The sequence below is a fragment of the Thermobia domestica genome, chromosome 10 (assembly GCF_964235325.1).
Source record: "Thermobia domestica chromosome 10, izTheDome1.hap1.1, whole genome shotgun sequence".
Lineage (NCBI taxonomy): Eukaryota > Metazoa > Arthropoda > Insecta > Zygentoma > Lepismatidae > Thermobia > Thermobia domestica.
This window is the reverse complement of record NC_137463.1, coordinates 135,998,053-136,142,231: the sequence shown is the minus strand read 5'-3', so window position 1 is coordinate 136,142,231 and position 144,179 is coordinate 135,998,053. Positions and strand designations below refer to the sequence as shown.

At 36.3% G+C, this 144,179-nt stretch overlaps 1 protein-coding gene across 1 annotated transcript; it reads right to left on the bottom strand.

The window, feature by feature from the left end:
• Positions 1–45,666: 45,666 nt before the first annotated feature.
• awd (nucleoside diphosphate kinase) lies at positions 45,667–109,692 on the bottom strand. Its single transcript, XM_081728595.1, has 4 exons — positions 109,451–109,692; positions 83,303–83,404; positions 74,330–74,442; positions 45,667–46,135 (listed from the first exon to the last, which is right to left on the bottom strand). The coding sequence occupies exons 1-4, from the start codon at positions 109,625–109,627 to the stop codon at positions 46,015–46,017; spliced, it is 513 nt and encodes a 170-aa protein (XP_081584721.1). The 5' UTR covers positions 109,628–109,692; the 3' UTR covers positions 45,667–46,014.
• Between the last annotated feature and the right edge of the window lie 34,487 nt (positions 109,693–144,179).

The window sequence follows — 144,179 nt, the reverse complement described above, 5'->3', positions numbered from 1 at the left end:
TATATGTAATTACTTTTTATATGCCTTCTTTACTGGTCAAATGGCTCACATGCACACCTTTGGTGCACATGTTCCTCGGTTGCGGTAGAAGTACCTTAAATGAGTTGAGTTGATTTTCTGCTTAACGTCCTGTGCAGCAGCGAGGCTACATGAGACGTTGACATATTGATTAACGTAGAATCCACACACAACATGAGCTCATGAGCTCCCGCCGGAAATCTAATCCTAGTCTTCCAGAAAGTACATTGAAATATAAACGCATTACAATAGTTAAAATTCCACCTTAAATTGAAAGTCTGAATCTCATATACTGTAGTTTCAGTACTGAAAGTGACACTAAAGTCTAATTCAACTAAACGAAGATTTTAGATTGGTTCACCTATTCTTAATCTGTACATGAAGGTGTAACAGGACTCATTTTGTAGTTCCACAGCTTTTTTTGGTTAAATTTACACTTATCTTTCACTCTGCTTTTATACAAACATATTAGGTATTGCTAAATTTAAGTATATATAACAAAAAATGTTCAGTCAGCCATATACACGTGTATCTTTGCTACTCAATTACTTTGTTAAACACACAGCGCCTTATGCAGAGTCATTCTGACGCGTGATTAGTGTCATACTAGAGAGAATGACTAACATATGTTTCCTGCAGTAGTCAAGTCTTTAGTATGACGCTAATCTTATGTCAAAACGACTCTGCATAAGACCTACAGAACCTAAATCCAACAAAATTTGAATTTTAGATAAAAGTTAGTAAAACTATTATTTGTGAATATTGATATTCGAACACTGAAACTTTTAACTATTTACCCTATAATATTATAATATAATGTAACAAACCTATTTTTGGAAAATACTGAAACATGTAGCAGCACTTCTTTCCAATCGGTAATGAGACAGCCGCAATGAAGTCATCCATAGTGCTTTAAAGAATGTCATATACATAATACAACGGCAACATATTATAAAATAAGCGGATATTTAATTATGAAAAAAATTGTAAACACGTTGAAACAAGTTCGGCTCAAGATATACAAATATTACTTCTCACCAAAAGTCGTATCTTGATCTTGGAATCGGTTCTTATTAGAAAAAGATGGACACGCGAGACAGAGCGACACTATCGACAATCGCTCTCGCGGTGAAAGTTATGAACTAAAACAGTGTACTTCCGGATTCCATTTGACTGTCACACGGGTGATTATGAACTACATTTTTTACACACCCGTCTTCCCTTACAACGTAATGGCCATTCGCATATTAGCGAGCACTTTCCGCCCAAACATATTTCCCAACAGTAAAAAGTAAATATTATCGAAGAAGTGCAGGTAGGAGTGGATCGAAGCGAATGAAATTGTGTGTAGATATTGTATATGTAAAATAAGGCATTTCGTGATTCCCAATTGTCGCCATCCAATTTGCTTCAAATTTGGCACACCAAGAGTAAACAGAAATCGATACGTGTTTTTGTTCCTGTGGGAAAATATTGTAAGGGTTCATGGGCGTCTCTGGCGGGAGGGGTCGATGGGGACGCGTCCCCCCAATATTTTGAAGTAAAAATATTCAATATTTTATTCTAATTTAATTTATTTACAGAAGGTAGATCCGCGTATATGTGTCCAATTTTGAAATAGCACTAACCTTATGAAAAGCCATGGGACCACCATCGGTTGGCCTCAATGTGATGGCCATGTGTTCTGGCAATAGCCCTGCACCGTAACTTCCACTGTAGAAGACTACGACAAAGTACAGGAAGTGGAATCTTCTCCCATTCCTCCCAGCAGGCTTTCCACAGGCCCCCGAGAGTAATGACACGACGAGAAGAAAGTGCCCTTTTCAGTACACCAAACCCGCAGAAATCCATGGGACGGGCATCTGGTGATTTCACTGGTATATCATGAAATGGAATAGCACGAATACCGGTGTCTGTCTCCATCTGCTTCAGAAAGTTCTGGGTAGAACGAGATGTATGTGAGGAGGCCTTATCCATATGCACAAACACTTGCTTTATGACATGCCCATACGAACGAGGCAGATCTTCTGTATACATTGGGGTCACTATATGTTGCTGAAAGAATGCAGAGTTGATTTTACAGTTTTTAGGGACCTGACGAATTGTTAACTTGCCCGGATAAGAGTAACCGGCGACAACCATAAATCCTTTCGAGAAAGTTGCTTTGCAATGACGGATGAACGCAGGACGGCTTTTTGCATCTCGCGAACTGTAAGTTATCGAGCGAATTTTGCCACAATCTGATAGATACACCCATGCTTCATCTAGTGTGGCCACAAACTTCCACTTTTCCCCAGATAGATGGCATTCATAGAGGCGCCTGCTGTTGGTCTTTCTCTCACGGCGATGGGCCGCACTTAGGTAATGTCCATGACTTTTAACCCTTAAGGGATCCGGGGTTTTGGGGGTATTTTTTTAGACTTTCAGTCAAGCAGCTACTGCATCGTCACTATTTATCCTAGGATCATGGTTTATACCTCATTCTCTTCAGAATGGAGCTGGCTTTCAAATGGTACCACTTGCATGCTCATATCATATACCAGGAGAGGGGAAAGTGATGCCAAAGGTAAAATTTCGGGGAATTTTTTTTCACACTTTGGGCCCCTCTGGAGCAGGCCTGTGTGAACGTAGAGATCTCCAAAAAATCTGATAAATAGTACTTGGTATACTGAATGTGTGTGCCAAATTTCAAGTTTCTATCTTGAATACTAATGGCGGGAGAAATTTTATCAAGAATTCACACAATGGCCCAAATTACACTGTTCAACAAATTTTGATCGAAAGTATGTAAATTCTTTGAAATTGCGATTTTTACATTCATTTAAGCATAATATGAAAGGAAATGATAATAGAAGAATTTTCTTAGCTCAGGTTGTGAAAAAAACGCCTTTGTACAACAGTAGCTGTATATATACAAGTGTATTAATATTTATAGAACATTTAAGGAAAATCCTTGTAAAAACCTACATTTCAATTTTTTTATCTATTTCACTGTGATGTGATAAGCTGGGGAGTTAGAAGTACCCTAACCTATAGCTTTCTATACCCTTGTACTTCCTTTTTCAAAATTGCGCAAATACCAGTTTCACAGCGATACAGAAAATAAAGTAACCGTGGCCAAGTTAAACATTAACAATTCCGCAATAAATATCAGTATTAACATCAAAACATGAAAAATATGTACAAATACCTTTTTGTGCAAGAACTACACTGCAATGTAGACAAAAGTTTCAAGTGATGCCTTGAACAGGATTATGTTTATTTTATTTTGAGCATCTTGGCTTGGCTTGCCTTTTGTAGGTTACATCTGGAGCATACCTTGCAATAGTCCAACACTAGTCGGCCAATATGTTAGAACTTCACTTTCCCTCATATCTCTTCTCCATGGCTGCAATATCTTGATGGAAACGCTCACCATGTTCGTCACTTACTGCTCCACAATCTTCGGGAAAGAAGTCTAGATGTGAATGAAGAAAGTGGAGTTTCAGAGACATATTGCAACCAAGATTTTCGTAGCACAATAACAACTTTGCTACCAGTTGTTTGTAATTTGTTGCTCGGTGTCTTCCCAAGAACTGTGAACAAACACTTCAAGCTTTCCCACGCAGCTTTCTCCTCACCTTGGAGAATTTCGTCGAACTTGTGATCTTTGAATAGTTGCCTAATCTGTGGCCCTATGAAAACACCCTCTTTAACTTTGGCATCATTTAATCGAGGGAATTGTCCTCTTAGGTACTTATAGGCCTCATCCTCTTGGTTCATGCTCTTAACAAAACTTTTCAAAGACCTAATTTAATATGTAGAGGGACCTAATTTAATATATTCATAAGACCGAAAATTCGGTTACGATCTACCAGTGGTTCATGCTGCACATTTTTCACTTCCGGCTGAAGAGTTTCTCTGGTACTCCAATCACTTTTGCGGTAATGAGATCCACGATCTCTACTGTCCCATTCACATATAAAGCAACAATACTTTGTATACCCTAACTGCATACCTAGCAACAGTGCTATTACTTTAAGGTCACCACAAATGAGCCACTGAAAATCGTAATATTTAATGGCTTGAAGTAAACGTTTCAAGTTTTCATAAGATTCCTTCATATGAACTGCGTAACCTACAGGAATTGAAGGAAGTTCATTTCCAATATGTAAAAGCACTGCCTTTAAACTCACCTTGGACGAATCTATAAAGAGCCTCTACTCCGTAGGTTCTTAATTAATTTTAAGTGCCCTCATGAGACCATTTACATTTGTACATGCCACAAGTGTGTCTTCCATAGTAAAAAATGAAGTGAACATCTTCTCCCTATTCCGATACACTGAAATATTTACTTTTTCCTGCAATAAATTCCATTGCTTTAAGCGTGACGTAAAAAATTTTCGGCTTTGCTTTTCGAGAGGTCCAAGTCTCTGATCAGATCACTTAGTTCCTCTTGAGTAAGTCTATGTGGTTCACATGGAGGTTCCTCTACAACAAACGTAGGGTCCTTCGAAGTACTTGATTCAGGAGCTTCACCTTCTTGATCATCATCAGAAAAAAGATCGTATTCTTTAGGTGGGTCAGGAACAGGTAGTCCTTCTCCATGTGGAACAGGGCGCATTGCAGAAGGAATGTTTGGATAGATCAAGGCCCGCTTCTTCTTCGTGGAAATTCCCTTCTTGACGGAAGGAACCATACAAAAATAACAGTCTCTGATGTGGTCGCTTGGCTCCCTCCAAATCATGGGCTCCCTCCAAATCATGGGAAATATTCAGAAAGAAGCGGAAAAAGCTTGCTTGCAGATAAGTGACCTCTCTCGTCATGGTAGTACTGCAGCAAAGGTTCTACCAGCACTTCGGGAATACAAATGCGCAGACCGTTACAATCGCGTTTACACAATCTTCCGTTACTTATTTCATAAGTGTGCTTATCACTTCTTATCTTCTTACTAACATCTCCGCTCTCTATACACTTCTTTATCTTTCCACAGAATGCATCAGATGATTGCATTTCAGGAAGGATTGTGATCAACTTGCGCAATTCCCCGGGAATCCCTGTCAAAATTGCCATCAATGACTCTTTTATCTCTAGTTTTCTATTAACGTCGAACTCTTTTCCTGTGTTAGGGGGGTATCTCGAAAAATGATCACTTAAATTCTGTTTTGAAGGCACATACTCGAATTCGAAGTCTAGCATGCTTAATGCTAACACGAACCTTGCTATTCGTTGATTGGTTATTCTACACAACAAAATAAATTTTATCGATAAGTGGTCAGATCTAATCTTGAACCTGTTCCCTATCAAATAGTGCTTGAATTTGTTTACACCATCTATTATCGCAACAAATTCCTTCTCAGTTATCACATAGTTGCGTTGAGCAGCGTTAAAAATTCGCAATGTCATTTCGATAATTCTAATGTTGCCATCATCATCTATTTGATATAAGTGCGCAGAACAGCTGACGTCTGAAGCATCGCATTCAAGAATAAATTGTTTGTCCGGAAGGGGCTTCTTTAACACAACATCTTCCTGAAAGATTTCCCTTATTCTTCGAAATGCCTCCTCATGAATTTCAGTCCATTGAAATTTTGCTCCTTTTTTCAAAAGTTGAAATAAAGGAAAAAGGACTTCTGCATACTTTGTACTAAATATGCGATAAAACTGACAGTACCCAATGAAACTACGCAATTCTTTCACATTTCTGGGCCTCCTAAATGTCATTATCTTCTCAAGTTTCTCAGGGCACTTTCCTATCCCATCTGGGGACAAGTTATATCCCAAGACGCTAATTTCTCGTCTCGCCAATTCACATTTCTTCAGACGTAAAGTCATGCCTGCTGCTTTAATTTTGCCTAACGCAATGTCTATATGACGTATATGTTCGTCAAAAGACGAACTTCCAAGGATGACGTCATCAACATAATTACCGCAAAACTCTCTGCACTCTGAGAGGATTGAATCAATCGCTCTCACACATGATGAAAGAGATTGCTTGGTGCCGAAAGGTAACTTTTGGAATACGTAAGAAATTCCATTATGTAAAAATCCTAAGTATTTTTGACTGTCAGATTTTACTCGGATTTGCAGAAACGACGCTACACAGTCAATTGAAGTTTTCCAACGCTTATCACATAGGTCTCTTAGTGTACTAAGTGCTGGGACTGGCTGATCCCTTTGACTAACAGTGACCTCTGCCAAACGTCTCGCATCCAAACAAATACGAACAGTTCCGTCCTTTTTTGGAACTACAACAAGCGGGCTGGTGTAGCAAGTCTCAGATTTTCTCACTATTTTCCATGCTTCCCACCGATTAATGATATTAGTCACCTGATTCCTAAACTTCAATGCATATGGATACATTTTAGCTTTGAATTTCCCTTCTTCACGCAATTCTATACTGTGTTCATATCCCTTTATACACCCTGGTTTTAAATCGAACACTTCTCTATGCTTCATTAACACTTCTTTTAATTTTTTCTTTTCGACCACACTGAGGTCAGTGTACCCTTCTACGAGGCTAGAAATCTCAGCTGGTGTGACTTTAGTTTGTACTTTATTCCATTCATGCGGGCTGTACACTACATTGGCAAGTTCAGTAGCTGTCGGATATTTTCCATCATCCAGATGGGTTCTGAGAGAAGTCATCTCCTTACTATGCCCTTCACTATTTCTTACATCTTCCATCTGAAACGCATAGATGGATTCTATACCCGTTTCGCCCATTTCGCCTATTTCGCCCATTTCGCCTATGGGAAAACAATATAAAAATCTCTCTTCATCTTCAAACTCTAAAGTCAAACTCCTGATCACTAACTCACTCTCTTCGATTTCTACATCTCGAAAACTAACCTGAACCTCAGTTGGTGAATTTAGTCTCAAAACTCCCACATTATAATCTAATACAGCCTTGCTCTCAGCAAAGAACTGTGACCCAATAATCAAGGGACGATTTAATCCTTGTACAATTAATCCCACAGTATAGAATTCTTGATTGCTGAATGTCATTACTAGCATCACTTGTCCAAGGATTTTGGCTATAGATTTTCCAAAAGCCGAACTAACCTTTATATTGTTTGCTTTTAGGAATGCAGGGGGTGGGGTGGTATTCTTTACCTGTGCCCATAGATCGCTACTAATTGCACTAATTGATGATCCGCTGTCAAGAAGACCACATACTTTTTTACCAAATAAACAAGTTTCTACTTCTGGTAACGTTATAACATTGTTGGTAGGTACATTCTCCCTTTCATCTGTTTCCAATAAATCTCGAAAAATGGCATTTGATTCATCAAAAAGACCTTTATTTAATTTAATCTCTTTTCCACTTCTCAAAAGCAAGCATAATTCTTTATCTTTACCTTTGGCACCTTTATCATCCGAAAAATATTGTTTATTAATAATTTTGTCACATTGTATGCAATCTTGACTATTATTTTCTAATCCCATAATTTCTAACTGTTTGACAAGAGTTTCGCATTCTCCCTTACTATGTTCAGCATGATAAGAACTATCCTCATTACGCACACTACTAGGTAAAAATTTAGCACTATCAGATAGAGAACAGTTATCTGTAGCTCCTAGACAGCGTGCGTACATTTCTCACTGTCTAGAAACTGTTTGTCTCATATTCCGGGGGCTCTGTGACCTAGATCTTTGGTTTTCACTTTCATTAGAAGAACCGTTACCCCTACTGAATTCCAGATTGTTAACCTGCTCTTCACCAGAGTATGATCTCCTCCGACCTCTGGGATTATTTCTGCCCCTGAAGGAACCTCGGTTGTTTGAACGACCCTGAGACCTTTCATTGTTATTATTCTCACCATTTCTATCCCTTGGTGGCCATGTCATTCCATGGTTGCCAAACTGCCTACTCGTGTTCCCTCTACCTCTCTGTGTATTTCCACCACGATTCTGATTATTGCGATTCTTTCGTGGGGAATATGGGCGATGTCTATACGATGTACCGCTAGACCTTTCATTATCGCTTTCTTCTATTGACATCATATTAATCCCCCTTCTAATGTTATTGTTTCCGCTATTATTTTGATACGTCACTTGCAATTCTGCCACCAGACCAACCAATTCTTCAATTGTTTTTGGTTTGGATGATATCAGAGACCTGTAAATCCAAGATGGCAGTTGTCTTGGCAGTATCTTTAAAAGTACTTGCGGTTCTAATGGCGGCGTTAAAATACTATTCTTATGCAGCAAGTCTAAAAGGTACTCCGTGGGAAGCCTATTTGAGCGGCTATCAAACCGAGCCGTTAGAATGGTCGCACGTAAGTTCGCCAACTTCTCTTCGCTCAGATAGGTTCGTTTGAAATGCATGATAAAATCTTGATACGTCTTGCACTTAATTAGAGTTACTTGAGCCCATTGCAGTGATGTATTTCTAAAGCATTTCGAGACAAACTGTAGCTTTCGATCTTCCGGTACTCCCGTGAGATCAAAATAATTATCGAGCTCGACAAGAAAATTATGAGACTGCAGTTCACTTTCTAAACCAGAGAATATAGGAAGAGACAGATCACGATGCATCAGTCCCACAGCTGATGCTAGCTGGCACGTAGAGACAGGCGGCTGAGCGTTTGACGATACGCGGGATTCTGTCTCGTCTCGAAAGACAAAACAAGGAGCGTCTCGAGAGGTACCGGGTTGGTTATTGTTTATTCTTTCACCTCTATCATAAATTTCTCGAACCGATTTCTTTAAAGAAGCAAGTTCTTTCTCTAATTTGGTGCAAACAGAAGTAATATTCTGTTGTATCTCTTGCATACCATCCCGATATTCGCTCCGCACCTCTTCAAGCTGGTTTTCGTGACCCATTTCTTCTCTCCACTGTATTTCTACACGCTGCATATTATTCTCCGCTTGAGCAATTGAACCCTCAACGCTTTCCAACCTACTTGTCACCTGTTCTACGCAAGTCCTGACGCTTTCTACCTGGTTGTCTACTCTCACAATGTCTTGTCCTAAAGTTAACTGTATCTCATCTAATTTTCTATTGTTACTCGCCTCGAGCTGCTGTACCCTCTCATCATTCGCTCTTATTGAACCTCGTAACTCGTTGCATGCTCCATCTAATCGCTCATTGAACGACTCAGCTGTGGCATCCAGCCGAGTACTCAGTTCAGCTATACTGTTCATTAATCTACTGCTATTTACTTCCTGCCTTTTCACTAATTCCTGTACTGACTTTTCCTGCTGTTGTGCGATTTTTTCCTGCTTATCAACTAGTTCCTTCACAGTGCTCTTTACCAGCTGTTGTAACATTACAAACAGTGGATTCATAGATGGATCCATTGTCTCCATGTTCACAACACTGGATGGTCCAGGGATCGATTCCTTTTCGTTTTCCTGACTTCCCTGATTTCCGTTTCCGTTACTAACTTCTCCCTGGCTTTCTATATTCGCCATTCTCTCCTCTAACTCTAACTCGCCGAGCTGATTCTGCGGAAAGTTAACCAGGTCTTCTTCCATTTTCTTTTTCTGTAGTCTAGTGACCATCATCAACGTAAAATAGAAATAGTCTAACTCTCTAACTTTCTAAGATATGCTAATTTCTGTATCTTATAAAAATAACCGCAAAATAAATGTTATCCCCCTCTTAAATTTTCCGACAGGCACACATGGAAAAACTCTAATCAAAATAACTCTAAATTCTTACAAATAAAACATGTAATTTTGGCTGGTTTTTTTAAAACAAGGAAACAAAGAAACAAAATTCGTAAATAAAATATTGCCGGACACAAAGCTTATTACTTCATTGTTGGTGTATGGCCCTGAACATTTCATTGACAGCATCCACTTTTTTTTTTTTTTTTAATATTACAACCCGTGACACTGAAGTGATCTCGCCTTACGCTGGGTAAGCCAGATTTTGTGGTGGGCTAAAGTGAACGTGTTGGACATAGCCAGAATTTGAAACTAAAATACTTAAATATTTGCACCACAATGGTGGAGTGCTTTGAATGGACAGTCCCAAGAAGTATTTAAATTAATTAATTAACAGAAGTTATGTAAATGAATTATATGAATTACTTGTGATTACTTAAAATATTTAAGATATAAAAGAAATATTCGGTAGAGCTTAAAAAAAATTAAGTGATTTGAAATATACAAAATACTCTTTAACTCAGGTAATCAGTGGCTTTACTTCAACTCAGATGCTCCATTGAAATGGTCAGATTACAACCATACACCCTTCTCTGTACATGTTCTTGCCATGCTGTAAAAGAAAAACATATGCGAAATTATGCACACACCTTAATTGATGTCTGGAATCCGAACAAGAAAGACTTCCGTGTTATTATGTTGAAATTTTAATGGTGATAAAGTAAACACTCCACTCCTCCACAGAAATCATACAGATTTTAAACACTGATATTCACACACACATATAAAAAAATATTTTATATTCACACGCATATTAAATCGAAGTGACCGGTCGATAAAAAAAAATATTATTTTTTTATGAAAATTTGGCCATTATATATTTCTGTTCATAGTTCGTGCACGTATTGTTTTGACGCGTTCTTCATTGTCTTCTTCCTTCAGTCCTTTCTCTTCTCACTGAAGTTCGCTCGGCATCCTGGAACCTCCTAGAAGGTATAAATTGCTGCTACTGGGCGCTGCTCTGGTTGTTTCTCTGCTGTACTGGTGTCTCTCTCTTAGTATCTCTGGATCCATTTGAAGACATCTGGTTTATGCAGTGTTACTGGATAATTATCATCTGAATTGCATCAAAGTCTCTGAAAATGTTCTGGTTCTACGATCCAGTTCCAAAGTTCTCACTATATCGGCCACATATGACGCACTTAAAACTTTACTTTTCGAATTTTATACATATATCACACGGCAAACTACATACGAGAGTTATATGCTAGTATTCATTGTCCTAGCTGCAGATTCAAAACTCAGTCTCTGCATCTATAAAAAAAAATATTCTAACTCTCCTTTTTTTAAAAAAAAAAACATCTCGTCTCGCAACATGTGTTTCCCGTAAAGCGCAGTTAAGTTCTGAGATGACGTTAAATTCTGAGAAAGACTTACTAGAGTTGATATTTCAGATCGAGACGAAAGAAAGAAAAAAAAACTCAATCTCGAGTAACGTCGCAATTCGGCTATTTAAAATGTGCCTATCTCACAAAACAGACCATTGTCACGATGAGTCTTGCACTAACTGTCACAGAGGATGACCTCTGTATATCGCGTCTTAACACCAACTAACTTGCTCCTTCCTTGTCAAACAGTTTTCTTTTTGAGAAAAGAACATGATTTTGCAAGGCTCGCTCCTGACCTACCCAAAATTCAATGTATAGACCCTTTTCGCGGACCCTAATGGTTTTGTCGCCAAAATGTCTGGGTAGTACACTTTCATGTAATCTTTCATTCATTCTTAGATTATTATTGCTTGTCATCTATATTGAGTTTGACCACCGAATAGAGGAAATACTAAGCTTTAAAACGGTGTATCATACACTTTGTTACTCAAATGTTAAATACTTGTTTTTGTATTGTTTTCCCCGGCGTCACTGTACATTTTCTTTGTAAACAACATTCCTTGCCGAACCAGTCCATGTGCTTTTGTTTACCTCGCCAGAGTACTCTAGCGGTGATCTCTCGCAACCTCCACACACACATTTGTTATTGGTTTTTCACTTTTTTTTACAATAATTATCATGAATCAACAATATATTCTATATTACATTGTACCTAATATTCCTCTGATTATATTTACATAGGATTCCAGCAGTGACATTCAATTTAGAATTAATAATCAATAAATATACACATATCGGCTGCTATGACATTCACGGTACTGCGTATCGCTGTCGTCTCAATTACAGCAATGTCAACACCAAGCACAGTAAAGTAATAAGCTTTTGTTTTAAAGTTAAGGTAACAACGAAAAATCTTTTCTGACCAAAATTACATCTTATCTTACATTTCTACAATTCTAAATATGTAATAATGCTAAGATATGACTGCATTCATAATTTTCAATGGGGGGAAAACCCACTCGCAGGAAGAGCAGAAGCTCTTCCTTGTCGAAACCGCGCTTTGAAGAAAAAAAATATAGGCTTTTTTTCTGGCGGGATCCAACCGACGCTTTCGAAGTTTCTAGTGTCAAAAATGGTCACTTGAAGAAAATCTAACACCTTATTGTTCCCAAGAATTCTAACCCACTTGCTAAAATATCTGAGCAAAAATTCACAAAGGTAATGGAATAGGATCTATGTCGCCAGGGCACTATCTGCAGCAACATTAGCAACTCTGCTCACTTCTACCTAACTAAGTTAGAAGTATGATTTAAATATATGACCTAGATAAAATTTCTCTCATATCACAATTCTTCTTTAACTTTAGATAGCAATCCTGGGTGCACGTACACAGCTTTTAACTGCTACGGAACATTTTCTGTTTTTTTTTTTTTTTTTTTTTTAACTCAGTGGAGCTTTTCCAAGTTAGGTTTTCTTTCCTACATATATTTTTATATTCCAAATAAAAATGTTTAATTCACCAATTTTATATACTAATTAACCTAACATTACATATATATATTCTTAATTAACCTATAGATATGTAAATTATTCTAATATTATGCAAAAATTTCGGGTGAAATTAACATAAAAATTTTAAATAGAAAATAGCTATATGTGTGCCTCTTATAAGTCCTGAATGGGAATCCTGAAGTTGTAATGGTAGACTTCAAGGAAGCAGTAATAAATTCTTTTAGCACAATTTCCCTTCAGCTTCCATAAGTGGGTGAAATTTTCACTTTAACCAGAGTCTTTGGTTTAAGATACAGGATTTGTTCTTGGTTACAGACTACAAAAACAATGACTTCAGGTTCGAATGTTTGCGTCATTAGCTTTTCTTCCGTTAGAAATGGTCGACAGTGGTTGACTGTCTATTCAAGAAGACATCCCCTAAGCTTGAGCAGTTCTATGGTTCTATGTTGTATAGTGCTTATTATATATTCATATTGTAGTTAACAGATATTGCAAATATTCATTGAAACATACTGAAACTAGATTATTGATTTTCTTATGTAGAAAGATTAATACATAGATTATTTCTTTTCTGAAATGTGCGTATGGTTTCACAATTTCTTAGTGTTCGTGGTTAATACTAGTACAGGAATTCCCTCTTTAGAGCAGAAATTCCCTTCTTACATCTTAGGCAAGATGGGAGTAGGCAAGATGGGAACTCCCATCTCGCCTAGAATGGCGGAGATTCTTATCTTGGAGATATCAGCGGCTGATAAATCGTTAGGCAAGATGGGATTAGGCAAGATGGGAGGACACCGGCTTCACACGTTCTCTCCCCGTCTTCCTTTTCCGATGCGGCCTTATTCTCTTTCAACTTCTTCAATTCTTCTTTGCGAAAATGTCCTTCAAGTTTCCCGTATTGTTCCACGTGATAATTATTGTAGTGACGTTGAAGGTTGAACTTTTTAAATCCGTGTAATGTTTTAAAGCACACTAAACATTTGGCTACACCGTCATCTTCGACAAAGAGAGAATCCTCCTCCCACTGCGTGTTGAACTTAAGTGTAGGTATAGGGCAGCGTCGTTTCGTCATCTTACCGCTTTCAACTCTTTACAACGACTGTGCTCGATACTGGTATCTATAAGCAGATGTACACAGGGGGAGTTAGTGGCTAGATAACTACCGTATTATGTATGTAGATGCCAAAACTGGAAGCACGGATGATAGTAGACTGAGCATAAGTGGCACTAGTCGCTGTCTGCTATACACTAGTAAAGCTGTTTCGTCATGTACTTAATATTTGCTTTTGTTACTACTACTACTATTACTACTATTACTATTACTACTACTACTACTACTACTACTACTACTACTACTAATAATAATAATAATAATAATAATAATAATAATAATAATAATAATAATAATGCGTATTATTATTATTATTATTATTATTATTATTAGTAGTAGTAGTAGTAGTAGTAGTAGTAGTAGTAGTAGTAGTAGTAGTAGTAGTAGTATTCGGACCAAAGAGGGGTGAAAATGGGGATTGGAGGAAATTCATAACAAGGAATTGCATAGTTTATACCGCTCACCTAATATTGTTAGGGCCATTAAATGTAGAAGGTTCAGGAGGGCAGGCCATGTAGCCAGAATGGAAGAAATTAGAAACGCTTTCATAATTTTAACTGAAAACCCAATTGGAAGAAGACCACTAGGAAGACCTAGGCGTAGATGGGAAGGCAATATTAAGATGGATCTTGCAGAAATAAGAGTGCAGAGTAGAAACTGGATCCAGTTGGCTAAGGACAGAAGTTAGTGGAAATATTTTGTAAACGCGGCATTGAACCTTTGGGTTCCATATGCCATAGAGTTAGTTAGTTAGTTATTATTATTATCTAAAAGAAATGTTCAAATGTTGTTAACAGACAATTACATAGAAGAACTGAGTTCCGACCAAGCACTAATTTGCCGGAAGGAAATTCCAGTGCAGTCCAGCCCACTTTAAGAGTTATCCGTGCAACCCACGTTTCATGTTCAAGACATTGGGAATAATTGTTCGTATCATTCAGTTGGAACGTTTCCTTCCGAGTTGACACTGTTACAGTAGGCCTACAACATTGTGACTTTCAAAACCAGTCAGTAACTATCGAAGAAAGACAAGCGTGTAGCTTCAGTCGTTGATATGATTTAACATTCTTTTTCACTTTTTACAAGCCACCGGGAAGCAACCAGCCAGGGACAATATATTTTTCCTTATTAAAAAGACACTCCTTGTTAAAAAAAACACACTAATGGTAGTCACTAATGGTCACTCTTAAAAATGGAAAATCTCTTTGGCTCTCTTAATATTTTGTTTGATTCTTCGCGATCAAAGTAACTTTAAAAGTGGAGTAAGAAATACTATTCTTCCTATGCAATAGTGGCTTCTAATCTCCTCCACAACCAACCCCTTGCTAAGCCTATTCGCGCACACATACATGCATAAGCTAATTTTCTGGAGATAATACTTAGATAATTACAAACAAGTGCTACAGTATTTTTTTCGTATCAACAGATTATCTCTTTTCCTAAAAAGCAAAACAACATAATATAACAAACCCACACCCGGATTAAGAACCTGATAATTATATATATAACTGGTTTTCCATTGGGCAAACTAGTAAATTTTTATAAGTGTAAGCGATGGTTTGGTTCCACCACATCCTTCTTTAACAAAAGGAAAGAAAAAAGAAGAAAAGGAACGTACATAGTTTATCATTTGATTGCTGTTACAAGTTTGTGTTATCTATAGTTAACGGTTACCACATTGGAAAAAACACTTTACACTAAATGGCAATCGGTTACCATACATACTTTTTTTTTTTTATTTGGTAACCTAGTGATTACCGCCAAGGTTGACAACACTTCCGCTCCTCTAAGGACGAACCCTGAAGGTGCACAAAGTACGAACAATGGTATTTGCACGTAGAATGCTCGTGAGCGCTCACGAGGAGAGTTTCCACTATCTGCTCGCCGTGGCCAGGACTGCATCTATTGAATAAAATGGTGTTTTTACTAACCAAGAATATAATCTATTTTTGAAGCTACTCATAGGTAGTTGTGTCAGTTCTATAGGTAATTTATTATACAACCTCACACTCATGACTTCATAGCTATTTTGTGATTTTGTTAATCTCAAATATGGTACGTTGACACGTCTATTATTTCTAGTGTTGTATGAGTGTATGTCATGCCTATAGTGTATTTCTGACGTTTTGCCCTTTATGTACATCAACACATTGTATATATATATAAATTGATTACCCTCATTATTTTTAATCTTATGAATAATGGTTTACAATGACACGTATTCTCTGCATTCATCATTATTCTCACAACTTTTTTTTGTAACAACAGAACGTCATTCACATGGATACCATTTCCCCATAACAGTATACCATATAGTAAGATACTTTGAAAAAACGCAAAATATGAGGATCTTACATAGTTTTCTGGTACCTGATTCCTCATTTTTTTTTATCAAATATGTAACTCTTGAAAGTCTTCCTGTAATATATTGAATATGAGAGTCCCATGATAATTTGTTATCAATAATAATGCCCAAAAATTTTACACTGTCCAAATTGTTCTCGGTTGCCATACCTCTTAAACTGAAGTTTAAATGTTTCGTTTTACCTTCATTAAGGAAAAAAACCATTCGTCTTAAACCACGATCCAACTTCAGATAATGTTCTTTCTGTGACTTCTTCTAATTTTTCCAAGTCGTGGCTAACACTGAGAAATGTTGTGTCATCTGCATATAAAATTGAGTGACTAGTTACACAATTTGGTAAGTCATTAAACATTATAGTAAAAAGCAAAGGCCCAAGTACTGAGCCTTGCGGTACACCACATACAACCTGTGCAACTTGTGACTTTTCCCTTCCCACATACACCACTTGCCTACGATCCTTAAGGTAAGTCCTGAATAAATTTAGACCAGTATTTCCTACACCATAATACGCCAGTTTATTTAATAATAGAGTATGCTCAACACAGTCGAAAGCCTTGCTCAGGTCACAGAATGTGGCCCTAAAACAGAATGTGGCCCTAGTACCATTTAAATCACTTTCTTTGATGTCCCTCCAAATTTTACATCTCGGAGACGCCAGTGTAAGGGTTAAAGAAGCCTCCCGAAATACTCTAAAATACGCCATATTCAAATAGTGAACTTTTACCAATACATAGAGTACCTAAAAGTTAGTATCAATACAGTGAATTTTGAATGCGTTCGGCTCCTGCCATCAAAAGGTCAAGTTCAAAGACAGAACATTGCGCCCTCTAGCGAGGTACAGACAGACAAACAGGCAATTGTCACATAAACAAAAACACGTGCCGATTTAACTGCTGTTTAATTTTGATGTACCAAATTTGAAGCAAATCGGACGGGAACAACTGGGAAACACGAATTGCCTTTATTTTACATATACAATATCTATACACAATTTCATTCGCTTCGATCCACTCCTTCCTGCATTTCTACGATATTTAATATTTTCAGAGGAGGCCTTGGCCCCAACACTGCTTCTTTGCACAACCTAAAAACACATGTTCGCTTATTTTTGCGTATTGTCCCTACACAAAGTTTCGTTGCAATTCTCCATATCCTTTAGGCACTTCTGACGTATAGGCAGGGGTGTAGCCAGCAGGTTTATGTAGGGGGGGCCGTCGTTTTTGAGGGGGGCGAGCTACAAAGCCAAAAGAAATTATGTTGCAGCTAGTGTTTTTGAGACCTGAAAAAACTGGCAAATTTTCGTTTCCTTCCGGGAAACTAAAAAACACTGGTTTCTAGCTTCTTCTTCTTCTTCTTCTTCTTCTTATTATTATTATTATTATTATTATTATTATTATTATTATTATTATTATTATTATTATTATTTGCTTTTTGTCCATAAATTATAGCTATTCCAGGTAGTTTTTATTATGTTTAACCAATAATTACTGTCCCGGACCAAACGTTATACCTGTGTACATTTTAGTTTAAGCCCTTGTACACAGAACCTATCTACATAAGGCTGATTTTCTTTGAAATTTCACTTATTTTCTTTAAGATTTCCTGACAAAAATAATTTCTTATTTGAGACTAAAAAAAAAAAAAAAAAAAAAAAGATTAATTTATTAACATCCATGTCTCATTTCCTGTTCTAGGGGCCGTCCACATATTACGTAACGCTACTTTTGACCAATTTTTACCCCCTCCCTCCTGCTTGTCACACTTCGTTATCCAAGGCCGAACCCCTCCGCTTTGTTACGTAACACTTTTTGATCTTTGTTTTTTCATTATTTTGATTATTTTAGGGGTTATTACAATAAAAACTATTTTTAATGGTAGAACTTTTTATTACAAAATGCGTATATTATTGTGAATATATTTGTAGCGTTTTCCGCCAACAAATCAAAGTATTAGAAAAAGGTAGACTCGTAATAATCTTTTATCCGCATAAGGTTGTCTAATTAACCAATCCTAATTCTTCAAAACTACTGTCGTTTCCCTAAGGAGATCGCACCCATCATTTTAGGTCACTGGTGATTGGCAAGGAGAAAGTACTGCGGAAGATGCAGTTAAAACAGGATTTAAAGAAATAACATCGATCTCTTCTTCCGAGATCCAGGATGCTTCGTGCATTTGAAGTTCGCCAGTGTTAACGATGCAGAGTTCTGTTCCTCGTCGACCACAGATTCGAAGTGGCTGCACACCTGAAGAAACAGGGACATCTCGTTTGTAAACAAGCTTTTGAGCATCTTCTTTGGGCTTCGGACTTCAGTTTACCACTTTACAAATTATTTTTCCTAAATCAGTGCGAGAATGCGAATAAACTCGATTTCTTCAGAAACATTCAAATCTAAAAATAATAATAAATAAGTAGTACGACATTAATATCCGACGAGTTAGGTTTTTAATATCTTTAGGTCTGCAAATCGTGCGTTGTTCCATCTTTAGGTCTGCAAATATTTCACACACACACACACACAAAAGTTTCTTCTGTTTCACATGCGAAACTTCTTCGAAGAAAAGAGTGGGTAATGATTCGAATCAGTAGTTTTAAATAACATTCTCAGAAATAGCGATACAAGTGGGAACGCGGAGGAATTTTAAAGCGGTGGTTACGATCACTAACAACTAACTCCAGAAAATCGTGTGACGTAAATGCAATGCTGCTATAGCCGCAAAACGGAGTTTTATTGTATTGTAATACACACGGGGTTCTTCACCAGTCATGCTGGTGTCTAGTTCGTCTTCGAATAACTTCTGTATGATTCAATTTATATAGGCTATAGTTCGCAACTTTCCGAAATAATATAATTGTTTATTTATCTATCTATATATCTATATATACAGGGTGAACGGTAACTATGTGGACGAACTTGGACGGGTGATAGTACATCTTGAAAAAAGCAAAAAAGTCCTATTGAACATGGGGAAAATTCCGTCCTGTTTAGGAATGACACAGTGTTGAAAGCGTGGGAACATGAACTTCAGAGGCCAACAGCTTAAAAACAATACATCGTGGAGAGTGCGGTTAAAAACGTCACTTAGAAAGTCATACCTACTCTATTGAAAAATGCATATTTGAAAACGCAGCTATGTGTGCGCACGGGATTAACAACGTGTGACACTTCTTTCCTTTACAGCATGTCCGAATCCCTCCGTTCCTTTGGGGTATCCCGTGCGCACGCATAGCTGCGTTTCCAAATATGCATTTTTCAACAGAGTAGGTATGACTTTCTAAGTGACGTTTTTAACCGCACTCTCTGATGTATTGTTTTTAAGCTGTTGGCCTTTGAAGTTTATGTTCTCACGATTTCGACACACTGTCACTCCTAAACGGGTCGGAATTTGTCTCTTGTTCACTACGACTTATTTATTTATTTATTTTTTGCTTCTTGTTAGATGTACTATCACCCGCCCAAATTTGTCCACGTAGTTACCGTTCACCCTATATATATATATAATGAAATGACTACATTTGTAACAACTCTTGAGCCACCCGACTGATTTCGATTAAATTTTCAACGTAGATGAGGTTCGGGCCTGGAATGGTTTTTATAGCTTCACTTTGAAGGTGCACTTTGAAGAAAAGGGGAAGATATACAAAATGATCGAAAATGACCAATATTAATGTCGAATCATAGTTTTCGGAGTGGCTGATATGAACAGTGCCACTTCCGATGCCGTTTAAATCCAAATTCAGTCCTCATTAATACTTCTACGGGGGATGGTGACATGTAAAAATAATTGAAAATTACCGATTAATTGAAATCCATACTGAAAAACGTTGTTTTTCACCACATTTTTCATCTGATATAAATATGTTTTTTAAATACTAGTTACAGCACATAAAAAATGTGATGCAGGCCTACTTACAAATCAGTTTAGTACCATTGTTTTATGGTAGTATTTATAGTACCTTGTCGAAACGTTTGTCTTCAAAGTGTCAAATATAAATCGTAATAAATTGTGTAATCTGCTGTAAAAAAAATTAAACCATACTGTTTTCCGATAGGTATAAGGAGCAGATACCATACTATTTTTCGAATAGTATGGTAAAATAGTATTTTTCCATACTATTTTACCGTTATTATTAATTATATGTAAACGTTATTATTTTAAGGTGACTGAAACGAGGTAATCTTACAATGATGTTTTAAAAGCTGGTCATTTGGGGGGGCCAGGAAATCATTTGGGGGGCCTGGCCCCGATGCCCCCCCGTGGCTACACCCCTGCGTATAGGCCTACTTATTAGCACTTTTGATAATTCGTAATCAAAGGTTTGGAAGGGTCTGTGCCTCACCTTTTTTTATTTTTTAAGGAAAATACTAAACACATATTGCTTCACTTTACGCATATATTATCTATGCACAATTACATTCACGTCAGTCCACTTATTCTTGCCTTTAGGGCGTCAACTTTCACAATATTGGGTGGGGCTTTTGCACTTTGAAACATTCTTCAGCAGCAAATAATAATAATAAAAAAAGTATTCGTTTCCTGTTTGCATATTGGCCCTACACAAAGTTTCGTTGCTACTCTTCATGTCCTCTAGGCACTTCTGACATACTGTTATTAGCAATTTGGTATTTCGTGATCAAAGGTTTTGCGAAGTCCGTGCCCACCCAACCGTTTTTTCTAGGAAAATATGAAACACACATTTCTCATTTCGGGTCTAGAATATCTGCGCACAATTTCCTTCACTTCGGTCCGCTTCTTGCCTTTTGGGTGCCAACTTTCGAAATTTTAAGTGGGGCTTTAGCCCCGTAAAACAGTATGCAATAACACGTATTCGTTTATTTCATGTGTAGTATCTTCCTGCCAAATTTTATCATAACCGGAATGTTACACTTGGAAAGTGTTACGTGTAAGTATAAGAAAAATAAAATCAACTTACTCTTATTCAGTATGCTCTCGTGAACAAGACGTAAAGTAATTTGATTTACTATAGCGCTAGCCATTGTGGACACCGCCAACGTAACTGGAGTGATCATCTTTACACTCTTGAGAATTCTCTCTTTCAAGTTATCTGGTACATATCTTGGAAAATGTGGTGGAGGCAACTGTCCATATTAGTAATTGGCACATGCAAGGAACATCGGAGTACTAATTGTGACATTTGTGATTAATCTGTCCACACTCTCACGCTCACTCTCATTTTCGAAATAAAATTTGGAGTTTTTATAAAGATTCACCATCGTCCCTGTGTCCCTAAGGCGATGCGTTACCAAAAGAACAACCTTGATTTCAAAAACGCATACTTTTTACAGTACTTGACCAAAAAAATTTTCTTCTCGTACGTCCCTGCTAAAGATATTTATACCGAATTTTTAAATGAATTTTGGACGGGAGCTGTACCCATATATCAGTCGTTGACACATGCAAGAAGCATCAGAGTACTATTTCTGAGAATTTTATGATTAATCTGACTCTAAGTAGCATTTCCAGAATGAAATTTTGAATTCATATAAAGATTTACCATTATATTTTTCGACCCCTCTGCTCCCCTTAGGTGTTACCAAAATAACATCCTATATTAAAATTCACTTCCATTTCTACTGCACTAACACGGAATTTCACATTATAGATCCAAAATATACGTTCTTCTGGTAGTCCCTGTTAAGGGTAATTATCGTGATTTTTTAACGTGACTTTTAGGAGGGTTGTAGCGCCGTATCAATCACTGGCACATGCGAGGAGCATAGGAGCATTAATTCTGTGACATTTATGATTTCCTGACGCTTACTGGCCTTTCCAAACTACAATTTAGCATTTTGTTAACACTTCACCCACTACCTTTTTACGCCTCTTGTCTCCCCCCCCCCCCAAAAAAAAGAAGCCTTTCCGAAAATAATGTTCCAGACGATTATACTAACATTACGAGTGAGCTTTTATGTACTTTGTAGCAACCTGACTAACTGGTTTGGGTTTGGTTTAAGGTTGAAACAGAATGTGTCGTTTTATTTCAGGACCGAACCGTAATTTGGTTCAGTTTTGTTTGAAAACACACTATATTGCCACTTTTCAGAATATCCATACATATTTTGGAAAAGTTCCGAAAGATGGTTTGGGTACAAAACCTCGCGGCGACAACCTCGCGGACCAAAACCTCGCCTGGCCAAAACCTCGCCTCCCAAAACCTCGCGGCCCAAAATCTCGCCAGGCCGAAACCTCGCCTGGCCAAAACCTCGCCGCCCAAAACCTCGCGGGACAAAATCTCGCCGGGCCAAAACCCCGCCTGGCCAAAACCTCGCCGCCCAAAACCTCGCGGGCCAAAATCTCGCGGGGCCAAAACCTCGCCTGGCCAAAACCTCGCCACCCAAAACCTCGCGGGCCAAAATCTCGCCGGCCCAAAACCTCGCGCCCCAAAATATCGCCATACCCAAAATCTCGCCTGACCAAAATGTAAATGTTCCAACAGATGATAAGGATGACGGTATAAAAGACGCTGTTTCAGAAGAAGTATCACGGGTATTTGACCAAGTCCCGCAATACCATATGAAAATTCTATTTCTGTATTAGAGGATTACAATGTGAAGGTAGGGCGACAGGATGTTTTTAAACTGGTTATAGGGAAAGAAAGTCTATATAAGGAAAGTAATGACAACTAACGAGGTTAGTTTCGTGAATTTTGGAACATCCAAAAACTTAAAATTTTAACAAAAATCTAATAATATTTATGAAAATATGAAACAATATATGAGTTTTTACGACGTCCCTTGATTATGTCCTATAGGTTAAAGGAGACGTAGATGACAAGGATGAAGGAAATGATCGAATAAAGAAAGTGGGAGGAAACGGGAATAACCCGAGAAAGCCCGATGTTTTGTATATTATTATTATTATTATTATTATTATTATTATTATTATTATTATTATTATTATTATTATTATTATTATTATTATTATTTGTAATGTGGAATTGAATATTAGGAAACACATTGGGTTAATTTTAAAGAAAAGTTTCATTCGCGGCGAGGTTTTAGCACGGCGAGGTTTTGGCCCGGCGAGATTTTGTCCCGCGAGGTTTTGGGCGGCGAGGTTTTGGCCACGCGAGGTTTTGGGCGGCGAGGTTTTGGCCACGCGAGGTTTTGGCCTGGCGAGATTTTGTCCCGCGAGGTTTTGGGCGGCGAGGTTTTGGCCACGCGAGGTTTTGGCCCGGCGAGATTTTGTTCCGCGAGGTTTTGGCCGGCGAGATTCTGGGCGGCGATGTTTCGGCCGCGAGATTTTGTCCGTATACCCCGAAAGATATGTAATAATTTCGTTTGAGGTTAAAGTAATATGAATCTGCTGTTTCACTTTTGAATGGAGTTACGATTTCCCATGTTTTTCTCGATGTATTTTTGTGAGAACACGTTACTGAGCATTAGAAAATACAACTGTTTTTCGGTTCGGTTTGGTTTCGGTTAACCGATTGAAAATGAAATCTTTGCGTTTAATATTACATGATTATGCTTGTTAGGTTAAGGGAGACCATGATTAAAGAAAGTGAATTATGATGGACGAACTGGTGTAAGGAGAAAGTAGGAGGAAACTGGTGTCCCGAGAAAACCGACGAGCACAATGCTGTCCACCTCAAGCTTACTTGCCTTGGGAACGAGCCAAGTACCCCATCCTCAGATCAGAATTGGAGTGGGTCGTTTTCTGGTGGGTCGTCAACACCATTTGACCCACTGCAACCCACCCTGACCCACCGACCCACTCAGATCTACCGACCCACTCTACTTACTGCATTGTAGACAGCATCTGAACAGTATATTCTTTTTCACTCTCGTCCCTAGAGACTAAATACATGTTTCTGATTTGCTGCAGTTTGCGATTGTCCAAACCTTCTGGTGTATATATTGTGTATTATAGTAATAGAAGAAAATTGTCACATTGTTGGAATTAAAGAAGAAAATTGAAAAAGCGGCCACGGTTGAATTTATATCATGGCAGTCAAGGAGGAAGAAAATGAGCCCTGCTGGGCTTCTAACCCGTTCCTAATACTACTACTACTACTTATACTATGGATTTGTGTAGCAAAACTGCACACATAACGTAAGTAAATCTTTTTTGAGTATTATTTATGTTATTTTAAAGAAAAAAGTGTTATGAAAATTTAATAAAAATAAAACATAGAAATTACAAAAGTTTCACTGGGCCTGGTTTGAACCCACAAAAAAAACTATTAGAATTACTAACCCGTTGCGCTAGCATGCTTTATTTTACTTGAACTAATTACTAATTTTACTTGCTTTAGTCCTTTAACTTGCTTTTCCAATATCCTAGAACGACAAGGACACGAACACAGAAATATCGAGGACAGTTAAAATCACAAAGGCTCTCCCACCGGGTATAGAACCAGGGGCCCCGTACACCAAAGGAGCACGTGCTAGCCACTAGACCAGCGTGAGGGCTAAAAAAGCTATTTTACACTATTTCAATCGAGTGTCTCCAGCGGGAATTAAACCCGGAACTACTCGCAACGTAGGCAAGAACGTTAGCGACTACGCTACTCGGAGCAATTATTAAAGTACCCCGACGCGGGCGCGAACCATCATCCTTACGATCCAAAGGCACGTGTTCTTCTGACTTTGCCAGGGCGGCGATAGACTGCACGCATAAGTAAATCATTTTCTTCAGTATTATATTATTTTAATGAAAAAAGTGTTATGAAAATTTAATAAAAAATATATAAAATTTCAAAAATTTCAATGGGCCGGGTTTAAACTCACGCAAAAAGCAATTAGAATTACCAACCCGTTGCGCTAGCACGCTCGGCCATAGAGGCCGACAGTAGTTCATTTCTGCTATATTTATGCTACGTGGCGAGAAACGGATAACTTCAACCAATCGGAATGGCGTATTTAGCTCCTATGGCTAGGGTCGAGCGTCATTAAAAAATATGCTTCTGAACATTGGTGAATCTGTCTATGTTTTACTTTCAAGGCCTCCATTCTCCTTTTTCATTTGTTTCTGTTTACTTACCTGAAATGAGTATCTCTATAAGTAAAAAAAGAACTTCAGGCATTTTTGAATATTGATATTTGTAATTGTAATAATAGCAATAGGACTTATAATACTACTTGGGTTTCAAGACACAGCCTCTGAGTTTTTAGAGGAGCTAACTACCAGAAAAAATACATTTTTGAATCACTGTAATATATAAATTCTTATGCAAAAAATGAATGGAACTATGTGTGCCTGATCATCACGGCTAAATTGCAAAGTGAAATGAAATGACTTTTGTATATAGTTGGGCCTTAATCCAAACGGATGTTATCACTTTCATTATAGTAATATCCTAAGGGAATAGTGGGGACCCGAATTTTTGCGAAAAAATTGAGTATCTCACAAGGCGTTAAATTTACGGAGCTGAAATTCAGTACATAAACTCTTTATTGAAAATGAACAGAACGTCTCATAGCATTTTTTAAAATTCTTCTTTATGAGGGGGCGGCACTTTATATATGTGCAAAATTGGTAGAGAGTTGGTTTGTAAAAATAATTGATAACAATCGATATTAGTTGAAAAACAAATTCAGAAACAAAAAATACAGTGCTTCGCATCATATATCCTTATATGCATACCATGCGCTTTCTACTATAATAATTGTCGAAGATTATGTTTACTATATGTAGCGCTTAGGGCACAAGGCAATCAAGCAATAAAGTTGTGAGAAAAATAGACAAAATTTCTAATGTAAACTTAATTACATGGAAATTTAAAGTTTGGACTGTATGTTGGTCTACTTACCTTTATTTGGGACTTTCAAATTTCATGCGTTTTTTCACTGAAAAGTATGGATAATTCAACAAGGAAATAATTATACCATGATAATTTAACTGAAATTCATCGTAATTTGGGCCATGACAAACACTTTACCATTTTATATCGTAAAGGTCAGATCCACCGTTATTGTAACAGCGATTAGTTAGAATTTCACAACCTGTGTTATTACAAGTATAAAATCTTTAGTCAGTAGAGAAGAGGCCGTGGATCATGTGTGAAGGTTGATGTTTTGGTGGGTGGTGGGTCGGAGCGGGTCGGTGGGGGTGGATCAGAGTGGGTCACGGTGGGTGGTGGGTCAGACTGGGTCATGATGAGTGGTGGGCCAGTGGGTCGTTTTCATTGACCTCATGCTTTCTCTGCCTCAGCTAGTTCAGTGCTCGCGGTCCCGTGTTCGATTCCCGGTGGAAGATCCTTTGAAATTGTATAAGTTCTCGATGTATCTGTGTTCTTGCCCTTGCCGTTCAAAGTTACTGGAAATATCTAAAACGAATATTACCAATTATAATAGAGACAAGTTACAAAGATACTTTCGGTGAATCAGAAAAGAAACTGGTCTAAAACACTAGGTTCCAGCTAATGGTTCGAATTACTCTTAAAACCAGTTTTTCCTTCATGTCCTTGTGTGTTTGTATGTCTATTTTTGTTTTCTAATTTAAATTTTAATTCTCTCCACTATAGTATTTTATCATGACCGAAATCGGTGTGCGTGTCGTAAACGTGTGCAATTTGCTACAGACACAAGTGTTTTTTCACTCTTACTTAACAGAGAAGTCTTAGCGTAGTGGTGTATGCATTCGTTTCGTTATTCAGGGATCGCTGGTTCGATTCCCGCTGCGATTACTAAGGAAATATTTATCAACTACAATATTCACACTTCTGATGTGTAATAAAACGAAAAATACTCAATTTCTTTCTGCCTTACAAGTTAGAGTAGAAACGGCTTTCTTCGCAGGGGAAATACTAGCAATATGACGTCACATGTCTGTCTACCACCTTGGTTCGTATTGTCTGAAAACATAACGTGTTTAGCAAACAATTCATGAAACATAAGGGTCATTCTTAGGACCTAGTATGGGTCAAAAATGTTTCCTAGCAATTATTCCGAACGTCTTTCACTATTACTCCTACTGCTAGAAATAATAATATTTTCGTTCGCCATTTCCAACACATTTCTATATCCGTTCAACCAAAATTTTTAAATAGGAATTATTCTTTTTATATTCGTATGTATATTTTGTTAAAATATCTATATAACGCATACATAATCCGAAATCTTCTATCCAAAGAAAGCGTATTATTAGGTATCGTGATGAAGACAAATCCAACTTATTTCTGTTTAGGCATTTGAAGTTTCGATATTAACATTGTCCAGAACCTGACACCTTTCTCTCCCCTCGTTTCCTTATCGACACTAATGTTTCGAAAGTATCTCTTATCCTTTCTTTTTATTTTCCTATCAATTCCAATCTGCTTATTTACATTGCAATACGACGTAATATTGAGGTCTCAAATCTTCAGTAATTTTAATAATTGTCCTCATACGGAATTTTTCTTCTATATTATTAGTACTGATTGTATTAAAATCTGTAAAAACACCCCTATACATCAGGCAAAAGTTACAAAATAGTCGGGATTGGAAAGATGTGTCCGGACCACCAGGACATATTCCCTGCGTACGTTCCTGCAACTAGCTAAATGTTAAACGAAAGGTTTCCAGTCAAATTACATGTAGAAAGTAGGGCTACTGAAATCATAAGAGCCCAAAGAATAATTAAGATTTTTTAAAAAAGTTTTGCGTTTCATGGTTATGACGGCTAAGCTAAAGGAGACATCGATGATGAAAGAAATAACAGAATAAAGAATGTGAGAGGAAACAACCTCGAGAAAACCTACACACACGGCGTTTGTCCAGCACAATCCCCACAGGGCGGAAGCTGGGATGGACAAGCTCCAGAGCTGAGCGGGCTACGACTAAAACAACCATAAAGAAAGCGTTTAATCTTTCTGGAACAGGGTGAACCATTTAGTTCACAAAACTTCAGTAATAATAATAATAATAATAATAATTGTATTAAATTTTTTAAAGTTGCCCTAAAATTAGGCAAAACTTACAGATAAGTCGGGATTTCGGGAGAGTATCCGAACCTCCAGAACGCACCTCTGCAATTTTCAAAAGTTTAAACGAAAGCGTTCCACTAGTTTCATATAGAAACTTCTGTACATTTTAAGGGAAATAACTATAATAAAAATAATTGAATATCACTGAACAGTAAGGCATATAAACTAACTTTTAGGATATCAAGAAGTAATTATAAAAGCTTTGCTACAAAAATACCTACACAGACCATAATAAATTCAATGAGCTCCGAAATACAAAGTAAGAAAATAGCTTATAAGATTCAGTCTACAAAGCAATTGTTATAAAAATATGGACACACACTATTCCGAGAACCAAATTAAAACGAGAAAATTTTACGATACTTTTCGTCTCGTCTCGATTCTCATCTCCCAAGCGAGACGATAATTTGAGTTAGCATTGTCCCGTTTCAAATGTAAAATGTTAATTCTTGTCTCAATTTTGTTTGTGTTGTTTTAGAAACGAGATGAGAAATTCCTCTTCACGTGGACAACACTAAACAAAACCGAAATATTCTTGCCAAATGTCACGTTTCTTGTTGTAGTGGTACGACCTGAGCGATAATAAGATCTTAACTTTTAATCTTCTACGAAATAATAATTATTATTATTATTCCTGAAGATTTGATAGTTCAAGTATTGAAACGTCCTTGTATTCAAATATCTGAAGATAATAAAACGTGTGTCATCGCCGATCAATCGCCACCAAAAATTCTAAAGTAAAAAAAAAAAAGTACTGGTCGTTCGTGGATCCGATTCGATGCTCTTCAGATTACTGGTCGAGTGCCTTGACCAATGAACCATGATTACTACGGAGTAATTGATTCGTCTTTAGTTTGTCTACGAGGATAATATACGCACCGCGTTTTTAAAAAATCTGTAATGTTGATAATTTAGTGAATACAATGATATAATGCCCTCCGAGTCCTCAATATTCCTATGTTTTGCCAATCAATTTTACTATTAACAAGCTACTGCATTGAGCGACCAGTGACTGGATCTTTATTTAGGCGAGACAGAGTAAGTAACTCTTTAGATGAGGGGTTAGCGTTGTGCTTTCCTAATCCCGCGGTCCGGGCTCGATTCTTCGCCTCGCCCTTTACACATTTTTAAAAGGTTTCATTTATAAGGCTGAGCTCCCGTTGGATGCTGCTAAATGACCAGTGGAGAAATTCAGTGATGTAATTCTGAAAATAAAGGAAGAAAAATGAATGGAGAAAACGAGCTACAGACTTAATTCTGTTAATGGTTCTATATTTTATATTATCCGTTAAATTTGTGCATTTTAAAATTGTTTATTGACACTATATTCTCCCCTTTTCTCTCTGCGTCTCAATGTGTAAATTTTCACAAATATACAAATCAGGAACCCTCAGTTATATCTGCAAGCTAAGGAGAAATATGCTTAGTACGGATAAGTTCTCCAACTCGTATGTGTGTTATCGAATTATGCATTTTTAATATTTACAAATAAATTACTGCATACCAATATTTGGCATTTTCAAAAGTCATTTAACGAATAATGAAATCGGACAGGTTCTCTTTTGAAGTAGTATTACGTATCAATCAGTGGCGCCGGAACCTAGGAGCTGAGGCCTTGTTAGATCTCCAAAATCTTTAAGGCCTGGGTTCTTCGGCCGGGTGATCCATCCATACCTCAATTAATTTGCAAGTAGGACTTCTGTTAATAGTTTCAAAATTTACCGCAAGGCTTTGTTTAATTGAAAAAAATAACCTGCTACATATACCTAATAATTTATCCGTATATTCTTTAATACGCGTATAGGTATTGTCATTTGAAGTAAGTCAACTTGTTTTTCTAATCCCTCATTTGACTTAATTATAAGAATATTTAAGTCCCCCGATTGTTATCTTCTCATCAGCGCCTCTGGTGTTCGTATATTTTTTCTGGTACTGTGCTATGTATTTATTGTGAGTACAAAGTATCAAAAGACCCCCTTTTGTCATTTCGTCAATCAGCATTTTGCCTCACTCCTGCACAAAAACACTCGTTATGATTTGTTAACTGCCAGGCGTAATTAATTTTGGAGCGGGCATAGTTGGGTTGCCTAACTCACGGATTTTCTACCTCAAGAATTTATGTGGCCTACGTACATGGACTGTACATCAAGTAATATCCTATAATATTATAAAATTTTTTCCTTTAATAAAGTAAATATCAAATTATTTTTCACGTTCCTAATACAAGGTAATTCTATAACATTAAAATCATACGTCACAAAATTATTATCAAGTGTAATATCTCAGTCAAAATTACGAAAAGCCTACCAAAAATCACGTAAATTTGTCACAAAATCTATCGACGTGAAGTAGTACGTTGATTGAAATTCCCAATCCAAGTATACAGAATCCAGTAGCAACGCAACAGAAAGTCTTCCAAATCTAAACATTGCTTTCCTTTAGGGGCGCATCAGAAAAGAAACTGCTAGCCACGTTGTCGCGACGGTACGTAAATCTTTGTCTTTCTTGGATATAACAGACAGATATATAAGTTTTTTAAACGTTAAATATATGATATACGCATTCGTAGAAATAAATGAAACTGGCATAAAAAAATGAACCGTGTTTTAAGGAGTGATACAAAGAAAGGACTATTTTTAAGGGCCAGTAAAAATGATTTTTTTTTTTTAATATTAGATTTTTCGCACAACATGATTGTGGAGAAACACCAGAATCTGGTACATGAGAGACATCGCAACTGGAAATGCGTGAAAAAGAACGAATTCTCCTATTTTCGGAGATTATCGGAAATCTAGAGAGAAAGATTGTATAAAGGTGTCCAATTACTACTAACCCGATGGACCCAGCTACTACTAACCCTAACCCAATTGTACTTTTGGATCCTCAAGCGCCGCCTGTCCCAACGTCGAGTCTGCACCGTCACCGGCCTGTAAAGGAATGGGATGCAATACCACGGTCCAGCTGCAACGCACTGCAAGACTTCAATGCCCGCAATAGTCAGTAGATGTGACCTCTAAGTGCCATTTTTTTTCAAACATGGCTAAATTTACAGATAAAGAGAATTAGAAGTACAGCGTAATATTTGATATAATAGATTTGACACAATCCAAATATGCATATTTATCATTTCATACATTAACAAGAAATACACCACGAAATATGTGCAACGAAGTGATCACGGAGTTAGTAAATTCTGTATACGCCTTTACCAACACGCAGGAGTCTAACCTGCTGTTTTAAAATAAATGGTTAACGCATATCAAGTTGTTTCATTTTTTAATGAACGCTAGTTCGTCTCATGGTCTGCCGAAAAGTTTTTCTTTAAGCTTGTTTTTGTCATTTTCTTAACTAGCAACATTTTGTTTCAAAAATATTTCTTAATATTATTCGTTTCATTCTACTTTACTTAAATATTTGCAAATAGTTCAAAATTACGTCTTTACAAAATTTAAAGTTGCCAAGACTTTTTAAATAGTATGTTCATATGCCGTCCCTTTCATAACATGATTTTATTTTGGATTAAGCGTCCCTTTGAGCAGCGAGGCTGCATGAGACGTGGAACTTAAAACGTGGGAGCCGAACCACATATTCTCCCCCCGGGAATCAGGTTTTCCACACCAAAGGCGGGTATTCATAACATGAAAAATGCTCTGAACTTTAATATCTTGGCAAACATTATTAAAACATTACTTATAGAAAATGAGCAGAAATAATAAACATAAACTATTAGTTGTTGACTAAATCATAGCAGGGGCAGTTCTTAACTCTAGTAGACAGTTCACCCATTGCTTCATTGAAATGTTGACAATATTGTAAAACTTTGTCTCATATAGGATTTTGGGTAGAGCATTTAATAAAAAGAGCGTCCGGAATCGACTCCCACTACCAGTTTTATTATAAAACTTTTTCTTTATAAAAGTATTTTCACAAAATACTATACAAATTGATCTCTCTAGGATCAAGGTGAGTTATAGGTGGTCTTTGACCGTAGGGTCGCAGACAGGATCTCCAACAGAGCCCCGAAGCAGGCAAAGAGGAGTGGATTTTAGGTGCCCAAAGCTCCGAAGCAAGCAGTGGGTAGGTTAGATGGCCAACAGAGCACCGAAGCAGACAAAGCGGCTGAGGTTGGGATTCCCAGTCAGAGCCCCAGGCAGGCAAAGCCAGGAGAAAGGATAGGCCTAGTCCCGAAGCAGACTAGAGGCCCTGGGGTTAGGTTACTCCTCAAGTCCCGAAGCAGACAGTAGGAAGGTCACCAGCAAACTGGTCTCGAGTTGCCTTCGTCCATCCAATTTATAGGGTCCTTTTGGGTGGCGGTGGCGCTGCTGCTCCGATGTCGTCTTCTGCTCCATGGGAGGGGCCAGAAGCCGTCGTCTGCATGTGATTATAGGTCCCTCTGGTGGGAGATTCTCTTGCTGAACCATGTGGTGGTGTTTGTAAACATTGATGCGTGGAATTGCTTGTTTACGACATCACATAGGATATTACAATTTTCAAAAATAATTTGATTACATTTACCAAGTGAACGTAGATTAGTTATTAGCATTGGTTCTTCGTAAGCGAGAATCTCCAATTTCGAATTTTAATACCACGAGTTCTGACTGGTGCTTTTTCAGTTTCTCCAGGTAAATGCCGAGATACCATTAAGTAGGCTTTGACAAATTTCTTTTAAAATGTCCTTTCGTTAATGTTATTTTCTTCAGTGCAAAATTAACTTTTCGCTGCATCTAAAATCATCTATCTGCAAATTTCGCTGCGTATTTGCCACATTTAACAAGAAAGAACTTAGAAGTTTAAGATGTACGTTTCAGCGGCCTATTTATATCTATCCATATTATATATATATATATTATATATATATATATGAAACTTGCTTGCTTATTTTTCCTTAATTTTATTATTTTTTGTAAATATATGTTTTCTGTTTTGCATATTTTCAATAAAACATATACGACACCTATAATCAACATTTACGATTTCAGTGGAGTAATAAGGGTACAGAGTGTGTGTTTAATTGGGACGCTGAATCGACTCCAAGAGACAGCTTTCAATTCTATACCGATCAACGATGAAACCGAAAATGATTGATTTCTAAAATTTAGAATTGAGGGTTCATGAAAGAGATTGAATCTATTCTTGGGAGAATGAATAATTCCAAAAATTCCCTTCTCGGAATCTCGTACTCTATGGAAATCAATACTGAAACGGGAAACACTAGGAAATTTCTATCGCTTCCAGTTTTAGTAATTACGAGTGGAAACGATATGTTTTTGAGACCCTAAATCTATCCCAAGAAACCATCTGTCGACCTTTATTACCTTTTGTGTTATAAGGAGATCGAAAAATCACTTCTCCATAATCCTAACCAGATTCGTTCTATGGGGATCAATACTGAACCCGGAAGTACTAATAAATTAGCATCATTTTCGGTTTCAATACAGTATTACGGGTGATGGTATATATATTTTTTATACTAAATGGATCCCAGAAAACCATCTGTTACTATCTTTACCTTTTTTTTTTTTTTAAATGGCTATCAATTTGAAACTGAAAGTATTAGCAAAATTTTACACTTATGGTTTAAATGCTGTAATACGGATGGAAACGGTATCCTTTCTTGAGATGCTGAATCAAATTCATGAAACAGTTTGTCGCGTCCTATGGAAGTTTTTGTTCTATGGGTATTAAAGTTTAAACCGGGAACTGTTAATTTCTAACACTTCCGGTTGGACATGAGGGCTAACAAAAACAACACTTATTCTTAGGACGCTTTTTGAAACCAGAACAATTAAATAACATCCCCTTCCAGTTCTATGAGTGTTATTTGTGTGCATGGTATATTTCCTTGACATGCTGAATCGATTTCAGAAAACAGTTTGTTGTCTATTAGTTTTTGTTCTATGGTGATCAAGCATGAAAACCGTAAGCCGTTACTTCTACCACTTCCAGCTTCAATAGGAGTTCACAAAGATGGGACCTACTCTTGGGCACTGAATCGTTTTAGAAGAAAACCGCTTCTTGATGTGTTTTATTGCATTGACTATGAAAATAACATTGAAACGGGAATTACTAGGAAAGTTCTACCATTTTCCGTTTTAGTAGACTGTTATGGGTGCAGATAGCATCTTTTCTCGAGACGCTGAATAGATTAAAAAAAAAAAACTGTTTGTCACTATTTGTTGCCGTTTCTATTCTCTGTTGCTCAATGTGAAACCAGAAGTACTATAATCTGTTTCACGTAACCTGATAGGAAAAATAAGTTTTACCCCCACCACGCTCAAGTACAGGAGAATGTTGGTGTTCCGTCTTCCACCATCAGCCCCCGCACACGGAAGTATAGAGTGTATCTAAATATGTCTAAATAATAAATTACAACTTTCATAATAACACTACGTATTTTAAAACAATTACATTTGCCTGTATTGGTGAGGTAAGTAGCACATATTATAATGGAAATTTTATTGAACAGTTGTATTGTTTATCTTCCTTCCTCTTGGCAGTCGGGCTTGAGACAATGTTGAAATAGCAAGGTATGGCAGGGTTGGTAATTGAATGGGTGTTTACTTATCAATACAATAATTTAATCGAAAACCGAAAATGAAATCTTTATAAGTTTTATGTTCCACGATTATGCCGGCTAGGCTACAGGAGACGGCGATAATGATAAATGAATGAAACGGTGGAATGAAGAAAGTGGGAGGAAACGGGAGAATCCGAGGAAACCCACGATTATCAGAGCGTTAAGATAATAACAATAGAACCTGAAATGCTGTAAAAAAAACACTTCTCGTTTTCTGTCTTATTAACAGATCCCCTTACATTAAAAAAACAAGAAGAAAAATATATACACTGTTAATAGTGTTCCAATAATAATTTTGTTTGCTGAGCCTCTCTTGCAGAAGAGGGGGAAATGGCATTTTATTGTCTTAGAAATATTATCGGTCTCCATTAATAGGAATAATCATTTGCAATAATTAAGTTGCAAGAGAGACGGCTATGGCGTGCAGAATATAAAATGAAATGAAATCTTTGAGTTTAACGTCCAGCAATTATGCCGGCTAGGCTGAAGGAGACTGATCATGAGAAATGGATGGAATGAAGAGTGGGAGGAAACAGATCTCCGAGGAAACCCACGCACGCGGTGTTTGTCCACCACAAAGTTCACTTGGCGCGAACTAGGATCGAACCAGGGACCCCATGCACCACAGGTAAAAACTACCACTGAGCAACAGCGGTCCCAAGCGAGCAGGATAGTCGAATGTTGTAACAAGAGTTGATTATTGTATAAGAAAAAATAGCAACGATGAATACGAGTTTGTTCAATTATACAAAAATAGCGAACGCTTTGGCTTAAGGCTCAAAGACTCATCGTAGCAGAAAAAAACATTTCCATTAGATTTTAACCTGCGAAAAGTCAATGTACCATGTTTATTATCAACCATTCTTCAAAGATCCGGTTTACATTGTCCGCAAGCCGGAAGCCCACCTAATAGTCTCTTTCTCCCAGACTTTTTGAATAGGAGTTTGTTACTTAGTGCTTATTTCCCATACAAGCAACGTGTCATACTCAACTTATACATATTAACTTTACTATTTCTATTCAGTGACCTTTAGTTGTGAAATAAAAGCTTGTATAGCGTTTTAATTCACCTGAATGTATGCCTCTTTTGCTCCAAGTATTTTCATCAACATTTTATATTCGAAACCCGGTAGTTCTCGTTTTTGTATTCGTTTTAGGGATCAACTTCCATATTTATACAAAATTGGTCAGATTGAAGTCTTACTGATTTTAATGTTTTAGATATCTGTCAAGACAATAAAATGTTTTACAGTAGGGTAAACTTTAGTATATAAATAATATGTAATACTTTTCTACACGACAAAAATTAAAAACAGTAGTTGACTGTTACTCAGGGTTGATAGCTAAAACGAACAGCAGTGGTTCCCTTTCAACATCAGATGCGAGCGAATTGACGTACGAATTTAGTTTATATGATTCTGTTTATTAGAAAAGCTTCCCTTCCTGTGAAGGTCAACAACTTGCTTTCCCCTTCTGCAGTGGTAAGTGGTGGGAGGTAGGGGAGTTTTCTATCAGGTTGCCTGGAACAGACTTTAGTAAATCTTTACTACTTCTAGTTTTAGTGAAGTAATAAGAACGCTGAATCGATTAAATTCGCTTGTCGCTAATACCGATTTTATTTTACCGTGATTTACGTTGAAACGATTGATTTTTACCTCTCCGACTTTAAATAGAGGATTAATGACTATTCTTGGGACGCTGAATCATTTACAAAATGCCTTGCCGTTTTTGCTCTGATACATGTCGATAAACGGACGGACGAGAATAGCCGTTCCATAAGACTTCTGACACGGCTACCATCCTCCTCTTCTCCCCTTAATGACAGTCACAGGATAAAATCCATCTCGAGCCAAGTGCTAGTCATTTAAACAGTTAGGATCTTTTCCATAATAAAGTAACGAACAACATCGATTTCATTTGCATACAAATAGATAATAACCACATACTATTGCAGTAGTTTGTTTAATGCGAGTCATGTGTAGGGAAATAAGTGGCCACTACATGACCAATATTAATATTATGAAGGTTTCGAGTAATCCCCAGTGTCCCTTGTTAAAGGAATCTCAAATGCCAGCAAAATGTGTCATTCGATTAACTCCTTCGCACTTCCCTACCTCAATTTTTGTTTCATCCTTTTATGTTCAGTCATTTCTGATTTATAGGCACTGGACGAATTTATACTCACTATATATACACAACGATAATCGTTCATCGTAATGAGGGCACAATGACTCAATTCCCTTTCGTGCGAGGGCTTTGATTCCATTTCCGACCACGCAAGTATGTGGTGGGCAACATCGTACCGAAAGTTTTCTCGGGTTTTTCATGTTTCCTCCCACCTAATGCATGAATTTATTAATAAGTATTCATTTTCGCCAATCATCCGTCTTCTTAACCTAAAGTGTATAATCGTGAGACATCAAACTAGAAATTTCGTTTAAATTTATAATTTGAGCTATGTAAAACAACTAGTTATCTTATAGAAAGTATATACGTAAAATTTAAAATATTTTCATATTTTAGACTTTTGATTTTCATTTTTTCTTTATACTTTGCCTTTGCCTCTCTCTAGCTATTAACATATTTGCTTGATGTTAATAGTTAGCAATATCTGTTATGCGAATGAAGTATTTCACTGTTTAACACTTTTAATCGAATGGCAAAACCAAACGTTAAAAGAAAATGAAATAACCAATCCCCATCTGATGCGTGGCAACTCGGTACGCTAACCATTTGATTATGCAGCAAAGTAGTAAAGATAATTCATATTAGTGATATTCCAATTACTTTCTCTTCCTTGTCTGATAATTATTTCCTTTAATTTATTATGATACTCCTTCGGGTCTAATTCAGGTATTTCGGTACGATGTCTTTTTTTTTCGAACTTAGTTTTCTCGTGTCTAAGTTTCTATGATCAAAGTGTACATAGTGAAGAGAAATTTTTCCACGCTGACTAACGGAAGATTTCGGACGTATGAGATTTGAGCTATGCCAAAGGAGAGCTCCAAAAAAGTGCGTGCGTTATTATATTAATATCCTGCGAACCTCAGGTAAGTTCTTAGAATTCATTTTGAAGTTCCTTGCACTATATAGACATCAAAATACAAGGCAAAGGTTTCAAAGTAATGTATTTTTCCTGGATATCCAAACACTACTTCGGAACGCACGTGTAAATAAACACAACCAAACCAAGTATTCAAACTGAAACGTGAAGCATATTAAAATATTATCGAGTTCATGTAAAATTTGTATTCACATTAATTATTGATTTGGAAACTTCGTTAACGCAAATTTGATTCAACTATTTACGAATACATCTCTTTGTTCTACTATGAGCAAAATAAATGACGCGTCTCTTTATTTTGAAGTTTTTTGAAAATATCTCCGTTTTCTTTACATGTTCGAAATTTCGGAAGGTTTCCCCAGAAGGACAGGTTAATAACAAACCCGTTTTTAATATTTGTGTTAGATATTAGCTTAAAATAAATAAATTAGAAGAAAAAACATTAAATCCACAGAAATCTCGAGAATTACCAACTCTGCTAATGTGGGAAATTTTCAAGAACGCGAGGGAATTCTGCAGTTCAACACGAAGCAGCGACATCTATGCCATTGAGAGAAATGTGGATTAAATCTACAAACTAAACTTTTAACGAATATTTCTAATATGTCTTATTACGTGCATTATCTGCAAACTCCAAATATATGAATATATGCTAAGTATTAACGTAAAGATAGAGCAAATAGTGGAAATTACCTATGGAAAAGGACGAATTGGTACCTCGATCGTAATGAAATATCGTCTTTACCGGAACAGGCTCAGTTCACGTAAGAAAAATAGCTCAGTTAGTTAAAGCAACGACTCTGTATGCCGAAGGTAGTGGGTTCGATCCCATGGAAGTGCCGTTGTCATTTTTATCACTACGGTTATTTTATTTATTTTTTTTATTTGGGAAAGAATCAAATTGTAACATATGTGTAAAACTCATGACGATACCGAAAAAAGAGGAAATTTCGTTGTCGCACTTGCATTAGCGTCCCTAATTTTGTTTGCAAACAGTTTCGTAATTATTTCCCCTGTGAGAAAGAGACAAGACGCGCTTTGTAACATCCAAGATAAGGCGAGGCAAATGTTTTGGACACGAGATAGCTTGTAAAATGTCTCGTCTTGTCTGGAATGTCTCGAAAACAAAAGTCTAAGTTTTAAAATTATTTTTCAAGATCTATTCTCTCAGAAGTAGTTCTCTGCCTTAAAATTAATAACGGCATTTGTGATTTAAAAAAGATAAACAATGCCTAAAGTTAATACTTAACTTTTCGAAAAGAAGCTTCATTAAGGGTGAACCTGAAAGATGTCCACTAACTTCGGGAGATGATTCGTGACATCAAAAGGAGACAAATGGTCCTCTTGCAGTTTTCGAATTCAGCTTCGTTGTCGAGATACAGGGTTGCCAACTGGTCGTGATTGAGAAACTCACTGGGAATAAATTCAACTCCAAGAATAAACTACTACTCATATATTTTTCAGGTCAATTGACTTATACCATGTTGTAAGGTTAAATATTTATTTATGAAGTGTGTACAAAATTCGCCAGTCTTTTCTGAGAAAATCGTCGAGAAAAAGTCACCTCCAAGAATAAACTACCCCTCGTAAATTTTTCTAAGAGAAATATCTGATACTGCAATATAGGGTTGTTAATTAAATATTGATTAATGAAAAATAAACAAAATTGTTAAAACCATTTTTGAGAAAATAGCTTTTTTCGATTTTCGGCTGTTGGTAAACCACACTTATTTTAGGTGGTAGGAAAAAAATTGGAAAAGCTCCTGTAGGAATACTATGTAAACCCTAAGTTTAAAATTTGGTGTAGATAGGTTGAACGGTATGGCCTCTAGGCGAGTGCATAGAAAAGTGTACCGAACGGACGGACCGGAAGGACGGGTGTCGAAAAATCACATTTTCGGTATGTAGACGCCATGAAACATGTAAATCCGCTGAAATCTGAATTTGATATATTATTTTCACAATCACTATATTTTCTTCTCTCTTTTGTCGCTCGAAAAAGAAACGCCTGAGTTTACCACAAAAAGCTAGGGAGTTTACCAAAAAATATTCAATTACAGGACCACCGCACGAAACTTTTTCAATTCAATTTCTTAACTGTGTTAGGCCGCAGTTGTTACTGAAGTGTGTATTTAGATAATACGAATAAAAAACATCGATTGAAGAAACTCCACACTACAAAACTAACTCACACTTTGAGCACATTTTCATTAGACATATAATAGACCAATTAATGCAATCATTGTTTATGAAATATGAAAAAAATCAAATGAGTCATTTTTGAAAAAGTTGTTCAAAAAGACGTCAGGAATAACCTACCTCTTGTGAATTGTTTCGAACAATGAGTTAAGACACGCTTTTGGTTATTAATGAAATATTTATTTGCGAAATTTGAACAAAATCGCCTGTCTTTCGAGAAAATTGTCGGGGAAATAACCTTGACCCCCAAAATAAACTATCCGTTGTAATTGTTTTTCATAGAAATGACTTATACTAAAATATAGGGTTATTAATGAAATACTTATTTATGAATTATCAAAATTCTCCGAGTAATTTTTGAGAAAATCGTGAGGGGAAAAATAACTCCCCGAATAAACTATCTCTTGAGGATTCTTTCAGGGAAGCGAGTTATTCCATATTATTAGGTTTTTAATGAAATATTTATTTTTGCCTGACTCATTTTTGAGAAAACCGTAGAGGAAAAACGCCCCCAAGAGTAAAATACCCCTCGCATATTTTTCAGAACAAACGAGTTTTGCCATATTGTTCGGTTATTAACGAAATATTTGTTTTTGAAATATGAATAAACTCTTTTGAGTCGTTTTTGAGAAAATCGCCCAGACAACACACTCCACCAAGAATAAACTACTACTCGCATTTTTTTTTTTTTTTTTTTTTTTTAGGACAAACGAGTTATGCCATATTGTTAAGTTAATAATGAAATCTTTATTTGTGAAATATGAACGAAAACACTTGAGCCCATTTTGAGAAAAAACTCACCCCCTTAGTATAAATTACGCCTTGTAGATTTTTCTCAGATAATACCACAATAGGGTTGCTAATTAAATATTGATTTATAAAAAAAGAAAGAAAACAAGATCGTTAGATCCAGTTATGAGAAAATATCTTTTTTTCTATTTTCATCGTACAGGAAACTACCCTTGTTTTGGAGGTAGGAGGGAAATTTAAAAAAAAACTATAGGAAATACTATGAAAAACTAAATTTGGTGCAGATAAGTTGAACGGTATGGCCTCTAGGTGAGTGCACAGAAAAGTGTAGCGAACGGACGGACGAACAGATGGACATGTATCGAAAAATAACTTCTTCGGTGTTAGGGGCTATAATACGTGTAAATTCGTTGAAATCTCAAATTTGATTTTTTTTCGAACCCCATACTTTCTTCTCTCATTTGTCACTTCAAAGTAAAAGGAACTCGGAGACACCTACTTTTACACAGACATTTATTGAATTAAAACTGTTTGTGTCATTTCACTTCCAATTGAAAGGTTTTACAATGACTAACGGCATACCAATGACGAGACGGAAGTTTTCAGGGAGCAAATGCATTCAGAAGTCTAGACTGCATTACACCTTTCAGCCTGTTTCTACTTCTGCAATTGTTGACAGCTGTAATTTCGTCCAAACGCTACATGAAATAATTCTTGGTTGACGTAATTGTGTTACTATTTTAGTATTGTTCTCTTCAGACTTGGTTGAAGTTTTGCCTTAAAACGGTTATACATTTTTTTTATTTCATCGTTACACATAAGAATAAAATGTTGTGGTGGGTGGATAGATTCGAACCTACGACGATTGAGTTTTTCTTCTTCCAACACTTTAGCAATGGACCAAGCTTTGTCTTCACGTAGACGCACGGTTACAGGGTTTATTACGATTTAAATAAAATGGCTGGCTGTTAGAGTTTCCTGCTCACATATTTCGATAAAAAAAAATTCATTCTTTCGTAGATACGTAGAGCAATGTTTAGATACACAATTTAAGAGAGTGAATTTTGGTGTATATAATAATTTCATGCCAGATAAAAGCTGGATAAGTTTTGATAACATGTTTCATATGTAGTTCTCAATAATAGGCTTGTTGTTCGGGATGACGTTCCAAGGTTCAACATTGACTAGCAGTTTTTGCTATTAATATCCCTTCTAACAATATTGGCAGTGGACAAAAGTTAGCCCGTGTTGAAGCTTTTTGCTCCTAATTTAGTTATTTTACTTTATTTAACGAACATATTGAAAATTGTCAGCAGACACGTATGCAGTAATTTATTTAGGGAGGGGTCCGACTTCAATATTAGGATAAATTATAATAAAATTTTAAAAGATAATCCCCAAAATTAGGCTAAATTTACAGAAACGTTGGGATTTCAGAGGGGGTCCGGACCCCCTGGACCCACCCCTAAATGCGTCCTTGTTTGTCAGTAACGTTTCCTCATTTTGAAACCCTCAGAAACTCCGGATAGACTATATAAAGGAAAACGAGTTAATTTCGATGAAATACCACTTCAAGGAGACGCGTCAGTTTTATTGCACATGGTGGTATCCCACGTTCACAAGGGCAAGAATTCCTTTCCATTGGTTCTCTGTTATTGTGCTCTATCGAAAGGTTAGGTTTGTAAAATATTACTCCTAGGAACAAGCATGACTGGCAGATAGGAATACTGAACAGAACTCCACAAAAATTCATGCTGAATTTACGTTTATAGCTACCCTTTGGTGACTTGCCCTCAAGGTCAATCGAGTGGTAATTCAGTTCCGTATCTGTTCTTAAGCCATGTTCGTATTACTTCGAACAATTTTGATAATGAAAAGCATGCCTCGTAATATAACAGACTTCTTTCGCGTAAGAAGTCGAAACTCAGTTCGTCAGAGCAACTAGTCTGTACGAATTAGGTTGTTAGTTAGGAGCCCAGTACGAGTAAGGGTTTTTATTACTATTGTTTTTATCTTTTTTATGTGAGAAAAAATCAAATTGTGACATCGCGATATCAAATGTATTTGGTTAGGTAGCTTTGTCTTAGCTAAACTTTAAACATCAGTAACCGTCGAAATTATTTCACTAACCGATCACTTACTGAACATTTCAAACACGTCAAACCAATGGCACAATATGAAGGTTAACCTCTCCTCCGGAATCCTTAGTTATGCGTTCGTACTTTCAGGAGCGGACCAAGGGCCGGGCGACTGCCCGGGGCGCCAAAACGAGCCTCAAAAAGTAATTTTATAATGTGTTTTCTACTTACGTTTTTGGTTTATATTCTTGTAAAGTAGTGGCAATTACATGATCATTTTCCATTTCACTATGGAAGAAGAGTTTCATAGTACTAAGGGGGCTGTATCGAAAAATGGAGAGATGTCATGTAGAATAAAGAGTGCCGGGAAGTAAGTATTGTTTGTTTGTTTGCTTGCTTGAGTTTAGCGTTCCACGGTTATGTCTTAATGGCCAAGGGAGATGTGGATGCTAATTATAGTGAAATCCGAAACACTTTTATCGTTCAACAGTAATCCACCGGGAATTGGACCCGGTACCACAGAACGCAGGCGTGCTAGCCACTAGAACAGGGGGGGGCGTAGTTCGTATTGTTTATAGCGGGCCATATTCTTTGTGAAGTTTTCCTAGGTAATGGATTTCTTTTTGAAAAATGTGTTTAAAATGTTAAAAATACTATGATACAATGTAAAATATAGGCTAGTACTAGGGGGAGGGCGCCAAAAAGTCACTTTGCCCGTGTGAAAATTTAGCCTGCTCCGCCCCTACGTACTTTCTGTATATTTTTTGGCCTTGCAGCTTGTGCGGTCCCCACGCCACAGGGTTGCGGGGGCACGATTTACGCCTATGCTTCGAACGTAATTCAATAACTGCTTAAGAAATTCTACCATCAGCGTGGAAACGGGAATATATATTTTTCTAATAGTCTCATAGAACTTTCACTCAGAACGCCAGATGCAATTTTTCAGAGTAGTCTGAGTAGAACATCTGTTTCCTAAGTAAGTTCGTTTCAGAAAGTTTGCTATTTCTTTAACGGTGATGTAAATAAACATACCCATCGTTATTTGCCCGACACCAAACCATCCTGGACAAATCCCTCTAGAACAATGATCGGCAAAAGTTTATTCTGCCTAATTTTATAAGCGACTCGAGGGTGAAACACTTGTTAACGAAAGAAATGCTGTGTATATGCTGCCTTGTTTCTGACAAAATATAAAGTGCTTTGTAATCTTTAGACACCTTTCCTATTCTTTTTGTCACCCTTGGTTGTGTAGGGCACCCTCGAACAAATAAAGAAGAGGTAATATTACAGTTAAGGGGCGCTATAAATATATTAGGTATTTCTTTTGTTACCTAACCATAACGGCCTAGGGTCGTCTTCAGTGGAATAAAATATGCTACATGATATTCCATTCATGAAGGAGGAAAGGATGCTCTAAATATAGCTCTTATTCATTTTGTCTGCCTTGCTTCTCAGAAATTATACACTTTCTGTTGGAGGGTGCTGAAAAGAGAGGGGGGGGGGGAAAAACGTCGTGCCCCCTCATCCATTTTAAATTTTGTAACGTGGTTGCTCAAATTATTACTAAAGAAAGCACTTTAAACTAAGATGTGGGTGGCATATTCAGGAATAATAATAATAATAATAATACATATGAATGTCTTTGGAGAGCCGAAATTGTGAGACACGATTCATTATATGTAGAGCTCTAAGATAAGTGGTCATAGGGGAGGAAAAAACAGGATTTTTCTCTCTCTGACACTCTAACGTTAAGATTATGTGCTGAAGGTAAGAAGCATCATCATTCTACAATAGTTTGTTTTTACGTAGAATATCAATTACTTGAGTTCTCCTTCGGGCAACTTTCCTTATGTAGTAAATTCAAAACAATTTCAATTTAAGACAAATATTTATAGGGAAATTAAACATTTAATAGGGAAATCTGTTATCAACATATCCAAACACGTAGATAGAAGACTATGTAGTGAGAAACATTGTGAAACTATAAAATTCTCCAAATTAGAATTAACATTTACTGGAAAACATTCGTTATGCATCAGTGAGCATGTAGTGAGCAGTGAGTACAGGGGAAATAATTACGAAACTGTTTGCAAACAAAAATTAGACACACTAATGCAAACGCGACGACATTGTCTTTTTTTGGTATCGTCATGAGTTTTACACATATGTTACAATTTGATTCTTTCCCAAATAAAAAATAAATAAAATAACCTTAGTGATAAAAATGACAAAAGTACTTCCACGGGGTTCGAACCCGCTATCTGCGGCATACAGACTCGTTGCTTTAACTAACTGAGCTATGTGCTTTCTTACGTAAACCGAACCTTTTCTACAGTAAAGACGATTTTTCATTACGATTGGGCTAACAACTCGTCTTTTTCCATAGATAATTTCCACTATTTGCTCTATCTATACGTTAATACTTAGCATATATTCATATATTTGGAGTTCGCTGATAATGCATGTAATAAGACATATTAGAAATATTTCGTTAAAATTTTCGTTTGTAGATTTAATCCACGCTTCTCTCAATGACATAGATGTCGCTGCTTCGTGTTGAACTGCAGAATTCCCTCGCGTTCTTGAAAATTTCCCACTTTAGCAGAGTTGGTAATTCTCGAGATCTCTGTGGATTTAATGTTTTTTCTTCTAATTTATTTATTTTAAGCTAATATCTAACACAAATATTAAAAACGGGTTTGTTATTAACCTGTCCTGCTGGGGAAACCTTCCGAAATTTCGAACATGTATAGAAAACGGAGATATTTTCAAAAAACTTCAAAATAGAGACGCGTCATTTATTTTGCTCATAGTAGTACAATATTCAGAGAACTAAAAAGCCAAAACTCTCTCACCAACTTGAATTTCCCAGTTATTACCGTATTTTGAAAGATGGGTAAATTCCTTTTGCTTTCCGAGTGAGGAACACATTCAGTAAGAATAATAGTTTTTGACTGAGTATCTCCAACTTTCCCCCCAAACGCTTCCAACTCTTCATTAATAAGCTTTTAAGAGTAGTGTCTTGTAAGCTGTGAAACACACCAGTTTAAGGTAAAAACAATAAAACTTTTTTCTCCGTAATTCTTTCATAAATATATTTCATAAAGTCAAAAATCAGAGCATAGCAATCTCAAATGTATATGAATACGGATAACAATTACTGCATTACAAAAAATCGAAACACTGCACAATTCACCGGTTTCAAATACATATTTCATACAAATAAGGAATTTATACTTCCTGAATGCTTGTGGTGTACAAAACTATTTGTCTTATTGAAGTTACAAGTGTCAATGGAATGATACGAAATAAGTTCCACAAGGTACAGAAATCAATTACAAATTCATCCTTTACCGAAAGACCAATGGTATTCAACACTTGACTGTCTAGAATTGAGTTTATAGTAAAATTGACATTTCAATATTTTTAATCTTCATATATCCATTGTGTTGTTACAGGCTGCCAAGCTACCAACTCCTTTGCATCAAACCAAAGATCTATTTCCTTATTAGCAGATTCCACCGAATCTGAGCCATGGATGATGTTCCTGAAAGGAGACCAAACTTGTATTACACTGCACTTATGTTTTAATACAATTTCTTGATCACTATGCTATAATTGATCTGTTATGCAGATTTATATAAAATCAAATAACGTAGTAAACGCTCGTAATGTCATAGGTAGGACGAACCTTAATGGTAAACTTTCAAAAGATTCATAAACCAATCCGTATTTTATTACATCTAACTCAAATACATCCACACTGTTCCAACCATTACTTCTTTTTGTCAACAGATAGTATTATATTACATTAATTTTGGTCTAAAGCTTTTCTGCAAGTCTATATGAAAGTTTACACGAAAGTACAACAACCATTTTATTTAGTAGAAAAGTAAAAATTCGCAACTTTCTAGTAAAAACTACTGTAATCGATTCTTACTGCTGGGGTTGAAATTAAGTGTCAATGTGTGAAATTTAAGCTAGCTTAAAGCTGCTACGCAACTAATAACAAGTTGTCAATGTTTCCATGGAAATGTGTTTCCTAGTTTAGAATATATTATATGTGACAAAGTCAGCACTATTTATTGTCAATAATGGAAAGATTGGCGATAGAAAATGGTCGGTATTAAGCTGGAGACTGGATATCTATGTAAAGAAAAAAAAATTGTTACAATACAAGAATTAAAGAAATTACCACCTTCCATACGTTGATTGTATTTAAGCCCATGGCATGTTATATTGGTATCGACCTGCAACAGCACTTTTACTAGTTGTAATACTTATCATATGCCGTCCAATTTTCACATATAGGAAAAGTATCTAGTTTTTGTACTTTTGTTAAGTCTAGCATTGCCTTCGAAAAGACAAAAATAAGCTGTATTTGAAGAATATTTATTTAACAATCACCAGATACAGCTCAGAGGCCATTTTGCACTGGATAACAACAACAACAATGGAAAAGATTTGGGAAGGTATCGGCCAGGGCCTGTTTACTAGGTACCATCCCGGCATTTGCCTGGTAGGACTGAGGGAAACCCTGGAAAACCTGTCAGGATGGTCGGCAGCGGGATTCGAACCCACGATCTCCCGAATGCGAAGCCAACGCTCTACCACTTGAGCTACTTCGCTCGGTCGAGCACAGAAGCAGCATCCAAATCTGTCAAATATCCTCTTTTGTTAAGCATGTGACAACTTGTGATAAACTAATAAAACTGATTGGATTTCCTTTCAGTTCGAACAGAAAAGGTAGTACCTAAATACGTTCATACTGTTTGATGGTACTGTCCGTGTCAAACAATTTTTAATCTTGTATTTGTTTAAATTAATTTTTAATCTTTTATTTGTTACAAAATACGAACAGGAACTATTCTGTAGGATAGTATCAGTTCCATTAAAGATGCAATGCATCTATATATTTCTGGAAAAACTATGAATGAGTTAAGTTCAAAATGTGGAGCGGATCATCACATTAAGGCCAAATTTTAAGGAATCATTTCAAATAAGTTTAAAGCAGGATACACCAGATACTTTAACCTTTATTTTACGGCTTGTCAGTACACTGCCAGAATAGTAAATCCGTTCTTTCCCGCGTGGCACTGTACTGACACAGGCGAAAGGTCTACTTTGACCCGCGAGCACACCGGTTGAGAACCAACGTTTTTGGTTCCTTTCACTATGGACTATCTCTTCATACAATAAGGCACATCAGTTAAAAAAAAAAAATATGTGTGCTCGCGGGTCAAAGTAAACATTTCGCCTGTGTCAGTACAGTGCCACGCGGGAAAGAACGGATTTACTATTCTGGCAATGTACTGACAGCCGTAAAATAAAGGTTAACTACTAGTGGAAGGGTTTAACTTAAAGCTCTCGTTATTAAATTATGATTCACACTGAAACACAGATATTTATTTTGGACTTTCTGTGAATTTCTATCAATAAGTAAGTGAACATTATAATTCCTGGTTAAGTTTAGGAAAAATAATCACTGTTTAATAGGCCTATAACCGTTCAACAATTTTTTTTAAAAATGCAATGTAACTACTTTCTTACTGTAAATATTTACTATGTCAAACCTTCTGTATTTGGAATGCAATAAAACATGTGCCAAACAAGATTTATATACTAACGTACTATCTTGGCATCCTGAATAAACACGTACACACAATTTGATCTATCTCTGATTATCTATAACCAACTAACCTAACTTTTTTCCTCTGTAACAACTACATTTCAAAAAAAAAAAAAAAAAAAAAAAAAAACATTTGTACGTCTTCCAAAGCTTGAAATTTGGACACCTTTTGTTGGTGTGAAATTTAGGATGGAAGAAAGGAATGCAAAATCTGTACACCAGAAAGAAAAAGTAATTACATCCTGTCAATAAGTTACATGTGCACCTGATGCTCCTTCATTCAGTGTTTCTCATGAAAAGTTTTAGTCCAGTAAACATAAGGAAAATTAGGGCTGTACCCAACAAATTGCAAGAAAAGTTTTTTTACGTTTTCTGATAGAAAAAAATCATTCTAAACAACATATCAAAAATTAGACTTCCCTTTGACTGCAATTTTGGATTCGGTTACTAAACGCCTTTATCGGAAAAAGCAATTATATCTTCTCACAGAATTAAGACAAACTTCGTTCTTTTGTCAAATTGGTGGTAATAGGTACCGTCAAATGGGGTGAATAGAAACATGGGGGTGAATAGAAACAAAACTCCCAGATTAGTTTTGGATTTATCTGGACGATAAATTAATCAAGATAACTGAAATTTCTTAACATAGTCTTATACGGCTAAAGTGTCCAGGGCAGAGACAAAATGTTTTACTGAGTTGGGAACACTGAGGTAGACGGCAGTAGCATTAATGTGTTACTGAAATCCTCAAGGAGTGGAAAATTCTTGAGGAGCAGAAAAAAGGACCTGATAGGAATGTATCAACCATCTCTAAGAACAAATTTCGAAGTCTTCTGGGAAAAAAAAAAAAAAAAGTGTGAAACTGGAGGAAAATATCAGGGCTGGATTTGAAAAGTGTGGAATTTTTCCCCTTTGTCGAGACCTAATACTGAGGATGTTGCCAAGAAAAGACAATGAACGAGAAGAAACAGAACAGCAAAAGTCATCTCAGACTGTAAACCATTCCCTTATGGATCTTCTCAAGAGCATGAGAGAAGATGAAAAAATTAAATAAGGGAAATAGAGAGTACGAATAGATGTTTCTGGTAAGAGTTTTGGTTTGTTTTCTGAAAATGATACATTTTCATCAAATCACAACGAAACTCAACCTACCTTTGTACTGTCGGAAGAGGAGAAAGACAACACTCCAGAAGACAACATTCCAGACGATCACGAACTAGATGATGGTTTTCTAAAGCTGGTGATTTTGCTGTGGTAAAATGAGAAGCTAAAACTCGATGAGACTATTCAGCACCCAAGTGCGAAAATGGGAACATGATGCATATGTGGGAGTGTTTTATAAGAGAGCACATAAACAATGAAATTTTCAGAACGAAACTGTTGGGTTTTATTAGGAGTTCGTCAGCACGCTTTAAGTATATGATAACTTTCGGGCCCCTTCGTGGCTAAGCGGTTAGCGTACGCGCCTTTAGCGTGGGAGACCCGGGTTCGATTCCCGGCGGGAGCTCATGTAGTTCTGATTCTACGTTAAACAGTAGGTCCACGTCTCATATAGCCTCGCTGCTGAACGGGAAGTAAACCTCAAAATCAACTCAACTGATGATAAGTTTCCCTGATGATTTCAGTGGTTTAAATCTTATTCAAATATCATCAAAACTATATGGTCGTTTATACCTATATTGTGCATTGTATTGTTTTATAAGTTTGTAACTTATGTAATACTGGTCTTATTGAACTAATATCTTGCAGGTATCAAATAAATAGTTCGTTTCAACAAATACGCTGTTTCTTTTTTACCATTCCAATAGTATAAAAGAAACAACAATGAAAATAAAGTAATTGTTTCTATTCACCCCATGGGTAGGGGTGAATAGAAACATTAAGAAAAATCAAGGTGAAGAAAAGTGGAGTTGATAAATTAATATGACGTTTACTGAAATTCATTAGCATATTAAGACCTTTCTTTTGGAATAATTTGATACGCGAAATCTTTAACATTACCAGACTTATATTCTCATTTAGCCAAAAATGTGTTTCTATTCACCCCATTTGACGGTAATATGAGGAAAGGTGGTAAAGTCTTGTGATGATACCGCCATATTTAAATATGGCTTCCGTTCTTCCAAAAATTTCGTTACTTCGGTTCGTTACCTGTCTTAATTGGCACATAAATAGAAAGTCGTTAAAGTTTTCAAAAAAATCATTTGAAATGATCGTTATAGAGTAGAATGTCCTCTTTTCGTTGACATCAGAATCATTTCTGTATCTTAAAAACTAAGCGAGCTAGACCATTTTATGTGGCGCGAGTATTGTCTTTTATAACACTGAACTCAGGCATGTAAGGCAACAGGCGTTTTCGTTAATTTATAGGAGCAATTCAAATAATAATAATAATAATAATAATAATAATAATAATAATAATAATAATAATAATAATAATAATTACAACAATAATAACAATAATAATAATAATCAGTGGCGTATTTACGATTTTGTTTCGGGGGCTTGGCTAACTTTCGGGGGTAGGGCTTTGCCTGGAAATATGAAAATTCTGCAAGATATTTCATTTACTTTACTACAGTAAGTAAAATTTCGGGGTGGATTAAGCCCGGGAGTCCCCCCCTTAAATACGCCACTAATAATGTATATCAGATTTTTGTGTATGTGTGTGTGCAGTGTTAGACACCCTCATGTATACATCCAAGTCAGTCATCTGTGCAATTCCTGCCCATGATTGATATGTATCCTGGAAACAAAACATGCATTCTATCAACTCTAATTTAATTCATGAGCTGACAGCGAAATACAAAATGCCAGCAGCTATTGTTACCTTTGATCAGCCATTGATTTGCAAAACTTCTGAAATCGTGAGTTCAGCCGAAAAGAATGTTCGAGTGGAAGGTGCTATATTGTTACTTGAAAGTTTCCATATCTTAATAAATGTATTGGGTGCTGTAGGTATGTTAATGGAAGACAGTGGACAGGAGAGATCTTAGGAACAGTCTACAGTGAAAATACAATCATACATGCTATGTCAGGAAAAGCAGTACAGTGTGTATTACGTGGGGATCTTATGGTCAATCAATGCCTTACAAACTTAAAATTATTTCCAAAATTATTGAAACAGAACCTGGGTTTGAGGGCCACATTACCACGCTAGAACAGTTATACTGTTAAGCTGAAAAGGGTAACAGAGTTGGACATGCTTGAATCAGATTGTATGGCGCGTATAGTTTCTGCTGTGCATGAAAAAATGTGTCAATATTCTCAGGAGTCAAAGACAAGCCGACTTTGGTGGAATTATACACAGATGTTGGGTGTAGTCAGGGAGCTAATTCATGTAGATCGATCAGGATCATGAACAATGCATTTACACGCTATTTCGGCTTGTTTGCCCACATTTGCTGCTGCAGGTCACCAAAATTATCTCAACTCTGCTTACCTGTACCTTCAAATCATGAAAGTTTGGATATAACTAACCCGGAAGTGAATCAAGTTCATGCAGGAATACCATGTCAGACGAAGTAACAAATTCTGTACTGGTCTTAGTTGTGACCTGGTTATTGAGCAGACGCTAATGAGGTCATTAAAAACCACAGAGGATTAACAAGAGGTAATGGAATAGCGAGAAGCAAAGGGCAATATGGACAATTAAAACGATATTGTATGTCTGACATCCGTGAATTACTTCCATTTCTAATTGTAGCTATTTTGGACAACGGTGCTTAACTTTTAGCTTACCGCGTGACACGATTGTGCCAAAAGAGTATATCGGTTGGTTACTGTGTGTCACATTTGTAAGACACGCAATGAGATCTGGTATTTCAGGTACATTGCGCTATAACTCTCCAATTTAAGCTTTTTCGTCCGTTTTTTTCTTCTTTAAGTCCAGAGGCATTGTATAAGACGTTACGTATGGTTTCACACTTCCTGCGTCGAGACATCGTAACGTCATAACTTTAGGTGATGACGTCATAACTTTAAATAATATATTTTCTTTTATTAAGCCTATGTTCATTATTTTTTGGCGGGCTTATCTTTGCACGTAGAAGATTGAAATTTTGCACATTCAGTCCACCGAGTAGTATTTAGCAGATTTCTTTTTCAAATTTCTACGTTAGCAAAAGGGGGGGGGGTCAGTGGGCAAAATGGTAAAAAAAAAAAAAAAAAAAATTAACCAAAAAATCCCCTTTTCACTACTTTTACGACTCAGATACATGATGGAATCACGTAAATGATACCGTCTGGAAGGCAGTTTTATTCTGTATAGAATGATGTGCAAACCATGATCCTAGGGTAATTCGGGATGTCTCAGGGAATTTTTACAAAATATCCTTCTGTATACGGGAATATGGGACATTGTCGGTATATTTTTTTGGCGGGCTTACTTTTGTACCTAGAAGATTGAAATTGTGCACAAACATTCAATCCACCTAGTGGTATTTATCAGATTTTTTTTTTCAGATCTCTGCGTTAAAACAGTGGGGGTACAGAGGGGCAAAAAGATTGGAAAAAGGGATATTTTAACCCAAAAAATCCCTTTCTTCGGGATTTCCCGCCTCAGGTACATGGAGACACGTGCGTCGTACCGTCTGAAAGGCAGTTTATTCTGAAGAGAATGATGTGCGAACCATGACCCTAGGGTAATTAGGGATGTCTCAGGGAATTTTTACAAAATATACTTTTGTCTCAGAGCGGAGATTTAAACTTAAATGAGGTGATGAAGTATGAGCTTTCTCCATGCTCATCTACACTGGAGCTAAACACAAACTTAGAAAGGCAGATAAACCTGCACTTCTTGAAGACATAAAAAAGCATGCTACTCTTACGAATGCTTCAGCCTTTACCCAGGCTCAGCAGTATGTTTCGGTTGGAGGTTCCCTCTTACATAGGCTTAACTGGTCTCATGGAAGTACCTACAGCATCATTGATCATTATCAGGGTGTCTACTAAAATTCCAAAATGAAATTTCGTAACATTCAAAAACTAATAACAGAACCTATATTCTTCAGCTCTTATCTTATCTCTACTTTTTAGGCTGTTCCTTGGAGTGATAAAAGGTTGGTATCTTCTCACACTTGAATAAACTAGTTAGATGCGTAGGTCGTTTCGGCGATGCGATGCGATGCGATTTTTACCGTCACTGCTCAATGATGCCAGCTGAACGACAGTCTCAAGAGCGAATTTGAATGTGAATTAGGCCGAATTTTCATGCATGCGAAAGAAGCGTGCTTTGCTTGCGATTTGGTAGCGTCTAAAGCCGACAACAGACATTTTTGGTGGTGAATTTTGACGTTTTATACAATAGAATGTTCCAGTCTTTACTTATATTCGTACAGATAAAAAAAAAATCGTGACCCTAAAGCTAAATTTCGTGACTTTCTTGACTTTTCTGATTTCATGACTTTTTCATGACTTTCGTGACCGATAGACACCCTGATTATGCATGTTTTGTTGCAGAACGATATGGAAAAAGCAACTTTTCGATGGCTATGGAAAGCTACCCTCAAGGACAGTACTTGAGCGAAGGAAGACAACTACAACAATAGTAGTCAATGTCATGGAAGGAACAAAATTTGCTGAGAAAAAGTAGGACTTCAGTCTCCAATGCAAGCAATAAACAATTATTGATAATGATTACTGTGCCCCTGAGATCTAAAGGATGTAAAGTAATACAAGCAGAGAGAGAAGCAGATGTTGACATTGTAAAAGCTGCAGTTGCTAAGTCACTTACCCAGTGAACAACCCTCGTCGGTAAAGATACGGTTCTACTAATATTGCTTCTCTATTATGGCTATACAGATAACAAGGGTCTGTATCTACAATCAGACAAAGAGAAAGCTCATGTTTACAACATTACTGCCTTGAAGAGCTTGCTGGAGAAAGATGTATGTACAAGCCTGTTATTTGCACATACCTTCACTGAATCAGATACTACTTCACGAATTTTTGGTATTGGGAAAAAGTTTTTGAAAAAGTTAACAAAAATGTTATTTTGCGTGAGTGCACAGATTTTCTGTTCTCCAAATACAGATCCAAAAACTGAGGAAACTCCCGGGGATAAGGCAATGTTATCTTTGTTCAATGGAAAAGAATTCAACACATTAGAATCATTGCGGAAAAACTACATTTGCGAAAAAGTGGCGGATGCTAATTCATTTGTAACACCCAAGCGTTTTCCAGTCAATTTCTGGTACAAAATACCACTCAAAACGAACATACTTTCAGGTCATGACATGGATGGGTTTTAGTCGACATGGATCCTACTAAGTGAGACAGGATTAATGAAGCGGACAAACTGATACCAATAATGATGGATAATAAACTCGCTCCTGACAGCCTTCTAAAAATGATACACAGCACCTGTTCATGTGGATGTATCATACGGAAATGTACGTGTAAGAAATCTGGTCTCGATTTGACAACAACGTGTGGCTCTTGCTATAATGGCAACTATGAAAATGTCATAAATAAACCCCTTATGGGTGATGAAGAAATTTAGGGTGTTTTATATATTAGCATAATATGAACAAATAAAAGGAATTTACAATTCCTTGCAGACAATTCTTTTACAGACATTAAGAGAAAAGTAATACAAGAAGTGATTGTTATTGAATAACATTACATACGTTGTAAACTACATGTATTTTAATGTTAAAAAAAAAAAAAAAAAACCACACACACACACACACATGCCAGTGTTACGCATGCCAATTATTTTGATTTATTGTATAACAGTTTGTAATCATTATATTGTAAATATGACAGCTGGTAATGAGACACTTTCCTGAAATTTACACCATTTTTATTATAATTACATCCTATGATATGCATTACGATTATTATTATAATTTGTAGTTGTTTTCTTTAATCTATAAGAACAATTCAGATACTTCTCTTTATAAAATTAAAGTATTACATTATTTAAAGAAAACGCATGTTGCCTTACATGGCGGAGTTCAGTGTTATAAAAGACAATAGTCTCGCCACATAAAATGGTCTAGCTCGCTTAGTTTTTAAGATACAGAAACGATTTTGATGTCAATGAAAAGAAGACATTCTACTCTATAACGATCATTTCAAATGATTTTTTGAAAACTTTAACGGCTTTATAGTTATGTGTCAATTAAGATAAATAACGAATTGAAGTAACGAAATTTTTGGAAGAACGGAAGCCGTATATAAATATGGCGGCATCATCACAAGACTGTACCACCTTTCCTCATTTATATTATCTATTACCATCAATTTGACACAAGAACGAAGTTTCTATCTTAATTCTGTGAGAAGATATAATTGCTTTTTTCCGAGAAAAGCGTTTAGTAACAAAATCCAAAATGGTGGATCAAACTGGAGGCCAAATGGAAGTCTAAAATTTGCTAATTTTTGATATGTTGTTCAGAATGCTTTTTTTTTTTCTACCAGAAAAACTAGAAAAAGCTTTTCTTGCAATTTGTTGGGGGTCAAACCTTATACTGACTGGACTATTTGTATTATCTTGAGACAATGCATGTGCTGTAAATTTTAAAAATGTGTGAATTGAAAGTAATTTTCCAGGTATAAATAGAGAGCTGACTGCAACAGGATTGATTGGTTTAGGTAAACCGATCTCTTTTCAATGTGTGGCTTAAAATTTATTTGCTAAAAATACAAATAAAATGCTGCATTTCTGCTCATTCTCGGACAATAAAAAATGTCCATCTGAAACTAGTATCTTAGTCCGTACTATATGATGATAGGATCTTAATAATGAAAGTTTAAACAATCGACTTTTTTAAAGATTGAAGTTAATGGTCCAAGAATTTTTGATCATGCATTTAATCATTTCATATTGTACAGGAGACTTGAGGAGAAAGCATGAATCCGTTTAGTATTCAATACTCACCACTTTTAGTTCAGAATTTTAGAAATCTTTACCGTAATTGAAACTTCTGTAATCTGAAATGAATTTTTGAACATGTACTATTTCAAGCTGTGTTTTTGTATCACATTACTTTGATTAGAATATATAAGGGAGGAAGGGGATTAAAAATGTGTACCAAAAATGGGAGGGTTTCAGGAGTCGCTTAAGTTAGGAAGACGAAATTCTGTATGTATGTTCAGCATTAAAAACAACCTGAAGAGTGTCCCAGCGCTTTCGAAAATTTCGCTTCTAAGGAGAAGGGGAAATTGATATCTCTCAGCTTTACTTTTTAATGTGTTTAAATGCCATGAAACAGTATCATCAGAAAAAAGTACAACTTTTCACTCGCAAGGATTATAATCTTCAATTTTTTGCGAAACTTACGAAAATAGATGGCAGTACCGAAGTTAGAAGATGGGATAAGATCTTTTGAGTTAGAAGTTTATCTTCGTTTCTTTTTCTTTTGCAAAGGATGGGGCAGACTGTATGGGGGTGTCGCTCGTCTGCGACCTTCGTAGGAACTTATTTCTCGATACTTCCAGCGCTCTAAGTAGCCCGACAGCACTAAGCACTGCCTAATTGTTTGAAGCTTGGACGTGTTTCCGAAAGTAGTAGTAGTTTTAAGTAATCAGGCCATTTCTTGTACAGGGTGTTAAGAGCATAAGATGAATGGCTCCATCTCATTCACTTATTAAAATGGATGTATTAACATATGCAAATGATATCTGAGTTATAATCAATAAATAAAATTTAGATTAGCCACAATAATATGAAAGATTAATTTCGATTCAGTAGAATCAAAGCAAATTTACGATTTACATTCCTGAAAATGTGAGTTCTATTTTAACTTCCCATCGTCCCGTTAGGGACTATGCTGCTGCCTGCGCTTCTGAATTAAGGTCAGATATGATCTTAGTAACAAATTTGAATTTATCAACATCAACTGAAATTAGCTGTATCTAACACATACAACATACTCTGGAATGCCCGGAAAGTAAATATAAAAACTACAGAGATATTTTGCACTCACCAAGCGATTGAATTCAATTAATGAAAACGCCACACTGATTACTAGGAAACATTTATTTTAATTTCATAAATGAGCTAAAACACACAACATAATATACCCTGGATGATATCTTCCTTGATATTGAAATTTCATTTTCTGCGAAATTGCTATAATAAAATGTTAGGCATCTTCAACGCAGTCCTTCTATGCCTTGTATACAGTGAGATAACTATTCACTATTGTCGAACGGAAGTTCACTGATTGAAACATTACACAGTGTCTTCGCTTTGGATACACTAAAATGGGTATACTCTTAATAGTTCATGGTGTCTGATTTCACCAAATATGAAGGACGATTAGCATTTTTTGAACAGAAAATAATAAAAAGCCTTTTTTTTTTTTTTTTAACTAATGACTAAATAATTGTATGCATATCTTGATAGCTTCAGCAAGAATCACGCTATATCCGCTACGTAAATGTTCTTGAAGATTAACAACGATCAAGAACAGAATATTCTTGATTAAACAGAGCCAATATTATCTTTGTTATAGACAGCAAAATAGTTGTTGCTATCACTAAAATAAACAATGTGCTTCTTCACTCAGTTAATTTAGTTATTATCAACAATACTACTTCAACTCTCCCCTTCTATCGCGGAGTCAATGTGGTTGTCGCGATTATGTATCTTCAACTGTCCTCTCCTTTGTTCTTTGCTAAAACTTTTTCATTTACCTGAATTCATTTACCATCTACTGATTAACGTGGAATCCGAACCACATGAACTCCCGCCGGGAATCGAACCCGGGTGTCCCACAATAAAGGCGTGTAAGCTTAGCGCTTAACCACGAAGGAGCTCCCTACGAAACACGTGTGAGCATTTAAATCTATCTACAGACAAGGAATTATACGCAAACACAAAAGGTTCTAGCACTATCAGCTATTGCGGAATTTCACGGTCTACCTCCAATGACTATCATCAGATCCTGATAACATTTATATAGAATCTGCGAGAAAGTATACTACTTGAAATTTAAAGGAGAATCAAATCGGTACATTTACGTTGAAATTATGCGTAATACGCACACAATGAAGTCCGTTAATTAAGATATGAACAATGTCAGCCGTTGAAGTAACTCCGAAGAATGGATCATCAGATCGTAATAAAATTTACATGGAACCTCTGAGAAAGTATACTGAAACAAAAGAACCATTAAAATCTGCCCACGTATGTTGAATATACATGTATGAACATATGACACATTTACTTATTTTAGAGTAGTCCTAACTTTAAAATTTTGAAAATACTGACGGAGGCATGCTTTGAATCTGTTCCATTACTAAAAGATTACTTCTGGTGAAATTTGGTGCAATTTGAATAGTACTTGGGTGTCGCTACCACTAACAGTACTGTCAGAAATTCTCACTTTTACAAATGTTAAGCATTGATCAATTTGCAATTAATACAATAGCTCTTATTGCGTTTTTCGGTACATTCAGAATTCAACAGATGTCTCCTGTAATGTTTATTACACACGATACTCACTAATCATTTAAATACAGGGCTACTATAAATGATTCATTCATTTTCAAAACTATTACAATACAAACATGAGGATACATGAAAACTGCAAATTCACCAAGTTTATATTGTGCATTCCAGGTAGCACCAGGTGGCAGCACGAGTTAAGTATGTCCAAAATTGAAGTAAAGCAAGAACAGAGTTTTTGTGTTAGAATATGCGATATGTTAGTTAGTTATAGCAGTGCAACGAGCTTTCAGAAGAGAGTACGGAAAAGAACAGCCATATACAGGGTGAGAAAACATTGTGAGTATGCAGTCATTTTCATATATCTATGATGTTTGTACGTGTAATATTTTTGGAAATATGGCCCTTTCAATATGAATGAGTCATTTATAGTAGCTCTGTATAACCACCTTACTAAAACATTTTAAAAAAGGTCTTATCATTGATCATGAAATTTTAAATACATATTTTATATTCTGTGTAATATTAAACAAAATTAATTGTTGTTTTTCATGTATCTTCCTCTAAAGTACTATAGACACACCCTACCCTACGACACATGCTTCTAATATTAAGAAAGGAAACAATTCGTAGTGCAGTGTTCTGATCGTGAAATAATTTAGCAAGCTGTGTTGTGTGGTAACCAGGGTTGGTAAAAGAACATGTTTTTTATTGGAAAAAGAAAACAAAAAGAAACTGTTTTTTGTTTAAACCTTTTTTTTTTTTTGTTTAAACCAGGTTTTTTCGGTTTAAATAATTTGCTCGATGTATTTACCTAGTCTAGCTATAAATTCTGTCTCACACTATTTTGTGAATATATGAAATACCGTTTGAGATTTTTCAATTTTCTTTTAATATGTTATAACCACATACATTCTTTACAATTGGCACCTATCAAACTTCAAAATGTCTACCATTGGCACGCGCACAGGCTTTGAGTCTCTTGGACCAGTCATCTATTGCCGTACGGAGAGTATCAATCGGAAAATCTGCCACTGCTGCCACCAAGGAACTAGTCTTTTCTTGCAGACCATGTCTTCTAACACTGCCCACAATTTGTAGTCCAGAGGGTTTAAATCGGGACTATCAGAAGGCCACTCAGCATTGGAGATGAAATCTGGTACATTGGCCTCCAACCACTGTTGTGTCATCGTTGCCTTATGAGCTGGCGCAGAATCCTGCTGGAGGGTCCAGTGATCATTGATAAACATGGTGTCACTGAAGTCCTTCACAATAGGCTCCAGAATAGTTTCTACATATACCCTGGCACTCATTTTTACACCTTGCTCACAAAAGTGAAGTCTGGTGTGGCCTTCATAGCTCACCCCCCAACAAACCATGACTGAGGAGGTGTGGTGACCTCTCTGAACATTAGGAACTCTCCCACGAACTTCTCGAGAGCTTGCCGCATATATCCTATTATTTTGGCGTTAAAGCTCTCTTCAATGGTAAAGATTTTATCGTCGGTAAAGAGGATTTGCCGATGTCCATTGTTGGCGTACCGCTCTAAGAGCTGTCTTGCTTTCAGTTTCCTCTACTGCTTCAGCTGTGGTGTCAAGAAATGCCCCGTGCTCCGCCGATAAGCTCTGACCTTCAGGTCTTCAGAAAGTAGCCTGGACATTGATCTTGGGGCCATATTGAGCTCCCGTGCCATGATCTTCTGCTTCCGGAGTGGATTTCGCCGCACACGAGCAGCCACTGCTTTAACAGCTGCCACTGTTCTCACACTGTGAGGACGACCATCCGTTGGCCGGTCACGTACACTGTCGGTCTCAGTAAACCGCTGGACTGTCCGGTAAACAAATCTTATGCTGATTTTCAGATGTTTCAGCAGTTTGAAAATCTCACTTGGTGAATTTCCACCCTTATGTAAGGCAATCACTGCAACTCTATTTTCGTACTCACCCCACTCCATGCTTAAGCGAAGCAGATCCACCCGTTCTCTTTCCTTGTTTGACACACACTGGCCGGGCTGACCTTGAGCTAAATTGTATCTTGCCACCTGCACAACAGGTTCTACAGTCAAAGCCAAAAATTTGTGACAGTATTTATGGCTAGACTAGGTATATCACATATGGACAGAAATAAGTTTGCTTCGCCTTGGTGGTATTATACATCAACCGGGTTGTGCTGGAAGGAGTCACATAAGCTTAAAGCGTAATCCAAACCGCTTCTCGGCTTATATCCGAGAAAAATTGTCCTCCATTTGAACTCGAAACCAGAACTAATTAACCACAAATCCGATACATCTGCCGACTCACTCACGAAGACTCCTGATAAATATACGTTGTACTGATGTTTACATATTTGTTAATATAATTGTGGAGTCATTTCAGAAGGACAAAAATATAAACAGTGGCACAAATGAAACCATTATACAGAAATACATATGAACAATTTCAAAATACTGCAGAGTACAGAAGAACTAATTTAGTCCAAGTTAGTTCACTACGATTTTTATTAGTCCAAGTTAAAGAAATACGAAGACTTAATTTGCATATCAGTAAGAAAAGTGAATAAAGATACGAATTATTTCAGTACACTTTGGTTCTGACCCATTTATACCTAAATATATACCAAAGATACTTCTGATTTCAATAAATGCCTCTCATTGGGTTTCTATGACTCCCCCCACCCAAAAAAGTACGGCACTTCGATGTAGTTTACCAACAGTAAACATTATTAAAACGAAACAATATTTAGAATTTTTCTTTGATTGCAACTGCATAACAATAATAATAAACTATAAAAAAAAACACAAAAGAAACATTCATAAACTAATAAGAACAAAAGTTGCTTTTGTAGCATAATCTCCTTGAGTACTGAATGGGGCATTTAGGTCTGAATATAATATAATACGAATAATATACGGGAGTGAAACGTGATAACCTACAAATGTGTTTTCATTAAGATTTTACGAACAGTTTTCCTTTACTGGTTTAAACCATTTTTTTATTATTATTTCTTTTTTTTTAAAAAAAAAGCATGAATGACTACCGCAAAACCAGCTAAACCTCGACGACGAACGTTTGGTAAACTGGACAACAATCAGGCGAAATACCTGGAATCTTCGAAGCAGGAAGTACTGACAGTTTTCATTTGCATCTAACTGAAAACAAAACTGTTCGAGAAAGTGCTACTTTAGCTGCAGAAGCTGCTACTGGGATCTTGGACAACCATGGATACCTTCTAGTCTTCGGAAACATATTTCAACTCTTGAAAAGATCTTTCATAAATAATCATAGGTATTCTTGTAATTATTGGCATGTCACGTCGCGCATCTGACAAGTTTCCATGCTACATAGTCTTCAGCTAACCTCTTCTTCACATACGATTTTTCTGATTTGATAGCGTCCATCAACTGTAACCTCCGCCTCTTCCATTTCTTTCCTGCCACCATACCCTCTAGGACGTCCCTCATGATACAGTTTCTTCTCAGGCAATGCCCCAAGGAGTTTCACTTTCTCTTTTTAATTACCCCTAAAATTGTTTTTCTCTCTATCACTACTTTTGACGCCCTCTGATTCCTTTTCCACCCGACCCTGCTAATTGTTTCCTTGTCCTCACCACAGTTCAAAAGCTTCCATCCTTTTTTTTTTCTAAAGAAAAATCCTTTTTTTTTTAAGAAAAATCACTTTTGCGTAGTAACGTTCATGTTTCTGCCCCATATAGCACAATACTCCATGCGATGTATTTTATGGATTTTTCTCAGCTCTTTATTCAAGGCCCCACAAAATAACTTCTTTCTCCTAAAGGCTTTTTTCGCCATTCCTATCCTTTTTATTTTACGTTTACACTTCATATCATTAATAACACTACCTAGGTATCAAAAACGGGTCATGAATGACCAAAGTTGAAGAAAAATCAAAGTAACAAAGAAAATATCGAAAACAGTAAGCGACAAAGGAACTACTTTCAACAACAGTATCATTTTTTTTTTTTTTAATTACATTATCCATTATTAAAATAGAATATTGTGTATTTCCTTTAGCTCAGCGGGAAGAGGGGACACTGAAGAAAAATTGCAGGAGTTAAGATTCTAGAAAAAAGGGAAGCTAGGGCAAGGGAGAGAGCGAAGAAACATCAAAAGAGTCTTGAAAGGAGTAAGAGGGAAACAAACTAAACCTCGCGTTTTATTGTATTTCTCATTCTTCAGCAGTAATTCTGAAGAGGTGAACACCCACTTTCGGAATTCTGCAGCTTTTGAAATTGAGATTGGACGGCCTGCTACAAAAAGAGGAAGGAAGCAGTTTATGACACCGGGTTTAGCAGCTGTACTGGATCGTACGAAGGTCAGTGATCGAAATGTCACAGTATTACTTGATGAAGTACGAGAAAGTTTAGGTTAAAAAATAGGGGAATTTTATGTAAATCGCTCAATTCATCGTAATCGTATTAAGCTTAGGAAGCATCAATTACGGACATAATTTCTCAGTTTAATCCAACGGTGCTGCTTGTTGTACATTGTGATAATTGCTGCCAGATCTTACTGGTAAAAAGTTATTGATCGTCTTGTTATTTTAGTTAGCGGAAAATTGCGGCGGCAACCGGATTGGAAATGAGTATAGCTGTTGTATAAATGTGAATTTTACTGCAAATGTGAAAGGTATATGTTTTCATACTACAGCGTCAAATACAGAACGAATAAAAATTAAGAATGTGTCTGGGTTCAGCAGAAATTAAACAAGGATCATTTTCCTTGCAGGCACGAATTGGTATTGGAAGATGTCTTCTTTGCCATCCTAACTCCGCCAGCAAGGCCGGAAGTAATTTTAGAAAATCAATCTGCTTGGCCATCACTAGATAAGAATGATTTTAGAACCACACTTAATGAATTCACACCCAGTGCCACTGCTGACTAAAGACGAAATATTCACTTTCATTTTGTGCCAACTGGACCATCAATAACCGTATAATTACAGAGAATTTACCAGAAATTCCTAATCTTGGAGGTGAACCACCTCGCGGAATGGTTTTGTGCTCCTGGTGCAATGCATAAAGCTCGTTAGATGGACAAGGCTATCTATGTAATTAAAGTGTGGATGTTCAAAGAACGGTTTCCATTGTTGGAGGAGGAAGAAATTGGGATAAGGAACACACCATTATGTTGCAAAATTCTATTTGAAAACGTGGTTTGAAGCTCCACTCCCAATGGCCGCCTCCTTCAAATGACAATTTTCTGAAAAAACTACAACAATACAGATCTTAAAAATGCTGAATTACCAATGGAGTTCTTAAAGAAGCTTGCTGGTTATCTCCAGTATTTCGGTGAAGAGTTGGTTGCCTTTGCTTTCTTTGATGAAAGAGTACGAAGATAAAAAGGCCAAAATGACTCAAGCTCTTCAAATGAAGGCAAGGAGAGCTTTCAAAAACAAGTGAGATCAATAAGGATATCATCTTGAACCATTTTGTTTCAGACCACACTAACATTTTCCGATACTTTTGGTCTTGATTCGATATTCTTAGAATTGGACCCACAAATGTAGCCTTCTGACAGAAGCTACGTAGGCGAGTCAAAAATTATCTACACTTTTGTCATAACTTTTCTTACATTGCGCACTTTGTCTTCTGTCCTCATGTATTTTATTGTTATACTGTTGTGGTAATGCTGTGAAAGTGTGATCTTAATTCCTCCATTTTTCTTCCTCCTGTTGCAGATAAATCATGGCTGCTCCATTAGAAGTTTGCCCCAAAGAGGAACAACGAGCAGTGATACGATTCCTCTGGTCGGAGGGTGTCAAAGTGTCAGACATTCATCGCAATATGGGAGAAGTGCACTATCGCGTAAAACTGACATCAGTCGTGGCTCTGCCCATCAAATCATCCACGACGAGCTCGGTTTTCATAAAGTCTGTGCACGGTGGGTATCAAGAAAGCTTACTGCAGAATAGTGTTGTAAAAAAACTTTCTCTGTGAAGTTTTTTTTTTTTTTCAATAAAAAAACATCGTTCTTTTTCATTTTTTTTTTCCTGGCAACTATTATTTATTGATTTAGGTTGAAGATTATTAAAAATAATCAACAGAACTTGAGTCGAAGCCCTCGTAACTTACAAATCGTTTGTTTCTTTGTATCTATACAAGTAAAATCGTGTGATTATCCCTTTCGGACCCAGGTCACTTTTTGTAGTTTTCCTACATTTTCAGTTAGTGACTTGCTGCTCAAAAACCATTTACCCGATTGATATGGTTAAGACAGGGATGCAAATAACCACTCGCCCGGGTCGAGTTGTTCATCAGTGCGGGCGAGTATTTAATATCAAACCGAAGGTAAGTAAATAATTTCTATTGTGGGATGTGGTCTAGTAGCTTTTTTCTTGGGCTAGTAAAAATTTGTTTCTTATTTGCATTCCTGGGTTAAGACCTTGTTTTTTAGAAAAGAAATGTGGCTATTTTTTTAAAGTAAGTTACGTTGCAGTGTTGCCAACGGGTGAGAAATTATTGAGGGAAATGTAGGGGTGAAAATTTACAAAAATTCCCTAACCGAATTTCAAGATTTTTTTGTATCTAGCACCACAGTTGCCATATGGGTCCAAGTCACCTAATAAATTCTTTGTTGTGTTGAAAGGGTACAGTAAAAACCTCAAGTTGCTGGCTTCCATTCAAAGAGAGAAAAAAAATTCTGTCACCATACACATGAAATTTTGACACTTTTTACGCCTCAGAAGCAAGAATCAACAGATATGCCGGGGCTACAGCTTTTCTAATTATGCTATTGAAACTTTTTATGGTGCGTTCTGTAGGCCAGAGAAAAGGCTTCCACGTAGTGGTACATTTGTTTCAATGTAACGAGCAAGAGGGAAATAACAGGGGAAAAGAGAAATTTTCCGAATTTTTCACCTAAAATCGGAAATTAATTGTTTTGGCTGGAACAATGCCATCAGACAGACGCAAACTATTTGAAAGTACAACCTTGGTACTCCAAAAATATATCCTACAAGTATTATGGCGATATCTAACAAAGCAAGCATGAAATTAAAAAAAAAAAAAAAAAAATCTCATTTACCTCAGAAATTCACAATTTTCTTACCATTTACAGAACATGGTTTATTACAAACCTCAATTGTACTTTTCCTAATTATCCTACCGAAACTTTTTATGGTACGCTGTGTAGGCTAAGGACGAGGCTTTCAGACAGTGGTACGAGTGTTCGAATGTAGCCTAGAAGTGGGAAATAGGAGAGAAAAAGGGAATTTTTCCAAAATTTCACCCTAAAATCGGGAATTAAAATTTTCTGTAGCTGGAACAGTGCTAACAGACACACACAAATTATCTTAGAATAAACTTTTGGATCCTTCTAACATAACCTACAAGTATCGTGACGATATCTAATACAGTAAGCATGCCATTAAAAGGTCTCTCATTCTACCTTTAAAAAAAAAAAATCTTTTCACTTAAAGAACAAGGTCTACTGTAAACCTCAACTGTACTTCCCCTAATTATTCTATTGAAACTTTCTCTAGTGCGTTATGAAGGTCAAAGACAAGACTTTCAGATACTGGTACGTTTGTTCCGATAGCTGGCAACACTGCTACCAGACAGACGAAAACTATCTTTAAAAAAATAAACAAAGCTTCTAATTGCCAAAAAAATATTACGGTAAACAGAAAAGTAGGGAAAAATCAAGGGTTAGAACCTAGATCCGAATTTTTCGTGCGCCCCCTAATTACCCCACTGTAACGATATGTACCCGCGTTTATTCAGTAAGGACAAATGTTCGACTGGCGTAAGCTGACTTGCACTCGAACCTATAGGTACAGATTTATAAACAAATTTCGAATTTTTTGCCCAAATTTAAGGAAATTTTAATTTCCGTAGTTGACAACAATGCGCCCAGACCCGTCCAATTGATGTCAACAATTAGATATCCATCAGACGTATCTACCTGACAAGTCTTAAGGAGGTCTCTACAACGAAGGAAGCTACAGAGGTGAAGAAGTAATAAAGAAAATTCCAAATTTCTCGAATTTTTGACTGGGGTGAAATTTGAGAAGGAAATTAGACACACAGAAGAAAAAGAAACTATGGTTCAACCATATTTGGCAAAAAAAAAAAAAAAAAAAAATCCAGATACCTTAATTAGTGTCCGCACAGGAGCGGATTGAAAGTGACACACCCGTATGTGCCACTTTGGCCACCTCGGTCCGAAAGGGTTATTGTACATTTGATTACTTTTTCTGACTAAATAACTCATGTTATTCTAATAGTTATAGTCTCTACTAATAATATCATCGTTGTTGTAAACCACGTTATAAGGAAAATTTTCTCGCCTTTTTACATTTTAGTTCCAATTCTATTGCTGAGAAATGCAGGGAGTTTCAAAATGAATTTCGGGGTTGTAAGTCTTCGTAGTACTTACTACATTTTACGTACAATTATAAACAATACATCAAGTAAAAGAACACCTCACAGTTTTTGCTACAAGTGTTCGATGTGAGCTTCATTCGTCACACGGCACACATCGAGTCGATAGGCGAGAAAGGTCCATAAACTTTCCACCATATGGCACAAAACATTCAAATTCACACAGACGGTTGCACTGTAATTACAGATTCAGTCTTTGCAAAATTAAAACACAAAAAGCTTTCTACTCTAGTCTCAATCTTCGCTACTTGTTCTTTCTAACGGCAGACAGAGGAAACAATGCATGTGCATGCGTGCGTACAGAACTATTTGAGTTGCTCTTTCATTTAATAATTTTTATAATTGTAAGTTAATTGTACTAATACTACAAAGTTTCAAACCCTAATATTCATTTTGAAACACCCTGCATTACTTCAAATTATGTCATCCTATATTCATGTCTTGTATGTACACTCATGTCCAAAATTATTGTCTCATATCTATAACTTTATTCTAGTAAGAATATAATTTGAAATGATTTTGCAGGGCACTTTTAATACTGATACTACGTGTATAGTCGACAAATCTATATTTGTGGTAAATTCCATAGGAAAAGGATTATAAATACGAAAATTATAATGAATAAAATAAAATGATGCTAAGTGGACAAGAAAATTTTATTTTCGTTTTATTCTTCTTATTCATTGCTCTCTAGACATGAAATTTGCCACATACATGTCTTTGACGATTATACACATATACCGGGCGAATTAGTTATCAAATTGTATTCATAGAACAACATTTATAGACACGCGACAATAATTTTGGACATGAGTGTACATATTATCAAGTCCGGCCTTAGGCAATTTGTCGCTCCGTGCAATGACGTAATTTGCCACCTCCCTCTTTCTCCAGAAAGAACAAATCTTAAGTCACAATTTTAAGTATGGTACTCCAGCATGAACAACGAAGGGGAGGGAAACTGCATTCGCACTCAGGCTTAAATACTTACTACAAATACAATCTCGTTGTGTCTGTTTTTTCTTTTAAATATTAATCTATTATGTTAGTGAAAGAAAAAGCAAACACACCTGAAAGATGGTAATCCTTTCCAAACATCCTGGTAAGATGGATGGAAAGATGATGGCAGAATTCAATATCGAGCTTCAATCTCAATATATCAGTTTGCAATTATAGTCTTTTATCTTTATTTCTTGATTTTCCTTTTTTTTTTTTTTTTTTTTTTTAAGTTGTTGTTTCCACCTTCAATGATAACGATCTTATTTGTGACACAGACAAGAGTAGCTTTCATGTCAGAACTTGATAACTAACTCAATGGAACAGGTGTTCGAGAACTGAGTTCTTGTATTTGACAACAATCAAGCAATTTGTGCTGGGATTTATTTGATCATTTGCTTTAGCATTGTCCATGTGACAAACTAATGCGACCTAAACAATGTATGAATGTAGTATTCAAATAGAAGGTCAGCTTAGTAAATTTAACTACCATGATCATGAAGTCTGTTTCCAAAAAGAAATATTTAATTTAAATAAAATATTTAATGACAGATATTGCAGCCCCGTGCAAATGCGCGTGTTGCACATATGGTAGAGCCAGCAATGCATTCATATATCTAGTCAACAAATTATTTATATATGATATTTAGAAAATAGTAATAGGCAAATTAGTATTAGTTTTTACCTTTAGACAAGTTATTTGCATTTTATACTGTTCGTGATGATATTTTCGTACTTATTAAAGGCCTACTTGCACGAAAAAAACAAATTTTCATTTATACTTTTATTTCTTGGTTGATATTGGTGAAACACCACAGAAACCCGGATTATTAGTAGGTATGCTACTCATAAACTGTAAAATATTTGTACCATATCAATATCTAGCGTTTAATTTAGGTTGCATTTTACGGTAATTACACCTACATAAAAATACTTCAGATTTAAATAGACCTAAGATGCATTACAAATGACTGTTTGAAAAAACAACTAAATTTAGATCAAAAAACTAGAGGCAGTTTTTTTTTTCTTTTAAAAAAACGTACATTTCTGAAAAAATAAGTTTTTTTCTATTTACAACACTACTGCAGAACACAAGCTCACTCGTGTTAGGGTCTGTCAACGCTTACTCACTCGCTTCAACAACGAAGGTGTTGCATTTTTAAGCAGAATAGTCACCGGCGATGAAACATGGGTTCATCACTAGGAGCCAGAATTAAAGCGCCAGAGTATGCAGTGGAAACACCCTGGATCTCCGAGGAAGAAAAAATTCAAGACTGAATCATCCGCAGGAAAGGTTATGTTAACTGCGTTTTGGGACTCACAGGGACTCATAATGGCAGAGTTCATGGAAAAGGGAAAGAATCAACGGTGCGAGTTATAGTGAAATGTTGGAAAAGAATCTGAAGCCGGCAATTCGCAACAAACGCCGAAGTTTGTTGTTGCATGACAATGCACGGCCACACACGGCTCATCACACTATTGAAACCATCAACCACCTGAAATTTGAGTTATTGGAACATCCTCCCTACAGCCCAGACCTAGCTCCATCTGACTCAATTGCTTAGGCCACTCAAGGATGCTGTGTGTGGTCGCAGATTTGCCTCAGATTTAGACGTGCAAAATGCGGTGCAAAAGTGGCTTCACGACCAACCGAAAACCCTTTATTTGGAAGGAATACGTAAGCTCGTTGACCGTTGGGCCAAATGCATTGATAAGGAAGGAGATTACGTAAAAAAAAACTATGTGCATAGTATAACCCTAGCTTCACGTAAGTAACTATAGAATGAAGAGTGTAGATAATTTTTGACTTGTCCTCGTATATTACACCAAAAACCTAGTTAGATCCACCAAATGTATTAACGATGGTGCAGAACGCGGAGCTGTCCTGATTGAGGATAATCGGAAAAGATATCCAGACTTTAATAACAGAACGCTGGAAAATGACAAACATCCACTGTGAACGGATATGTCAATATTGTGAAGATTCTTTTGCCATATTCTTTGTTCATCATCTCTTCTGAAGAAAATTTCCTGTTCTATATATTAGACACTAAGTATTGTAATTAAAGGTTATCTGCTTCGAGTGGAAATCCAATGAAAGGGTGTCAGAAATGGTGGGGAAGGAAAGAACAATTTTAGATATTATTGAGAAGAGGAAGAGAAACTGGTTGGGACATTAGGGACTGTATCATGGGAACGGGCTAGAGGGTATGGTGGCAGGAAAGAGGGAGGGGGGCGAAGGAGGCTACAACTGATGGACAATATTAAAATTAAAAAAAAAAAAATACAAAGTCGAAGAGTTAGCTGAAGATCGTGAAGCATGAAGCTTCTCAGTTGCGGCAAGTGACCTGCCAATAATGGCAAATACCTAGATAATGATTAAAATAGAAAAGAATATTTGAAACTTCGGTAGCGAGCCTCAATGCTGAGCGGGACGTTAAACTCAAAATCAACAACTAACTTGAATCAAATTTTAAGAAACTTTCGAATATCGGAACAAATTAGAGTGGTGTCCCTACAAAAACTTATTTTTCTCCATATAAATAAAAGGGAACACAGTGGCCCAGTGGTAGAGCGCTTACTTCTGGTGTGTGAGGTCCCTGGTTCGATTCCCGGCCAAGTTTGTGATGTACAACGTCGTGTCCCTGTGTTCTCGGGGTACTCTCCTTCCACAAATTCTTCTATCACCATTCACTTGCTTTAATGTCTTCCTTAGCCTAAGGGGCATAATCGTCGGACGTTAAAGATTTCATTTAATTTTTCCCATATAAATAAGGACCAACCTAACGTTATATATCGAATTGAGAACATCATCCCTTTACAGGGTTGGCAAAAACCATGGTTTTTATTGAGAAAAAAAAAGGTTTTTTGGTTTAAACCAGGTTCTTTGGTTTAAATAATTTGCTCTATGTATTTATATCACATATGGACAGAAGTAAGCTTGTTTCGCCTTAGTGTTAGTATGCAACAACCGGGTTATGCTGGAAGGGGCCACATAAGCTTAAAACGGAATCCAAACCGCTTCTCGGCTTACACCCAAAAGAAATTGTCCTCCATTTGAGCTCGAAACCGGGACTAATTGGTCACAAATGCGATACGTCTGCCGACTCACTCACGAAGGATTCCTGGTAAAAATACGTTGACTGATCTTTACATATTTGTTAATATAATCGTCAAGTCATTAGTACAGAAGCACAAAAAGATAAACAATTACACAAGTGGATCTATTATACAGAATTACATATGGACAATTTTATAGTACTACAGAGTACAGAAGAATTAATTTAGTCCAAGTCAGTTCACTACGACTTTTATTAGTCCAAGTTAAAGAAATATAACGACTTACTTTGCATATCAGTAAGAAAAGTGAATAAAGATACGAATTACTTCAGTCCACTTTGGCTCTGACCCATTTATACATAAATAGTTAAAGATTCTTGTTATTTCAATAATTGCCTCTCGTGGGGTTTGTATGACCCCCTTCCCAAAAAGTACGGCATTGCGATGTATTTTATGAATAGTAAACCTTATTAAAACGAAACAATGTTTATAATTTTCCTTTGGTTGCATAACAATAATAAACTATAAAACAAAAAAATCACAAAAGAAACTGTGTGTGTTCATCAAGATTTTACGAATAGTTACACTTTTACAGACATTTTTGGTTTTTTTAGTTTAAACCAGTTGGTTTTTTTTAAAAAAAAAAAAAAAAAAAAAAACAGCTAGGTTTAAAACCAGCCAACCCTGTCCTTTTAAAGTAAATTTAAAATGAGAGCGCGAAGACAAGCGAGTGGCATAATGCAACGACCTTGAATGTGAAGGGCAGGTGTAGAAGTCAGAGATTTGCTATACTTCAGACAAGTGCATATCAGATATCAGAGTACATATGGTGGTGGAGTGCTTCCTTATGATCGTACACTCATGTCCAAAATTATTGTCGCATATCTATAAACTGTCTCCTTGTGAGAATATAATTTGATAATGATTTTACAGAGTACTTTTAATCCTGATACTATGTGTATAATCGGGAAATGTATATTTGTAGTAAATTTCATAGGAAAAAAAATATAAATACGAAACTTAGAATGAGTAAAACAAAATGTTGCTAAATGGACAAGAAAGTTTTATTTTCGTTTTATTCTACTTATTTACTGCTCCTTTGACATGAAATTTGCCACATACGTGTTTTTGCCGATTATGCACATACTAACATAAGAAATACCGTGCGAATTCGTTATCAAATTATATTCCTACAACAACATATGGACATGCGACAATTTTGGACATGAGTGTACATATAGTGGTCATATTTATATTATCTACTTTATTTCTACTTATTACAATAATCACAAATTTGCTACTTGTATAGATGAGTTTCTCAGACATTCTGCTTCATTTTACCTATGTAGTATTTTTAGTTATTAAATCGAACACTTTTATTTCTAATTTTCTTGACATTCAGCATCATTTTGTTTTAAAAACTTGAGTTCAAGCGTGAGTTAACTCACTTTTCACACTCAATTTGAACCGAGATAAAATCGTATCAAAAAAGTGAGCATTTACAACTGCTTTTATACATGCACGCGTACACAAACTTATTTTACACTCACGAGAAAACCGATTCAAGTGTGACACGAAATTGTGGACGAGTTTATGTGCAAACAAAGTGTTTTTGTGTACAATTAAACCCACTAAAGGGGAAAACCCTCGATCTCAACCGTTCCGGAGATACAGAGGAATAAAAGGAAGGCTGGTGCTTCGATATTTTGCGATTTTTTTTAAACATGTACTCATAGTACAAGTAAAAGAGACTTTTAAAAATGAAGAATTACTTTATCCCGAAACTTGAGCTATACGTCATCTTGGACATGAGGGTTACAAAACCGAAGAGTTCATAAAAATTCTACGGGAAAAATGTTTTGGAGGGGGAAGTCGAAAATAATACAGTTCCAATGTTGCCTGAATAGGTGTACAATGTGTTATGAAAAGGTTCTCTGGTACGCTGAATCGAATAAAAGAATCATCAGGTCAAATAGAATGAAAAATGTAAAAAATTGTGGCCGTCAAACTTTCCAAACATTTATAATTTTTACAATTATTAACAGATCGAAACGAAAAAAGGCCCAAAAGTGTTTGTGCGAAAATTATACGGTTGGATCGCTCTTGATGATATAGGAATAGTGTCGGATCGCTATTTCATAATTAATTTCCATTCTTTAGTACATAATTGCAAGTTTGCTTTTCGCACATGATTCTGTACATATGGCGAAAGTTAGGCTACAATATTAGCGCAACTAGTGACTCCTAACGTCAATGAAGTGTGCTTGTCTGAAGTCCGTGTGGTGTTAACTGCCAGGGGGAGGTGGACCAACAATGTTTCTTATGTGCTTATTGCCATAAAGCATTGTGTCAGACATTTCTTAAACACAGAGTGCTTTCATTGGTTTAGCGTTTACAACTTCGTATCGTTTCACAATGTATGTTCATACGTACGAGGACGGTATGAGGAACTACTTTACTTTGTGACTTCCGTGTTGTTTACATGCACCAACTTTATGTGATATACAGCATATCAGGAGTACAGGTTTTCGGTTTTTAAGTGGAATATACTATTTTTGTTTATTGATTCGTAATTTGCGTTTTAATGTCATGGAACTACACACTGTCGTACTTACGTTTGCAATAATGTGTGTTTATGTTTCATACTATTTGATTTGTGTTTCTATAGCGCTTTTGCACAGGATATGACCTTGTATTTTTGTTCACATATTTATAATAACGTCTCTGTTCTTTGGCAATAATACATTTTCATACCACCTTTTCTCATTTTCTACGAACTAAAGACATGATTTATTAACAAGTAATATACAATTTTGTTCTTTGTGTCAATGGCGTTCGTTATTCATCATAGCCCCTTCTTTTTCCGGCCCGGATGAAAGCTACGCCGTTCACCTCAATATTCAACACTTTTATTCGTTCTGGTGCCTCTTCCTCAACGTTTAAATGCAATTTTCAAACATATTCACTCTAAACATAGCTGAAAATCCACAAAATATCAGAGCACCAGATTTTCCCTTACCCCTCCATATCCCGGAACGGTTGAGATCGAGGGTTTTTTTTCTCTAACGGAACTCATTGTTCACAAAAAAAAAGAAAAAAAAGAAAAAGAAAGAAAAGAAAAAAGAAAAAAAACACCGATTGCGCATAAACTCATCCAAAACTTCGTGTCACACTTGAATCGGATTCCTTGTCAGCAACTCTCATCTTACCACCGAATACAAAACATGAAGCCATGACTAATCTATGCGAGATCTCACCTGCCAACTTGGATGCAGAGATCACCTCGAATAGTTCCAGGATTGGAATCCTTTGGATCCGTAGCACCTAACATTTGCCGTCCAGTCTTAACAACATTTAACCCTTCCCAAACCTGAAAGAGATTACAAGATCAAATATTAGAAAACATGCAGTTTCCTACACACGAAGGACAGAATTAAAAATACATATACGCATCACACTGCCTACTCTTCATGGGTTATTTAAAAGAACAATCTATGAACACAAAGCATAAGTAATTTTCTTCATTTTCACTTTCAGATCTTTTGTAGCATAATAAAATCTTAATTGATGCAGTTAGCAATTCAAAGGATTATGTTTGAAAAACCAGGACGCTGTAAGTACTGCTTGCATTGAAAAACTAACCAACGGATGTAACAATTTTGACAATTACTGGTATCCAGAATGTTGGTTTTCCATGCATTTACTCTATTTAATGGGAAACTTTTAGAAATATAAAGCTTTGTCTACAGTAAAGGAAATGATTTCTTGTAAGAAATTCCCGGATTATTCCATCTTCTTGTAAAGCCTAACCCTGATTTTCTATAGCGCTAATACTTGAGTCACCAAGTTCTACTAAATAAATAAGAACTATGTTCAGTAAAGGCCAAAGTGACCAAACCACCTTTCCTAATTATAGCAGTGGATTCTTCGATCTTTAGGCTCGTCAAATAACATTTGAGAATTGAATTAATTGACTTTCATTTCATTGATTCAGATGTATGTTTCGTTTTGTTGACACATGAATGCTCGGGCTGTCAAAGATTCTTCCACCCAAGCTATTCAAAGACTGCAAAGTCTGGATGAGCTGGTAAATCGAAGATCGATCGATTGAGTTTCGCTAATGCATACACGATTCTGAAAACGAAATGTGTGTGTTCATGATATTTGTTTTCCTGAATGAGATTTTTGCAGTTCCTCCTTACTTCCTTTTTTCGTATCTTCATGCACAATTGATGGGTTTTAATACTTCTGTGATCGTAGATTTTTCCTTATAGACTGCTATCGTTTATCATCATTGTCACCAAAACAAGATACGCTGTACTTTGTCAATTCCGATAATTTCAGTTCTTCAGATTTGTGAGCACCTGGAGACTCGACATTTTTACAAACTGTTCACACAAGCTTTGCGTTAACAATAACCGTTAGTTTTTCTAATTTCTGCAACCATCGTTCCTACGTCCTACAAGTTTAGAAACGTTTTCTTTCTTACTACTCCCACCTGCACTCGAATCGAAGTTCGAATCAACGAAGGGATGAGCGGGACTCGACCCTCTTGTCGAATTTCCCATGTTCACAAAAAAAAAAAAAAAAATCCGTCAGGGAAATATTTCCCCCATTTTTATATATTAGTGTAAAAAATATATACATATGTCTTCTTTTACGCTAACATGTCGATGACCAGAGCCCCCATTTCAAACATGCCACCATTCACCATACTCTTACGTTACCGTAAAAGACAGTAACTTCATTCACTTATGTTGTGGGTCCAGGTAAATGACAATGTAACGTTGCCATTTAACATTAAGCGCATCAAGAGTGTGCAGCCCAAACGGCTCATCCGATTAAAAAAACTTCACTTTAGATTGAAAACCTATTTGGACACTGTTTCCCCTTTTACATTTTGTTATAATTGATAATAACCAGAGTTATTCTGTCAGGGGACTTTTAAGATACCCTGTATACAAAGCAACTATGGTTTGACAATATTTGGCTTTATTTATTATTATTAAAATCTAAAACTTAAGCAAGCTATCTCCTTTATATTGAACATGGCGTTATCGCCAAAATTTGGACACGCAGTCTTCACATTTATGGAGATGTTCCGTAATGCAGTATAGAACAAATACACGTACAGTATTTTTATGGAGTATAGGACCCACCTTAATTTTTAAGCATTTAAAAAAAAAAATAATACCGTAACATTTTTACCACTTTTGGGTTCGTGATGACAGGAGGTAGACAGTGTTAGCAAGCTTGTGAATCCCCGCAACTCACGTTCGTCGCATCGATGCACTGCTGCTGCAAGTTGAATTCAAATGTTGCTAGATAAGAGATAGGTTTCCCGCGGCATCGAATATATGGCCATTTTTAAGACTGGCGGGAATTTTAAATCAAATACTGGACATTTTTATATTAATTTCGAGTATAAGACGCACCTGAATTTTGGAGGCAATTTTTCGAAGAAAAAAGTGCGTCTTATAGTCCGTAAAATACGGCATTCATTGTCACATAACTCCATGAAAAATGTATTACAATTAGAAAAACAAAAACAGTATTATTTCCTTTGAAGTTCTAGTTAAAATATATCCGAAGAAGCGAAGATATGTGAACAGACATTTCCTCGCAATTTTATGATGTATAAAACTGCTTTCCCATCGAAAGGTAATAAGTTAATTCAAATCAAGTTCCATGGTTCCGTTGAATACTGACAAAATGAAATAATTACTTTTTAAAATTTTCAATAATGTACAACTTTCTTCAAATGTTGTACACTGCACTAAGGAACACTCCCCTGTGGTAAACATGGGGAAGGTCGATGGACCCGCCACTCAATCCAAGTGTTGATAACTCAATCCCGCAAAAGATTGCATGCATCTATCTATGGTGAAATAGTCCGCCAGAGATATCTCATACACAAAATTACTACAGGAGATTTACAGAACAAAGAAATGATAAACTATGAACTTAGTTGTTATAAGGCTGGTGTATTTCAGATACTACGGGAAGAGAAAAGGCTACAATACTAGCGATTAAAGGTGGACTGGGAGTGTTAATTGCGTGATAGTACTTTTTATTTTTAATGCTAGAACATGTTTAGACTCCAGTGGCAATTCGTGATTCGTAACAGTATATTGTCAAAACTTAGTCGGTATTGCATTCTTCAATGATAGTGTGTCGTACAACCGATTGAAGTGCGATGGCGAGACAATGGTTGCACGTGTGTGCACAACGAAAAAACTAAGATGTTTAAGAGTTTCTACGAAAAATTAGACTAAATATCCCCCGGTACTAGGAAATAAGTTGTCAGGTGATTTCAACATGAAGATAGAATAGTAATAAATACGTTGATCAATTGGTAAGGATAACTTGTATGAAAATAGTAACAGCAATGGAGCAAGACGGATTAATTTCACGAAATTTAAGCGTCAAGTAGTAAATACCAAAAACATGTGTACATTTACTTGGCTTGTCGAGGCAGTTGCACCCGGAACTAAATTAACCACTTGATTGACTGTAAAAGAAATAGTCACACAAGTATTAGACATCTGTACATAACACAGACGCAGACCAATTCTGATATCGTAATCGTGAACATAGAACAAGATCTTCCGTCAAGTAAGAGCTGTAGAAATTCCGAACTCAAAAGTTCGATGTTAGGCTCAAAAACTCAGCTACGAATTTCAGCTTGAGATCGGAATAGATTCGAAGTTCGAATTTCAACGAAGAAGAATGAAGGTGATAATCCGATATAGACAAAGAGGTAAACAACACTGAAAATAGTATATAAGGAAAACCAATAATGGTTTCATGAAGCCTGTGAAGATGTAAAGAAGCAGCGGAAGGATAGATCACAATGGTTGTAGAGCCAGTTTGATTTAAACATGAACATACTACAATTGCAAGCTCAAAGTTTCCTTATTTTAGGGCGCAAGAAGAAATACATGAAGAACAGAAATGCAGAACAGATGACCAATGTAATCAGTAATATAAAATTAGGAACGAATAAACTAAATCGAGAAGAGATCAAAAAACATAATGCAGGATGAAGTGAGCATTATAGAAGGTATCGGGAACGTTCTCGAGAAGGGAAGATATTTCGATATAATCCTATAATATATATATATCTCTCTCTCTCTCTCTATATATATATATATATATATATATATATATATATCTCGGCCAGTTCTGTGAGAGAGGATGGAGGTGGAAATCGTCACCGGAGTCGTGTTTCCAAGACGGACCACAGATGTTCAATTATGTTGAGATCTGGGGATTGGGCGGGCCAGGGGAGGTGTTGAACTTCATCCCGATGTTCCTCAAACCACGCTGCAACAACGCCAGCTGTGTGAATGGGTGCATTATCATCCTGGAAGATGGCGTCATTGTCCGGGAACAACATCCGGACCATACGATGCAAGTGGTCTCCTAAAATTGCGACATAATCGTTGGCAATGATTCGTCCGCTAAGCGTGACCACAGGACCCAATGAAAACCATGATATGGCGGCCCACAGCATCACCGAGCCGCCGCCATGTTTCACAGTTGGGCGGAGACACTGTAGATCATAAGCTTCTTTGGGCGTTCTCCACACACAAACGCGGCACGTGGTTGGGAATAGGGTGAAGGATGACTCATCCGACCATATCACACGTTTCCAGTCCTCAACGGTCCAAGTTGCATGGTCGCGGCACCATTTGCGGCGTGCGAAAGCGTTATGGTCCCTGATGAGCGGTTTGGCCCGTGCAACACGACCCCTTAAGTTCATGTCATGTAATTCGCGGCGGACTGTGATTGTCGAAACAGGGTGGGGGAGGTGCTGATTGAGTTCCTCCGTCACTTGCTCCGCAGTGGCACGACGGTTCTGCGTGACAATGCGCTTTAATACCAGGCGTGACCTGTCACTCATGATTTTCTTCCGCCCACTGTTCCGCTTCCCCGATGTGGTTTTCCTGTGTGTTGTGTAGGCCGTCATCACCTTCGACACTGTCCCACGCGACACACCTAACACAGTAGCCACTGCCGTCACACTCACTCCACATAACCGCGCACCAACAATTTGCCCTCTTTGAAAATCGGAGAGGTCTCACATTTTACACTACCTCCGTCTGCTGCAGCCACTGGACACTGCTGTTCTACTGCGCCTGACGTAGTATGGAGACCGACCTAACACGACACCACTGCCAACTGCCAACCCATACATCTGACGTGTTGCCAACTACAGGTGTTTCCATTTTTCTGATCACTATATATATATATATATATATATATATATATATATATAGAGAGAGAGAGAGAGAGAGAGAGAGAGAGAGAGAGGAAATCAACAAATTGGAGACTGTTGAGAAAGGCTTGCTTTCAGCAGTTAAAACAGCTATTAAACTAGAGAGCAATTTACAGAAGACAATTTCATTCCAGTCAAATTTTTAAGGCACGAGGAGCTTGCCTAATCAAACAGGTATACGGAGCTATGTAATATAACAAAAGAAAATCCTGAACAATGAGGAAGTTTCGTTGGGCGGATATTTAAGGAGAAATCTGATCACAGTAACTGCAGAGCATATTCTTTCAGCATGATTTATCCTTTATGGTGGTGCAAATGTGAACTCTGGCGCAAGAGCTCAACGATGAACCACAGCATAACAAGTGAACACTAGACCACTCAATAAAACGCAAATGGGCATTTGGCGCTATCGTCAATTATTCATAGATTTTAGGAAATCGCACGACTCGGTTGAAAAGAGAACAGCTTTAACCATCTTCGCGGAATTTTTATATTTCCAAGACTACGTTTAATGAAGACATGTCATTGAAATTAGCAGTGAGATACGAATAGGAGATCGGTTTCTAAATTTATAAAGGGATTGAAGCAGGTAGACTGTTACTGCAACTTTGCTTTGGAACACGTATCAGGAAAAAAAAAAATTTAAAAAGGAGCATAGAGACGAGCATTGATAGCCTTAACCAGCTTCTAAAGTACGCAGAAAACTTAAACCTATAAAAGATGACATACAGTCAGTTGAAGAAAATATAAATTCTCTCAAACATGTAAACAGGGTTCTTAAAAAATAATTTTATCCATTTCCCTGATTTCCACGTGCCATCCTGGCCCGTGGGATTTAATAATCAAGGCCCACTACTGAAGAATGCCTGTAACAGCTAAATAAAGGCTTGTTTAATAACAGTGGATAAGCGAACACTGACTAAATAATAGCTAAAAATTACACATCAATAAAAAAAATAAAGAAAAAACTGACCACCATTCTCCTTAGCGAGCAGCTAAAACATTACGATTTTTGATTTTCAGAAAAATTTTAGAATACTGCTCAAAGAAAATGACACTGGTTCCTAAAAAATGTATAAAGAAAAACAGTTACCTTAATAAGATTATCTAAATTTCCCTAAATTCCATAAAAATAGGATATAGAAAGTGTGTTTTTTTTTACACTTGCAAATTCTTACATTTTTTTAATTAAAAACCAAAAAAAAAGTTATATCACACACCATTAAAATATACAAGAAACTTTAAATGAAATAGCTAAGTAACAATTACTTTGACTGCTTCTTACCTCAACAGAAAAAAATCCTAAACAAAATCTGATTTCCAGGTTAACTATCATTTTCCTGATATTTCCCTGACTTTATAAAAATAATTCATTTTTCCTGAGTTTTGAAGGCTTTCCCTGATTTCCAGATTCGAGACAAAATAGGGTACACAATCTCAATTGGATTAGCTTATTACAGGACAGGAGGCAATGGAGTTTTTTGGTTTGTGCAGCAATAAATCTTCTACTCCCTTGAAACAAAATTTCTGGCAAGTTTTTGGTATAGAAAAATCTTATTAAACACGTTTCAATGTATCGCCATAACTGAAGAAAATTTTCTTAGACACTTTCATATAATATTGAGATCTATTACACGTAAAACATTTAATAAGCATTAATATTATGGAAGTCTATCATGGAATTCTGAATGAATGATTAAAAAAAAAAAAAAAATCCCATCTTAGTTTGATAACTCAATAAATTTAGGGATTATGTTTAGACTTGAAATACACGATTTCACATTAAAATAATCAATAATGCAAAGTAATAACATTTCAAGAACAACTGTAGGAATTATAGAGTTGGGCCATTCTTGGTAGAAGGTTAGATATGAGTGTTTCTTTAATTTGTATTTATTTTGGTAGAGTCAACGAAGAGAGATACGCACTGTACGGGGTCCGAAATTCGAACTCTTCCGCAAAAAAGGTCTAAATTGGACCGTTAACCTTGGAAATTTACGTATATTCATTTTGACACGGATGATAGTATGAAGAAGTGTGTGACAAAATTCAGAATATATAGTAAGTATTCATTTTGGCGCGGGAAATTCAAAAACGAGAGTGGGGATGCTTAAATTTCAAATTTAACATCTGTATCACGTAACAAGTTTCTCTAATTTGATCTTTGGTCAGTCATTTAAGGTTTAAGTGTACTGACGTCAGTGCACGGTCAAAGAAGGCTACAGTACTCATCAAACTGCTGGTAGACTGCGATTGGCCAGACATGGCCAGGTCAATAAGCAACTGAAAAATCACCGGAAATTACGGCCATGAGAAGCCAAAAAGGACGTCATAGGTACACAATCAAGCGTACTGTATGACGCCCCAGTTTTAACAGCAAAGAGGTTAGCCAGAAAATCAGCCAAAATAATCCAAGCTGGTTTACCAACAGATGGAAACCCCTCTAGTCAAAGGATAATTCGGAAGAGGCTATTTGATGTTAAAGTCCTATAAACCTGACAAGAAGCCGACATTGTCGGTCAAAAGCCACTGGCACTTGTAAGAAGTATCATGGATGGACTGCTGAGCAATGGAAAAGTTTCTACCGAACGAGACCCAAGCATCGCAGTTTTATGACTTTTGTAGACACACATGACGGCTTCAAAATACAAGAAACTCAACACCACATTTTCACTATGAGAAATATTGGAAAAATCGTGGTCTGAGGAGACATTTCTGCTTCAGAGAGAGAATTTTGCTTCATGTTTGAAGAAACATGAATGAATGGATACCTACCTTCATGTGACTAAATAAAACTTAGTTTTATGGAGAACAACCAGTTCACCCACTTCCAACATGGAGCCTCAATGCCGCCAGATAAAATCTGTTCTGTTAAGAAATGGCTAAAAACAGTGGGTTTAAAATGCTTGGATCTTGGTCCGGAAATTCGCTTGACCTTAGTCAAATTGAGAACTATTCGGTCATTCTAGAGCGAAAAGTGCCTGAGCTAAACTCCAGTACACTTTTGCAGTTAAGAGAAGCTATAAAACATCTCAGCTATAGAAATAACACAAGATTACTGCAAAAAATTCTACCATTTCATGCTTTCCCGCATTCAAACTGTACTAAAAAACAAAGTTTTCTATACCAAATATTGAACTCATTCTCAAACTTATACTACATTGTTTCCATTAGTGAAATGTATCCTTTGTTTCAAAAGTGAAATGTATTATTTATATCAAATACACACGTAGTTCAATGAGAATATTCTTGTGTATTCACAAACTAGATTTATTTGTGGTGAGTAACTCTCGTCAATACTATGTGTAACTGATTCCCTCAAACACTCAAACGCTGAACAGCCTTCCCTGCTAGTTCAGTGGTTAGCGCGCACATGTCTCTCTTGGGTTCGGTTTCCAGTGGGTGCGTATTGAAATTCAAACACATTACGGTGGTTCGGATTACACTTTAAACTGTAGTTCCAAGTTTTACGTAGCCTTGGTGCTAAACTTCAATAAACAATCGAATATTGAACACCAAAGCAGCATGGAATTCAGCCACTAGAATAAATAAATTAAAAGTCGCACTCTACCAGAGGATAAAAAAATTGATGTAAATGGTAACAATGTTAGCTTCATACATAAATCACATTTTAACATTTTGTTTCAAAGAAAATTAAGATAATTCGAAACAAAAAAATGAGAAACCAGATACAGTTAAAAAAAAAAAGTTTTCAAACTCTGGCTTAACACTCAATGTAAAATCGTAGGATTCGAATGAAAGTATGTTCAGACGCATCTGATCAACATGAGTTCCATCCACACAAGTAGGCTCCGCCGTTTCTGGCTCTGATGTGAATCTGGATATTCAGGTATCAATTATCATCCACACCTTTACATTATGAATATGCTATTTAGTAATAAAATCCCTTTTTAATGTGTGTGTTAATGTACACATGAAAGCGACTTACCATTGGAACAACTGGTCCTGAAGACATATACTTTACAAGACCAGGAAAGAAAGGTCTGCCTGCAAGATCAGCATAATGCTTCTTCAAAAGAGCTTCATCTGCCTGAAACAACAAGCATTACCCATACTATTAGCAACTGATACTTAGATCCACATTTTTGCATAATTATATGTAGGATAAATACAATAAAAAGGAACAATAAACTAGATCGAAAATGTTTCATTCATTAGACTACTGCTTCAATAGTCATTCCAAACCATAACGCCATAACCGCCATAACGCGCGTTTATACTTAGAATCCAGAATTTTTGCCGTTAACATTGGAAAATGACTGCTGTAAATCACGGTGTAGGTGTACTGCGACATTTGAAGTGAAATTCTGACAAAATTTAAGTTGCGAAATGTCATGAATTTCGGTTAGTACAGATTTAAGATTTATCGGTTTCCCATAAACTACTCATACAAAAAATAACGTAAATTCGAAAATTGTGTTACAATTTCATTTTGTAAATGTTAAGAAAAAATATTGTCTACACTGGCTACATTCAAAAATCACACGACTTCAATATCCTTTCGTCTCCAATACCTTTAGGTTATCTGTATAGACGACAGAAACACTAGTTTCATTTTAGAATTTTTAATAATTGTGAATTTCAACTTTGTCACGAAAATTCTGAAGGTAAATACTAATCACCAAAAGAGTAATTTGCTACAAAACAGAACTGAAGTAAAGCTGTATCAAGTGATTTCTTCAGGTTTTCTTAAACCCAGTATTTTAAAGTACTAAAGACATTTTTTCGACTGCCTAAATACACTGATAGATGTCATACACACGATTAAGAGTGCTGCGTTGCTAACAGCAGACAGCGAGTACTGGCCGTAGAAACTCCGACTTGGTAGCAGCAGTTGAAACTAATAAGATATTTCTTGCATCGCACTGTGCGCCAAAATGGTTGTGAACATTGGACACCCCAGAACGACGCATCGCGGCCTGCAGGAGAATTAATGGTCGTTCCAAAAATCTACGAGAAATTCACATGTACATTGTCCCAGAATGCGAACTTTAACATCGGCATCAGATGAGATACCATTCCAGATCGCAGATTTGGATTAGGGGTGCACCCCCTAAAACCACACTCAATACTTTGCTCGATATACGACTGAGATTACCAGTGCTACTTACCAGATTTCTCATCACGCCCTGCTGTCGTGATTGAAAGGGTTTGTAAGGGCGCGTCGACATCGAGGTCGGCAAATTTTTACTTTGACTCCAACTGTGACTTCAACCGATTCATGTGATCCGGTTCCCGGAGCAGTTTAGGAATCATTCCTAAACTGCTCCCGGAACCGGATCACATGAATCGATTACAATTACTAACACAGTGAAAGTAATGTACGATGTTAAGAATTATACTATAAGTACAAGGGCCACAATGTTACTATACGATGTTAAGAATTATACTATAAGTACAAGGGCCACAATGTTACTATACGATGTTAAGAATTATACTATAAGTACAAGGGCCACAATGTTATTATACGAAGTTAAGAATTATACTATAAGTACAAGGGCCACTGTTACTAAACATCAATTCAGGTGAAGCGGTGACTATGAATTTTGAGATCTAAATGGGGGGCTACCGCCCCCCAACCCCCCCGCTCAAATACCATAAAAACATCCAAAATAATAATAAATAATCACACCACTACTATAAAGCTAAGATAAGAAGGGAAAAATTAAAAAAAAAAAAAAACACTCGTCTCTAATCATAAATCAGTGCATGACAAAGAAAAAAAAATTACATCTCAACAAGACAATAGGACAAGCAGCAGCAAACCAAATACTTTGCCTAATACTCAAATGCAAAACAAATCAAGAATAAAAATAATATGAATTAAAAAAAGAAAACACTCACCATTTCGCCATAGGAGAAATCTCATGAATAATGAACTCATAACTGCTGATTCCACACACGAAAAAATAAGATACCAAGAACTCATGCACAATACTCAACATTACTGAAAAATGTTCCTTTCCGCACACACGTCGTTTTATTAAACCGAGCACACTTGCTATTATTACAAACAAGAAACCAATAAACGTCCACTTTTAGAATACGTCGAAAATATCTTCAGTTTAGACCACAACTATGATAGGTTTTCTCTAACTCAATTCAACCAATTCAATTACGCGCTCCCGCATGCCACAAACAGCTGCATACACATACATGCACACAGAACATGTGACTACTAACCAACTACCATATGACTACACAAACACCTAGTGGGAAAAATATGAACTAAGACGTCACACCAAAGGCAGGAACAGTTCTAACAAGTGACTCACGCACAAACAGTTCCAGGAAGTAACTGAACCTATAAGAACCGATTAAAGTCACAGTTGGAGTCAAAGTAAAGACTTACCTCGAGGTCTTTTGCCCCCTTCTCTGACACGAAAAAATGAAGTGCCCAAGAACAAAAAAAAAAAAAAAAAAAAAAAGCATCATATCGCAGATATAATAAATTAAGAGCGAAGTCTGGAGAACGTAAAATGTGTTCGGTCATTTATGAATTAAAATGTCATAGCATTGAAGAAATGTGCAAACTCGATACACAAACACAAGGACGGGTTAGTACACAACGGCATGTTAATCTCTGCCGGGGCAGCTCGGCAATAGGTACACACATGTGGGACAGCCCAAAATTAATAATGAATATGACAGTGCAGTAAAGAAGATAAAGGCAAGGAAATGCTATGACAAGCATAAAACCACCATGAAAACAGAGAAACAGTAGATAAAATCAGAAATAAATTAATTAAAAGAAACGTGAGAAATGCACTCACAAATCAGTCAAGACGTGCAGAAGCTGCAAGTAGATGAAAACTTGCTGGATCATCTGGACATCGTCACCAAGCAAGGTAGACATATCAGCTGGTAAGTCAAGGCGAGCTCGCTCAGGAGCAAAAGGAACACATTCCACAAGTAGGTGGCGGATGGTCAGTAATGCAACACAATGGGTGCAGGAAGGCGGGTTCTGCCGACGTAACACGTAGCCATGGGTCAGATGGCTGTGTCCCATACGTAGGCGTGCCAATCGTCGTTCTTCCAGTCTTGAAGGGCGAGAACTCGTGGCCCAAACACCAAGTCGCGGTTTGACAGCGTGCAATTTATTCTGAAGGTGCTCATCCCAGTGTGTCTGCCAGCGCTGAAGAAGATGGTTGATTACAGGACGAATATTAGAGCTGGGGAGCGGTGACGGATACTCAGATTCCCGCACCGCAGACTCCCAGCATTTCCTTTCAGGGCATCACTCCTTACGGTCCTGCTGGGTGCGCATGCGCTTCACTCCACCGTCCCACGGCCCCGGGTCCAGCGTCATCCAAGCAAATCCAAAAGCAAAACGAGTCCATAGCAAGGGTGTCGTCTAGGGAGAGCAGTCCATATCCGAGGCTTATATTGTAACGACGATCGATCGCAGGTTTTAAATGCCGGGTGATCGGCCCAGCACAACCCCCAACCTGGAGGACCAGTGGCTGATTGCAGTTCCGAAGAACTGGGAGATGGGGGGTGCCACATCCCGACGCCGGAGCCCTGCTGTCGTGAGATTCTTCGAGGGATGAATGACGCAGAACTGTTTAGTTATTACAGCCGGTTCTGTCTCGGCGTTAGTTATGGTTCTTTACTGGTGCACCAACTAATAGTATATACGGGAGTGGCATGAGCCAACGCTATGCGTTATAGCCTACAATTACCGTGTTCATACAGGGAACACTGACTAGCTCAAAATAGCCCCATCTAGAACACCATTCAAACCACTGTTACAGTTTGTGTACATCAAACTGTCATCTTACAACAGAAGAATGTCGGGCCATACACTGCTCGCTACCCATCGCGCTCTTCAAGGTGTACGTCGCCTCTCCTGGCCTGTTTCCCAATGAGCATATGTGGGAATTAATTGTAGGGTGCTTAGTCTGACTTACCCTGACGACAAACCACGCTCCCACGAGGAAGAAGCGTTGAATACAATTCCCTACAACAATAACCGGCACATCTAAGACTCTCCATGCAAGAGTTCAGACTTATATTGAAATAAGGAAAATAAGCTGGAGGAAAATAAGCAATGTACAGGTATTTGAAAAAAAAAAATCTATAAAAATTGATTTCGAAACAGCTTCAAGCAGGGTTGTGAAAAATTGAGTTTTTATTTTTAAAAAAAACAGCCCAGTGGGTTTTATTGGGTAAAACTGAGTTATTAAATTTTGCACATACATTTAAAGCCGTATTCCTACGTAAATACCACTTAAGCATTCATGTTCTATTGTACACATTTGGAAAATTAAAATAAAATACACTAAAATACAAATTGCTGAGGAAAGCAACGTTTATTATAAAATAATAAATGTGTGAGTTTCGTCAACTAACTGAACATATTGGCTTCATCAGACACCCTGCCATGACTCACTGTTACATGCGTTGTCACACGGTGACGTCATCCTATTGGGTGATTTCAACCTTTCCATCACGTGGCAGGACAGCAAGCATGGCGTCGCTAAAGATGGAAACGACAGTTATTTCATGGACAATTTTATTCATGGACTTGGTCTAGGTCAACATAATATGCATAATACCCGCAATAATAGCAATCTTGACTATATTCTCTCTAACTTAGAACCTCGTTGTGTTGTCCCATGCAGAAATATTTTCCCCTCGGATCACGATTCCTTGGATGTTTCTTTCGATTTCCTCCCCTCCACTACTACAAACCAGCCCCTCAAAAGTAGGTCACAACTTCTTTGGAATAAAGCCCCCTGGGGTGACATCTGCCGGGCTATTGAACTGTTTCCTTGGTGTTTGTTAGAGGTAGGAACTGTTGACGACGCTGTGGATTTATTTACATCTGTTGTCCACTCAGCCATAAAGGACTTTGTGCCGGTGAAAGCATCAAAATCGAACAGGTTTCCGGTCTGGTACGACAATGAACTTCGTGAACTTCTTAAAAACAAAAAGCTTGCCTGGACTCTATGGAAATCACATCCGAGTGACTACACATACAAAAACTTTGCTAGAATTAGAAGTCTTGCCAAGAAGGTACAGCGGCGTAAATATTTTGAATACATGGACTCAATTGGTGATTTTACTGTTAGTAACCCTAAAGTCTTTTGGTCTGTAATTAAATCTAGAACAAAATCTCCGGGAATACCGGCAACAGTTCAAGATGAAAATACTGTAGCGAGTGATGATCAAAGACCAGACCTCTTGACCTCTTCAATAACTACTTCTGCAAAACATTTACTTCAATTCCCTCTACAACCCATCTCCCCCCTCTCCAACCCATCTGTTCTAACACCTTATCCATTCTCTCTACCACCCCAGGCGAAGTTCTGGCTCTCTTGCTATCGTTATCTCCACATAGATCACTTGGACCCGATAAAATTAGTCCTCTCTTTCTCAACAAAACTGCTTCAGTTATTGCGGTTCCTCTATCTATCTTATTCAATAGATGCTTCAAGGAAGGGTATTATCCCACCAGTTGGAAACTAGCTCACGTGACCCCAATATACAAATCAGGACTTAAAGATCATGTATCCTCCTATAGGCCAATATCTCTTCTTTCTGTAATATCAATTATCTGCGAAAAAATAATTAAAGACAGGCTACTTAAATTCACCTCACCTTACATCCATAGTTCTCAGCACGGCTTTCTACCGAAAAGCTCAAGTCTCTCAAACTTAAGTACTCTTCTTTCCTGTGCAGTCAAATGTATGAATAACAATACTCAATTAGATGTTATCTACTTTGATCTCTCGAAGGCCTTTGATTCTGTGAGTCACATTCATCTTCTTCATAAACTCTCCAATAGGTTTAATTTACATGGCAAATTTCTCTCTCTAATCACAAGTTACTTGAAGGACCATAAACAGAGAGTTGTTCTTTCAGGGGCGACTTCTAACCCCCAACCCGTGATCTCAGGGGTGCCTCAGGGGAGTGTAATTGGGCCTCTGCTGTTTGTCCTGTATATGGATGATCTCTACACGCACTTATCAGCTCAACCTAGTGGCCTTCTGCTTTTTGCTGACGATTGTAAGTTATTCAGAGAAATATCGTGTCTCCATGACACAATTGCTCTACAGGAAGACATAAATTACCTTACAGGCTGGTGTGAAATGTGGCACTTGAAACTCAACAGTAAGAAATGTGACAGTATTACTATTACTTTGAAAAAGTCTCCTGTCCCCTCCACATACCATATCAACAATTCCCCTATCACACATTCTGCTAGTCACAATGATCTTGGTGTCATCTTTGATTCAAAACTCACATTCTCTGACCACATCTCCTCAATACTAAAGAATTCAATGCGCGTGTTGGGACTTCTTTATCGATTCACCGAACTACGCACTGTTTCTTCATTAGCAACTTTTTATAAGACTTTAATAGCGCCCAAGATCGAATACTGCTCTCCCATATGGGCCATGGCAGCACCTACACATCTCTCCAGACTTGATTCTGTTCTCAATTTCTTCATCGCTATAGTCCGTTTTCGTGTTCCTGGACTTCGAATATTATCTAAGAAGGAGCTCTTGCGACATCTTAATATTCAGACTCCTGAAGTACGCAGAATTATCTCTGACCTGAAATATCTACATAAAATAGTTAATGGAAGCTTAAGATCGGAAATATTACTTCAGGAACTATCCTTACGTGTCCCTTCCCGCATCACCCGGAATACCCACCTATTCCATCTTGCCCGTCCTAGGTTGGCTGTTATACAGAGGTCTCTTTTTTATAGAATACCAAACTGTTATAATCAAGTAACAACTGATGTGGACATTTTTTCGAGCTACCCAGTGTTTGAAAGAGCAATTAAACGAGCTTTGACGGAATAGTTTTACTTTTACACTCTTTTTTCTATGTTGTTGTTATTGTTGTCTTGTTTGTTTTTTTTTCTTTCTTTTGTTAGCATGTCCCTGTGTAAAATGGCAAAGTTATGCTGTATCTGGGAATTTGTTCAATAAATAAATAAATAAATAAATAAATAACTTGAAAAGATGATGAGTGGGGGGTAAAGGGGACTCAGAAGGAAATATAAAAACATAACAAGGTCTTCTAAAACATTCTTCTTGTTTTCAGAACTAAAGGGCCATGGCCCCTACCAGGAAAATATCCTAGTTACGCCAATGGTTGTAAGAACGACGAAACACAATGACTTTGGTCTGAAAAAATATTAGTGTTATGTAGAAACAACAGTCTCGAAAATTCAAATTGACACTGAAGAACAAAAACATACAAACACGCAAGGACATGGAAAAATGATCTTCCAACGGAACTTCCCCTGGCGGTGTTTATTCCACCTGATCCTGGCAATACAACTTTAAGAAATATAGTGATAACATGCTTATTTCAAAAATTGGATACACTTTGCAAGACACTTTCAGACTTCGTCGTTTAAAAGGTGTAGTTAAGTAGAGTACGGTCAGGTTCACTTAAGGAAATTTGGACACATTTTGTTAAAATTAAGTGTAATTTCTCGCATGTGCGTAAAAATGCCATCCACGACGGGCAATTTCAAGTTCATTCCAAAAATTAAACCTCCTGAGGGGATCTATATATGAACTTGAGGTTTGGAAAAAGGATTCATTAAACCCACCGCTATTACTTATATCATAGTAAACCTAAGATGGCCGTGGCTAACGGAACCTATACCTGGAAAAATTATCCACGTAATCACTTTTGTCAACAGTTTCAATTAAGCTAGAGTGGGTTAGGTTAAGTACACATTTTGGCTCTAATCTAGTTCCCTTGAAGTCGAAATAATGTGGATGGGGACAACCTATACTCTGAGGGTTTAACTTGAATAATCTGGAGCCCCTTCGTGGCTAAGTGGTTAGCGTACGCGCCTTTGGCGTGGGAGACCCGGGCTCCATTCCCAGCGGAGCTCATATGGTTCGGATTCCACGTTAATTTGTAGGTCCCGTCTTTTATAGCCTCGCTGCTGAAAGGGACGTTAAAATCAACTCAACTTGAATGATCTCTTCACCGATTGTAGAACTTTTTAATTTTTTTTAAAAAAAAGTACAATTACCCACGGTTAAGCCCTTTATAGTAAGAGACACGGATAATTAATAAAAGTGAATGACTGAAGTTTAATTTTGGGTGAACTTCAGTGCTTGCTCCAGTCGCTAACCACGTACACACGAGAAATTACACTATTAATTTTAACAAAGTAAGTAAGTTAACCCGACCTTATCCTTTTTAAAGAAGTCTTCCTCATCGAGCAACTAGCGCGTAAAAAGCTTACCTTAATTTTTGTTTTCCCATCGGGCACGTGCACTTTTCTCTGGTTGTGATTCGGAGCCTACGTTAATAGTAAGTCTCGTCCTTCACAACCTCGATACGTCATACGAACAATAAGAACTGAACAACACATTTGTAAGAATTATCTTAATGCGTACTCAATATGAAGGTAATCGTAGCAGACAAATGTTAAGTTGCTACACTATCACGAAAAATAATAATAATAATAATAATAATAATAATTAGAGACACGATTTTGTGGTAAATAAAAATTCGTAATTTCGTTATGAAAATATGCGTAAAGCGGGCTAAAATCGGTGAATAAAAATTCAATGTATGAACACTATTTTCCTTGGCAATTACAATAGTTACCTTTTATTTCACCTTAATTTCCACTCATCAATGATGACATGAGCTCATGCATGACTATATTAAACAATATTTGGGTTTTTAGAAAATAGTGCTACGCATACTCATTGAACAAAAGTATCATTTAAAAAAAAACGAATACAGAGAACATTAATAAAAAAAATAGCTTTACTATTTACAGTTTACTTATGCAAATAACAGGTAAGAATTTCTTCAATGTTTTCTGGTGTTATATTTGTTCATTACGAATATTCTACTTTAATATTACAAAATTTACACACAACCATTTTTGACGTACTTCAAAAACGTACTAATCATGATCTTTCAATTATTGTGCTCTATCAAAACATGTGATTTTGGGGCACTGTACCGGTTGCTTTGCCGTTCAGAAGCATACGATGCAAATCTGAGACCACAATCGTTGCAGCCAAGAAACAGACAAACTGAGGGAGGGTTGCCATCAGACATCCGGCAGTTCCATATTTCATTGTGGCGGACAAATGACGACCTAATAGCGTTTACTGACGTTCAAGTATGCAGAAGGGAGAAAAAATGGTAATGAATAAACCGTAAAAGCGTCAAAACTTGTCACTTTTGCGTAAATCTCGTGGAATATTGAATCTTGTTGCAAATTTCGTTAATTCGACAGAATTTCGCGCCGAATCGCGAGCGTTATATGGCCTAACCACTGGTGAAAAAATATATATTTTAGGGACATAGCATTTTCATACAAAATAATACATTTCGCGTGTCACCAAAAAAACAGTGTCTCTAATAATAAACAACGTAACATCATAATGAATTATGTTGAGGCTCATAGTTATCTTCTTTAATTTTCTACATATAAGATCTCCAGTGTTAGTTACATCACAAAATATAGTATTTACTTGATGCATACGTAAGGAAATTGCGACGAGCCGACCTTCCCGTTTAGGGAAGGAGCAGAAACTCCATATTTTTAGGAATTATTCATTGACTATCTAGGATGTTAAAAAGGTTACAAGGCGACTTTGATTTAGTTAGTGAGTGATTGGAAAATAAAACCTGAGTTCGCCTCTCGTTGTGTTTTCAAGTTTGTTTATTTATTTATTTATTTATTTTAAAGAGTTCAAATGTTTGGGTGACGTCAGTGAATGCATACGCACGTTGATGTAGGTGGCGGCAGTAGTATGCGCAAGAAGGAAGGGCAGAATAAGAGAGAAGAGACAAAATGGCGGGTACCGGTGCGGTCATAATGGCAATGCCATCGTGTGACGAATGTACTTTATCTGAATATCGTATAGTCGAAATAACCACAAAGGAAAGAGGAAGTGAAGGAATAGCTGTGTTGCACGAGCATGGACTGCTTCCGATAGGTAAGTTGTGTTCTGAATGTTGTAGGGACGCGGTTTTTTGTAGGGAAAGAAATGTGTTTCGCTGTCAGAGAACGCGTTTCATTGGAAATTCGAGGGGAAAGACGAAGTGTCGTTTTTCCTCCTCGCTTTTCAAAAGAACGTTTTTTTTTTTTTTTTCTAGGGCTAAATTCGATTTTTTTAACAGTGATGCCCCTTATGGGTTACTGGTGTTTTGAATAGTCGTCCAAACATCAGTAATGCTACTATGAATCTGAATATTTGCAGAACATATGTCGATTGATTTAGCTTCTGTCGTGAGGTTTGCGTCTGTTGGGTTATGGATTCCTCTACTAAACTTTGGGGTCCAGGGATAACAGTTCAGATAGATGAATCCAAGTTCGGGAGACGCAAAAATCACTGCGGTCGTGTGATCGATGGCACGTGGGTTTTTGGAGGTTACGAGGTTGGTTCTAGCAATGCTGTGCTGAAGAGCTCTTAGGCGTTCTTCAACAGTGGGTGGAACCTCGTACAACCATTCATAGAGACTGCTGGAAGTCATATGATAGGTTGGCTGAGGTGGGATATCAGCACTTCACAGTGAATCATAGCCTTAATTTCGTAGATCCCATTACTGGCGCTCATACGCAAAATATCGAGCGGTTGTGGCGAGACGCAAAGGACAGCATTCCAAGATATGGGATCAAAAGACACTATCTCGTCGGACATCTGGCCTCCTTTCATTTCAAGAAAAAGTATCCCCTCACAACGTGGCTTCATAACTTTCTGTTGGAAGTGGCTCGTATAGATCCGCCAACCATTTGAGGTATGTGAAAATGAATGCTTCGTGGTCCTTATTCTCTTTTTCGTTTCATTCCTGAAATTTGCCCTTGTACTTAATGTATGAGTGGAGGGAATTGAACGCATATCGCATCTTCCATGCACTAACTGTTGCACTAACTAGAAAAATGATTGTATTTGTTGTACAAGTGGTAATACAACACAAACCCACATCACGCTGTATTCACACTCCATTTTGGAGTGTGAACTCAACATGACCTGGATTTGTTGTGTGTTCTATTACCACTTGATATACAAGCATTTCTGTAGGTAGCGCAACAGTAAGAAGTATCCATGTGAAAGGGAGATGAAAAGCAGCAGTTGCGAACTGTTGCAGAAATACTGCGAAGAATTGCTAGTGTGCATTTTCTACAAATTCGTTCATTTTCTTACCGATCCTCTATCAAGCAACGAATTAGTAAATCAAAATACCAAATTTGAACTAACAAATTATCTCTACAACGAAATTAATTTAACGTCCGTGCACGTTTACTTCTGGAAAACCACTCGAAATAATTGTTGAAAAATTACAATTCTTTCACTAACTTCCTTATTGTCTAGTATTCTTCACTTTTAATGGTGTTTAATTATTTGTTGCACCAGGTCAATTGTGCTAAAAACGCAAAAAATGAATTATTTGTGTAAAAATGAATTATTTGTATTAAAATTCACAAATGGCAGACGTCGCCATTTGCAATAATTGGCCGAATTAAGAGTCGAAGTGCCCGAATTAGATTGTTAAGAAATTGACGTACGGTAAGTTAAAAAATAGAATTCAGTATGACCATAAAGTAACTGAAGAAAACGTCAAAATCAGGTAAATCATCGTATTGTCATAATCGCTAAGAATAAAAGTCAAAATCGGGAAGGAGGGCCAGCTACCTAGATGGTCAGGCTGTAAAAGTGAGAAAAAGTGAAAAATAAATAAGTACAGTTGTTGAGTTGATATTGAGTTTAATGTTCCGTTCAGCAGCGAGGCTATATGAGACGTGGACCTACTAACGTGGAATCCGAACCACATGAGCTCAAGCCGGGAATCGAACCCGGATCTCCCACGCCAGAGGCGCGTACGCTAACCGCTTCGCCACCAAGGATGAGTGTAGATGAATTTGAGTAAACGTAAATATGTGTAATGAATGTAAAATGTGCACTTTTCACTTAATTATCTTCCTCTTCTGCGCAACACATCAGGGGATGTTGACACTGTTACAATCACCGCTGAACTCCTTTCTGCAACCTTCTTATTGTCTCATAAATGATCTGAGCTGGGCGAAATGAAAATATCTCACTTGGTATAGATAAAATTCAGGGGGCCATCAAAAATAACTGTTCAAAAATTACGTACGATTTGTGTATAAACATGGCATCCGGATGTATGACAAAATTTACTGCCAAAAAAAACTTTTGCTGGGTGTCCACTAAGCGCAGGCCACACGGTAGTGCGTCCGAAGAGAGCATACGCGTCAGCAACGTTGCGTATACGCTTACATGAGGATAGTGAAAACAAGTGGGTCTCGCTAAAGATAGGAGTTTTAATAGCAATTGTCATGGTTTCATACTAGTAGCGCTCCCTTGTAAACTAAATACAGCTTCTGTACACTGTACAGAAACACACTGCCGGTGGAAAATAGGGATGGCATTTAATATCTCCCCCAATTCGTTTCACGGCTCCAGAAATGAGCACCTTGTTTTCGTGTAAATTGTGATAAAGGTAGAAAAAACACGCCCTGTGGGGCTTTTAACCCTCTTCGCTCGCTCAACTAGAAAGTAACACCGGAGATTTTATATGTGCAAGATTGGGAGAGATATTAAATATGGTGCTGGTTTGCTTTAAACGCACCATATTTTGGAATATTTACAGTTAAAAATCAATATTTTGCATGAAAAGACATTTATAAAGAAAAAAAAAATTCTGCAGGTGATACAACACGAAGTAGTACACCAGTACTTTTACGTTAAGTGTAGGAGTTACTAGCGTAAAACCATTACAAGTGTTTTCCGACGGGCAAAACAAATGAGTGCATATGAGGCGTAGTTTCTAAATCCGCCATCTCCTTCATAAAAGGTTTCGAGAAAAACAGGGAAAACTGATAACTCAGAGATTATGTGAGATAAAAATTTCTTTTTAGAAATACTTTACTGCTTTCTGGACATTCATTATAACAACCAAATGACAAAAATCTTTCTCATCCCATTTCTCGGTTATTGCAGAAAGCAGTTTGGAGATGGCGGATTTTGTAAACAACTTATGGAGATGGATGACCTTGAAACAAACATACTTAAGTTTTTTTGGGTTTATTTGCTTTCAAATCATTACTATTATAATTTCTGATAACTATTTCAGAACAGAACAGTAGATGGGGATAAACTGAATCTAAACAACGATTTTAACTTGTTGGGTGACATTATAATGTGCACAAACAAGGAAAAAATGAAGCTCTAATCATAGTACGTTAGCTACATTTACGGGTCCAGATCCGAAGTTCCCATCCCGTTTAGAAATATCGTCTCCTAACATAACATAAGCTAACTTAACCTCACCTAACCAACCTAATCTAACCTACTGGGACCTAACCTAACATAGCCTGACATAACAGGATGGGAACTTCGGAATAAATGCCACCTTTGCGAACAAGAAAAGGACTGAAAGTGATCTTTACATTGTTTTCAGATATAGTTCCCATCAGAATCATGTTCGGAACACTGGCATTGAGCCAAATCCTCATCTACACTTTCTTCTGTTGATGCAATCAGTCTCTTTTCAGCATCAACATAAATGGGTAAGTCTGAATTAGCACGCCAATTCTCCCCGAAGTGTTTGGTTCGGAGTTGAACATCATCTTGTAACTTTTTTTCATTAATGTCGGTCTTCAAGAGGATGACACCTGGAGAGATGTTTCGCAGTGATTTTCCTCGTTTAGTGACCGAACAAAAGTTCCAGTATCACTATTGTAAAAGAGCTCTCCCTTCACTGTGACGTGTTTTGTCTGTTAAGTCCTTTTTCACCACAATCCTCTTCGTTTTTGAAATGGAGAAGTGAAGTGAAGTTGCAAGTTTTATAACCGCTGAGCATGCTGAGCGCCAGTCAAGAGTTTCCCAGTCCTTCCCCAAAATGTGCACACTTCCAAATTTCTCGTAGATTTCGTGGTATTCCTTTGGTGCTAGGATCATTTTCTTCTTCCTGATTTCTTTATATTTCCGAAAACTATCTGGTGGTATGAAAGTGTCCTACAATGGGGAAGTACATAACCACCTCAACACTGTTTGGAGCCTTAACGGAAAGCCAATGTGCAACAATACCAATCATGTTGACATTCTTATTTTGACCCCCGCACCCGTCAGCAAACAAACGAACTTGTTTGACACCGTCATACTTCTCATCTTTGAGAGTGTCAAACACTGCAGACGCGATTTCATTAGAACTTTTGGAGGCATCTAATTCAGTCCGAGTGTATATGCGCACGTTTCCAGTTCCCAGTGTGTTGTTTGCTCTTGTTCTGATGACCGTGAAGATGTAGTTGTAATACTGTCCACTATAGTACGCAGCTTGATCCGGTAATCGTGGTAGCACCTGATTTTTCTGACAATCATACACAAATGTCACTGTATCAAGCGAGTGCTGTGATAGTGCACTGTGAAAGCTTTTAGCACGAAGTTTATGCACTGAAAGTTTTGCGCGCATATTCACTCTTTCCTCCTCTGATGTGGATGCTTTCGTTTTCTCCTCTAATCTACTGCATTCAGAACAGATGCCCGTTCTTGGATCACCAAATCATAGGTTGAGTCTTGTTCGGAAAATGTTTCTGAAAAAACTTTCACTTGCAGTCTTTCTTCAACACTATCTTGGTACATTTTCTTGATATTCATGTGACCGTCTGCCCGGCTACAAAACTATGTTTTTGGACGACCAGTGTATTTCTTTTTAACTTTTATTCATGCAACGAAATTATTATTTTACTCATAGAAACGAACAGCTATTTTTCCTTTTGGTGAGAACTTCAATTCTTTCTGTGTATGCAGGTGTTCTTCGGCCGTCTTTATCGTTTCTCTCGATAGAACAAAGAACTTGTTGTTTTTCAATGCAACTCTTATCGTCTGGCCAGAGTGTTTCGTCGCAGCAAACTTATTTTTTTTCTTTCCTTAAAATAGTTTCCAACTTAGTCTTCGTCACCATGACTGTTCCGCATATACTTTTTTATAATAACATTTATTAAGATTGGGAATATTTTTGGATACGAAGTTGATATTGTGTGTGAATGCTATTGTGTTTGTCGTGTTCTCACGCACTCCTTTTACGTCATCCTTCCTGCCGTGAGAACAAGCGTTCATATACTGCAGGAGTCGTAGGTGGAATGACTCATACACATAATTACCATCGTTCGCTTCTATCCACTGAACCGTTTTACTTATAACAGTAGTGCATAAAAATCCTATAACCATGGAAAGAATTTATCGATTTAGACTGCTACACTTTTTTTTAACTATCATTTCCAAGCTTCTTTCTCATGGGACCAAATCAAAATGTTGCCAGAGTTCTCTATTATAACATCGACCCATTGGCACTGCGTATGAATGCAGAAAACATTTTTTTTAATTATTATTTGATAGAGTGCATTGTCAACCCTAAGTGCACAAAATGGGTTGTTCCCAAGGGTCAGTAGAAGCGGGGAGTTAGAAAAAAAAGAGTTCGTTATAAGAAGTGACAGCAAGAAGTCATAGTATGAAGAACTTCGCGGTGCAACATTAATATATAGGATGTGAAGCAAAAGGACAAACAGATACCTTCGGGATATGTAGCGTCCTTTTGGAGTCAAGATACTTCGTTGACCAGCGTTTTTCCAGCATTTTCCCCTTTCCCATTGTCATTATTACTCAGTGAAAGTCTTCGACTCAGTGCGAAGAGAATTTATAGTGCTAATGATATTTAAACAAGGGCTATGTTTCTAGTGTTCGTATATCGTGTGCGCATATCTACATTTACCATGCAAGAGTTTTATTCTCCATTTCACTTATTCGATTGCCGCAGTGCAATTTCTTCTGTTTGAGCATTTAGCTCTAAAGTGAGAATTTTGTGTGTTGTCATATTATATATATATATATATATATATATATATATATATATATATATATATATATATATATATATATATAATATATTATTCCGTCCCGTACCCACACATATTCATACTCAATAAATAGGAATTTACCGAAGTAAATATCGTCTTCATTCATGTGTGTGTGTGAATTCCTGCGAGCAGACGGCTTGCCAGTTGCGTATATGTATGCGTGTGCATACGCAAAAGTAAGTATAATACAACCTGAGTCTCAAAAGCACCAACGTGGCTCATGTCAAATCACTGGTCATATTTCAATATTAACAATCAGCGCCCAAACAGAGTATGAGCCTGGACCAGAATTGTTATCAGCTGTTTTCTTAGGGAGTTCTTCGGGAGCCAGCACCCAAGGGAAACGGTAGGTAGCATTCAGCTCAGAAGGAAGATAGCTTCTCGTTGTTTTCCCTCTGCTGTAATGTGACTCTCTGACTTTAAATCCTTTAATACACTGAACAACAGATTCCGTTTTTTCACCATAAACTTTTGGCCAATGGCTACCGCCACGCTTATCTGGTTTGGAGACTTCACCAGTGGAATAGTAATGTTTTAGAACACTATGAACTCTGTCTTTCTTTAGACCCAAAGCATTCAACAATAATTTTCTACACACAGGAACAGTTTGCGCTTTCCGGAGACGAAGAAAGTAACTGAATGAGAACAATTTCCCCGAACGAACACCTGTAGAAGGGCGCTTTCTAGAACAAAGTGCAACTTTCCACCCTTCAAGATGCTTGACAATAAATGTATCTTGGGCTGTTTTATTTTTGGTGGCATAGAAAGCATTGTGCAATGAAAGCACGTCGAACTCTCTACTTTACTGCACTGAAATGCTTTGTCTTTCCCTTTGTGGTCACACCTAACTAGTTTTGGCGGTCCTTTCGGGAAACACGCTTGTCGCTTCTTTTCCGACATGGCCCAATTAGCTTGGTTTCGGTTTTTTTTTTTTTTTTTTTTTTTTTTTTTTTTTTTTTTTTTTTTTTTTTTTTTTTTTTAACGAACACCTGAACTGGGAACCTCTGCAGCCTTTAACACAACATCTGCAGATTCAGGTATCTGAGTAGACATTGTTTTACTATTTTGATATCGCAGTTAATAAAATAACAGCACATCCGTCATCAATGCTTACACCATACTGGACTCGTACTTATCACAACGTTGTGCAATCAATCCCAGCGTGCCTTTCGATTTGCGTCATTTCCCCTAATATCACAGTAGGAGATGGCGGGGGATTCGCGTCTCGTCGTCCGTGGTGTGTGTGTGTGCTGTTTGGGTTCTCCGTCGATTCATTATTCGCCCTCATTATCAACTACTATGGTATCTTCATTACTTAATATCCTTACGATTATTAATTGTACAATGGCGAGGGTTTTACTGGCCGTGCATGCTTTTAGTTTAGTTATTTAAGACTATTACTTTTGAACTCTGATACTCTATTTACAATTTATAGATTGTGCAAAGCTGGTTGCGCTTGAGCACATTTCAAATTCATAGAATAGAATAGAATGTAGATGGCGGGTTTAGAAACACACTGCTGAGTGGAGATGGCGGCTTTTGAAAAATACCCTGAACTTTAAAGCAGTAATTGAGAGTGGAGGTGGCAAGATTTCAAACAACTCTTTTCACCATCGTGTAGGGCATGGAAAGGAATACCAGTAAATCTACTTACCTCTTTTTTTTTTTTGAAAATTTGAGATGGCAGATTTAGAAACTATACGCCTCATATGAAAGATGACTGTATTAAGATGCTTTCAAAACTAGAAACAAACTGACAGCTCATAAACGCGTGCAAATTTGCTTTCAAGGAGAGAATCCACGTCATATAGTTATTGCAGTCAGTCAGTGATTGTCGAATCATAAATCATTTTAGCAACAGTGGATGGAGAGTTTCCTTGGCAACAGACCTTAACATTCCAATGTTGCCGCTAGTACACAGGTGTCTTCAGAAGGAAAGGAACTATTTTATTCTTTCGTTTTTTGTACCTAAAAAGGGATTTAAAAAACACGCGTACACCCCCTTCCCCCTCTTCCCAACGTGCACTAACTGGGACGACAAACATATCCCATCATCCATCCAAACAAACCAATATTTTGAGATTTTACTTTTCGTTAACTCTCAGGACAATTCCAGCTGTTGACTTACCGGGATGTGCATCAAGTGGCAACAGCGTACCAAGTGCTTGTCGAAACGTCAACTTGTTTCTAGTTTCGAAAACGCTATAGATACTAGTTTACACCAGCAGTGTATTTCTGCACAATGTATAGAAGCTGCATCTTGTTTGCAAGTGGAGCGCTACTAGCATGAAACCATGGCAAGTGCCACTGACACTCGTATAATTGTCAAATCCTATGTTTCCATACCCTTGCTTACGCGTACGCCCACCATCGCTGGCGCGCCTGCTCCCTTCGGACACCCTGCTCTGACTGTTAGGTAACATATGTGAGGGAAGTTTCTAGAACAGGTTCCCCCCCAGATAGGCTAGTATCTAGGTTAGTTCCTTTCTGTACCAAAGTTTAATATTTTATCCACATGGTAGTGCCCAGCGAGTAAACGCGAGTTAGAGCCCCGTAGAGCACGTTGTTTTCTGCCTTTATTATACCTGAATGGAAAGTGGAATCTGTGTACAGGTAGGTAGGTCTAGCACAGGTAGGTTTGTGTACTTGCACTATACTTTTTGCCATACATCTGGACGCCATATTTATACGCAAATCGTAAAAGAATTTTAATTTTTCTACAATTACTTTTGATGGACCCCTTGAGTTTTATCTATGCCATGTGCAATATTTTCATGTCGCCCAACGCATATTATTCAAACAGTAGTAGTGACACACTAATAGATTTATCTGTGTTATGTACAAATAGATTTAGTGTTTTATCATCACTTGAAACAGACAATATGTGTAACACGGTATCTGAAATGGAAACTGAAAATAACCAGGAAATGAAACCAATAAGGTGTTTTGACACGACTACAATAAAAAAAAACTGTACAAGGGATAAACAGAATGGTTCCCCAAGTCTTAATATATGCTGATAGTCACGGTAGAAGGTTGGCTAGTAAGGTGCAGGAAAATTTACAGCACAAAATAGCAGTACAAGGGTTTATTAAACCAGGAGCAAAAACTAGTGATGTATTATCTGGTGTTAATTGTGAAACTGTAGAAAAGATGGAAAACTATGTAATATTGTTTAGTGGTACTAATGATGTGGCATGCAATGAAGGAGATAAAAGTAATTAAGAAAATTAGAAGTAAACTCTCATAAGTAAAATATTCTAAAGTCATAGTAGTTAATGTACCTCATAGGTTTGACCTCGTAAGATAATCGTGTGTTAATGTAGCTGTCAAAGACGTAAATACAAAGCTCAAACCTCTTTGTGACCATTTTAGAAATGTTTTACTACTAGATGTAACTTTAAAAGAGAAATATTCACAGAACATGGCATGCACTTTAAGCAAGCGGATAAAAATTACATCTGTCAAAAAATTTGTAAAACAATTGGCGAAGATTTACATACGAAGTTTAAATCTAAAGCACTAATTTCAATGATATGGAAAATATAGAGAAACAGAGTTTTCCCGACCCCGTAAGTATGAGTAATACTACCTGGAGCCGGGTGAAAACCTCAAATATAACAAAGCCTGTTGATTTTACTGATATAAATGGTTTAATAAAAGTTAAAACTAACGGTACCTGGATTAAAAACTGCAGCACGGATATAGGTATGCAAAATATACTCCTATTGCACTTAAACATACAATCCATAAGGAATAAGCTTGCTGAACTTGAAACTTTCTTAGACCTCTTTCCTTGTGAAATACTCTGTGTGAATGAACACTGGCTTAAGCCTGATGAGAAGTATATGTACGTACCAACGGGATATGAGGTAATAACTATTTACTGTAGAGAATCATCAATACGTGGTGGTGTAAGCATTTATGTTAAAAAGGAATTATTAATTGAATATACTGTTCTTAATCTACACCAATTTTGCATCAATCAAAATTTTGAAGTAGTTGGTGTTTTATTTAAAAGTATTGGGATAATAATTGTATCTATGGACCGAACTCCTAAATCAGATGTGGATGTTTTCCTCAATGCCTGGGAAAACTTAGATAACCATCTCAGTAAATAGAAAAATTACAAATTATTTTATGTAGGGGATATAAATATATTTTATGCAAAAGCAATACTCTGTAATGCCCTTAGGTCTCAATTTCTACTATATTAATGACGAACCTACAAGGGAATTAGCATGTTTAGATAATATTATCATCAATCAAAAAAGAATAGCGTATCATGTGGCACTGTACAGGCTTTACTGTCTGATCATGAAAGAGTATGGCCTTTGTTTCCAGTGAAATCACAAGAGACTCGAAACTACTGCGTTACCAAGAAAATTAGATTATTAGGTGAGACTAATGTAAAAAATCTAAGGTCTAGGTTAAAAGAAACTGACTGGAATAATAATCTTGTAGAAAGTAGTGACATAACAGAAGCCTTTAAAAACTTCCTGGGTACATTAAAAGGCTATTTAATTGAGTGGCGCCCAAAAAAGACAAAAAAGATTTGTTGGTGTATATAGCAGTGGATTTTGTTCAGTTTTAAAAGACATGTATTTTTTTCTTTCTCGTGTGTGTTGTAACCAAGAAAGCCAACAGTTCCCAAGAACTATAGTCCCTTCACCCCCATCCATTGACTTTCGCCCTCATAGCAAGGGTTGTGGACAAAGGAAGAAGCCAGGGACATTTTCTTCTTTTGGGTTGGTTCTTTTTAAAATCTAACGGAGAGAGAGAAGGGCAGTGGACAGTTAGCAAGTGGACATTGAAAACATAGGCTGGGAGCAAGCAGCTCAGCCGCGATTGAAACACTGCATTTCATTTAGCATTCATCAAAATCATTCTTAGCGCAACAGCGCAATACAAAGACGTTATCTACGAACATTAAGTGTTATTGAACTATATAAATCCGTCACACAATTATCATAATAACTCAACAACGCTTGTAATATAAATAGTTAAATTGTAGATTTGCTTAGTGTTAAATACATGTTATATCAAACCGAACGTTCCGTCGTGTATCTGTGGATTGAGCTTGGCCCTATGAACATAGTCCATTACAAAATCAGGTCCTCCGATGATACAAGAAATTGGAAACAATGTTACAAAAGATGGAATATCTATATCTCCAAGTGAATTTAATACATACTTTATAAATATTATGACTAACTTTGAGACTAATGACGATTCTACGGAAAATACGGGTAAAAATAGATTTAAGTAGTATGCTACCATTGCAATATAAAAACAAAATTCTCTCTCACTTTCAGTGGAACTTCGTAAATGCCAGAACTGTTTATTCAGTTATCAATAAATTGAAACAGCAGCGAAGACTGGTATGGACTTACTAATAACTTATTGACCTAATAATAGAATCCTTGGTTTACCTACTAAATTGGATGCTCTTTGAGGGAATTTTTCCAGATTGCCTAAAATATACTATAACTGTACCAGTACATAAGAAGGATGATAAAAACGAGGTTAAAAACTATCGTCTAATCTCTTTAGTACCGATAGTTTCGAAAGTTCTTGAACAATGCATCAAAGATGAACCTTCTTTAAAGAGAATGAGCTTTTTCATTCCTCTCAATTTGGATTTAGAAAAGGTCGTCCTACAGTTAAAGCTGTTGAAAATATAGTATCACAAGTATTAGACTGTTTCGAAAATAATATGAATGTTTGTGCAGCACTATTAGATTTAACTAAGCTTTCGATACAGTGTCACATGATATAGTCCTCTCAAAATTGCACTATTATGGGGTTAGAGAAAAAGAAGTGTCTCTGATTACTTCTTATCTTAGTAACAGAAAACAAGCTGTTCGCGTTGGTAATTCAACTTACGAATTTTTGGACGTAACAACTGGTGTACCACAGGGAAGTGTCCAGGGGCCACTTCTTTTTCTAGTTTATGTTAATGATTTTCCAAATTTTTTTCCTTATAACAGTTTTGTATGCTGATGATACAACTGTCTTAAGCATTGATAAAAATCTAAAAAATGTTCAAACTAAAAACACTCAAATGTTAGAAACGTGTTTAGTATGGCTAAAGTGTAATAGGCCCTATTAAATGAATCAAAAACTGATTTCTTGTATTTTCATCTTAACAACATAAATGATTGAATAAGTGCCATTCTGTAAAATTGTTAGGAATCCATTTCGATCCAAAGCAGGGTTGATTGATTTAAATCCGTCTGATTTAAATCATTTGGTTTTTTAAAGAAACATAGTTGATTTAAATCAAATTTCGAAATAAAATAATTTAAAGTGAAAATAAATAAAATCTCGTTTCTGTTCTGTTATTTTGATTATGGGAGACTCAAATGTACAGTATGTACAGCATAGTATGAAAATAAATGTCATGCACTAGATGATTAGGGAAAATCCCGTTTTGAACGGGTAACAGAGCAATCCTGCTTTCTTCTCTTCGTAACAATGGGTTTGGGTTTTTAAATCGTTAACTATTCCAACGGGGAAATCACCATCGACATTTAAGACGGAAGTTCTATCGTGTGCGCGTCTGCTTGTTTGTTCTTAGATAATAGGGCGTATTTAGAGGGGTCCTATTCCCTCTCCGATTTTTATCAAGATTTATAACTTTAGGCAAAATTTATGTATTTCGTGCCTCAAACTTAGTTAGTTTGAATTTCTTAAAAATATGCCCCTCCCAAATATCAGTAACTTTTGTGAAAAAAAGTGTCATTTTGATGAACGTTGCTATACTTTTTCCTTAAGGGTCTTCACTACAACGAAATTAAACTACCGCTAATTTTAAAGTTTTTCTGTAATATCTTCAAAACAAATAAAAATATTCAAAAAGCAGAAACGTAGTGAACTAGACAATACGATTTTGCATGTGATACCGTTATCACAACTCATCTATCTGCTTTCGATTTGCAACTGTAGATAGATTTAGCATTTTTTGCGGGTTCTGTAAATAGCGGCATACCAAAAGCAGATAGGTGAATTGTGGTAAAGGTATCGCATGCAAAATAGTATTGTCTAGTTCACTACGTTTCTGCTTTTTGAATATTTTTATTTGTTTTGAAGATATTTCAGAAAAGCTCTAAAATTAGCGGTAGTTTAATTTCGCTGTAGTGAAGGCCCTTAATGCTTAACTTTTTAAATTATATTACCTATTTTTATTCTATTAAAAACTGTATCTTCATTATTCGATTTAAAAAGTACCAATAAACCTTTTTACTTTTTACTAAACTTTTTTTTTCAAGACTGGAGGCATTGTAGAACATGTTACATATGCTTTCACGCCTTTCTGCGTCGAGACGTAGTGTGTAATGACATCATAAATTTAAAAAGATATTTTTTGTTATGCCTATTATTCTCTTTTTTTTGGCGGGCTTACATTTTACATTCAAAAGACTGAAATTTTGCACACTCGTTCAGTTCACCCCTTAGTATTTTTCAGATGTTTTTAGATCTCTGCGTCCAGAGAGGAAAATGTAAAAAGATTAAGAAAATAGCTTCTTTTCGCGATTCAGATGGAGACATATGAATGGTACCGTTTGAAAGGCTGTTCTATTCTGAAGAGAATGATGTACGAACCATATCCTAGGATAAATAGGGATGTTTCATGAAACTGTTACTGTTTTATACGGGAATTTGGGAGATTTTTCGCGGGCTTACTTTTGCACCTAGAAGATTGAAATTTTGCACATTTATTCAATGCACCCCTTACTATTTTTGCGTTTCAGATCTCTACCTTAAAAAAAGGGGGTCCAGAGGGGTAAAAAAGGAAATTTTTAACAGACAATCCCTTTTTTCGTTATTTTTTTGCCACAGATACACGATGGAAACATTTGAATGGTACGATTGAAAATATTTTTTTTTTATTCTGAAAAGAATAACGCACAAATCACGACCCTAGGATAAATAGTGATGTCTGAAGAGATATTTATATTACATGCGGGTTACCTGGGGCATTGTGAGGGTGTTCTTAGCTCATTGTTAAATATTTTCCTCGCCTTTACTATTCAAGATAGCTTGAAATTTTATACACACATTTAGTACATCCCTTAGTATTTCCCAGTTGATTTTGAGATATGTGCATTAACACAAGGGAGTCCAGAGGGGATCAAAATTTAAAAAAAAAAAAAAAAAAAGGTAAGAAAAATCCCATTTCCTCTCAAAGTTTCCCGCTTCAAGGACACGATAGGGAAATGTGAATGTTACCGTTTCAAAGGCTGTTCTATTCTGAAGAGAATGAGGCATGAACCATGATCCTAGGATAAATAGGGATGACGTTGTAGCTGCTTGACTGAAAGTCTATAATTTACCTTTAAAAAAGCAGTAATTTAAAAGGGTTAAGAAACATTGTTTGGGATTGATATAGGTTAACAATTGGGGATTAATTCAAAATTCAACCCTAACACTTTCACTTAAATGGCATAATTAGCATTTAATACTAATTCCTAATGCTTTTTCTTCAGTACGCGACTTGTAATTTACGAGGAGAAAGATTTGATTTGAATCCAAAAAATAGATTTAAATAATAAAAAAAATGAACAAAAATGTTTTTTTTTTTAAAAAAAAATCATGATTTTTGGTAATAGTTAAGAACAGCTACTTCTCATCTCCCGTGTACGAGGATACATCTTACTGTTGCACTACCTAAACACCCTAAGTACAAGGGCAAGAACTCAGTATATTACCTACTTTTTAACATCCTAGATAGTCAATGAATAATTCCTGAAAGTATGGTGTTTCTCGTCCTTCCCTAAATGGGAAGTACGTCTCCTTAACTATAACCATTATATATTACGTAAACTAAAAACTGTTGTTAGTAAAAAAATATTGTCCAGCTTATTATGCTTTCTTTCATTCTCTATTGCTCTACGGTATATTATGGGGTAATTCAACTGGTGCTCAAACAGTCTTTAAATGTCAAAAAAGGCAACAAGTGTGTTAAAGGGACTACGTGATAATGACTCTTGCAGACCTTTATTTAAAGAGATGCAAATCATGACAGTGCCCTCAATGTATATCTATAGCTAGCTCCTGTGTATTAGAGAAAACTTGGAAAATCTCAGTACCCGAAATAAAATGCACTGTTATAATACAAGACACGGAGACGACCTCGACACACCACATTTCAGATTAAGTAAAACACAAAAGAGTGATGAAGATGTTTAACCTTCTACCTACAGAAATTCGTAGTATGTGTAATAGAAACTTTGAGAAACACTGTAAATCTTGGATCATTGAAATAGCTGTGTATAGTTTTAGAATTGGGAAGGTTCTAGAACACGTCCCCCCCCCCCCCAAATATAGGTTAGTATCGAGGATGGTTTCTTTCTGTACCAAAGATTAATATTTAATTCAAATGGGATTGCTGAGCGAGCGTCAGCGAGTGAAGGCGGGTTAGAGCCCCGCAGGGCACGTTGTTTTCAGTCTTTATTACAGCTAAATGGGAAGGGGGACCTCTGTTCTAGAACCTTGCCTTAGAATTTGAAAAAGAATTAGAAAGTGACTAGTTATGTACCTATATATTAAATGTATATATTTTGTATACTCTTGACGTTGTCCATTGCAACAAATGTTGTTTAACAACAATAAAAAGTATTATATTCTATTTAGGAGACAATAAGGTAAAAAAGAAGTATAATTTTTAACATTTCGAGTGGTGCGTCAAAAGTAAATATCAGCCGAAAATAGTAACTAATGCAGCCTTGTTTCTATGCACACGTCGTACAGCCCTTGTAACGATTTTACACAAGTACCCCTACACCTGTAAACCAAACATGCGTCTATTTTATTTTGCATTTAATTCTACCTCCTGCAGAAATTTGTTCTTTATGTCTTTCCTCACAAAGTATCGAATTTCACCGGCGAATCTTCCAAAATGTGGTGTGCCCAAAGTAAACCAGCACGTTCACATGTTAGCTATTATATTTCAACAACTGCACGAGTAAGAGCTTCAATATTACAAGGAACGTGTAACCTTATCCCCACGTGTCACGTATCTTAAATTTCTTCGCTACGCAGAAGTACTATAACGCGATCAAAATATTGCTGCTTCACCAGCATGTCGTCAATAAAACCTAATTTTACTATGTACTAATTTCGATGCAACTATACCTTCTAATCATGCTATATTTTCCTGAATTTAACAATAGCTACACTCACCCATACAAACTTCAAAGCTACCAGCTTGAATCCCTTCTGCTCAAACCGTTTAATAATTTTTCCTACTAGTCCTCTATGCACGCCATCAGGTTTCACCATAATAAAGGTACGTTCTCTAGCTTGTGCCATTGCTTTAGAAAACAACGAAAAGAGAGCTAAAATAGTACAAACAACCATACGCCGCAACGGACACCGGAAAGGACGTAATTGTAATCTCACGCGGTTGGTATACCGATGAAGCCTCGTTACCAGTGCGTATTACAACGTTGTACTCTCATCATGTTCTGGAATATCGACATACAAAACGGGACGTACCAAATCAAAAAATTCCCTTAGCAAAAAAAAAAAAAAAAAAAAATCCCGTTTTCAGGTCGTACCGAATTTTCGTCTTCTGCCACCAGTAATGCCAATTCAGCCTATTTTTGGCTAAATCTAGCCTATTTGGGCGATTCTCTGGCAAGTGGTCCATTGTCAGTAAATTTTCAAAATTAATTTGAAACTATGATGTTTATGTTTTTCTATTAAGAAATATTGTAACTATATACTGAAACATTTAAAATATTTTTGTAAACTATATTTACTGGGTTTTGATTACATAAACTTTATCTGTTCTATACCAAGTGATTTATTTGTGGATTTTGTAGAAGGGGGGAATGTTTATGCAAGATTGTGTCCGTATAACAGAACAACTTTAAAGTCGGGTTGGGAGAACGTTATTTTTAAACCTACCTACTTTAAAATTATGGTACTAGTTTGATAGGGGGTTCCCAAGTTCTTAACTTTTTCACCTTTTTAAAAACAATTTTATGATAAATACGGGAAGTATGTTAGATAAGATTTGGTTTGGTAGATTAGTTTACATGTGTTACCTTGCTACTTTTCGTCCTACTGCTGAAGACAAATGTGCAGCATCCAGTAAAAGCCCTATAGTTCCATTGCAATCTGCACAACTTGTCGTAACAAGTGCCACACTCCTACGTAAATCAGTTTTGTTATGACAGAGTTTTTAGTCCGTTCTAATTTGGCCTATGTAAACCAAATTCCTCGCACGAACAATAAATACGATAAAAAGTAAGTTTACTTTGGGCAGAACAGTGATAGGTGCACATACACTTAAACTTGATTTTATTAAATGGAAGGGGAAAGACGGTATTTAATATCATTCCTCATATCATAAGTGAGTTTTCGCACTTGCTCATTCTACTTAATAAAATTAGATTCAGGGGTGTGTGTAACCCTAGCGCGGTTTTGCTGAAAGTAAACTTCTGGTCAACAATACATACTGGTATTAAAACGAATCCAGAATTGAGCAAAGACTGTAATCTGATCTCCGACGAATCATGAGCATGTATTAAACAATTAACAATATGATGCTACCTAGGAAAAAATACTTTACCTTTTCCTTCACTTTTACTCTCGAAATTGAAACAGCCATTGTAGCCTACAATATTTACAGTTTTTACAACAAAATCACAAGGAAGGATTGACTGTCGATTTCACTTTGAATTAAGCTGTAGCGTGACTTATCTAACACTGTCTTTAAAAATTAACAATATTTTCCAGCGTACCTCACTTTAGAATAGTGAAGTAATAGGAGGTTGGTTTACATGGGATAACGTCTTTTTCAGTTGGTTTGTCGGTAGCAGCATGATGTCCACTTTTTATCCAGCTGAAGGCATACTTTTCTGCGTTGAAAGAAGTAATGTCTGGAAGTAATGTTTATGGAAAGAAGAAATTCGAGTTTTTTTTTTTTTCAGATAAATTGTTTCTAGCCTCAGATGCTGTAAATTTAAGTTGGAAAAGCCTCTCTCGCACTCTGCAGAAGAAACTAAAAGCAATTCTATGAACAATTTTTCGGGAAGCAATTCGCGACAATAAACATACTGAAAAAAAAAAACAAAGAATCGCTACTAAAACATGAAGTTGAATCATTGCACTTCAAAATAATTTATAATTTAAGAATGGGGAAAAATATCTTCCCAGGCTGGGAAGACTGAATTAAACCTGGAGACAGGGAAGTCAAAATTTAGAAGGGGGGAATTCCCAGGCTTCCCTGGCTACAAATAAATCACTGTCTACACCATGCTCAATACTGTTCACATATCCCAATTTTCAAATAATTTTCAAACTAAATTCTAAATCTGTAATTATATGAACAATAGCAAAAAATATGAAGTGGACCTTTGGCAAAAATTTGACAATTTTGTTTTAATTAATGTTTTATTCTGGTAGGCAAAAATCGTAGTTTTCTCATGTCATGTTTCGCTGTCCCGTGCGTAACGGAAAACATGTATTTTTCGTCTTTTCTTTGTAATTGCAGAGGATAAACTTTTGCTCCAAAGTAGAATTATTATTAGCCTGTTAGTGGTACTTATTAAATTTGTTTATTATCCTCCTTATGTATTTTATGAGGTATAAAACTGTTGTCCCGTGCGTAACGTTATGCACGTTTCATTTACAGATTTATCCAAGGAAGTGAATAAAATTAAGTTATTAAGATTCCAATACGTGTTCATTGTTATTGAGATTAAACAATGAAGAATAAACTTTTATATTAACTCAAAGAAACATGAATTTGCTGAGAGAAACTAAATCAAATATAACTAAAAGTAAATACCAAAAAACGTTTACGTTAAGTCACATAGAAACATTTACCACGAGGCTTAAAAGCAAATTATCATGATAAATCACACATTTTTCTTTTCATTAGGAAGGTAGGTATCTAAGTTGGTTTGACAGTCTTGTAGGGGGCAAATGGATTCGCAACTTTTTACTATATTCTTTTACCTTTTGTCAGAAAATTAGATGCTTGAAGTATATTTAAAACTTGATCGAATGAGACATAAAATCTGTTCTTTTTATCAAAACAAAACTTTGTACAACTGTTGTCCATGCATTTCAGCTTTGTTACTCTAATGTCCCCATCTTCTTCTACATCCCTTTCAGACACACATGCATACCGACATTTAATCCTATTTCTGGAAGAACCACAATCAAATTTCACTAGGAGAAAATACACGGGCTCTAACATTGTCCATTCTGAGCCCGACAGTTGAAGGGTTGGGATATCATTATGAACATCGTCTTCAAAGTTGTATTCTGAATTAATGTCGCTCTCATCACTTGGTGAATATATCATTCTGTACACTGACACTCTTTTCGTTTTCCTTGAACCAATCCAACTTGAATTACCTTGTTCTTCTTCACATTTTAGAGTGTTCTCCTCTCCTAAATGGCCAACAACGAAACAATGCGGAATGAGTTTCGCAAAAGGGACGTGAAAGGAAAAGAGTTAATCTTTTAATTTGCCTATAACGCTTCATCCTCATTTCATTTTTCAGTCTCACCTTGTTGCTATGTTTAAGTCTATATTTTCTAGCCCTTTCAGCGCCACTCATTGCTTTTGTTGATCGATTCAGTTCATCACTGACAGTATTACTTGGAACAGAGTTACTTCCCTGTGAATCCATATTATTTACTTAAAAACTCACACTAAAGCAAATCTTCACTGTGGTGAAGTAACAATCATACCAAATAACCAAAAACCAACTGTTTCCCTTCAATTCACTTTCTCGCATTTCGCCTGACAATGGCAGCGTTCAAACGACTCAACGTTTGGTAGGTAGCACAGAGGATCTAGCAGCTCAACAGTTGTACAACATTATGTGGTTTGAACGCCACCAATCAACACTCAGACAAATACCCTAAAGACATGGTAATAACACCAAGCGAGTTGCCTAACAAAGTTCGACTTTGATATTTTGGAATGCAATTTAATGCATTTAAATTAAATTATGGATGCAAATTTTTGGTGTGTGTTAATGTCCAAATGCTAATCTTAAAATATCCATCTCTTTAGTAAGGATATTGCATAATAGCAGTCTTAGAACAGATAAACAATTGCATGGTTACTTTTCTGTCCCGTGCATAACGGTGAGTCGAAAAAGAAAACATAGTGTAAAGCTAATTAAATTCTATTTTCCAATTTAAAAAATATAATGCACAGTAAGGAGAATGAATGTAGAACATAAGTAATGGCATATAAAATGAAAATGCTGCCATAAATCGCAGAGAATGACCAATGAAATTTAGGTTGTCAAATGAGCTTTTTGTCTGAGTCCCGTGCGCAACGCTTAATTTTTGCTTATAACTCAAAATTGCAATTGTTTTGTGTGTTTCGTTTTGTTTAACTATGCGCTAATAATTCCCCCCTAATTTTGATATACTTTTTATTTTATTTGGAAATACATTTTTGTTTAAAAAAGCAGTTTTTGTGTACGAATGTGCCGTGCGTAACGCTGAGAATCGCCCATTTGGAGAGGCATTTAGCCATACAAATTTACGAAATGCTTATAGCCTCAAACAGTGGCGGCGATTGGACGTTAAAAGTGGGGGGCAAAACTTGATGGAAGGTTGTGTAACTAATAGGATACTATCTTTTCTTTCTTTTTTCTTTTCTTTTTTTTTTTTTTACGTATATCGCATTTCATATTTTATTAAGTTAATTGACAAGACCAACGCAAGTAGGTACTAGCACTTTGTACTCTTAAACAGAGAATTGATTCCTTGCTCATGAACATATTAAAATACAAAGCAGCTGATAAATATATTGAATCCTTCTAAGAAGTGAAAGTACGCTGAAATTGTTGTGTTGCAATAGGTTAATTTTTGGATTATTTTCCGTGTCAATTAAAACGCAATCTCTGCAGCTTTCTTAACTCCACGGGAGGATAACCACCACATACTCATGCAACGGCGAATATTATATGGCACCATTTTTTTCTATGAACCAGTAATACATACAAAAACTTTACATTTCCAAATAAACTATATACATATATGGGTTACATCAACAAAGTGGGGGACAACTGTCCCCTTTGCCCCATAAACGCCGCCCATAGCCTCAAATGTAGCTTATTTTATGAAAAACTCTTTTGCCATTTTTGCCTTTTTTATTAGCCGTTAAATTAATTGTAAAAATTATTTTTCTTTCAAAATAAAGTATTTAAAAAATAGCCTATTTGTCATTATATATCATCGTATTAATTGATTTCTCTAGACAGAGGGTATATTAGCAAGATTGGCCTCATACACAGATGAAAATATTGGATATTATCAGTGCGGATTTAGACGAAATCGATCAAGTATTGACCAAATATTTACCATTCGCCAAATACTTACTCGAAAAGAAGTGGGAATACAATATCCCGGTACATCAACTATTTATTGATTTTAGAAAGGCTTACGACTCAGTTAGGAGAGAAATATTTATACAACGTTCTTACAGAACTTGGAATACCGAGAACGCTAATTAGATTAATGAATGTGTTTAAATGAATCCCAAAGTAAAGTCCGTGTAGAAAAATTTTTGTCCACGAGCTTTCACTTCGAAAATGGTCTGAAACAAGGAGATGCGTTGTCGCCATTATTATTCAATTTCGTTCTGGAATACGGTCAGTGGCGTATTTACGATTTTGTTTCGGGAGGGGCTTTGCTAACTTTCGGGGGGGGCTTTGCCTGGAAATGCCAAAATTCTGCAAGATATTTCATTTACTTTACTATATTAAGGAAGATTTCGGGGGGGGCTTAAGCCCGGAAGCCACCCCCCTAAATACGCCACTGAATACGGTATAAGGAAAATCAAAGATAGCAATCAGGGCCTAGAGTTGAACGGTATTCAATAGGTTGTGGCATATGCTGATGATGTAAATTTAATAGGGGATGATAGAAGAACAATAGAAAGAAATGCAGAGATCTTATTAAACGCTTACAGGGACATGGGTTTAGAAGTAAATGCAGTTCAAATATGTAAGATAAATATTAACAGACGAAAATCATATTCACGAAGAAATTAAATGTCGACTAAAAGCAGGGCATTCGTGTTATTATTCAGTTCAAAATCTCTTGTTGTCGCGAATCCTGTCGAGAAATTTGAAGCTTAAAATATATAAAACGATAATAATGCCTGTAGTTTTGTATGGTTGCGATACATGGTTGCTTACTCTGAGGGAAGAACATAGACTGAAAGTATTTGAGACGAACATTCGGACCCAAGAGGGACGGGAATGGAAAATGGCGGAAACTTCATAACGAGGAACTACATAATTTATATGGTTTATCGAACATTGTTAGGATCTAAGTCTAGGAGGCTTAGGTGGGCAGGTCAGTTAGCTAGGATGGACGAAAGTAGAAACACTTTCAAAGTCTTGACTGGGAAACCAATCGGAAAACGACTATTAGGAAGACCTAGGCGCAGATAGGAGGACAATATTAAAATGGATCTCGCAGAAATAGGAATACAAAGTAGAAACTGGATTCAGTTGGCTAAGGATAGAAGTCAATGGAGAGCTTTGGTGAGTGCGGCATTGAACCTCCGGGTTCCATACAGGCCCGTATCCAAGGGGGGTCTAGGGGGCGCTTCCCCCCTAAGTTTTTACCCGCTCCCTAAAATTTTCACGGTAGGCTTGGAAATTAGCTATTATATGGTGATGAATTATAGTATGGTTGGATCGGCCCCCCAAACTTCCACCGTGCCCCCCTAAATTTTTGGGCTGGCTACCAGCCTGGTTCCATAGGCCATAGAGTTAGTTAGTTAGACAGAGGGTATTTTATTACGCAACAAACAATTTTTTCCATTCTTCTCTCTTCCTATCCACAGATTTACAACTACAGTATTTAACAATATTTATCGTGTCAGAATTTCAATGTCGCATTATTTGCTACTTTTTAATTATTTTAATTTTCACATTTAATTACAAGAATGAATTTTCTAATTCAAATTTAGTAAGCTGTTCGTTTCTTCAAGCTACAAAGATTGTTTTTGTTTATTAAGGAAACACAGCGGCGTAGCGTAAGGGAACGCCGGTATGCCCGGCATCCCTGTTAATAAGGAAAAGTATTAATTGCTTGTTTGTTTGTTTATAATTATCACAATTATTTCCACTGCAATCTTCTGGATACGGTCTTTCTTGTCTTGTCTTCTTCACTATTAATAGTGCTGGTTTTTTTGCATCGGGTTTTTTCACCCAAGTATGCTTCTAATGTTAGTTAGTGATTATTTCGTATGTAGATGTATTTCGATGTCTATTTTGTTGATTCAATTTTTGAAGCTATATGAAGTATCCATTTTTTTTAAACTAAATAGACCAATGATATTTATATTTAAATTTAATTATATATATATATATATATATATATATATATATATATATATATATATATATATATATATATATATATATATATATATATATATATATATATAATGAATATTTGAATCTTCCTGGGTCATATAGCTTCTTGAATGTTGATGAAAACTTTGTATTAAGCAGTATATGTAAGTAGCGTGTTAAGTTAATCATTATTATATATATTTTTTTTCTACTCTCTGTTAGTATTGGTCTTCTGTGTGCGTTGAAGAATTTTCGATCATTTTTTTTTTCAAAAGTTAATTCCAGTAGCTATCAAAAATTGAATAATGAGTCTTATCGAATTTCAATTGTTAGTGGCCAATATATATTTGTATGATAAAGGGGTGTATCCATAAGTTTTTATTAATTGTTTTAGTAATTCCATCCTTAAGTCGTGATATGCATCGCATTGGAATAAAATATGGTTGATTGTGCCGACTCCTTTGTCGCACCAACAATGATAGGTTTCCTTTTTTTTAATTTGATATAATTTGTAGGGCGTTAAAGCCGTTCCAAATAGTATCCGATAGCATGTTATGACCTCTCTCCTGTTCCAAGTTTTGAGAATTTTTTCTTTTTCTTTTTTGTTAGTGTGAATATTCCAGTATAATTTGCCTGGCAGGTTTGGTTGATGATTTTTCCAATCATTTAGGTCTATTTGTAAAATTTTTAATAGTTCCGAGTAAAAATTTTTTGGATTCAATTTTATTAAAGTTTTGTTTCCTTCTTTACACGCACTCTTTGCAACTTCGTCGATAATGTCGCTATTTTTAATGTTGACATGAGCTCTCATAAAGCCCAGTATGATTGAGTAATTTAGTTTCTTCATGGTAGCATAGAGATATTTAATGTTAAGTATTAACCAAGAAACTTTGTTGCTCCAATGCGTAGTTGATAAGGCAGTGATTACACTTAAAGAATCTGTACATATTAATGCTTTTTTTATTGCCCGTTTTTTAATGTATAAGAAGCTTGTCTTGTTGCAAATGCTTCGCCCTCAAAAACAGACAAGTTTTTTGGTAGTTGGTACTTGATAGTAGTGTTTGTTTCGGCTATGTAGATAGCTGCCCCAACATTGATGTTGGGGTAATTTGATGCATCTGTATATATTAGAGAATGATCATGAGCAAATTTTTCTATGTTATATTGCCAAATGTTTTGAAATAATTGATTTTTCAGACCTATGTTTATTAAATTAATATATGAAGGAATTATTGCCTCTATTTGTACCATATTAACTGAATATTTCAAAGCATAACAAGCAATGGATGGTAATTTATGTATATATTGATAGTATTTATTTAATTTGATGAAAGCTTCCACAATCCATGGTTTATTTTTCGAATATGGAGTTTTCTTTTCTTCTAATAAGTTTGATATTTTTTGTAGTTTGGTAATTAAAGTTGAATTAGCTTTACTAAAACTATTTAAGATAAACTTGTTAGATAACTTTGAGATTTCCAGTTGAATTGGTAGACATTTGGCTTCTTTTAGTAACGCTATTTTCGGACAAAATTCAGGTTGCGAGAAAATAATTTTGGCAATTTTGTATAAAGTTTGTTCTATCTTGTTATAATATTTGTTGCTTATATTGTAAAATATGCTACCATATAAAAGTTTTGCTTGACTTACTTGATTTAATATTTTAATTAAAGTAAGTGGGTTGATACCCCACTTTTTTTTGCAGCTAGACACCTTAAGAGTTGTGCATGATTTTCTGTACTCCTTAATAAATTTTGCATTTGTTCATTCCAATTGAGTCTCTTATCTAAATAAATGCCTAGGTATTTAATATGTGGTTCCGGTTGTAGTTTAATATTATTATATGTTAGCTGATGTTTAGGAATGTGCTTTTTACGTGAGAAAATTATGTATTTTGTTTTGTTCCAGTTCAATTCAAAACCATTGTTGTGCATCCAGGAAACCAGTAAATTTAAATTGTATTCTGCAATTTTAATTCCTTTATCTATGTTAGAAGCAATATTACTGAGTAGAATATCATCAGCGAATGATATTATTGAGCTGTCCTTCCATGTCATATTTATTAAGTCAAGAATATATATATTAAATAATACTGGGCTAAGTTTACTTCCTTGTAATAATCCTGAAGATGTTTCTCGAGCCTGTGTGTATGTATTTTTAATCTTTATGAATACCTTTCGATTAATTAATGTATTGTGCACAATTCTTATAATTTTTCCTGGAATTTTTAGGTTAGCCATTTTTCTAATTAAGATGGCCAAGATTACATTATCATATGTCCCTTTTATGTCGAATGAAGTTAGTAGCATTACATTCCTTGTAATGAAAGTTTTATATATGTCCAAAGTTAATAATCCTAAAGCATCGTATGTTGATTGTTTTTTCCTGAATCCAGTAATGTTATATGGAAAAATTTGATGGTATTCTAAAAACCAATTCAGTCGATTTAGTATTAGATTCTCAAAGATTTTGTATGCGCATGGTAACAATGCTATTGGCCTGAAGTTTTCAGCTGGATTTACTGGGTTTTTTCATTTCGGAATTGGAATTATAAGTACCTTTTTCAATTCCTTCGGAATGTTGCCAGTGTTCCAGATCTGATTATAATAACTTAGTAATAACTGAAGTCCTTTTAATGGTAAGTTTTTGTAGTGCTTATATCTAATGCCGTCAATTCCAGGAGTTGAGTTCCGATTTATACTATTTAAAACTATTTGTAATTCTTTCATACTAAAGTCTGAATTCAATTCTGTACAGTTATTGCTGAATAGGAAGTCTTTCACTAAGATCCGATCATTATTCACTGAACAAGGAGTTAATTTTTGATGGAATATTTCTATCCAAGTTGAATCTTGTAAGTGTAATTGGGTTTCCTGATTATACGGATAGTTTTTGAATTTTTTCCAAAATGCCCAAATCTTGTAAGAAGAAGTACGTAAAGTTAGAGAATCGCAGAAGGTTTGCCAGCTTGATCGTTTAGTTTGGTTGACTATTTTTTTTTAATTCTGCTTTTTTCTTTTGATATTCGAAAAATAATATTGGGTTTTGATTGTTAATAAAGGCTTTAAATGCTGCTTGACAGACGTTAGCACTTTGTTGACAAGTTTTATTCCACAATATGGGTTTTCTGTTAATATTTGAATTTTTGAATGTTTTATTACTTTCTCTTTTCCTCTGATTGTTTATTTGTGTCGATGTAGATTTTATAATTTTGAATATATCTGATGTTTTAGTTGATAAAGTGATTTTGTCATCGATAATTTTCTGGTATTCCTTCTGATTGAAATTATAATGAACTTGTTGAAGTTTAGAACCTGAATTGTTAATTATTTGTTGTGAAGGCTTGTCCAAATCTTTAAAATAATGAGTTTTAAAAATTATAGGAAGATGGTCACTGGTGCACGGGTGATAATAGGTGGACCATTCCGTCTCTATGTAATGGGTGTATTTTGTCAATGTTAAGTCAGGAGCACTGTAAGAATTTATACTTATACGAGTGGGAGAGCCATCATTCAAATATATAAAGTTCGAATACATCATTGCTTTTATTAATGCTTTTCCAGATTTATCATTTCTATTTGAGCCCCAAATTTTAGCATTAGCATTATAGTCCCCTATGATGTAGTCTAATTTGTGATTTGGGTTTAGTAATGAATTCCAAAAACTTAGTTCCGGTTGTATTTTTGGAGGAATGTATATATTTAACATTTTAATATTATATATTATTATTCCTATTGTTTGAATATGAGGATGGTAGTTACTGAAGTCTAAAGAGAATGTTTGGTAATTGATATCCTTTTTAATACAAACTGCTATTCCTCCTTATGAGTCAAATCTAAGTTGATTAACACAATTATAACCTTTTAGATTTAGCGGAATTTTGGAGTTACACCAGGTTTCCTGAAGGAAAATGATATCAGGTGAAAAAATATAAGTATTTGAAGATAGTATCCCTTTCCGTAAACACTTTGTATATTCCATTGTAAAATTGTTAACCTATTATATTCTGTCTTATCCATTATTCTTTTTAATTCTAAACATGATTGAATGTTAGTGAGAATGGTTTCTAATTGAGGGTTACTACTGTTTTCCATATTTGGATCAAACAAAGGTAGTAAGCATTTTTTAATAGCTTCCATAATTTTTTGTTTGTGAGCTTTAAAACTGTCGTCTGATTTTTGCTCATGTTCAGGAAATTTTGAGGTCATAGGTCTGTCATATTGGCTTTGTCGTAATGGAAGGATTGTGGATTTCTCTTTTAAGTCGTGAAATGTGAAATCATTTGTATTTGTTTTTAATTTTGGAATGTTTTGGTTCGCCAGGCTTTTTCTTTTAATATTCAATTCTTCTTTAATTGGGTGCAGGAATTGGCGATTCCTTTCTGGTTTTTTTTTGAGAGGTTGGTTTTTTTGAAAAACTTGTAGGAAATGAGTTTGGACGTGATAAGGTTTTCCGGAGAGGCGACTCTGGATAATTGTTAATTAAATATATCTCTGAGTTTGATTTTATTGATTTGAAGTCTGTTTGACTACGTCTTCTTTTCTCAGGCGGGATATCGAGAATCTCTTGTTGAGGTGTGACTAGGGGTGGCATGTCTTCAAATGAGACCACTGATGCATACGATTTGTTGGGCGAGTTAAAATCATATTTTCCTTGAAGAGGAAGTGAATAGAGTGAATTCTTACTAGGGGTTTGTATGATGTTAGGTAACTGATGGTTTTTCTTTCCTAATAACTTATTGGCTTCGTTAAAGGAAAGTCTTTCCTTTGCCATCAGTTTTATAATTTTCCTCTGTCGGATTCTTTCTGGACATTGAGAATAGTTCGCCGCATGTTCTTCTCCACAGTTAATACATTGTAACGGATTGGTACATGACTCTTGTGTGTGGGTACCTCCACATTTAACACAAAGAGATTTTTTGAGCCTGCAACTAGCTCTTCTATGACCGAATTTATTGCAACCATCTACACATTGACGTATAGTAGGGATGTATGTATAAACTGTTCTTTTCATATAGTAAAGTTTTACATCTAATGGGAGAGATTGTGCATCAAAGGTTAGAATTACCGTAGATGTAGGCTGTAAGTCACCTTCGTCAGGTTTCCTATATATTCTGCGAGCAGACGTAACTGTGACATCACATTTTATGTCATTTAACAAATCGCTGATTTCTATTTCTGGGTCAACCCCTTTTATGACTCCGGTTGAATATATTACATGGTATGGTATAAATGCTTCCCATTTTTGTTGATTTAGTATTTCGTGTTCTAAGAAGTTGTTAGCTTCTTCCCCTGAGCGAAATTGGATCTTTAACAAGTTCTTACCTATGCTATCTATATTCTCAATACCTGGAATTTCCGCAAAAAATAATTTTCTGCTAATACTCATAATGTGTTTACGGCCAATATCTTCTTTTTTGGATTTTAAAAACACATGATAAGGTGCAAGATGATAAGTCTTATATTTAACCTTTTCTATTTGAAAGTGTTGTTATTAATGTAGAAAGAACCTTTGTTATTAACTTTCCGTGGTTGAGATTCTGTACTTGGATTAACCGAGCATTCCCCTACATTAATGTTGTGTAGATTATGTTCCGATACCGGAACCCTATTGTCGGTATCCATAGTTTCTAGATTTTGACTCTCAGCCATTTTGATTATTGACTGAACTTCCTATTTTACAATATTAAGTTTTACTATTATTTATATGCATCGTCTCTTTCCGTAATACAGAATTGAAATGAACACTTTACTAAAAACCAACACAATATGAATGAAAAGGCACACTATTATTAACTAAAAAATATCACAAGAACGATCTCACCAATTCTGTAGGAAAGTTCCAGAAACGATGAGTGCTATGTTTAGGATATGATAAAAGTTTATACTATGTATTAGTATAACTTATGATAATTATACAATCACAGTTGTTGTACTGTTAATTGTTTTAGATTGCACTTTTGTTATCACTTCTTTCTATAAAATATTTTGTAACTTGTCTTCACTTTAATGTAAGATCACTCTGAAGTTGTTCTACAAACACCATCCACACGAGGATCCATGTTCTCGCATCAGATGACAACTTCCTATTCTACGGTCTTTCGCTTTGCTTTGACAACGGAACTTACGCATGCGCGTCACTCAGAAGCACATTTCCTCTGTCTTCTTCTTCTTCTTCTTCTTCGCTGCTTTCTTGCCCCGGCGCCAGACCTTTGGATAGTTCAGGTATATATGAGCCAGATGGTATAGGTGAATTTTACACAGTCCACATGCGAAATATATTCACTGAACTATTATATAAGGAATTGTTATAGCGAAATGTTGTTAACTATAATGTACTGGAGAAGATGATAAACTACAGAGCGTATATTGTTCGCTAAGATAAACGAAACGGTCACTGGGGAAGTGCTGTGAAAACGATGTATTACCATAAAGAGTATGTCGCGATAAGCTGGCGTTAATTTACACTGAAATATGATGGGGCGTTTACACTTAGTCGATTTGCGTTCGATTCAGTTGAATTGACGTCACTTTCAACTTAATCGACCGTGTAAACGGGACTTCAACTTAATCGCTTGTTGATCGAAGGCGACTAATCGACTGGCAACTGAATTAAAAGACGTTCTATTTTCTGTGGTTGAAATAATTGAACACATCCATCAATCTGATTTGGCCTAGTTGCTTCGATTTAGTGGCAAATGCAGCGAGTCGATTTAGTCGTGCGACTAAATCGACTAAGTGTAAACGCCCCATGAGATGAGGTAAGCTTCCATCCGTTTCACCGCAGTAACATAAGGGTGTATTGCGGTATCCTTGCTAATATAAACGGTACGGTGTTTGAACGATACCTAGGTGTAACCTAAAGAGTAAACATACGTGTCTCCTCGTCCATCCTTCGGGTGATGTCCACTTTTTGATCGTCGGATCTGGGAAGATATCCCAGAAGTGTTTACTTTCGCAGTGTCTTGTTTGTTCTTGATAGCGTCTCTCTCTCTCTCTTTTTTTTTTTGTCTTTGTTGATGTAAGAAACCATGTAAACTTTCCGCTGGAAGAGGAATGTTGATTATCCGATCCTGAAGCGTGCCAGCTTTCGCATACTCATCGACTACAGAATTGCCAGGTATGCCGAAATGGTCTGGGCAATAGAAAAAGGAGGCGCATTGATCTCATTCCCTAAGAATCGAGAATTGTTGTTTAATATTGCTGTGAATCCATGATATGCGGTTCGAAAGAGCAGCTGTGTGTATACTTTGTAATGCACTAAGGCTATCACTACAGATACCAAAATAACGATATTTATGCTCTATGGATGCTTTAAGCCTATACGAATAGCCCATAGTTCTGCGTGAAATATAGACATCTGATTCGGTACATTCGGTTGAATTACAAACTGCGATGTTTGTGGAATGTATATTGCCACTCCGGTATATTCCAAGTCACCATGAGTTCTTTTGGAAACATCTGTATAGATTAGGATGCGGTGTGAATGATGCTGAGCCATATAATATTCCCATCTCGGCGCTACGCTGTCCGGACTTAAGAGATTCGTTCGTTTGGTAGTAGTGATCGGAAATTCCAGTTCCACGGCTTGAAGAGTGGTAAGGTATTGAATGGTGTAACACGGTAAACGAGGATTGCGATATATAACTTGTATCCAACGGCGTAGATTGACATATGACTGGTATAGCCAGGGTAGCCTCTGTCGGTACAGTAGAGAACCGGTTCAGTTTTGTGTGTATAATAATTCCAGTTTGGGGATGACTAGAGGAAGTCATGCCTAGTCTTCTCATTATGTAACGAGCAGCAGAATGATCTGTTTGTATTGGGAACGGTATTATGCCTGCAGCTTCTAAGAGAGCGTCGATTGGAGCAGATTGAGGTAGCGAGAAAATTGTGCGGAGAGTAAATGCTTGAAGGCGTAGAGGAAGAGAGCTGAGTCTAGCTGGAATCGGTGACAGAAGGAATCGTCCATAATTCAGTATAGCTTCGATACATAGTTGGGAAACTCTGAGTAGTGGGCCAATACCCGTCCCCCATTTTTTGTTGCTGACACTTCTTATTATATTGATGTAAGGTTGTATCTTTGCCTAAAGAGTTTCAAGTTGGGGCTTCCAGGAAAGACGTGAATCAAAAATAATTCCCAGGTAAGAAAGCTGTGACTGACGGTTCAGTGTATGATTGTCAATGTGCAATCGAATATTTCCCACTTGTCTTTTTCGTGTAAAAACGGTATATGTCGTTTTATTCTAGTTGACCTGCATTCCATTGGACAAGTTCCAGTGTGAGATAAATGTTAGTGCTGCTTGAAGTTTGCTTTTCGCTTCCTGTAGAGACGAGCTACGTACAGATACGAGATGATCATCAAAGTAACTAAGAATTCGAACATGTTGTTTTAGTGCAAGGTGAAAATCAAGCATGTAAATGTTGAATAACAGTGGACTGAGGCATGAAACTTGAGGCAAACCTTTGGATGTGAGGCGTGGAGCAGATATTTTCCCTTGGTATTTTATACTGATTCTTCTATTGACTAGCCAGTTGTGTACGTACCTGATGAACTATGATGGCAGTTTAGCAGTAGTGAGATGATACACCAATCTGTCTAAATCTATCCGGTCGTAAGCTCTGTTGAAATCCAGTTTAAGCGCAACGACATATTGGCGATGTTGGAATGCTTGCCAAATGTCTATTACAAAAGTGGAGAACGCATCGTGAGTGGCCTTTCCTTTACGAGCGCCTATGATTGAGTTTGGAAGGATATTATGGTATTCTGTGTACCATTCAATTTTTCTCAAAACGATTTTTTCCAGTGTTTTGCTAAGGCAGGAAAGCAAAGTGATAGGTCGATAGCTGGTAGCTTGACCCACTGTTTTTTTCGGTTTCAAGATTGGGAGTACTAAATGATGTTTCCAATTCGGTAGAACATGTCCCGTAGACCAAATAGTTTGAAAACACTGTAGTAATAGTTGAATACCTTAAGCTGGTAGGTCCTTAAGGTGCTGGTAGGTGATTTGATTCACGCCTGGGCTGGTGTTACGTCCTGTTGATAGTGCTTCTGCTAATTCTTCATGGAAGATGGTTGCAAGGGCAGGAGATAGAGGCGCAGTAGTAAGGTTCGACAGTAAAGTTTTGCGGGAAGATAAGACAATCGGAGCCGTTAAATTACAATGAAATTCTTCCAGCCAGGTAGAGTTAGGGTGTGTCGCATGAGGAGGAGAACGTGTTAACAAGTTAGTCCGTATGAACTTCCGGATAGATGTAAGGTTTTTTTCCTGCTTGTAAGGTTTTGCAATATTGTTGCCAATGATTTCTACGTCATCTTTGCATGTGTTGTTTTAGTTGTGACTGCGCCAATCTGGAGCGAAAATAGGTTTCAGGAGTTTGATCTTGGAAGTATTGTTTCTGGGCCGTTTTGCTGTTATTAAGCAGTTTTTTGACAATACGTATCCCACCAGGGATATTTGTAACGCCGAGATCTATCCCTTCGAAATGCCTGTCCTCTTTTAGCCTGATTTGCGCCAGTGACGATGTGTTCTGTCAGGAGTTGTAATGAATTTATTCCATCAGTAGTCTGTATAGAAGTGCCAGCATATTCGAGGTAAGCCTGGAAAAGGTCTCTGTCGTAAGTTGTGGTGACATAGGGCAGCGGTGTTGAAGCATAACCAGGTAATGGGAAAATGGTCGCTGCCTCCCGTGAATCCGTAAACCTGCCAGTTGTGCTGTAGAAAGTTGTCCACACTAAGCAACGTTAGATCTGGTGCAGATGAAGGTGAATTTAAATTAGGAAGACGTGTAGCCGTACCATCATTTGCTATCAGCAGTGGTTTGCCCTCCAGAGCCTCAATGAGGTGATCCTCCGCCCGATTGTTACTCGAAGATCCCCATAATTTACTCTTGGTATTATAGATGGTTTCAGATCAAGAGAACCCTGGTTCCAGGAATTCACAGATCACCCACATTGCTCTGACCCTTGTCAACTGGCCATAAATCTAAGAAAACAAGAGGCGACCCTCTGTTAGAAACAGAAAAAGAGATTGTCAAATGTCCCCTTTTCTCAAGATTTCTTTCAGTCTTGAATCACTCTTTGTGTTAGTGTGTTCGGTTATAATTCGCTACAATGTCAATGCTTTCCCGACCTTGGTTAAACAATAACACTCGTAACTCGCAATATTTGGACGAAAATTCGGAGCCCGGGCCTTCTTCCACAAGAACTCCGACGAAAGAAGATAATGTTGTAGTTGGGAGGGGAGCTAAGTTGCGTAAGCAAACAGTAATGTTAGTGAAAAATGTGGAATTATTTTTACGAAGTGTCATTGATAATGGTGGTGTCCTAACTTCCAAAAACTTGAATAAGTTATTAACACAGCGACTGGTGTTAGCATTAGTACTATAAAAAGAATTTGTGGGAAAATTGATGTGAAAAACTATTCGACACCAACGAAAAAGAAAGCTGTAAAACAAAAGCTTCAATTCGATAAAATTGACGATTTCACTCGTGATTTATTGCAACGCACAGTTTTTGAATTTTATAAAGAAGGCAAATCTCCCACAACGGAAGCGCTAATTGAAGCAATGAGACTTAAGACAGCTGACACCGAATACAAGTTTCCATACCAACGCACCACAGTTTATCGCCGCTACGAAGTATGGGTTTTAAATATAAAACCTCGGTGAAAAAATGTATTCGTAATGAATCACCACATGTAATTGCATGGCGATATAGATACCTGCATAGTATCAATAATCTTCGTGCTCAGGGTTATGCAGATGTGTACCTCGACGAAACATGGTTTGATAGTAACTCCTGTCGGATGAAGAACTGGACAGACGATTCGGACAATTGTGCTGTAACGAGTCCTGGGAATAAAGGTGATAGAATTGTTATTCTACATTGCGGGGGGCGTTCAGGTTTTATTGACGATTCGCTTTTAATACACACAAAACAATGGCTGATGCTCCAGCAGATTACCATGGTAGCATGAATGCAGGTATCTTTGAGAATTGGTTTGAGGAGAAACTATTGAAACGCCTTGAGACGCCATCTGTAATTGTTATGGACAATGCCCCGTATCACAGTCGTGTTCTCAACCCAAAACCAACCCCTTCCTTGAAGAAAAGTCAAATTCTTAACTATATGACCTTGCATAATATCCCCATTCCTAATCCTGTTCTCCTTGAAGTTATAGAAGAGAACACTTCTGTTACCGACAGAAAAAAGAAATATGCGGTGGACGAATTAGCTGCAAAATATGGGCATATTGTGCTACGTTTACCACCTTACCATTGCGTCCTCAACCCCATCGAAATGGTGTGGTCAGAACTGAAGGGTAGGGTTTCGTCTCGACCAGTGGGAAACGACCAGTGGGGGAAGTAATACAACTTCTTAAGGAGTCGTGCAATCATGTGACGCCCGAAAAGTGGATAAATTATATCAAACATGTAGAAAGTATTGAAGGAAGTTACGAAAACTTTCAATCTATTTTTGATGAAAGGATTGAAATCTGTGTACAAGTAACAGATTCTTCAGAAGATGAGAGTGATGATGATGGTAGCTCATAAACAAGAAAGGTAAGAGTTTACTACATTTTGATCACACAATATTAATGTTGAAATAATAATAATAATAATAATAATAATAATAATAATAATAATAATAATAATAATAATAATAATAATAAGTAGTAGTAGTAGTAGTAAATACTAGTAACAGTAGAAGTAACAGTAGTAACAGTAGTAACAGTAAAATGGCTATTGCACACGGTTATCATATTCGTGGTTCTGACTTTGATTTCCAGGCGCAATTTTCGTTATTCATTTCACATTTTCAGGCAAGTGGAGGGCTTTTTTTTAATTAAAAGATAGTGAACCTGGCCTAGAGATCCAGAAATAAAGGCGATGAAAGTCATGTACTGACATCACCCACTAAAAGTTGGCTGGTTGACCATGCACATTCAGAGGCTGTATCTCCAGGGAGTTTGTAGTAACTTACAGCCACTAATACTAATAATAATAACAGTGATACCCATCCTTCAAGTGCTTGGGTGCAAGATTCCCCAAATTTCCACGTGTCTAAACTTAGCCCCGCCCACATTTCAAATGCTACTCAAACTTTTCACATGGTTAGTGATTCGTAAGTGCACATTAGTGGAATAAACATTGACGTTAGTGCTGTCATAATTTAGGAGTTATTGGCGAATAACTCGGGCGGGGCTAAGTTAAGATTTTTCAATTTTTACACAATTTTACACTAATTGTCAGACAGAAATGAGATAAACACCAGCGGTTAGTGCTCCAGAAAACACTAAGAACAAACGCTAGTGTTATCATAGTTTGTGAGTTATTAGTGAATAACTTCCGCAGGGCAAAATTTAAATTTATCGAATTTTTAAAAAATTGACACACATAAGTGGGATAAACGTCAAATGTTAGTGCATCTCTAGTGCTTCCAGAAACACCAACTACAAACGTTAGTGCTATAATAGTTTAGGAGTTATTAATGAATAACTCACGGGGCTAGCCCCGCCATATTTCAAATGCTAGTGGGATAAACGTCAAACCTTAGAGCATCGTCAGTGCTTCCAGAAACACCAAGTACTAACGTTAGTGCTATCATAATTTAGGAGTTATTGGCGAATAACTCGGGCGGGGCTAACTTTAAATTTTTCAATTTTTACACAATTTGCACTAATTGTCAGACAGAAATGAGATAAACACCAGCGGTTAGTGCATTGTTAGTGCTCTAGAAAACACGAAGAACAAAGGTTAGTGTTATCATAGTTTATGAGTTATTACTGAATAACTTCCGCAGGGCAAAATTTAAATTTATCGAATTTTTAAAAAAATTACACCCAAAAGTGGGATAGACGTCAAATGTTAGTGCATCGTTAGTGCTTCCAGAAACACCAACTACTAACGTTAGTGCTATCAAAGTTTAGAAGTTATTAATGAATAACTCACGGAGCTATCCCCGCCCTTATTTCTAATTCTAGTGGGATAAACGTCAAACGTTAGTGCATCGTTAGTGCTTTCAGAAACACCAAGTACTAACGCTAGTGCTATCATAGTTTAGGAGTTCTTAATGAATAACTCACGGGGCCAACCCCGCCCACATTTCAAATGCTAGTGGGATAAACGTCAAACGCTAGTGCATCGTTAGTGCTTCCAGAAACGCCTAGTACTAACGTTAGTGCTATCAAAATTTAGGTGTTATTGGCGAATAACTCGGGCGGTGCTAAGTTAAGATTTTTCAATTTTTACACAATTTTACACTAATTGTCAGACAGAAATGAGATAAACGCCAGCGGTTAGTGCTCCAGAAAACACTAGGAACTAACGCTAGTGTTATCATAGTTTGTGAGTTATTAGTGAATAACTTCCGCAGGGCAAAATTTAAATTTATCGAATTTTTAAAAAATTGACACAAAACTGGGATAAACGTCAAACGTTAGTGCATCGTTAGTGCTTCCAGAAACACCAACTACTAACGTTAGTGCTATCATAGTTTAGGAGTTTTTCATGAATAACTCACGGGGCTAGCCCCGCCCACATTTCAAATGCTAGTGGGATAAACGTCAAACGTTAGTGCATGGTTAGTGCTTCCAGAAACACCAACTACTAACGTTAGTGCTAACATAGTTTAGGAGTTATTAATGGATAGCTCACGGGGCTAGCCCCGCCCACATTTCAAATGCTAGTGGGATAAACGTCAAACGTTAGTGCATCGTTAGTGCTTCCAGAAACACCTAGTACTAACGTTAGTGCTATCATAGTTTAGGAGTTGTTAATGAATAACTCACGGGGCTAGCCCCGCCCACATTTCAAATGCTAGTGGCATAAACGTCAAACGTTAGTGCATCGTTAGTGCTTCCAGAAACACCAACTATTAACGTTAGTGCTATCATAGTTTAGGAGTTATTAATGAATAACTCACGGGTTTAGCCCCGCCCACATTTCAAATGCTAGTGGAATAAACGTCAAACGTTAGTACTTCTAGAAACATGAAGTACTAACGTTAGTGCTATCATTGTTTAGGAGTTATTAATGAATAACTCACGGGGCTAGCGCCGCTCACATTTCGAATGCTAGTGGGATAAACGTCAAACGTTAGTGCTTCCAGAAACACCAACTACTTATGTTAATGCTATCATAGTTTAGGAGTTATTAATGAGTAACTCCCGAGGTCGGCCCCGCTCACATTTTAAATGCTACTCAAACTTTCCTCATTGTTAGTGCTTCGTTAGTGCACATTGGTGCACTAAACATTTACGTTAGTGCTATCGTAGCTTAAGAGTTAATAATGAATAACTCGGGCGGGGCTAACTTTAGATTCTTCAATTTTTACACAACTTTACACTAATAGTCAGACAGAAATGAGATAAACACCAGCGGTTAGTGCATCGTTAGTGCTTCCAGAAACACCAAGTACTAACGGTAGTGCTATCATAATTTAGGAGTTATTAATGAATAACTCACAATGCTAGCCACGCCCACATTCCAAATGCTACTCAAACTTTCCACATGGTTAATGCTTCGTTAGTGCACATTAGTGTTCTAAACATTGAAGTTAGTTATATCATAATTTATGAGTTATTGGCGAATAACTCGGGCGGGGCTAACTTTAGATTTTTCAATTTTTACACAATTTTACACTAATTGTAAGCCAGAAATGAGATAAACACCAGCGGTTAGTGGATTGTTAGTGCTCCAGAAAACACTAAAAACAAACGCTAGTGTTATCCTAGTTTATGAGTTATTAGTGAATAACTTCCGCAGAGCAAAATTTAAATTTATCGAATTTTTAAAAAATTGACACACAAAAGTGGGATAAACGTCAAACGTTAGTGCATCGTTAGTGCTTCCACAAACATCAAGTACTAACGTTAGTGTCATAATAATTAAGAAGTTATTAATGAATAACTCACGCGGCTAGCCCCGCCCACATTTCAAATGCTAGTTGGATAAACGTCAAATGTTAGTGCATCGTTAGTGCTTCCAGAAACACCAAGTACTAACGTTAGTGCTATCATAGTTTAGGAGTTATTAATGAATAACTCACGCGGCTGCAAACGTAAATTTACCGAATCTTACAATAAATATCCCACAAATATGGGGTAAACGTCACTGGTTAGTGTCTCGTTAGTCAATGGTAAGTGCTGTTCATTTAAGGACCCTCAAGGTGAGGGCCTATTCAATTCTTTGCCAAAGTTCACAGTTTTCTTTTCTCTTGCGTCCCTTCTGCTTCTGTCGTTTTTTGGATGCTTCGATTGTGTCCATTTCGTTATAGAAACACCAAAATATCTCCGCAATAGTGCTTCAATTTCGTGCGACTCTTGCAAAGTTGCACATATATTGCGTCGGTTTTTCGTATCTATCAGTGCTTGTTTCAGTGGCCGCACACAGTGGCGCTCTCTACCGGCAGCGTCAATTACGAGCTGTGTGTAGCTTCGTTGTGCAAGAATCGGTTGAAATGGAAGCACTGTTGCGGAGATATATTTGGGGTTTCTGTTTCGAAATGGACACAATTGAATCAGCCGAAAAACGACAGAAGCGGAAGGGACACAAGAGGGAAGAAAATTGTAACTTTAGCAAAGAATTGTTTGAAGGGGGCCCTCACCTTGAGTACCTTAAAATGGTGTAAGAACTGTGCGAAAAACACGTTCGGTTTCACTTTTATTTCTTTTTGACAATGTTGCCACCATTTTCAGGCCCTGAAAAAAAATATATGTAGTACCCAAGGGTATAACAAATTTTTAACCAAAAAATCAGGAACGTGTCTTCCCCAAAAATTTTTCTACATCTTTTTTTTGACATTTTCAATACGCAAAAAAAAGTAAAGAATATACGCACCGATAGTTTCGGAAAAAAATTGCACATTTCGATCTACATAGTATCTACAATTTGTGAAACTTTCAAAAATGTTGGACCACTCCCACCAAAATTAAAAAATATTCAATTTTGAGTATATATAATACGATAATTCGGAAAGGGGAGAGGGTGGGTGGTCAAAATTTTGGGGGGTAGTTTTAGGTAAGGGTAACCTTTTTTGGCCAATAGCGACCCAATTTGGATCAAGGACCGATTTTACTATCTTACCAGGAAAGACCCTTTATTGCATCTTGAGTGCTTCGAGAAACAGCAAGCACTAATGTTAGTACTATCATTGTTTATTAGTCATTAGAGAGTAACTCGTGCTTTTTAACTTGTTCAGCTATCACACACATATATTCTTATTGTGTTACAAATGTGCAGCAAACTCCATTGTCAGTGCACTTCAGAATACTAAGCTCTAATGATAGTGATATTGTATTTGTGAGTAGTGATATTGTCAATAACTCGGGTAGAACTAAGTTAATATTTATTATCTTTTACAATAATTGTCCAAAAAAAGTGGCACAAAAGCCTAAGGTTATTGCATCTTTAACTTTTCAAAATATCAAGCGCTACTATTAGCGCTATAATAATTAGCTCAACCTAATTGTTCCAGGAATGTTATTCTTAATTAAACCCTAAACATAAACACTTAAGGTGTGTGAACTTGGCCCCCACTTGACGCACTAACGATAACATTAGTGTCAGTCGTTAGTGCATAGCTTCTGCTTCTTAATGCAAATAGTAGGGGCCTCAATATATCTAGTCGAGTCAGCAAAATTTTTTATGACGTCATAGGTCAAAGGTCAATGACCTTGGCCCGGGGTCAATGACCTAGGGGTACTTAGGACCACTCCCTCTAAATTTTGGCAGGGGTACCTTGGCCCACCCTTAAATTTTGGCAGGGGTACATAGGACCACCATCCTTAAATTTTGGAAATTGCCAAATCGAAAAATTTGGTATGGTAACTTGGACCATAGTATGTACCACTATAAATTTGGGTGGTCCACCTCGTTCCCTTTCATGGGTACTAAATTGCCAAATTTTAGTACAACCACGTGTTTGGATTTTTGGCCCAATTTATCTCCTTTGGTGAGGTCCTATTACCTTATATGGTTATGTATATTGGTCCATTCCCTATCATAAGACATGGGTATATTAATGTACCCCTTGAAAATTTTGGAAGGGATATCTTGGCCCACCCCTTCAATTTTAGAAATTGCCCAATTTAAACATTTGGTATAATAGTATAGAACCCTAGTATGTATCACTATAAATTTTGGTGGTCCACCTCGTTCCCTTTAGGGGTACAAAATTGCCAGATTTTAGTACAACCACGTGTTTGGTTTTGGACAAATTTATTCCCTTTGATGAGATTCTATTATCTTATATGGTTATATGGTAATGTATAGGGAGTCAATTTCCTGTCATAAGTCATGAGTACAATGATGAACCCCTTTAAATTTTTTGGGAGGGGTACCTTGGCCCACACCTTCAAATTTGGAAATTTTCCAATTTAAGCATTCGGTATCATAGTACATGGCCTCAACATGTATCCTGATAAATTTGGGTGGTCCACCTAGTTCCCTTTCATGGATAAAAAATTGCCAAAATATAAACATAAGCAATATGTTGTACCATTTGTTTGGCTTTAGACTCAATTCATCCCTTTTGATGAGGTCCTATTACCTTATATAGTCATATAATCATGTATATGGGCTTAATTTCCAATTATAAGACATGGGTACATTGTTACACCCCTTTAAAAATTTGGGAGAGGGTACCTTGGCTCATCCACTCAATTTTAGAAATTGTTTAATATAAGCATTTGTTATCATATTACAGGGCTTCAAAATGTGCTACTATAAATTTGGATGGTCCACCTCGTTCCCTTTCACTGGTAAAGAACTACCAAAAAATCAAATTTCGGAGGTTATTGACCCATTTTATTTCATTTGATGAGGTCTTATTACCTTATATGATTATATGGGCGTGTACAGAGGTCTATTTTATTTCTTAAGATATAGATACATTGGTGCACCCGTTGAAAAATTTGAAGTAGTACATTGGCTTCTACCTTAAATTTTGGAAATTGCCAAATTTAAACATTTAATATAGTACTATAGGACCCTAATATGTATTAGTATAAATTTGAGTGGTCCATTTTGTTCCCTTTTATGGATAAAAAATTTTAAAAATTCAAATTTTGGAAGTTATTGACCCCTTGGATGCGGTTTTATTATCTTATATGAATATATGAATGTGTTCAGGGGTCTATTTCATTTCTTAAGATATAGGTTCATCGATGCTTCCATCTTAAAATTTGGCAGAGGTACATTGGCTCGCCCTTAAAGTTAAGAAATTACCCAATTTGGTATAATAATATAGGTTCTTAATATATACCATTATAAATCTCGTTTCCTTTCATGGGTAAAAAATTGTCAAAAAATGTAAATTTCGTAAGTGATTATTCCCTTTGATAAGGATGAATTGTGTACAGAGGTTTATTACCTTTATATTTTTATGTTCCCTTTTAAATTTTGTTGGGGTACATAGAACCATTCCTCAAATTTGGGAATTATCAAGTAACAAGTTGGTGTCCCTCTTATGGCCAACTTTTCAGATTTTAAAGGTTATTGACACAGGTGTATTCGTGTACCAATCTTAAATTTTGACAGAGAGTACATTTCTTATTGTTAAATCAATAATTGGTAATTGTTCTTAAAATTGGATGGTATCTCATTCTTTCGGTAAACCATTGTCAAATATTAGTATGATCGCGTGGTCAGTTATTGACCTATGATGAGATTAGGAGTCCAGGACATTGTTAAATTGAAACTTTGTAGGATAATTTGAGAATTGTCAAAATAAAATTACGTCATTAGTTTTGATTATTCTCGCCAAATATAAACGTAAGCAATATGATGTACCATGTGATTGACCTTGATGAGGTAGTGTAGAAGGATTCATTTCATTTGTTGTGGTATTTCTTAAGTTTGAGTGCACACTTCTAGAAAACAGATGGTTCTACTAAGATAAACAATTGACGGACATTATGGATCTTATTGAACATATAGTGATATGGTTAATTTTTAGACAGGTATATCGAGAGAAGTATTCTTTAAATTTGGGAATTGTGATAAACAATTTTAACATAAGGCGCGAAATTTGAAACAATACTTTGAACTTTAATCACATCTCATAGTCTAAGATCATTGGTGGTGGTTGATTTGACCTTGAGCTTTAGAAATCTGATGGATAAGCTTATTGCACCTTATGACATAGTCTAAAGGCAATACATGCTACGACAGTGAAATGTAGTCACAGGGTGATGTAATCTGACACTGGCAAAGTTATTGTTAATGCAATTTGATTGGCTGATCACTATCTTTCGTGCAATCTGATTGGTTGATGAATTTCAGATCTTTGCTGCATTCAGTTTTAAGTTTTGTTTAACATTTAAAAATCTTGGTTTGGTTCAACATTTTGCACTTATTGATAAATATGATCAAAACCGTTTATTTGTTAATCGAATAGTTAAAAACCGGATAAAGTTTGATGATTAACCGTAAAACGTAAAATTTTTAGTTTGAAAATTTTTACTTTGAAATTTTTTGAATTTTTTTGTTTCAAAACTTTTGTATTTTTTAAAATTTTTTTTATTCCAAAATTTTGTTTGAAATTTTTGTTTGAGAATTTTTTGATTGAAATTTTTTCGTTTCCAATTTTTTTGTTTAAAATTTTTGAAAAATTGTTTGAAACTTTTTTGTTTCCAAATTTTGTTTGAATTTTTTGTTTGATAATTTTGTTTTAAAATTTTTTGTTTGAAAAATTTTTTCGTTTCAAAATTTTGCTTGAAAATTTTGTTTGAAATTTTTTCGTATGAAATTTTTTGTTTGAAATTTTTCGTTTCGAAATTTTTGTTTGTAAACTTTTTATTAGTTTTGGTTTGGAAAATTTTGGTTTGACATTTTTTAAGTTTCTGCACTCATTGATAAAGACCGGAACTGTTTAGAACATAAACATCTGGCAACACTGTTTATCATGATGCAATAGTACACGTCAGAATATGATAATGCAACGTCATCAGTTTTGCATCATATATAAGTATCGTTCGAGTTAGTATTCATGATAACGTCATCATGGCTACTTGTCTGCAGTTTCTAAACACACGTGATGTGATGAAATCATTTACCAAGATTACTGATTTACAACAAAATGTACCTTATAGAATCTTAGCTAGCCAAATAATCCCTACAAAGATTAAGGGATTTGGGTTAAGAATCGTAGTGAAGCTTGAAAATGATAAAAATATAATTTTATCAGCAAGATATTTACCCATGGAAGCATCAAAACAAGAACTGTTACGTTTCTTAAATACTGGTTCTGTATCTTTATGTTACAAAGGATTCTTGGGTCGAAGTCATCAATTTGAATTTAGTACACAGCCGGATCAGTGAATTCGGTTTCGTCTGCAATTGTGATGAAATCATGAATTCAAACGTCAGCACATTCGACGTCAGACGTAGCTGTATGCTGAAATCTTCAATCGCAGAATGCGATCTATGAATTTGGTTGGTCAGCATGACGTCCGCAAATGTGATGAAATCATGAATTCAAACGTCAGCACATTCCTTTTCAATGACGTCGGCAATTACTATGAAATCAGCAAATTGCGTGTCAGCCCATGAAATCATTCGAGCAAGTGCGTTTCAGAAGGAAAGATGTGTACTTCTAACGATAAAGAAATCCTCTTCGCAAGCTATTATCCGATAAACAAAACATGCGATGACTGGTATCAGTGCTACAACGTTTGAACCTGTCATTCGATTGGGCAAAGCAGAACAATTTGTGTACAACTGACCTGTGAAGAATGGAACGAATCGACCAAATTAATGATTATTTTCATGATGAGCTAAATGTGACCATAGTCAAATCATTAGGCTCAAATCATGAAGTGGTGCTGCGTACAGTCCTCGAAGAGAAGATGGTGCTGTTACGTAAAAAGAGTACATTGCATGTCCCTCCCAACATGGTGTTTCTAACGTAAACGGAATGGAACAAATTCATCAATGTATTCCAGTGTGTAAAACATGCAGTGGAAGTGTGCAACAAAACAAGTATATTCCTGAAAAAGTACTATTTTCAGAAATGTGTTATGCATATTGTACAACATGTATCTAGATGTTGTGATGGTTGTCAACATCGTTCGTGGGTGCATACCCGTATTGATAGACAGTTTATTTGTGATCAAATGGACATTGAGTTTCCAGCAATTGACATTGCAATAGACCTTAAAAGATTTCAATTGGAATTAAAAATATATGCTAAAGACAAACTAGTGCAAGAAATTCAAAATACATTATATCGACAATATCCAGATCCTATATCTGGTATGGATGTATGTGCAGTGTAATAAAATGATCCATTTCAATGATTTGTGTTTTTCATTTCAAGTACAACCCCATGTTTTGACGTGTACTATTGCATCATGAAATAAAACATTGTTGCCAGAGGTTTTTGTTCTAAACAGTTCCGGTTCTTTAATAATGAGAGCACAATCTTAAAAAATCAAAAAAATTTTGAAAAAAATTTCGAACAAAAATCAAAAAAAATTTTGAAAAAAATTACAAAAAAATTTTTAAAAAATTTCAAACAAAATTTGAAACGAAAAATTTCAAACAAAAATTTTCAAACGAAAATAATCAAAAATTTTGAAAAAAAGTTTTACAAAAAAATTTTCAAAAAGAATTTCAAACAAAAATTTGGAACCAAAAATTTAAACAAAAATTTCAAACAAAAATATTCAAACAAAAATTTAAACAAAATTTTGAAACAAAAGTTGTCAAAAAATTTCAAACAAAATTCTGAAACAAAAATTCAAACAAAACTTTGAAAAGAATTTTCAAACAAAAAGCTTCAAACGAAAAAAATTTCAAACCAAAAATTTCAAATAAAATAACTTCACGTTTCACGGCTAACCGTCAAATATCCGGTTTTTAACTATTCGATTAACAAATAAACGGTTTTGATCATATTTATCAATAAGTGCAAAATGTTGAACGAAACCAAGATTTTTAAATGTTAAACAAAACTAAAACTGAATGCAGCAAAGATTTGAAATTCATCAACCAATCAGATTGCACGAAAGATAGTGATCAGCCAATCAGATTGCACGAAAGATAGTGATCAGCCAATCAGATTGCACGAAAGATAGTGATCAGCCAATCAAATTGCATTAACAATAACTTTGCCAGTGTCAGATTACATCACCTTGTGACTAAATTTCAGTGTTGTAGCATGTATTCCCTTAAGACTATGAGCCATAAGATTCAATAAGGTTAGCTATCAGATTTCTAGAGCTCAAGGTCAAATCAACCACCACCAATGATCTTAGACTATGAGCTGTGACTAAAGTTCAATGTATTGTTTCAAATTTCGCGCCTTATGATAAAATTCTGTTTATCAAAAATCTTAAATTTAAAGAATACTTCTCTCGATTTACCTAAGCCTTAGAATTAATCATATCATTATATGTTCAATAAGGTCAACAATGTCCGTCAATTGTTTACCTTAGTAGAACCAACTGTTTTCTAGAAGTGTGTACTCAAACTTAAGAAGTACCACAACAAAGGAAATGAATCCCTGTACACTACCTCATCAAGGTCAATCACGTGGTACATTGTATTGCTTACTTTTATATTTGGTCCATAGGCTGGAATAATCAAAACCAATGACGCAATTGCATTTGACAATTCTCAAATTATCCTACAAAGTTTCAATGTAACAATGTCCTGGACTCCTAATCCCATCATAGGTCAATAACTGATCACGTGTGACAATGATTTACCCAATGAATGAGATACTATCCAATTTTAAGAACAATTACCAATTATTGATTTAACAATAAGAAATGTGCCCCTCCCAAAATTTAAGATTGGTACACAAATACACCTGTGTCTTATGAAAAAATAATAAATCCTGTAGTCATTCAATAATAAATCAGTATAAAAAAATAGGTCAATAACCTTTAAAATTTTGAATATTTGGCCTTAAGAGGAACACCAACATTTACAATGGGTCCTAGAAAACGTTTACCGAATTTTGTTATTTGATAATTCCCAAATTTAAAAGGGAACATAAACATATAAAGGTAATAAACCTCTGTAGATACCCATAAAACGTGCTAAATACTTATCAAAGGGGTCAATAACCTCCGAAATTTGATTTTTGGTAGTTCTTTACCCATGAATGAACCCCTATACGTAACCATATAGCCATATAAGGTAATAGGACCTCATCCAAGAGGATAAATTGGGCCAAAAAGGCAAACACGTGGTTGTACTAAAATTTGGCAATTTTGTACCCCTAAAGGGAACGAAGTGGACCACCCAAATTTATAGTGATACATACTAGGGTTCTATACTATTATACCAAATGTTTAAATTGGGCAATTTCTAAAATTGAAGGTGTGGGCCAAGGCACCCCTCCCAAAATTTTCAAGGGGTGCATTAATATACCCATGTCTTATGATAGGGAATGGACCAATATACATAACCATATAACCATATAAGGTAATAGGACCTCACCAAAGGGGATAAATTGGGACAAAAAATCAAACATGTGGTTGTACTAAAATTTGGCAATTTTGTACTCATGAAAGGGAACGAGGTGGGCCACCCAAACTTATAGTGGTACATACTATGGTCCTAGGTTACCATACCAAATTTTTATATTTGGCACTTTCCAAAATTTAAGGGTGGGCCGAGGTACCCCTGCCAAAATTTAGAGGGAGTGGTCCTAAGTACCCCTAGATAGTAATGGGAATTTATCCGGGAATTTATGTACAATCAGAAAGAAAATTGCATTCTATTACTATATTATGATTTCAAAGTTGAATTAATTTTTATATCACAGCATATAATTACTGTTTTTCACAGAGGATTCTTTAAAATCTATGTATTCTGAACGGTACTATGTTACTTTATTAACACTCTATTATATTTAGAAAGTACGCATAAATGTATATTTATTTGCAATATGTTCTATCAATTAAATATGTGTGAAAAAATTATATAGTAACAGTTTAAGTTTATATGTAAGAGGATTTGCTCAACTTGACTATTACTGATATTATAAACACATTAAATTTATAAATGTTATAAACCAATTAGATTGGATAAATGCTAGAAGATACATGTCTTATCAATTTATCAACATTTGCGCATACATATTTATGTTCACAAAATTTGCAAGATACTTATCTTTATATTTTAGCATGTAACATTGCCACATACGACCTTTCATTCTACATATTTCTCGAAATTCCATACGTTAATTCGCATGTAAAAAAAAAAGTCCAAGTACCTCTTCAGAAATTCGAGTCAGAGAGAGGAGACAGACCGATGTCTATTACTAATGGTGGTTCAGGGTTTATTAACAGTACTTCATCTCTATTTTTACATAATTGGAAATTACTTTACAAAATGGTTCCTTTTCATCATTTGTAAATTAGTACTTTTTTAATTTTGGCTGTTCTTTAGCATTAGGGGCCAGCTTTTGCACCTACTTTTTTGCGATATTCTGTTCCGATGCGGTTGTTTTATGGTTTCATACGTTAAATTACGTTACCAACATTAATTTCAGACAGCATTGCCGAGCGAGCGTTAGCGAATGGAGGCGGGTTAGAGCCCCGCATGGCACGTTTTTTTCTGTCTACGTTACCAACAATTCACTTTCTTTTATCACATAAATCACTTCCACTTACCTTTCCGTTTTGTATAAATCCCCTACTGCCAAGGTATATAAAATAACAGGTAGCCCCAGTTCGCGATTAGCGTTCTGATTGGCTCCCTGTCCGTGACGTCATGTGGAGGTATCGGTGAAGATTTTTTTCGCTTGCCTGCTTGTTACACTTCGCGCTTTATTCGTAAAACTGGATTCAAAACATAATTATGATATTCCTTGTCTTTCCAAATACAAATAATGAGTTATTTCTACTCACAGATGAAACAATATAATGTAATAAATACATAAATACCGTCAATAATGATTAATTATCTATACAAATAAAAATGAATATAATGTTTACTCGCTAATTCATTCTAGAGCTTTGGATCGATTTTTATAATTTTTAGTACCGTACATGAGTTGACCTGGCCCTTATTACGTTGTTTAAAGGGCGAATCCTAAGGGGGAAAAGGGGGTTCAAAATTTGTACCTAAAATACAGTATCTCACGAACCTATCAAGTTAGAAAGATGAAACTCGGTATATAAACTCCTCATTAAGCTTAAAGAAAAACGTGTTCCATTGTTTTTGAAAATTTCCGTTTTAAGGGGAAGAGGAGGCATTTTCTATTCATTGTAACAATGTTTGATTGCTAACTTCTCCTCGACTAACTTTAACGATTTTTGGTACTTTAATGCAGCCAAGTCTAACTTAGGATCTTATCATTTTTTCGCTCGGGATGAGAGGAGATAGGAAGGATGTGACAAATAATCAAAAACAGCCGAAATTGGTGTCCAGTCCATAATTTTCAGGGTCACTGAAATGAAGAGTGACCATTCCGATACCGTTTAAAACCAAATTGATACTCTTTGGGCGTGGGGAAGGGGTGGCATTATGGATTTTTGTCGATGCACTTTCATTGAAACGTGAATTATAAGGGTGGAAGGAGTTCAAATACTTTCCATAAAACAATACTCTCAATAAGAAATTTCAGGTAGTAAAATACATAAAGCAAACATTATTAAAAATTTCAGAGATTCCGGATATGTAATAACAAATTAGGTTAGGTTGTGTTAGGATAGGTTAGGTTATGTTTGATATCTAATCTATCCTAACCTAATATAATCGAATCTCAGAAAACCGACCATATTAATCTTAAGCGACAGTCAGGGAAAAAACTGTGCATCTACACTCCAAAACCTCAGTAACAATATATCGGTAAGTTCCATTGTAAAGCCAAATGCCAAACTTGAACAAGTGTATGAAGATATAAACAAACTATCTGCAAATTTAACCGATGATGATTTCGTCGTTCTCCTTGCTGGTACAAATAATTTTCCACAATCCCCCACAAATAATCTCCCACAAACAGAAACACTATGTGCCCTCGAATCTACTTTAGCATGTCTGAATAAGAAAAAAATAAACTCGGTTGTGGTCACCGTTCCCTATAGATACGATTTTCCGCATCGTCCAAATGGAACCTTGAATAGGCAAATTTTTGAATTCAATCAAAATGCTGAATGCATAGGTAAAAATTTCAAAAATGTGGAATTTATAAACACCAGTCGTTTTCCAAGGTATCATTTTACACACCATGGATTACATTTAAATAACGCAGGTAAAAATGTACTTTGTCGCATGATACTACATACTGTACAATCAAAGAGGCTTCAAAAAAACTGAATGGTATCGAAATTGAAATTCAGGAATGCAATATTTTTACTCTAGCTGACGGCAAAAATAAAAGTCATTATTTCAATACGAAATTGGCCTCTACAAATGATACTATGATTGCGGACAAGGGTATTAATAACCTCACCGGCACTCAAGAAAGGTCAAAAAATCGCGTTGCTAATCCTGAATTCCAATTTCCTAAACAAAAGAATAATAATACTGTCACTCCTTCATATGAGACTCATGTTTCCTCTATAGCACATTATAATGATTCCGATCATTCTTTTATGGCGAAACAAAAGTCCAATAGTGTCTTAACCTCTACTCAACATAGTCAACTAGAGATTTTTCATCAAAATGTACAAGGGCTTAGCTCAACAAAGAAAATTATGCTGGAAATTTTATTTAAAAATATGCAGGAACCTAGTCTAATTTGCTTAACAGAACATTGGAGAAAACAAAATGAACTTGGTATTATTAATATTCCTAATTATAACCTATCTGCAAGTTACTGTAGAACAAATATGAAACAGGGAGGATCCTGTATATTTTCACGATCAGATGTATTAATTAAAAAGGTAACGAAATTTGAAAACCTAAACATAGATAAACATTTTGAGGCATCCATTGTTGAATTATTATCTTATAAGGTAGTAGTTATATGTATATATAGAACCCCAGAGAGTGATGTAAATATTTTTATCAGAAATTTAGAAAATATTCTTTCATATTATGAAACAAAGACGAAGGATGTAGTTGTAGTGGGTGATATAAATATTGATTTTTTAGACCAAAATTCTATTGATGGTCAATTGAAAATATTACTACTTAGCCATAATCTAGAAGCAATAGTTAATGAACCAACGCGAATAACGGAAAATTCACAAACTGCCATCGATCAGGTGATTATAAACAAAAGGAAATTCTATTGCTTCGTTAATGTTTTCAATAGCGGGTTTTCTGATCATCGGGCACAAATAGCCACTGTGAACTCTTACAATGCAAATGTGTTAGTTAATCCACAAAACAAAAAAACTGGCTGTTCAAAAATAATAAAAATGAGAAAAAGAAATTTCAGTGAAGACAATATTTTACAATTTAATAAGTATCTTGAATCCGAGGACTGGTCAAGTGTAATGTCAAAATCATCTTATTCGGTGAACGATAAGTTTAGTATATTTTTCAGTAAATTTAAGCTGATATTTGATCAGTGTTTCCCATACGCAACGTTTACAATCAAGAACAATAAACAAAAGAAATGGGTGACGCAAGGTATAATAGTGAGTA

Excerpts from the sequence above, each read along its gene's own strand:
- awd (XM_081728595.1), bottom strand. The coding sequence starts at position 109,627 with ATGGTTGTTTGTACTATTTTAGCTCTCTTTTCGTTGTTTTCTAAAGCA. Across the intron at positions 74,443-83,302 it reads CAGGACCAGTTGTTCCAATG|GTTTGGGAAGGGTTAAATGT; the intron begins GTAAGTCGCTTT and ends AATCTCTTTCAG. Across the intron at positions 46,136-74,329 it reads CTCTGCATCCAAGTTGGCAG|GAACATCATCCATGGCTCAG; the intron begins GTGAGATCTCGC and ends GTCTCCTTTCAG.